The sequence below is a fragment of the Nyctereutes procyonoides genome, unplaced genomic scaffold (assembly GCF_905146905.1).
Source record: "Nyctereutes procyonoides isolate TBG_1078 unplaced genomic scaffold, NYPRO_anot_genome, whole genome shotgun sequence".
Lineage (NCBI taxonomy): Eukaryota > Metazoa > Chordata > Mammalia > Carnivora > Canidae > Nyctereutes > Nyctereutes procyonoides.
The window spans coordinates 23,187,866-23,332,044 of record NW_026575037.1 but is presented as its reverse complement, the minus strand read 5'-3'; the positions used below and the strand labels follow the sequence as shown (position 1 = coordinate 23,332,044).

The window sequence follows — 144,179 nt, the reverse complement described above, 5'->3', positions numbered from 1 at the left end:
TCTTGCTCTTTGGTTTCTATTTGCTCTTGGCAAAATACACTTTTTCACATACAAAGAAAAGGGTCCAAAAATAAATAACTGGATATCAAGCATCCAACTCTTACAAAATAGTATTCTGATGAGAGGAAGGTAAATTAATCAGATTCCTGGTGATTAAACCTCTTTGAAAATGCACTAAGCAAAAACAAAAACAAACAAACAAAAACTGGGAAAAGTGAACCAGGGCTTTGTAGAAACACATTTTCAGCCAAATCCTAAACATCACTCCACAAGCTCATGGAATGCTTTGGACTTGTTTAAATGGAAGCTTTGTTGAGCTACACAATTCATTATCACTTTAGGGATACTCAAATACATTTATATGTAATTTGCTTTTGCATGATTTTATTAAAAGAAGAAACCCTAAGTGAGTTTCTTTTCATATTTGCATACTAAAAATATTAATATTTACTTAAAGGTCAATTCTAGATATGCATTTTCCTATTTTAAATATTTGTATGCCAAGCATTTAATATGCCTAACATGTTTTCTGCTAGAAGAATTGAAGTAGTTTCTCTACTAAATTACTCCGAACAGTGCTCTTGTTTGGAAATAACCTGAAGTTCATTGTAGAGATTTTAGGATGTTACTATTTTAGGAAATAAATGAATGCATTGGTCTATAGCCTACATTCCATTTTGTCTAGAAAATTATATGCCACAAACCATGAGGTGTATTTTTTTCTTAATAAATAGTTGTGCAACGTCATGATTAACTACATGGAAATAAAGACAAGGGAGTGTTTTCCTTCCAGGAGAAGTAAAATTTCTGGAAAGGTACTTAATAATCTTTTCTATTCTTAATTTTTTTTATTTTTTAAAACTATTTTTATTCTTCATTTCTTTAAAGAACTGTTTAAACTAAAATCATTTAGATTAAATTACATCTGCTTACTTGCAGTTTTGATATTTCCTTCTCAGAAACCAAAACACTTTTCAGCTAAAGTTCAGGTCCTAGCTTAAACGACATACTTCTGGTGTTCCCACATTTTATTTCAGATGTTGAGCCAAGCTCAAATTAGATTCATATTTTCTGTTCTTTTTTTTTTAAATCCCACAAACTCTATATGGTTATAGATTATGTCTGTTTAGAGAATTTTGTTGAGACTTGAAAGATAAGCCGTACAATATGAACTTCATAATTTAGCCTACAAAATTCTCTTTAAATCAGTGCCATTTAAGAAAGTAAAAATGAAATGAATCAAGCGTAGTATGTGGATAAAGCAAACTTATTTAAATAAGAACGGACTTTAAGAAAACATGACTTCAAGCAAAATTACCATTTTGTATCACAGACCTCACTGTTGTTGGATATTCTGCATGTTTGACCAACATTCAGTAGCACAAAATACAAAGAAAGGCTTGTGCAACTGTTTTATGAGCATTTATTTAAGAAATAAGAGCATAGTTCCACTTATTAGTTATATTCTTCAAGTAAGTCATTTGGAAATATTCAAATTTTATCGTCTTATCCAGCAAGAAATGCCTTCTTTGATCTCACATCTTGAACTATGCCCATAGGAATTACACAACACTTTTGACACTACAGGCTCACTAGGCTTGTTCTCAAAGTATAATCTACATGGATCTTAAAGATATCAGATTCCTGTTTCTCATCTTGAACCAAAGATTGCCAGATACCAAAGGACTAAGCTGATGCAATACTGTTCACAGGAACTTGTTGCCAATAATGTAAGACAGTTGTAAACAGATCAAATGGGTCAGCTGAAAGAACAACTGGAAGAAGGAAGTCCACAAAGACACAAAGGTATGACCTACGTCTAACACTTATTGGGCCTTCACCCATGTTATGGAGTATTAGGAATTATTATCATTTTAAGACTGTACTAGAGTAAAACTCGTTAAGAGGGACTCTACATGTGGAGTAAATCTATGAGTATCTGCATGAGGGAAGACAGGGCCAAGAGAGGCTGGGCTTCATGATAAAACTCAGGTGCCATCTGGTCTGGATGCCATGTAGAAAATGGGAAGTGAATGCAGGGATCCTGACCAAACAACACAGTTGAGAGAATGGGGGTGATAGCAGGTGATGAGAAAATAGTGAGTTTGTCTTGAAACTGAATTTAATCAAGTTTTGACAAAATCTACAAAGAAGACAGATGGATAAAAGTATCTTTCTGGAGCAAGTGTCTAAAGGCAATAATTAGTTGCAACTTCTAAAGCAATATAAGAATTCTCCCCTAATTAAGATGTTGGCATGGACAAATCTTATAAGCTATTATTGATGCATAAGTAAAAATGCAGTAAATTTTATCATAGGATGAATTTGTTCCCTGTGTATGAGGGGCAAGGTATGCTCATCCCAGAGTGTTAAAATTTGCAAAAAAAGTGTATAACATGTGTACATGTGTGCTTATTTTTTTTTATTTTATTTTTCTAAAGTTATTTACAGGGATCCCTGAGTGGCTCAGCAGTTGAGCGCCTGCCTTCAGCCCAGGGCGTGATCCTGGGGTCCCGGGATCGAGTCCCCCATCGGGTTCCCTGCATGGAGCCTGCTTCTCCCTCTGCCTGTGTCTCTGCCTCTCTCTCTCTCTCTCTCCCATGAATAAATAAATAAAATATTAAAAAAATACACAGAGAAGATCTATGACGTGAACATAGAAGAAGGGAGAGTATTCTATGCATCTTAGGATCATAAAATATTACTACTTAAAAGGTTTTAGCGATTATTTAGTTCAAGTGCTAGAGTTTAAAGGTGGAGACTTGGAGCTGTTAAGTGACCGGCTGAAAGTCACCAAAAATAAAAGGCAAAGAGGAGTAAGAATCCAGGAATCTTGTTTCCACGTTACTGAACTTTCTATTTCATACAGGACTCTGTTTCCAAATTAGTGCCTCCTTCACGAATCCTGCCCCTCTGTCCCCTTCAAGCCACTTAATAGATGTTCTTACTGAATAAGAAATACTTAAACTAAAATCTCTACTTAAAGGAGGCAATGATTAAGCAAAAATCTGGAAGTAACATTTTTAATCATTGTTTCAAGATATTCCCATTTATTTACTTCACTTATTAGGAAATATGATATTGTTTAGACACTATTTAGTTTGGAACAAAAAGAAGTATAATACTATTTATCTTATTATTGAATGCCAGAAATCCTTAAATGACACATATTATTTATTACTTAAAACATCCCTTGAAACCCATAACCATCTGATGCCCACTTGCTAGGTCTGACAACTTTGAATTGGGCCTTTTGCCATTTTGACAGATGTTCAGAAATGGAAGTAGCCAAAATACCATATATGTGCACTGGTTGTGAAAGTTTTGGGTGTGATTCTAAGCTTAATCGCCCACATGGTTTTTCAATGCTGATTTACACAATCATGATTAAAGGGAGGAACATGGTAAAAATGTCTCTTCACCGGGTGGCTAGATATAGATGTTCAAAATCTGCTGCTGCTTTGTAGTTCTCTTTATGGATCATCCCATTCCTTTTTAAAACTACAGAAAATTGCATTGAGAAACATTGCATTGTGAATATTTGTAATCTTCCATATATTTTAAGCATATGCTTCTATTTGGATGTACCTTAATCCCAGAACAGCCAGACAACAAATTTGGCTCTCAAGTATGGAATGTAGCCATGTTATGCTCTCAGATAGAATGAGCAGAACATTTACATCATTTAGATTTAATATTTTTCCTACAAGAAATAGGTATTATTGCAAGCTTGAATTTGAAGTTTAAGATCCAGCTGATTGCATTATTGATCAAATTTATACATAATGTTTTAACAGATTAACAAAATGGAGAGGTGGCTCCTCACATTATTTTGGGCATTTGAAATAATGAAATAGGTTTGGCCATATGGTGACCAAATGGCAATTATTAACTTCTCATTAATTAGCTGTTATAATAGCATAAATATAACCATATATGGGTCAATTTGGTTAAGCTGTTGAGACTGCTTCTTCATAATATCACCTATACAGTCTTTTTAAAGAAGCCAGCAATTGAACCCAATTTCATTCTCATTTCCAATATAATTAATAATAATAATAATAGTCTATTAATTAAATGCTGATATAGTTATTGATATCAGTGGATACATTTTAATGTAAACTAATCATGTAAGGCATACTAATATAATTTTGATACATGTAAAAATGTATATTTGTATCATGAAAATTGTCAATTTTATAAATGCTTCTTTTGGGTTCCATTAAGTATGATTCTTAATCTTTTTCCCCTTTTCTTTTTTTTTTAAGATTTTATTTATTTATTCATGAGAGACAGAGAGAGAGGCAGAGACACAGGCAGAGGGAGAAGCAGGCTCCATGCAGGGAGCCTGACATGGGACTCGATCCCAGGACTCCAGGATCACACCCTGAGCCAAAGGCAGGCCCTAAACCACCGAGCCACCCAGGGATCCCCATCTCTTCCCCCTTTTCAACCATTCAACCAAAAAAAAAAGGTTTAACATTCTTTTGGGTTCCACTAAATATGATTTATTTTTTTTCCTTTTCAACTATTAAACCAAAAAAATGGTTTAACATTTGAACAATTATTCTGACAGCACAACAAATTATCTACTTTTTCCTACTTAATTCTAGTGCATTGATTATGAGTAAATGTTAAATTTTAATGTTAATGTTTGAAATGTGAGGGGATCTGATGGGAAATAAAACTTAGTGTCTTTTATACTTTCTTGCTAAATAAGAATCGTATAGTTTTATGATGAATAGTACTGTGGGATCTTGTGGGGTAGTATGTAGTACACATTTAGACAAATGGCATGAATCATTAGTACTTTCTGTAAAATTATCATACACCAAAGAAAATAACCATACTAACTAGTCTTTCTCTTCAGGGAAATGAAGTAGGAAAAATGATTGACAAGGCTATTTCCTTGTCTTCCAAATGCAAGGACAATAATAATCACTCAACTCCATTCTTTTCCTAGTTTGAAACATAGTATGTGGGGAAAGATATGGCACATCATATGGAATATAAATTATATTGACTAATCTTTCTTCCCACCCACCTGCCCTTCAAAATGAGACATTTCTTGATTGGCTATTTGAGTATAGTGACAATTCAAATGTAAATAGGGATCTTTTTTTGCACTTGAACTCACAGTGACCCACCTCAAAGTTCTTAATAAATAGATCATAATGTAAATTCTTTAGAACCAAACAACGAAAAGCATAGACAATCTAGATTTTCATACACAGCCCAAGTCTTTACAAGTATACAAAAGTTCAGCCTCCCACTAGTTCGGTGGGAAACAGGATTAGAGAAAGATTATTTCATTTTTCAATCTTTTTGCCTTTGGTTCAGTAGAGGTTACATTGAGAGGAAGACTGAAAGGAAACAATCCTTGCATTTGTTTTCCTACTAGTGTGTTTTTCCTAACCCACTCCCCACATCTACTGTGGATTAACACCACAACATATACTAAAAGAGTTTCAAAGATTGACTGGCTTCTCTTGAGAGGAAGGAAATCATTTCCCATTATATATATATATATATATATATATATATATATATATATATATATATTCTCTGTAGTTTGGTTGTTTTCCTGTTTGGGATTATAAAAACATAAAGGATAGGGGTGCCTGGGTGGCTCAGTCCTTAAGCGTCTGACTTTGCCTGAGGTCATGGTCTCATGGTCCTGGGATGGAGCTGGGAGTTGGGCTCCTTGCTGAACAGGGAGTCTGCTTCTCCCTCTGCCCTCTGCTCTCTGCTCCAGCCCCACTCATGCTCTCTCTGTCTCTTTCTCCCAGTCTCTCTCTCTCTCTCTCTCTCTCTCTCTGTCTGTCTCAAATAAATAAACAAAATCTTTTAAAAACCATGAGGGATATAGAAGTACTGTGAAAGTTTTAAATCTGATCTTTTTTTGAGAGAGAGAGAGAGAGAGAGAGAGAGAGAGAGAGAGAGTGTACATGAGGTGTGGGGAGAGGGAGAGAGAAAATCTTAAAAAAGATTAAGATAGTGCAGAGCCAGACATAGGGCTCCATCTCACCACCCTGAGATCATGCCTTAGACTGAAATCAAGAGTCTGGCACTTAACCAGGTGAAACTTAAGAGGATTATTCATAATAAATTTTGGAGTTGAACTGATGATATCTCCTTGTAGGAAAGTTTATACATAAAAGGAAACCCCAAGAGAAATATAAAAATAATTATCATGCTAGACTATAGTAATACAGTTTTCAAGTGAGGATCTTTATCTAGTTGCTTTCTAGAAATATAAGAAAGTAAAGACCTATCAGATACTGGATAAAACAGAAAAAAATAGTTAATATGAACATCTTCTATTGATTTTTTTGAATGGTCTCTTGTGCACTAAAGTTGACTCTTTTTCTTATAATGGAAAGGAGTAAAGGTAAGGATATCCAAGGGCCGTGGCTTATATCAGCACAACAGATAACCTAGCCCTAATACCTACACACAAAGTTTGCATCTGTGAGATGTTACCTCAGAATAAAAAGAGAAAATGGAGTATTAATAATTGATGGTCTTTTACAAAGCATTCCATTACAGCTTACATTCACTAGTATTACGAAAATACCAGTCGAGCATTTTACCAAGAAAAACAATGTTAAGCTTAGGATAAAAATATTTTTCCTAGCTGGCAACTGTTTTGTTTTGTTTTGTTTCCTCTATTTCCCCATGCTAGAGAAACCCTTAGATTGCTAGCATGAATGTATAGCATAAGACAATATTATTATGAACTTCCAAATAGCTGATCTTTGAGAGAAAAGGCCCATAGTATGTCCACTATATTATATATTCCCAAGGGCGAATATGTGTAACACACACTCACACAATTTAAACAAACATGCTAGCAGGCTCTCTAAGTTTTATCCCTACTTCTCATTGACTGGAAATAGAAAGACAAGTTGTGGGAGAGAGGGGAATACAAAAATCTTGAAAGCAAAGCCACCCCCTGTTCTCTGATGTCCGCTCATGCATTTTGACTTCTTGGCTACTCATGCTTCATAACTTGACCAGCAGATCTGCCCCTGCTGTCTCAATAAAAGAACAGGAAAGGCAACCAAAGCTTAAAATAAATGAATGAATAAATCTAAGATTCTCAACCAACTCAAACAAAACCAAAAATATTTAGCAACCTAAGCTTATCAGTTATCCTATCCTATTTTCCTGAAGTCAGGAGATGAATCACCGTTCACATCATTGGGTCTTACCTGATAGAGTAACGCAATGTAGGGACATCTCACTTTAGATGCGGCCTGTCTTTGTGTATAACGCCCTGTGTCTATCTAATCTTGTATTAGGTCATGCAGGTTTCTGATCATGGCACAATTTTTTCTGTTGATTGGGTAGAGCTCACTGTCACATGTGACCGGTTGTTAATCCTCTAATAATTAACATCTCATTGGAGTCCACTGAGGTCCTGATAGACCTTCAGCTCTAGATTTTGTGAATTGCTCCTTGGAAAATATTTATTACCATTTGTTTGTGATTCCATCATTTTTTTCTTGCTTAGCTTGTGTGTCTCTTGAGTACCAGTACCCCCACCCACTGCATTTGTTTCCTTAACATGTCACTTTAAGTAAAATATATTTGTATGAGTTAGATTTTGAACATCCTCAACGTGGTGAAATGTCTGCAGATTCTTGCTCCTTAAATTCTCCGTGAAAGTATAACTCCATTTGTACTTGAGTTTATTAATTATTCCCTGTACTGCCTAATGGGTCTCGCATCCCAAATTTTATCATGTATTTATGTAGTCATAAAGATCTTTATAGACAACTAAGGTGCAATAGTACAAAGTAATTATCAATTTAGCTGTTGATTTCTCTTTTTCCAAATTTCATATGTATCCAGAATATGTGTATTCATAGTTCCTCATTGCTTTCCAGTTTATTAGAAAAACATTCTAATGCATCATGGCTCCTGGATAAATTTTATTTCTCCTTTCTTTGGTTACTGTGTCCTATGCTGCATGTGATGATTCTATAAGCACAATTTCTTAAATTGACCTTTAAATAGGTACTGATATTTTAAACATTTAAATACAGGAAAAAGCCTGGTGTGAGAATTGGCAGACATAATTTACACATCTAATTAATTTTTACAAATGCATTTTGAAAATTAGTAGGAGTAAAGTAACTTTTCCCATGTACATGGGAAATAATATGCTTCCCATGTGCCAGATAGACATTCCTTCTACAATGAGATCTTTTGACTTGAATTCCAAACATTAAACTATGTTTTCTTCTTTTATCATTGTCATCCAATTCATCGGATGATATCATGGCAAATAGATACTTCCTCTCAGAATCTGGAATAATGGTTGTGTCAACTTGTAGATTTAATGAATTAAGAACTGTCTTAAATTTTACATAGCATTTCAGGGATGTATCTGTAGTTCTAAATTAGGGAGTCGGTTTCAAAATCATGCTGACAATTGGCCAAACTACTCTGTCTCTTCCTCATTGCCATCCTTGCCACATTTTGTAGCAAAGCTGCCACATTTGGTCCTTTCTAATTGAGGTCCTTTCTAATTGTCCTTAAGGAACACACATACACCCATGTCCTGTGTGATGATTTATCAGCTTCCATGGATTTATCAGCTTTAAATTTGACATGAATATTTACATGTGCACACAAAGATGCACATTCATAGTTTAACTCTCATGAACACAACTGTAAAACATGAAAAATCATTCTCCTCTAAGATTGAACTTGAAGCAGAAATGGCTTCATATTTTAATACTTGTTTTTCTATCAGAGGAACCCATGTGCAGAGAATTAAACTGCAGAGAGGATTCACATTAATACCGAATTTAATCTTCTTTTAAAAGTAGCAATGGGAGTGAAGGGTGTTCATAGAGGAAGAGGGAATAATATGATAGAGCAGGAGGCATGTAAAGAGCTTTACAGGACTTCCAGAAAACCCTTGGCTTTGTTCATTTTATTTTCTATTTTTTTAAAGAAGATTTTATTTATTTGTTTGAAAGAGAAAGAAAGAGCGGGGAGGGAGGGTGGAGTAGAGGGAGAGGAAGAAGCAGCCACATGGGTGGCTCAGTGGTTGTAATCCTGGAGTTCCGGGATCGAGTCCTGCATCAGGTTCCCTGCATGGAGCCTGCTTCTCCCTCTGCCTATGCCTCTGCCTCTCTCTCTGTGTCTCTCATGAATAAATAAATAAAATCTTAAAATAAAAAAAGTAATGGCAATAGTCAAGTTTTCTAATCCTCATGCAATACTCACTACAACTGTTTTTTGAGCACCTGTCACATAATCCTTATCACCACTGTGTAGGGGAAATGTTGGTATTCCTATTTCCCAGATGAAAAAAAAACTCAAGCTTGAAGGTTTGTCATGATTTGCAAATGTAGTACATTAAATAAGGGACATCTCCAGGAACCAAAGCCAGTTTAACTGGTTTCAAAGCACATGCTTGGCCCTCTTCATCATGACACATGCTTAGTAACTACTGTGTTTAAGTCTTTCAGGCTAGCCTCACCCAAGATGATTTTCTAAACCACATATTTTTTCCGGTTTAGAATCTTTTAAGACAGTACTCATTCAACAAATAATGATTTATCACCTGATATATGCTGGGCACTGTGCTGGACCTGTTCTTCTGGCCTGGAAAATACATTCTCTATTTAATTCTTACATAAGAAAATACTAAACTTAACTTTTTTAGGCCACAAATTCCTATTCTTTCAATATTTTCTGAAATACAGCAATACGAGATAATGAGCATAATCTGAGAACACTGAATATTTATGACAAAGTCTGAAGAGTACATTTTACATCCCTAGCTTGCCCAATTGAGATGCCATAAATCACAATTATATCAAATATTTTAGCCATAAAAAGGGATATATTTGTGTCTATAAGAAGGTAGCTTGTTTTTTCTAACAGAATGATCCTGACAATTTTATTATAAGCCTAGTTACATAAATGACTTTTTTCCCCCTTTTCTGCTAATAAAGTGCTTTTAGAAATAAATTACTTCAATTTGTGTGTAATGGATGAGGACATTAAGCACAATCTTGTGAACTGTTAATCATGCCTGCAAGTCCCTTATTTTTACCTAGAAATTATCTCATAGATTTTGAAATTGGGCACTGGCTACTAAGTTTAGCTGTATTTCTCATGGTAAACCCATAATAAATGGATGTATTACACTAAATTAAATGACAAAAAATTGATGCTTCTAAGGATCTCCTCTATCAACAGTTTTACAGTATTTAATTCCAATTGATACCCTGCTTACCCCAGAATTGAATTGGACCTTGGGTTTTGTTCCAATGAGGGAGTCAGGAATGGTTGTAGGTATTTATGTATAGACAGAAATCTAGAAAGAAGTCTCTTTCAAAACTGTGGCAAGTACTGGAGTAATGGGTTTTATGGTCACCTTCGTAGGATGATTGACAGAACACCGTGGCACTGATTTACCAGAATTCCAACACAGCCAGAAAGGTGGGGAATCAGGCAGCTATGGACGGCAGCTACTGGGTGTAAGGATTTGTGAACTTGACTATGATGTGAGGTTTAGAAATCCAGAATCGGGGCCCCAACACTCACACCTGTTTAGATGTTGGAAACAGAATCTGGCCATTGCTGCTAAACCACCATTTAATATCCAAGATCCTAGGCATTAGCTCGGTATGCCAAAAATCCTGACACAACCATGGTTTCCCAACTTCCACAAAACTGGCATTGGCATCTCCTCTCCATGATTTGGCAACAGGAAGCAGCCAAAACCATCAGTAAATTGACTTCAGCCTCTTGGTGCATCTGATGGGAGGAGTCTAATTTTCACTGCTAATCCTGTTTTCAAGGAGATGGAAAGTTCTTCAACTTTCCATACTTTACAGAAGAGGCAAATACACGGTGGGAGTGTTGAATACTAATTAACCCCATTTAGTAAAGATCCTGGTAACTAGTGAATTCTTATAAGTAGTGAATGGAATAATTTTTAAATAGCCAATTAAGATAGTGTCCTCATAGAGAAATGGTGTTATAAAGTAGCAGGCTACTTCAGACTCCGAAAAGTAGCCAAAAGTTTCCAAAATGTTATATATGATTTGAACAATGAGTGCTTTCATATACATAAGCCGGAGTATATTTAAAGCCCTTAGAGTTAGGAGCCCTGGGTGGCGCAGCGGTTTGGCGCCTGCCTTTGGCCCAGGGCGCGATCCTGGAGACCCCGGATCGAATCCCACATCGGGCTCCCGGTGCATGGAGCCTGCTTCTCCCTCTGCCTGTGTCTCTGCCTCTCTCTCTCTCTCTGTGACTATCATAAATAAATAAAAATTAAAAAAAAAAGTTTAAAGCCCTTAGAGTTTATTTGAAGATTTCTCAATGATACATAAATGCTAGAATAGAAATAAGGTGTTTTGGTTTGTTGCAACTACAAAATGTGCTACTATCTTTCTACCAGGCTCTCTTCTGTTCGCCCCATTCATTCCCCTTGCTTTAAATAATATTGATTTGTTTTGATTCCACAATTAATATCTCCAGCCCAAATCTCTCCTTTGCATATTAAATTTACAGGCCCAAATTCATACTCAGTATCTCCTCTTAAACTTCTTATAGGCATAGTCTGAAAATAAGGGTCTGATATTCTCACCAATTTAGGGTATGAACCAAACCTATTTCTTTCTTGTTCCCCATCTCAGTAAATGGTATGACCTTCCACCCAATTACAAAAGACAGAAACCTGATTTTCGCTCTTGTACACTACCTTAAACGCATCACCAGTGCACTCTCCTAATCTGGCTAAAGGATAGTCTTGATTTATTATCCTAAACATGCTTTTTCCCAAATGTTCCTCATCTCGATGAACGTAGATGCCATCTACATCTCTCTGATTGCTCAGATCGAAAGCTTAGGACTTATCCTTGACACCTCTCTTTTTCTTATATCATGCATCTGATTCATTCAGGAAAACCAGAATGTTCTATCCCTGGAATATATTTCAAATCCATCCTCTTCTTCATCCCCAATGTTATGTCTTAATCCAAGCATTCATCATCTCTCCCATGATCTAAAGAAATAGCCTCCAAACTTGTTTTCTATCTTCTACTTTTGACTCCTCCAAACCATTCTTCATGCAGCCGCTGTAAAGCCCTTACCTCTACATGAACATTACACTTAAAAATCCATTAAATGACCTTCAAAGTCTGGTATAATTCATCCTTGCCGACCTCTCTCGCTCCTTCTCAGTCTACTCTTCTCCTCTTTCTCTACACCACGGTCACACTGGATTTGGAAAATTCTTAAAATGCATCTTTCTCTTTTCCAACTCTCTCTGTTCCCTTGACTTATGGCAACTAATCTTGCAGAGCTCGGACTTAACACAAGCTTATCTTTGAGAACTTTCTTGACACTTATGTCTAAATTAGTTTCCATCTCATTATTATATTCTTTTGGGTTTTTTCTGCTTCACTATTCGCCATTTACTTTCCTCATATGACTTTATAAGTATATATGGAAAACTGCAGAGTACTAATCTTCCATCGTTTATCCTGAATGTCTAGCATATAGTAGCAGCTCAGTAATTATTTATCACAGTATTTTCTAATGTGAAATACCCGCATCTGAAAGTGTAAGCATGATTTTCTGCTATTTTGGTAAGAATATATGTATTTTTGTTATAAAATTCACACATATTTGCCAGAAATATAAAAACATTATCACAAGATGATTGAGATAATGTGTAGGAGAGCATCTAGAAATGAATACAAGAGCCACAAAATATAGGGTTTTTATGTCAAGGGAAGGAAAAGTAAAAGAAATAACATTCATCATGAGCCTGTGATACAAAAAATTGTCTTGAAAAACTTATGGAGGAGCACCTGGGTGGCTGCCTTTGGCTCAGGGTGTGACTCCCCGGTCCTGGGATTGAGTCCCACATCAGGCTCCCCACAGGAACGCTACTTCTCCCTCTGTGTCTCTCCTCTCTCTCTGTGTCTCTCAGGAATAAGTAAAATCCTTGAGAAATAAAATTAAATAAATAAAATAAAAATGTGTAAGCTTAGACTTACTCTACTTCAAGGAAAAATAAAACAAAAACACCCAATTTTGTACAGCACAGTCTCGCAGAGCTGTGAACGTCACAAGTGCTGTGATGTGCCACACATACATGTAGTCCGAAACCTTCCAAGAAGGAAACATTACTTCATGGTCAATATTTTAAAACCCCTGTTTATACTTAAACAAACACAAGCATTGTGGACTGGAATGTAAGATTAATACATATTTGAGAATATGAGACTTTAAAGAACTTCTGGGCTCCTGACTCTTGGTTTAACTTAGGACCTGGGGAGGGACGGGTCACACACTCACTTGCCTTTGTGGCCAAGGAACCGCAATAGTCAGACCCCTCCAGGTCGTGGAGCACTACAAACAAACTCAGAAACTCAGGGCTTGCCCACCCTAACTACTTATGGTTCACATCAGACTTTGAGCTGGGGGGCAGGGGGTGCGCCATGTGTTTGCTTTTAGCCATGAATGAGGTTCAAAGGTGCTTCTTCTCACTTTTTATTTTGGTAATTCAGCTGCAGGAATCGCCTTCCTTGGCACGTGGTAGAGGGCACATGAGCAAGAGCGCCGGCAGGCACCTGCTACGCTTTGACCAGCTGCTGTAGCCCAGGGCCTGCATATGAGGAGACTATCACATCCACTCCCATCCAGTGGCCAAAACAAGTCACCAACACTAGTTGGAAGGGTGTGCCTCATTTGCTTGGAAGGAGAGGAGTGAGTGAAAATTTGGGAAAAGCAATTCAATCTATTATAGGTATTTAGAAGGCAAATTCTTGGAAGTCCTATCATATATTTAATATTCATGGAAGCCAACAGGACTCCACATATTGATCCCCACATAACAGATCAAGGAACTGAGTCTCAAGTCCGTTAAATGACTTGCTAAATGCCAGGGATTCCAACTAACTACCCATTTCCGTAAGAATATTCTTTCAACGTGTGCCATAGAGTCAATGGAATGCTCGTTTTTGTATACCCTTTAGTACTTAGCACAGTCGCTTACACATGGTGCCAATTAGACTTTATGAAATAAAGCTCATTCTCTCATTTAGCCATCAAATATTTATTGACAATTCATCATGTGTAAGGTACTCTGCTAGGTGCCGAGGGTAAATTTGTGAATAAGACAAGAACACTCCTTGCCTTTGTTGAGCATTAGGTGAAGTGGAAAATATTCCATTTCTAAAATACAGGATTTGGGGGTACCTGGGTGGCTCAGTGGTTGAGCATCCACCTTGGGCTCAGGTGATGACCCCAGAGTTCCAGGATCAAGTCTTGCATCGGGCTCCCCGTAGGGAGCCTGCTTCTCCCTCTGCCTGTGTCTCTGCCTCTCTCTGTGTCTCTCATGAATAAATAAATAAATAAATAAATAATCTTTAAAAAATTTTTAAATTAAAAAATAAAATACAGGATTTTATCACCATTCTTTTACTCATAATTTGAAGTTTTCTGATGAATTTACGTTAGCGTAAGTTTACTTTTAGGAATGCTGCTTACCATGTTATCATAGGGAATGATAAACAAGGTAAGAGCAGGATATAGAATATGAGTCTTAGGTAAAGAGCATCATGTTCTAGGATCCTTGGGGTTTCAACCTGCAGAGTCATTTTCCTCACCTATGATATTCCTCATGTCTCTCTAGCCCCTCCTATGTGAACCTTAGAAGTTTTAGTCTTTCCGGGAAAGGCGATTAGTATTTACTTCCAGATCGGGACACTTAAAATGGAAAATTAATGATCAATAAAGTAGTCAAATGTTGGCTGTGGTTTGCCTAGAAATATCGTGTCTGTCCTCAGGGAGGCAGCTGGAATCAATGGCTCAGAGCAAAGTGGAAACTCAGGTACTAATCATCACCTTGTTACTAAGGTGCCTCAGGGTCGCTTGCTCCATTGTGGAATCCTTAAATTAGGAGGTAAGGAAAGGATGGAGCCCGTCTTAAAAAGATTGTAGGTGTTATTGCTAAGGATTATGGGTAAAACAAATCGTCTTTGTGTGTTTCTACCCTTTTGCACCGTCTTTGTATCACACATTTGCTCCTTTTACATATTTATTTTTACTGCATACTCGACTCCATACTTTGTGTGTATGTACACGCTCCAGAAAGACATTACTCACCTCCATACTTGGTTCTGGGTGGTTAAACCAGCATATTCAAAAATCTTACTAGGAATATTTTTAATAAATATTCAACTTAAGATAAAATGTCTAATAAATAGAGGCGCCTGGGTGGCTCAGTTGGTTAAGCATCTGACTCTTGATTTTGGCTCAAGTCATGATCTCAGGGTCCTGAGATGGAGCCCCGGGTCTGGCTCTGTGCTCAAAGCAGGGGGCTGCTTAAGATTCTCTATCTCCCTTCTGTCCCTCCTCCCTGTGATCTCTCTCTCTCTCTCTCAAGTAAGTAGATAAATCTTTTTAAAAAATGAGTAATAAAGAAAAATACCTCCTTTCAAACTCTGAGTAGTGAAATAAAAATTTCAGGCAACTTTGAACTCGGTTAGGAGGATTTGGAGAAAAGGAAAGGGCAGTAAGATAGTTTGAAATTTGTTGTCCAAGTATCCCCCACGCACCTGCAGAGAGCTGCAGCTACTCTCATCTTCCCCTCGCCCCAACCCCAAGGCTAAGGCCCCTCGAGTTCACGCCATGCCAGCCTCTCCACAGAGACTGGCACATTCCCATTCCCTCCTCTTTGCACAGGCCCTTCTCCTCCTTGGCAAGAAAATAAATGTGACCCAATCACTGTCATCCTTTTAAAAAATATCATGTAAAAGGAGGGAAATTTCGATCCTGCCCATGCCTCTAGTCTCAGTGTATTCCTTTCGCAGCCCATCCTCTCCAGTCCCCTGCAGCCCGGCCTCTCGCCTTGCCAGTCCCCCCTAACAGATCTCACTGCTGTCGACAATGACCCCGTGCTCCGGGGCCTTCACCCCTTTCCCACAGAAGTGTGTGGTGCCAGGGATGCGTGCCCAATTACTCCTGGTGTTAGGAGAGGGTACCTGAAGTTGTCTTCCTGTGGCAGAAAGTTTTGCCTTATATTTTTCCTGAGAAGTAAATGGAACTTTTGCATTATTATACTTACACAGATATCTATGTTCACTTAAATAAAAAGATGATTCACACTCATTATAGAATGGAAAAATGCCGTTAACATTTATTCATCAGACGTAAAAATGCATTTTGAGAACCTACTTTGAACACTCCACTGGAGATTAAATAAAGAGCAACCTCCACCATGGGCTTTGCCTTCATGAAGCTTATCGTCGGTCATAGGGACAAAAATTAACTGATCATACGAGCATAAAATTGCAATTTTAATAAGTACATGAAGTGCTCTGCACAGTGCTATAAAAGCTGTGTCCTTGATAGAAGGTTCTGTGCACCAAAGAGTATTAATGTGATGCTTTTTTAAGACTATAATTTGATATTAGTTATTAAGCTTTTTAAGCTCATCTTTCAAATTTTATTCTATTTCCAAATCTTGCTAATTTGAAGAGGAATTTTAAACAGGGTCTAAATGAATGGTTTAATTTATGAACTTAATTAATTAAACCCATCTAAACAATTTAAACTCCATTTATGTTTATTGTATCCTACTTCCCTTTAAAGTAGTTCAATTGTATCACCCACAAAACCACAAACAAAATGCTCAAGCACTGAACAATGTCTTTAAATATAATAAAAAGAGCCTACAAATGCAGTGAACTTTGTTTTCTTAAATGTTTCGATATTAAATAGGCACTTAAACAATTTAATTTTAAAATCCTGCGTCCAAATCAATATTCAATGATACATTTTAAATGGTTACCACAAATCTTACTTGTTATAAAAATAGGGCTGAAAATTCTAAAATATCATAAGTACTTAAAAACATGTTTAGATGTTTTTTCTTTTAATACTTTGCTGCCCAAAATTAATGTACTTGGTTGTGACTATATTCAGCTATTTATTTCTAGAGCAGTTGTGGGGGGGCGGGGATCATATCTACAGATAAGTGAATGCTCTCACCTAGCAGAACTCAGAGCTTGGAAGGCTCAGCAATCTTTTAGTTCTTTGGCTTTTTACCTGCCATGTAGCAAACAGACCAGACACCTAACAACCTATCCATACTTCCTTCTTTGTCTCCATTTATATATTTTAATTAATTTCTTGTTTCTTCTCCTTTACAATCTTTCCTTATCAATTCATTGTTTTCCTTGTAGTCTTTGTGATTTTTCTTACCCAAAATTTTATGATTGTACTGATGGTGATTGCCTTTATAATTCTGTATTTATTTTGTGGAATATTGATGTGATGTCTCATAGAATAAGAAAAAGCAAGCTTGTAAGATGGATTGAGGTTGCAGGGCAGGATACAAAATAGAAGAAAACTGTTCAAAGAAGAGATCTAGAGGTCTCCCTAGGAGTTTCTGATGCTCTGGTCCAGATGTTAACTGTGCATGAGCAGGAGGGAAAAATGTGAGGTCTGAAAAAGGATGTTGTGAACTGAACAGAGAGCTCAGAGACCTCACCATGTTGGGAGATGTCAGACTTCCAATGATCCAGCATGAGGGGAACACACGGAACCACCCACACATTTATCTGAGTTCCTAGAATATTTACATTTAACAAATAAGGCTACTCTATGTTTTTCCCAGATTTTATTTCTTTATTCACTAGAGACACACACACAGAGAGGCAGAGACACAAGCAGAGGGAGAAGCAGGCTCCATGCAGGGAGCCCAGTGTGGGACTCGATCCCAGGACCCTGGGGTCACGCCCGCCCTGAGCCGAAGGCAAACGTTCAACCACTGAGCCACGCAGGGGCCCCAAATAAGGCTACTTTAGTCCTAGAATGACATCTTCTTAAAAAAAAAAAAAAAAACCTGACAAGCCTCTAAAAGATCTCAAAAAGATGATCAAGCTCACCTGCCAGTGTAGTAACTGCCTTCCAGAACTAAATTCAACACTCTGCTTGTCTGGAAAAGAAGACAATAATAGACTATCAACAATGTAGCCACAGTACCAGAAAAAAGTTTTAAATTACTGGACATGAGAAGAAACAGTAAAATGTGAGTCTCTAGCAGGTAATGGCGTTAAAGCGTTTATTATAATAAGTTTAAAATATAAAGAAGAAGATATACATAACAAGCGAAAAGATGAGGAATCTAAGTAGCGCCGCGTAAACCATAAAAATGAACCAAATGCAAGTCCTAGAACTGAAAAACACAATCACTGAAATGAAAAATTCACTAGGTGTGCTGAACAGCAGATTGACACTACCGAAGAAAAGATCACAATAGTAATTATGCAGCGCAGTAGTAATTATTCAAATTGAAACTCAGTGAGAAAAAAAAAGGCTAAAAAAAGAAAATGAGCAGAGCCTTAATAACCTGTGGGACAATAACAAGCAGTTTAACATACATGAAATTGAATTCACAAAAGGAAAGAAAAGAGAGAATGGAGTGAAAATATTCAAAATATATAAAATATTCCATGTTTGGAATAGAAGTTGCAATAAAAGTCCCTTACCACTTCCTCTCTCTTGTTCTGTCCATTTTTCTTGGAATATCACCACCTCTTCCTTCCAGCGGAAAGCTTCTCCCTCTAGTTATTGTGGGTAAAGAATTGCCAGACAATGTACTAGGTTTTTTCCCCCTCTTTCCCTTTCTCTTTTGTTTCTCATCATGTGGGTCCTCCTCTCTGGCTCGCTTGATAATCCTTGCTGAACTCCTGTTTTAATACACGTAAGGCCAACGTCTGATACAGTAACTGAAATTGCAGTTGCCATCTGATTAAATTTAAAATAGTCTATAACCCATTGCCATTTTCCAAAACTCATCTGTCTTTTTGTGCTGGTTAAAGCAGAGAATTCAAAATCGATGTGACAGGAATCCCCAACCGTGCATTTTTCAAGTCTCTGAGAGTGTCACTAATCTGTTATTTCCCGAGCTACAGAGAATTGCTTTTGGTTTAATAGTTTGGTGAAGTGTGAGGGTTCCAGAAGCTTCCCCTCAGCCTTGCATGCATAACACAATATCCCTCAACCTATCTATGGGTTAGAGAGCCAACGTGAGGATTCTGAAAATATTTCAATTGCTGAAAATATCTAGTTTAACTAAACACTGAAGAAATGAGGATGGGGCTCTTTGATGACCCAAGGAGCTTGCTATAATGTGAGCTCAGATCAAAAGTCCATCATTAAAGGGGCTTCAGAAGTACTGCTGCCTGGGACACGTGGAGGGCTCAGTGGTTGAGCATCTGTCTTCCCCTCAGGTTGTTGATCCTGGGGGTTCTGGGATTGGGCCCCCTGCAGGGAGCCTGCTTCTCCCTCTGCCTGTGTCTCTGCCTCTCTCTGTGTGTCTCTCATGCATAAATAAATAAAATCTCTAGAAAATTATTTTAAAAAGGTACAGTTCTGATATGCTTTGGAACTTTAATTTTGGAAAATTAAAGACAATTACTGATGTAGACTTTTAAACATGAATATTAACTGAGCCTGCCACTGATCAACATCAACAGAGGTAATAGAGCATACGGAGTCTTCACTGACCATGTTTAACTGGAAAATATGTCATAACTGAACACTGAGAAAAAGTGATTTAGGAAGCGTGATTTAAGCTTTGAAAGATACATTCTAAAGTTATGATTCATTATTTTGAAAAGCTTCATCTACATTTTCTCCTATCCCAAGAAAGATGTCATGATTTTTTGGGAAAAGTTATAAATTATTTTCATATCTCCCTAGATCATAAATAAATTAATTGCATTAAGATTTGCTCCCATTTTAGGAGCAAAGAGATAAATTAATAATGCATTTTAGTGTTAAGGAAGTACAAGTAAAGGCTTATATTTAGCCTTTATTTTAGCCTAAGCTGAAACCACAAAGCAGTAAGCAGACTGGAAACACTCTGTATCAGTCAAGGTCTAGGCTAGAGATGGAGCACACCTAAAATTGTTCAAGAGACTCTACTAAGTTGTGTGAACAGAATTAAAACGACCAACAGTGTTTGTTGAAGCAGCCAGAGATTAGCAAAAGTGAGAAGACTTCATCACCCTTGGCCTACGGGATTGAGGAGAAGACATGTTAACACCCTGGTGAACTCTGACGTGGGGGGATAAAGTCTACTGGACAAGAGCTGTCATCTGGGAGGACGCAGCCACTGACTGTAAATATGACCTGAATCAGCAAGAGAGGGCCACAAACACCCTGGTGTCCCCTCCAGTTTTCAACCTCTGGTCAGTGGAGCCCATTGGCTAAATCCCACGGGGAGTAGCCAACAAGGGGCTAGATATATGTTCTATCCCACATAAAGCATCAGCAACCCCTAGGCCCTTACCTAGAGGTCAACTTCCTGAGGTCCTACACAGAAAGAAGAGTCTGGTTCTGGGGCTCAGGCAAACAGAATAAGCACCATCATAGTAAGACCTTACCAACATACCTGTGTCCCGCTGAACTGGGCTTCGGAAGCGAGACTAAAACACATCTCAGGATTTGAAAGTGAGCCGAAGTTTAGTAAACTCTACTCGAAATTTTTCTTCGATGGGTTTTATTGGAATAATGTTAAGACCTCAAGGGGCTGGAATCCTCATTCTCCTATTGAATTTTGCTTTAGCCTTATTTTCCCACTTTATCTAAGCCACTTCTTTACATGCCTATATGTTGAGAGCCTTATAGGCACTTACCTGGGAGAGATCAAAGCTGCAAACAAAATCATTGAAATATAGCATGGCATTACATAAAAGGAGTGTGTTCAATGCTGCCTGCCCATTAAGAGGTGGTCAGGGGATGTCGTTATGTAAGATTATTAAAGGGAACAGGCCGCCACTGTCCCCAGAGGGCTGAGGCAGCATGCTCAAAGGCGAGGAAGCAGGAAGCAGCCTGAGACTTTCCTAAATCAGCAAGCAGCTCTGTGTGCTGGAGCACAGGGTAAGAATGTGAGGTAATCCAGATTCGGAGAAGGGCAGCCTTCCCCAAATGATGCAAACGCATGTGTCTTAACACTGATGTTGGATTTTATCATTTCAACTAAGATGGAGAAAAGAGTGAAGGCTAAGGGAGAACAAGCTCTGAGTGCTTGCTCTTCTGGTCAGATAGATCCTTCTGAGCAAAACAGTGTTGGAGCAATTTAACTCCGGATTAAATTGGTGTGTGTGTGTGTGTGTGTGTGTGTGTGTGTGTGTTTTACTCTGAGGTAATAAAAACATGAAAAAACTAAAAACGGTGATTATACTGTTTATATAGTGATAAATAATGGCTCCTAAAATGCTTTACAGAGACCAGGTCAACTATTCAATTGATAACTATAAAGAGGGAGCTGTAAAATGTCGCATCAGACCGTGTATTTGGCAGGGCCTACAGCATCAGTCTTTAGGTCTCAAGACAGAGCACGTAAAACGGTCTGAATAGACATAGTTGACATTTGTAGCTACGTATGTGTGTCAATCTGGGGGTTTTGACACCCTATGACTTTAAGACGTAGAAGAGAAATTGGGTAGATGCTAAAGCTGATAGGCGGTGTCATGTCTTCAGCTCTTCTTGGGAAAAAAATGCAAGAACTTGCTGATTTATGTAGGCAAATCTCAGAGGAATACATGTGAGAATGAATTTTGAGTTGATAGAGTGAGGAAGGGAGAACTAATTTTAAAGAAGGCTGAATTTATGCGCTCTGGTGTGCTTACCAGGGAATCCAGTCGTGACAGCACAAGCCGTTGCGAGTAGTTGAATTGTTTCCTAGTTTGGGTTAATCCAAAAGTGGACCACATGCAATACAGCTGAGTTGCCAGAGACTTACTGAGTAAAGGTTTTAGAGGCTATCCCCTCCTGAAAGAACTCGATGTCTTTTCCTTCATCGAAGCCTTAAGAAAAAAAAAAGGGAGAGACAAGAAATGGGGAGGAGTGCATTGTCATATCGGAAAAAATAATTAAATGGACATTTCTGATACACCAAAGTTGTTGATGGTAGACACCATAGTTGGTTTCAGCGAGAAGACAGGAAGTTAGTCACGCCAGGTAGTGACAATGAGACATTAATTCCAGGTGAAAGTGGCAACCAGGATCGGCATCATGATGAGCCTGCTCACCAGACTGGTCTCATTGGCAGAGGATAACTGATTAGAGGGTCTCTGGGGTCAAATGAGGAAATCCACACACACACACACACACACACACACACACACACACAAAAAAAAAAAAAAAAAAAAAAAAAAAAACCTCTTTGTTTTATTTATTAGGGGAAAATTCATTTGGTAAAGGCCTGACATGAGACACCAAAATAGAGAATTGTGGACGCCTCATCCCATTCCCAGACCAATTCACAGGACACAGCTCCTTGAGTCAAATACGCTGAAGGAAGACCCACCAATAATATTCAAAGTGCATATTCTTGATTTTCCACCAAGTATCCCCCAAAAGAACTGGCATCTATTACTGGAAAATTGTGCACAGGGAAAACCAATATATTAAAATTTTCAGATATTATTGAAACTAGAGATAGTATTGATCACTGAGGATCCATAACGCCTCCACGGGCTCTCAGTCAGGTGGTGGTACTTCTTCTTCCCTTTTTTTTTTTCAATAATTTTTTTTTGAATTTTATTTATTTATTCATGAGAGACACACAGAGAGAGGCAGAGACACAGGCAGAGGGAGAAGCAGGCTCCCTGCAGGGGGCCCAATCCCAGGACTATTTCATATTTACTATAAATATAGAAATGAAAACAAATAGTAAGCTTAATATTTATTTAGAACACTGTAACATAAAACATTAGGAACATGGAGAATTTAAAGTATTTTGTTTCATTGTAAACATCTTATTAACAGTAGTTTGGACAGTGCTTGCCTCCTTCTCATAATGTCACGTATCATAATGGATACAGGGTGAGCATCTGTTCTTTTCCTTAGTGAGTTGTCCTATTCCTCTCTAAGTTTGGATCAACTTCCAACATTTTATATTTTGAATTTCCAAAATCACGAAATATCTCCAAGAATCCCTTTAATGTGAGGTTTCCTGCTGGTATCACATCTTCTCCCTCCCGCCTCCTGACCCCCACCTCTGGTACATCTTTATCTTTTTTGTCATCCTTCTCAGCCTTTCCAATTATGTTGATAAATTCATCCTATTAAGCTCCTCTGGATGCATGTGTAGAGTCTCTTCTCACAGTCAGGTATTTCTTGTATACTTCTGTGTATTCAAATTTCACCACAAGCATTATTATTTTTCTTTTTTTTTTTAACTGAAATTTCATCTTTGTTGTCTAACTCCCTCTTTTGGTTATTTGTTTTGCAAAATGTTAGGTAAGTTTATCACTAGGAGACAAGGAAGTGGCACAACTGCACACTTTCCTGTCCGTGCATGAACAGAGTAACAAATCAGTGACAGACTGGAAGAGGTAGCATGTTTGGTCACTGAACATAATTCGCATCCATTATTTATGTAGTGACTTGTGAACTAGAGAGCCAGCAGCAAAGCGTGTACTTCATGCAATCATTCACGGTTAATATGCGGCGGTAACTGAAATTCAAACTGCGTCATTTGGAGGTGGATGCTACAACACTAAACCGTGATAACTGAGACCAGTGCATATTGGAACCTTGAAGAATAAGGACTGTCTAGATTAGTTTGAATTTTGTTAGGAGAGGACTGTCGCCATTTAACATTGTGTAAGTCCCTAATACCTACCGGGCACAGCTTAGTACAAAAGTCACCATGATTTGTGATTTCAAAGAAAATCTCTTTTGAAATGAAAACTAATGAATATGTTTTCTTCCTCCAACCACAGATTTTAGCAGCCTATCCAATAGCTATTCCAAAGATAGGCTCAGTACCAGGGTAGAACATTGGCCTCATTTCCTCAATCCCTTGCTTTGGGCATTAATATACATTTTAGGTGAAAACTAGATTTAAAAATTGCAGGTAGTTTGGGATCTACCCTCCAAGCATACTTTATTCTGTTCCATAATAATAAACTCAGGCTAAAGTTAGAACGCTCCAGTCACTTGCTAGAACACAGAGAACAATGACTCTCTAAATCCTGAATGGAGGAAAGAAATTTAGTAAGTTGTGAAATTAGGATCACATTCAGTCTAGAGTAAGCAAATTAGCTATTCTGTATTGGTCGGACATAAATCGTTAAAAATAAAAGCAGATTTCTAAATCAATTAAAGTAAAAATGTATTAATTATACTCCCAAACATAATTTAAAACCTAGAACAATACAAAACATTAAAATCCAAGAACAGATGTTGTAATGACATTTTACTTATTGGAGTACGACTATTACATTTTGTAGTTTCACACACTGCAGAAAGAAGTTGATTGCCTGAACCCTACCATCATTGCTGGTGGCTTGTGTTCATGCACGAAAAAGCCAGATGTTAATGAGAAAGTTTCTTCCTTCTTTTGTTAATTCATTCACTTGCTCTCTCATTCATTCATTTATTCATGTATTTATTCATTCCTTTAGCAAATTTTGCTAATGCTAATATTCCACATGCCCAATACTGGGAATACAGTAATTTGTTAAAAATCCACAATTCTTGCCCTTCATGGAATGAATAGTCAAAAGAACAGGCAGTCATCTAGCAAGCAAGTACACAGCAGTAAATACATAATTTCTAATTCATGTGGGGGGGGAGGGAAGGAATGAAACGAGCTGAGGGACTAAAAGAGGGGAACTATTTTAAACAGGATAATCACTAAGACCCCTCTGAGAAAGAGACATGCTGAAACCTGAGGAAAGAATAGGACCTGCCTTAACAGTAGGGTGAAGTGCGGTCTGTGTAAGGAGAGCTACGTGAAATTACTAAGGAGAGATTTTAGTGCAGCTAAGAGTGTGAAAGGCCAGTTGGCCAGAGGGTCATATGTAGGAGGTAGACTGCTATAATACGAGGAGGGAAAATGGGTCAGGAATCTGAGCTTTAAGAACCCTTGAAGTCATGGATTTAATCATATGATCAAAAAGAAGCCCCGGGTGGGGTGGGGGGGCTCATAAGGAGAATTAAATGCGCTGATTTATGCTGCAGTTACTGGCTCGAGTGCTTTGTAGGGGTGATTGAGAAGTGTAACAAGCATGTCCCTAGTGAGGAAAGTGGGGACAATGGGGTGCAGGGGGCTGTGAAATTCATTCACTTTGGAAAATGTTGAGTTCCATGGGCCAGTGTGGTTTTAGTGGGGAGGGCAACGACGTTCATAATCATTGAATTCAAAACTGGTGACGGTGACCTTGTGCTGAGTTTCTGGGTACAGTGTACATTCTTGCTAGAAGGGAGGATCACTCAAGGGTTGGTCCCTCGTGTTCATCTCTAGATGTGCATGGACCATCAGGTGTAACATTCTCTTACTGTACTAATTGCGATCTGTTACCGACTGCCATCTGTGACACCCCTCCCTGACTTGTTGGCCTGTTCCTGTGGCTGTGCATGGATGTGCGTGCCTCCTGGACGAGAGCTCTTGCTTCCTGCGGCAGAGTCCTGCCTCCCAGGGCCGAGCCCATCCCGGGGACTCTATTGCATCCAGCCTAGTCTTCTTAACTCTTCAATCTGTCAGTCTTGCCGAGCTCTGTCCTCAATATTAGAATTCCCTTGCTTTCCTGGATCCCTTCAGAAGTATCTTGGTAGGAAGTTCAGCTCTTGCCATTGAACGCTTGGGCACGTTTGATTAAACCCCTTTTAGGAAAAATGTATATTAACCCTATCTACCTTTTTATAGGTTGGTCTCCATTTCTCTCTTTCTCTCTAAACTCTCTGTGGTGATCTTATACTTCTCTGTGGCTTTAAATAACACATAAATATAGATTTTTCAATTTGTTATCTCCAGCCGAGATAATTCTTCTAAGTGCCAGACTCATGTATCTCACTTGACATATCCTCATAAATGCCTCATAAGCATCTAAAAATTCACATGTTTATATTTGATCTTGCTCTCCCTCCAATCTCCCACTAAAAAAGCACCAACTTGTTCCCTCCTGAATTTTCTGTTTCAGAATATGACATCAACACAAGCTTAGATGTTCAGAAGTCAATTCCGACTCTTCCTTACCTTCAGATCCATCAAAGAAAAATTGGAAAAATCTTTTGATAGTAGCATCAGAAATGATCTAGAATTGACGTCTTTTTCACCTTCTCACGCTGGTGTCCTCATAATCTTCCATGGCTTCTTACTCTGTCACTGCAGTAACTTACTAGTTGATTTACCTGGTTACCCAGTGGCTTCCCTCCACCAAATGCCAAAGAAGAGAGTGTACCTATGGTGTCAGATCTCCAGAGGCTCCAGCAATCAAACAAAGCAGGATTTCTATTTACATGTAATGCTTTCCTGTAGCTGATTCAAAATGTATTCAATGCTACAATTAATTCAGAGAGGAAGGAGCCACAAGGAGCCAAACTTGAAATTTCAACCATGTGGCCAGACATCCTGTGAGCCTATGAACATATAAACATTTTTACTTTTTTTTTTTCCTTGAGTCTATCCAATACCGGCTGAAAGAGCTTCAAGCCCAAGCATAAAAATATTCTTAAAATTACTGCATTTCAATTCCCACATTTCTTACATTTTTGCGTGTTTTCAGAGAAGAAAGTGATAAAGTTGAGTATTTTCATTTCCTATATTCATAGTTTGAGTGAAGCCCCGTGTATCTCTATATTAATAGCCAATGACAAAAAAAAAAAGGAGATATCTTTAATCTGGAGGCATTATTTGTGAAGCTATAAAAATCCAATTACTTGTCATTTACCTGCTAAGTCATAAGCTAAATTTAACAAATCTAAAACCCTACCATCAAAGCCAGATTACTATAAATAAAATTTTAAGGAATAAATTATAATTGGTTAAAAAAGTGGGATAACAGGGGTATTTTAAGGAGATAGAAGAAACCGAGATGAGTCCAAATAAGAACTTGAGAAGTTATCCCCCTCATCTGACACAATACAGGAAGTTTTTTTTTTTTTCTGGAGGAGGAGGTGGTTTTATTAATATTTTAAAACATAAGCAGCAGTTCTCCAATTTCTGCTAAACCTCCAAGTGACTGGGTAATCATTACTCTTATAGCCCATTACATTTACAAATAACTCCAATTACTGGAACATTTCTCACCTTTTTTCCCACCAAAAGTTTGCCCAGGGATCTGCCCTCTGGAGCCACGTTGCAATCTGATTCCTCTTCCACATGATCCCTTTTGAGGGAAGCTCTCACTCTGTGTCCTATTGCACTACTTATCCACCTCAACCAAAGTTTTTCAGCTTCTTTTCCATCATTCCTTGCAGGATCCTTCCTCACTCTGTTTAACTCTTGCTAGGTATTTACACTTGGCTGCTATCAGGAGTTCGCATCAAATTTGCAAGTCTGTAGTTTCCAGACTCCTTTCATTATTTACCCTTCAAAAAATCTGCATCATTACATTTCTTCATTTGTATGGAAACATTTCCACTTTCTCTAAATTTTTCCAAAGTTTACGGAGTCATGTTTGAAAGTTATTTCAAAGCTTTTGTGTATAATTCTTTTTGTTATTTATAATTCTTTTGATCATAAAAATTTGAACTCATTTAAAGCAAGGAGAAACTCCTTATTTCTGTCGTAATGCAATGTGAGTTCCAATTCTTCTGTAATGATATGCATCAGCCCTTTCCAGATGAATTCAGATGGATGAAAATCTGAAAGCACACTGAAACAAAACACGCGCGCGCACACACACACACACACGCACACACCAAGCCTTTCAACAAGATCACTATCATTGTGCCCTTTGCCCAGCTGAAATTTGAGATATTGGGACAATCATTTTTTCCCCTATTATTTTATAAGCTATTTTGCTAATTTGCCCTGCATGAAAATTATACAAGAATGCTGGAGTATTCCAAGTAAAGCTGATCCCATTATCATACATTGTTTTCTCTCCAGAAACGAGTGTATCATTTCATAAAAGCATATCCAGATTTTCAAGTAGTTTGAATTGATCCATATTTGCATGGCCTCAACTGTATCCCATTAACAGTGGAAAAGGGGCAAGGCTATGAAATTCATATTAATCTGTAATTTATGACCCTTTCCCATCCTCCATAGAATGAAAACCTGAGATTTATTTTCTTACGTGGTTGCAAGAGGTAAGGTAAGTAGCACCCCACAAGTGCAGGCTCATAGTGAATGTTTCACATCACTGGTTAGTAATGCTACATATTAAATTTAACCACCTCATCTTCTTGGTACAGTCACTACGTGATAGTTTCAACGGTTTCTTTTTTCTTCCCTGTGCTCATTACGGAACAGATATTACAAGGGCTAAAAGGGGTCATACATTAACTGGATGAGATCCAATTATGGGAAAAACCAGAGCAGTACTCTTGGGCAAACTGAAGGCTGTACTAGAGTGATCACATGACTATACATTAAAAAGCATGAAAATGTTCCCTTTTTTTCAAGATAATTTAATATATGTATGTCAGTAAAATTATGATTAAAGAATCCACTCAGTCAGCTATAGATAGCAGGTGACTAGAATTCCTAGAAAAAGGGATTCTTGCAATTAAAAAAGAACCCTTTTCATATTCAATATTTGCTATAGAAATATACATTTGGGAAATGTGTAATTATTTGAAAATAATTGAAGGATGGTTTTTGGCTTTCCATCTATATTTAAAATATTTTAGAATTAAAGTTTCTATTGCTAGCTTCATAGGAAAACCATGCTCTCATACAAACTGTTAGCCCGAATTCATAGAATTTGAGTTTAAAAATTGCATAGTGTTTCAGATAATTACCAATAGCTGAATAGCAAAAGAGATGCCCCAAAATATCGATATAAAGATGTATCCGCTTTTGGTAGCAGACACCAGGCATTATTTATATTTTAGGTTGGAAGATAGCATATGTCGAATATGTTATTTCAAGTATAGCATTTTTGAAGTATATTATCTGAAAAAAGTCCCATCGGGAGGTAAGTTGTGCTTTACAAACACTATTGGAATCCTTTTATTATCTTTGACATTTCAGATTTTTTTTTCTAGAGTTTTATAGTCAAATAAACAAAACAAGTAGATATTTTCTGTCAGTTTTAAAAAAAAATAAAATCTTCATTTTCAGTACTGATTTTGTTATATATCAGGGCACTATAAATAATACCAAAATGTGTCCTAAGATGTACCTCTAAATTATTTTGTTATAAACATTTTTTACAAGGAAATCCGAAAGTATTAGGTTGTGACTCCAAAGCTGGTTGGAAATACCACCTGATGTGATAAGTGAATAACCACAGCCAGATGCACCAAAGCACTTGAATAAAGCATCTTCTTGGAGTAGATGGACCTGAAAAATACCCGAATATGAAGTCGAATTCTCCAGCAGCACTTGGGAAATAGGAAACCAAACATGGGTCTGGGAGACTTGGTAACCACACGTGCATCCCATACCAGTCAGAGAAGATAAAGATACTTGATTACAAATGAAAATCAGGTTGGATAAATGAGTGTGTTCAGCTCACTAGGCATTTGGGCAAACCTGCACCGACTCGATGATAGGATCTCCCTTCCCAGAGAATGCAAAATGTGGCCCTGACTCTGCTGGTCAACCTGAACAACGGCATAAAGAAGGGCTCTTCTGGGCATGAAGAGCTTGTCATGCTCTTCAGCGGGACGTGCCCGGGGTGGGGGAGGACACCTGCTTAGCCGTTCAGGGTCAGTGCAATCACTTGTGACAATTCACAGCCACCCTGCCCCCACATCTGTCGTGTTGGCTAAAATTAAACACGAATACCTGGAGAACATTACAATATGCTTCTAATTAGAGCAATATTGTGATTTCTACATAAAAGTGGTCCCAGTTGGGCAGTATCCTAATCTGCGCCATTGGCTTCCTCCCTAGGGGCAGTCATGTCATCACCTTTTGAAGTTTGGATTTAAGATCTGGGGTGGGGAGACGAGGGCAGCAGATTCTGACTTGCCCCCCTCCTCATTTTCTCCTGGTATTTCCCAACTGGGAAGTCTATGGGGTGTAGGTCAATTTCAGCTTTTTGATCTCATGTTTTAAAAGCCAGATAATTCTGAACCCTTCCTCCTTTGCTTTGTTATATTCTCTCCATTCTTTTTGGTTATGAAGGAGCTTAAGTACCTGGGGTCTCCCCTGTGTTCCTTCTTTAGCTATATGTATTTTGTTGCTGTGATAAATCTACCAAATCTTTGTAGATGTTATTCAGGGTTTCATTCTGGAACTCCAACAGTGTCTTATTTATACTAGTGTCTGTCACAACAAAGTAGAGCAAAGAGGCAGTGTGTTAGGCCATCTTATTTACCTCCTTTATAAGTTCCGGGCCCCTCAGCCCTTGGCCTCTGCTGTGTGTGGACTCCTGGTTTCCTGGTTCTTCATGTGAGGAGCTTAGGAGTCACCATTCTATCCAAGCAAGGAGTAAAAACCTGAAGGGACTGAAAAATCAACAACTCTCCTTGGACCCATAAGAGCAGGGAGGAAACAAGGTGAACTTCTGCCTCAAAGTTTGGAAAGACAGGTGAATGCAGGGAGTTGCAGCTCATAGAAGCAGGTGTTCACCCCCAGAAACCACCAGGGAACTAGAGCTGGGGTAGGAAACCCTGAACTGTAATTGATGAGCTGCTGGAGGCTCCATGCACCCCACACTCAAGAATCAAAAACTCCAGGGGGGGCTTAGTCATGGGTAGAGCCCTCAAAATATTGTGTGATTTAACTCCTGGACTTCCACCAGGTTCCCAGAGTAAACATGGAACAGAAATCACCTTGGGCTTCTAGCAGAGGGAACCACTTGAAATAATTCAGGATACCCTGTTCTCAACAAGGATGGCCTTCGGGGGAAACTACTTAACCAGAGCTTAACCTGCTAGGGGTTATAGGTGCCTAGCTGACCAGGGAGGTGAAGTAAACAACTCCGGTCCACTCTAGCCATCCCTAAGATGGGGGGTGGGAGAGAAAAAAAACAAAACAAAACAGGAGAAACTTGTGAAGCTTACAGTCCAGAGTACAGATTCACCAAAAGGCTGAGACCTAATCATAGGACTATAGAGAGCTTTCTCTCCTCTCATCCTTCACCACCACATCACTATGGGCCTATTTACAGCAGTTCCTTTCACTCTGTACATTATGTCTGGCTATCAAGAAAAAAAAAAAGACAAGTCATACCCAAGGCGAAAAGCACAATTTGAAGAGACAGAGCAAGCATCGGCAAAGGCATGGCAGGGATGTTAAAATACGACCAGGAACTGAAAATGGCTATGATTAACATGCCAAGGGTTCTGATGGGAGAGGGAGATATCTAATGGGATAAGGGAGATGGTATGCAAGAACAGATGGGCCAGGTAAGCAGAGAGATGGAAATCCTAAGAAAACCGAAAAGAAATGCTAGAGACAAAAACACTGCATCACAAATGAAGAATGATTCTGATGGGCTCATTAGTAGACTGGAGCCAGGTGAGGAAAGAACCACGGTGCTTGAAGATTCATCAATAAAAACCACCAAAATTAAAAAGCAAAGAGAACACTTGAGGAAAACAATTGAGGCAACCACAAGAGGCATGACGTACGCCTAAGGAGGACAACCAGGGGGAGGAGAAGAACAGAAGAAATATGTGAAACAATAATAACTGCGAATTTCCTTAAATTAATGTCAGACACCAAACCACAGATGTAGAAAGCTCGTGGAACATGAAGCAGGATAAATGCAAAACCAAAACAAAAAGAAATGCTACCTCAGCATATCATTTTTGAGTTCGAGAATATCAAAGATCCAGAAAGAAAAAAACAGAAAGAAGAAACACCTCTCTTCTAGAGGAACAAAGGTAAGAATTATATCCAACTTCTACTCAGAAGTCTTCAAGTACAGAGTGCAGTGACATATTCAAAGCTTCGAGGGAACAAATCCATCAAACTGGAATTCTGTATGCTGAAAAATCATCTTTCAAAAGTAAAGGAGAAATAAAGACTTACTTAGACAAACAAAAATTGAGGGAATTTGTCGCCAGTAGATCTGCCTTCGAGGAAACGGTCAAAGACATTCTTTGGAAAAAGGAAAATAAGAGAAGTCAGAAACTTAGATCTACAAAAAAGGAAGGAGAACATTGAAGGAGGAACAAGTGAAGGTAAAATAAACCCTCGTTTTTCTCATTTTTAAGTATTCTAACATATTACAGTTGATGCAGAGTAATTGCCAATGTGCTCAGTTATGTCTGCTTCCGTGTATATCTTATATACGTGCGTAGTATCTATGCATATACCCATGCTGACGGGGCTACTTACATGTATGTAAGGGAAAGGAAGGAGAGCGTTGACACAAGGGGAAAGGAAGAAGGAACCAGGATTGTTTTGTTGCCGTAAGGTACTCGCACTACCTGTGTAGTGGTACAGTGTTATTTGAAAGTGGACGGGGATTAGTTGTAAATACATGTTGAAAGCTCCAAGGTAACCACTAAAGAAAGTTTAAAAAAAAAAAAAAAGTATTACCAATACACCAAGAAAGGAGAAAAATTGGAAACACAAAATGCCCAAGAAAAGCCACGAAAGAGGAAGAGTGAGAGAAGCAATGTGGTTGGCAGGGTTTGGTTATTCCTTCGTCATCACAGATGCGCAGGTTTTGTTGGCTCGAGTGGCTCTCTCAACTGTATCTTGAAGCGAATGAGTTTAAGGGGGAACCCAACTTAGGCAACCCTGATGGGTGTACCTCCCCTGTCTTTACCGTCTGTATGCTCAGCACCCAGTGGTAAGGGGCACTTCTGCTTGTTGGAAGTAGTGTTCCTAAAACTGGCCCAACCTCTTCCTTTTAGTGAATCTGCAACTTCTGTCTCTACTGCCGGGTGACCGGAATGTCTGTGTGGGTGAACTTCTGCTTAACTGTGGGATGGGCCCCCAAATTCCCTTATCCGAGGAGGACTGGTCACCCTACATGGATGGAAGAGGGCCATGTGACTCCTTCCCATAGATACATGTGACCAGGACTTTACCTTAGAATGAGGGAGAACCTTCACAAGTGGCCTCATCCCTCTTCTTGTTAGCAGAGTTTCCTTTCCTCATTTTCCCTGGAATGGCTCACGCATCTGTGCTCAGGAGCTCGGGCATTCTTCCTGTCATCCATAGGGCACGCGAGAGCTTCTCCAGGGCCTGTTCCACTCTGGTAATAAGCCGTCAGCCTGTTCCTCAAGCAAAGAATTTCCCCTGCTGCCTTCTTCATTGAAGTGAACATAAGCCCGGCTCCACCATTCCCTCCCCGTCCTCTACCTTCCTAACCCACCTTTGGTTCACCTGATAAACCTGCTTTATGGCATGTGCTCCCACGGCTCCCACATCACCGTCTACCCTGGAGCAGATAATAGCCGTTCCTGCCCTGGCTTTTCCCCTACCCAGCTACTGTAGTCTGGACTCTTTGCCCTACCAACTCAGAGGGAGGAGAGGCTGTAAAGCCACACGCTCACCATGGTTCTGTTGACTTACCACAGAAAAGAGATGAATTCAATCAGTTGAGGCGATGTATTCGTCACACAAAAGCAAACGTTCCTGTGGGTTTATGCAGGCAGTAGAGGGCCATCGTAGAGGACCTCGGAGTTTCCTTGACCGAACATTTTTATTTTAAATGAGTTCCAGGGTTCATTTAGTCAACGTTTAATATATATGAAATGTCCACTATGTCACAATACTTAAGAACTCTCCAGCTTAAGGTATCAAACCAGAAATAGAGCTTTCCAAAGGGTACAGCCTAGTGTTTTTTCAAAGTAGGTCTGACAACGTCTACAATGCCCTCACAACTACTCAGCCTAATACAACACTTCTTCCTACGCCAGCTTAATCTCCACATTGCCACCAGAGCTATTTCCCTAAAAATATGTCAGAAAACTTTGTTTGAATGTCTCCAAGTGCCATGCCCTTCATGCTCTTTATAAACTGAGATAACCTTTTCTCTTTTCTTTTGGAGTTTTTTTTTTTAATTTATTTATGATAGTCAGAGAGAGAGAGAGAGAGAGAGAGAGAGAGAGAGAGAGAGAGAGGCAGAGACACAGGCAGAGGGAGAAGCAGGCTCCATGCACCGGGAGCCCGACGTGGGATTCGATCCCGGGTCTCCAGGATCACGCCCTGGGCCAAAGGCAAGCGCCAAACCCGCTGTGCCACCCAGGGATCTCCTCTTTTGGAGTTTTTTAATCCTATAGACCTCAGTGAAAGATGCCGCTTACATGAAGCCTTCGGTTAGTCTGCCTGGAAACTTGTCATTTCTTCCTCTGTGATGTCTTTTCAGAAAAAAAAAATAAACTAAGAATATAAAGTTTAGTTATTGAGTTGTTTTGACATTTAACTCTGCAGAGCTATATTTGGTCATATGCATTGCTGGAAATTTTTATAGCACATAGATAATTAGTCATAAAAACAGATAACTTGTATGAAAATAAACCCTGAATGTAAGCAACCACAGTAAGCACATTTGAAGAAATCTGTTTTGAAAGTCTAGTGTAAAAGTGAAAAATATCCAGTGGCTGGAATTGAAATTCAGCTGCATGGGCTTGCAAGAGCCAGTTGTGCACATCTTTCCCCAATGTGCTCAGTGATGTCACATCAGCCACATTCTCAGTGATGTCACATCAGCCACATTGGGTGTATTTACATCATGGAAATCAGCAAATGTTCCAAATCAGGACTCCTTCCTATCTCTTCTTCACCCCCTCCCAAAGTCAAAAATTCACCAGCACTCCACTGAAGTTTAAAAACCATCCTGCATCTGTGGTTTGTAATTAAACCTTCTTTATTATCCTGATTTTAAAATTTTTAGTCTTCTCAATCAAATTTTATTTTAAAAGCATATTTTTGCTTAGCGATACGTTTCATGGCAACATTGTCTTTTGGGGTTATTTCCACAAGCCCTTGATAAGTTAGGCTCTGTAATTGACTCAATCTGATTGATGATGTAATTTTGAAATCAATATTTTATATCTTATTATGCGAGAATATTTTGTAAAAAATTACAAATGATGTTGTCACCAAAGCTAAAGATTATTTCTAAGGATGAATGAATGATATAAATAAACTATGAGATATAATGTGATTCTTTGATAATTTTTAACTTGTTTTAAGTTTTCCTGATGCTTACATTTGCCTTTTCCAGCCCCTAGTGTCTGCTGGCATTCCTTGGCTTGTGGCCGCATCACTCCATCCTCCACCTCCACGTTCACCTTGCCTTCTTTTCTGTGTGTGTATGTGTGTGTGTGTGTGTATACACTCCCCTCTTCTGTCTGTGTCCAATCTCCTTGCACCTCTGTTTTACCAGTGCAATGATAACATTGTCCCCCCCCCCGCCGATAATCTCAAGATATTCCCCATCTCCAATTATTTAATTACATCTTTTACTAGTTAAAGTAATTTTACAGATTCCAAAGATTAAAACTCAGTATTAGCCCACCATATCACCAATCATATTTTTGAAAACACTATTCAATATTTGCAAAGTCTATTCCAAGGGAACCTAGGTGTTTCAGCTGTTTTTCGGATGCTTGAACAAAGTTGTCTAGTATTACTAAGCATTCACTGAACACTCGGGAGTGGCTAAGATAAAGATACAAACTATCTACCTTATTAATATGTATATATTATTCTTATTATTTTTGAACTTCATCTCATGCATCTGTCATTCTAAAGTTTGTTGTGTGTGAAATATTTTGTCTTTTCCTTTCATAGGTATAGTATAATCCCATGTTCATTTTTAAAGATGGGTTATGTATTCATGAACAAATATTTTTAATACTCACCTTGTATTACATATTTTTCAAATTTCTAGCCTGAGGATTTTATGACAAGTGTTACCAATTATGTATTTTTTCATACGTTCCAATACACATAAATCAAATTAATTTGCCAAAATTCCTTATATTCACGATTCGAATCAACATTCCCCCTGAAAATGTTTTCATTGAATGCCAAGTATGTCTTCAGTATTTGATCATCTTCTCAGAAAAACAAAGAACCACAAACTACTCTTAAGGAATTAAGACTCTTAAGGAGTTTTAAGGAAACAGAGAGAAGTGATCTACTTCAGAAAGATTCAGAATCTCGCCAGCATAGCGGGGTTAAAACAAGGTATGAACTTATTGATACATATTATTTTACTCCTCCAGTGTTTCATGTTTACAGCCTCACTTAATACCTGGAATTTAACCATGGAGAGACTCTTCATGTGATACAGGTGGCGTAGTTGGGTAAGGGGTAGTGTTTTTGGATTCCAACATAGGTTGGTTCCTTGATTCTGGCTCATATGTAAGAGTGGACAAAGCATTATCTTGATGTATTCATTTATTCTAAATTATGGACATAGTGAACCTCCCCCCAGTATATGATAATGGCTACTAGAATAAATAAAATATAAACGATCTATATTATATGGTTAGAGACTAAGTGTGCAGGAATTTTTTTTAAGTGACAATTATTTTTAAGGGAGTAAGAGAAGTCTTTAGGAAGGAGGGATTTCAGCCTTTAAAGACTGAAGAAAGGGATGAGGAAGAAAGTCATTACACACACACACACACACACACACACACACACACACACAGAGGATCGGAGGGAGAAGAGGATCAAGAAGAAGAAGATAATGTTATGGCGGATGAAACTAGCATGTATGTTTACATGACGGTGGGAAGCAGCCCTGAGTGCATTAGAGAGAATGTCGGGTAATACTAGAAAATAGTGTTGCATAGTTAGAAGGCACAGATACCATAGATCCTGAAAATCAGGGGAAAATGGTTACATGTGATGAGACAAGAGATAGAGAACCATTGAAGGTTTTTGAGCAGAAGAGTGACATAATGGAAATAGTTGATAATTTGCATATATAGTGAAAGAGTTTAAAGAATACTAATCAAATGAAATTGGGAACTGAGAAAAATATTTCTTCTGAAATAGACAATTTAATGGAAAATAGTGACAGTATCCAAGTAAATAACATAACAAGAAAAAGACTTTGCAGACTATTGATTTAATGCATCACTTAAGCAAGAGAATATCTCAAACCTGCATTATCTATGCTCTATTTCCTTGTACCTTGGACAGCTTATCTATTTACCTCTCTCCAAAGAGCAGGCACATTTTTCTACATGAATTGTTTGCTTATGATGTATAGTATTTAACAGTATGATAAACCGCAACTCAAAGAGAATTCAGCACTTTTAGAAGTTATGTATTTGTTAATATGCCATGGGTTAAACGAATATCATAATAAAAATGACTAAAATTAAATTCAGACCAGCAGAGGATAACTGCCATCATCATCATCTGTTGAAAACATATCACTGCCAAAGAAATCACTTTCAATATGCACAAAAGTTTGTAAATTGCAATTTGACCCCATTGTATAAATTTCAATAGTCATCTGAAACATCAAAAGAACCCATTTAAAATAATTATGTTGATTCTAAATTGTACATTCAAATGATATGTTCAGTTCACAGATTGGGGATATGACAAGAACATATGCCACAAAACCAAGATGAAAAGTTGAAGTTAGTTATCAAGCCTATTGTTAATTTTTAGATGCAGGTATGGAAAATCTACCTCTTTAAATTAAGAGGACTCATCTAGAAAAAAACCAACAAACAGAAATTGCGTGGTTATGTCTATGTAGTTACCATATTAGAGATAAAATTAGCCTTTATTACAAGGAAAGCTCTGTGGGATTCTTTTAGGATAGGAAAATAAATGTCATTCCCCATTAAAATGAAGCAAATGCCTTATTTGGTCAAGGCAGCATGCATAATTTAATTAGATGCCTTAATATTCTGGAAAATGGCATGAAAGGGCATCTCAAATATATTTAGCTGTTCTGAATTTTAGAGATACTATAGCTAAAAGATGTGTATCCTTACGAATACTTTATGACAGCATCGCTTCTGCTCATGACTACAAAGGGGTCTTAGCAAATCTCTACTTCCCTAAGACGGCAGAGCACGATAGGAATAGGAATGAATGGATGTGAAAGTTGAGAGGCAGAGAGCTTCATGAATTTCATGACAAGGATCTGAAAAGATCAAGGTTTGTAGCAATCTGGAACTGGTACTACCGCCAAGGATGTGGTTTTAGGGAGCAAAGGGTAGAGAGCAAAAAGCCCTTGTAATTGAAATTCTCTGGGGGGTGGGGATGAGAAGTTTGATCTCACTTTTGTTTTCATGAATAGAAGCAAATAAGAAAAGTGATATCTTATTATTTATAAAATCCTGACTATTTTGACAAACCTCTAATTTGGGGGTGGAAAGTCAAAATCAAATGAAATACATCAGTGTCATTTGCGATTTCCTCCCCTGGGAGTTGATTTGACTCTAGTTCAAGGGGAGAATTAGTAAATGTGAAGTGATGGAGATGAACTCAAACATTGATAAAAAGCCCCGCCCCCAAGAACTTAATGAAAATCATACCCTTTACAGGCACCAGGGAACATCAAACATCAGAAGGAAACAGTTGTAAGAGAGATTTGCAGAGCAACGTTCTTGACAGCTCGAGAACATTAGTGTTCGTGTTTCAACTGGACTTTAACATCCTCGGTGTCAAACTTATTGTCTTTTCTATGATTCTCATGTTTAGATTACATATATGGTACACTCTATATAATTCAATATATCAAAAGAAGCCTAAAAGTTTTAGATGCATTTCAATGACTCTATAGCTTATTATCTCTTCCTGCGAGTAAGAAAAAGCATTATCCTCACTTTCATTTTCTCAACGGATGATAGTGCTGGAAAACAGTACATTCTCAATAAATATCTGTTGGCTGACTGATTCAGTCTTCCTATACGTATTATAAATGAAGAAAATGTTTGGGCTTCATCTGGTGCCTGAGGCAAACTTATGGACCACTTTGCAGTTGCTCCATGAGGCTGGAAGTGGCTCTCATAAAAGGGATATATCTTTTTCTATTACAAATGCAATTTTTAAAGCAGAACAGAGGGAAAATGGGGTTTATTTGCATAGTATAGGATGGTGATGCTCAGGCATTGCACCAAACCTGCCTAGAATGGATATCTTTTTCTGTGACCAGCCCATGTCTGATCGGAATCAAAGGAACGTAAGTCGTTGGGGACTGAAGGAAAGATGTCAGGAAACCCAAGGGCTGGAGCATAACCCACTGTTAAGACTGAGACCAGACTATGGCATCGTAGAAAATTCAAGAAGGATGCCATCCGTATCTGTCTGCTCTTCTGCATCACTCCTCATTCTTGCTGAAGGCTTTCCCTACTTCCTAGTCTACAGTCTTGCTAAAAATGGACTGTCGATCCTTCTTAGTCTACGACTGAAGCTAAAATCTTTTAGTCACAAGTTCAAATTCCCGAGAAAAGAACTGAAATTAACTGAGCTCAGAGAAAGTCCCATATCTAGGCCAAGACATTGTGGGCTCGGTAATAGGACAGGACTGCTCCAGTAGAGTGTGTATCGCATGGAAAGCTGCGATGGGACTTGTTAGGATTCTGGGGAAACCATGCACCAGGCATCCATTCTATTCCTGTGTCCCCGTAGCTGCTGGCAGGGGTTCTGCTCTCGACAAGAGATACCTTAAATGCCTTTTCTCCTTGCCTTGGACTTTTATTTGATCTAATAGTTGTCAACCTAAGGACCAGTCTACAATCAATTTATTACACCCACCTATTCCTGCTTTCTTTCACTCCTACCCAGGTCTGCGACTCAGGTCCTAGCATGCTTCACAGTTGATTGTGCCCACTCTACAGTCCTTTCTGCCCCCACTAAGAAGCATATTTTCGTCATTTGCTTTTCATTCTCTGGGCCCATTTCTAGTGCTAAAGCTTAACCTGGAAATTTCCAATCTGACAATCATCTGTTAAAGCTGCCCACTGATGTCAGTTACCATTCCCCTCGCCCCCCAAACCCGTATCAGTGGAAAAAAATAATCGGTCCAGGGGCGAGGGCAGAATGATTTCATTTTATTTCTAACTTTTCTTTCAATAGTTTTATTGCTCCAATTATAGACAAGTCCCTAAGAAGGATTTTTCCCCTATTTCTAATGTTTTTTAAAGCAATATTTAAAAGAGTATATTCAACAACCCATTTTTCCAACTGATATTTTCACTGCTTATTCTGAAACTCTAAGATTTTAAGCTTCACTGGTAAAACTTTCAACATAAATTATTAATCCAATTTAATTTAAATTTTCATAAGTTATTAAAGAGGATTGCATGTGAGTAACCAATTTTCAGATTTGGTAGGTTCTAATTCAAGACAGCGCTAATGTGCAGCCTTTGGGTATTAGCTTTCCTTAAGTAAAGCATGAAATAATTTCTTTCATCCAAGACAAAATGTGGATGGCAGATGCTTTTCAAAGGGTTTAATTAATTATCTCAATTTTAGACCACCCAAGAGTTGGAAGTAGACTTGGAATCAAGTATATAGATTCAGCTCAAAAGCAATGTGATGTCTGGTAGGTCTAACAATTTTCATAATTGAAGATCTTGATAGATAATTTAGTGTGTCTGTGAAAGCCATGTACTTACCTCGGTTAAGAAACTGGAGTTGTAAGGTGAACTATTATTCTTTGTGCCTTCTTTATTTTATTTTCTAAGGTCAATAAGATAATTTCTTAAAGTTAATTGCCTATAAGATACTCCCTTTCATTACACAAAGTATCAACTCAATCATTATCATGGTGTGAGGATCATTTTTGAAGATAAGAAATAACAGAAAAGCAACTTCCATTAAAGAGTCTTAGAAAGACTGAAAGAACATTCTGCAGAAGTTTCCATAAATATTTACAACTCCCTAAATAGGGGTAAAAGGTACTTCAACCTTGACATTTCGTTGTGTTACAACCATATGGTTACCCAATTGATACCAAGGAAACTAGAACAGTTTAATTTAAATTAATCATATGTGTGATATTAGAAGAAACAAATGCCAAACCGAGAATGCAGTAGATAACGCATCAATTAATGGTGTTATGTGAGGATCATCAAATAATCTCATCTTTTACCAAAATGTTTCCTCTCCAAGTATTTTTTGCCTAAAGTTTTCGCTACCCAAATGGATAAATATCTTATCTAATTTGACTTATTCACACTGGTGCTGTCTAGTGGAATACCAGCATTGGGGACTGTTCTTTAATAAAATCAGTCTAGCAAAATGCTGAGCAAACATTTCAGAAAAGCAGTAGATTATTTTCAAATTTTGTTTTGTCATAAAAACATAACAAACACTAGGCAAAAATTAGTTATATTTTTAGGCCAAAAAAAAAAAAGATCCAAGAGCTAAGTGAAATCAAGCTGTGGATGGAAGATGAATGTAAAATCTTGAATGGATATATAAGGTAGCAGGATTTTGCGTAGGAGCTGGGGCATGGTTCAGCAGACTTTCTATAAATTCTGTTTTGCTGGTGTGTGGCTGAGGATCAAGTAAGGATTGCTGTGCCCCTTTGTAAAAGTATTCCCTGGAGTTTGGCAACTACAGGAGACATCATACGCCGACAAGTGATAGCAAGGTATGACGAGATGTGGAGACTGGGAGAGAACGGACAATAGAGGAGACGGGGGGGGGGGGGGGGGGGGAATGAGAGAAACTCTCCCACTGGAGCTGATCAGTAAGCTCTATTGAGTCGTTGGCCTCTAATGCTAGGCTTTAATCTAATGCTTCTAAGTGGTTTCCACAGCTTTGCTAATAAAAGTGTCCTCAGCCGACCAGCAGCATCAGCCTCACAAGGGAGATTGTTGGACAGGCTGTATCTAAACCCATGCCCCCCACCTACAGAACCAGCTTCTGCATTTTACCCAAGTCCCAGGTAATTCATGTGCACATTAGTGTTAGAAAAGCTTTGCTGTTTGGTTGGTAGATATAAACACTCAAAAGATATGCTGATAAGTGAAATTAAGACTCTAATGAAATCGTTGTTCTTCTACATAAATTGTGTTATTTTAGTCTGAGACAAGGTAATAATGATACCTTGTTTTGGTGAATTTCATTTTAGAAATTAGAGTCTCTGTTCACAAGGTGTAGGCTGTCTATGTAGCTTGTTTCCCTGTGATTGGAAGAAACAGAAAATACACTGTCTTTTATCATCGAAAGCATTAGGCATTGGGAGATTTTAGGCACCAGTAGGTCAGCCCACTTCTCCCACTTGTCCACACGATGCCAAAACAGCCACATGAAAAAATAACAAACCAATATAGTGGGGTTTTGTGACTTTGTTTCACATTAATCACATGCATATTTGGGGAAATCCTCCATGTCCGATTGTTAATTTTTACTTACTTGTAGGAGATGGGGACATCACACTCACGAGAGGATAATAAACTGAGACAAATCAAATGCCTTTCAGTCACTTAACGGTAAACATCTAAAGTTCATAAAAGGTTTGTCTTTTATGGAGTGCAAAAAAAGAAAAAGGAAAAAAAAATAAGAAGCAACCTTTTCAGCCTGTTTGGCCCAACTCCCTAAGATCTGACCACACATCCCAATGTGTGCTTATTATAAATTCAGAACAGTTGAGAAACTTCCTACTCAGATATCATTTTCATCTGATCCCAATTTCCCCACCCAAGTCTCAGACCACCCATGACAAACAAACAAAACTACGACCAAGAGCTAATTTTGTAACAAAAACAGTTTGTATGTAAATGTGTGAAAAGCAGAAATTTCTATGTATCCTTTCTTTTTTAGAATACAAGTTTGAGGCCAAGTTAGAAGTCTGAACATAACCCAAATAATTCAGTACGTGCTTGTCTGAGCTACAGAGAACTCTGAACGTTTTCCCTGTCATCATAGCTTTAAGTGATGGGAGTGCAAAGACATGCTGCTGTTTCTATGCTGTGTTGCTTTTACAAATCACGGAATTTCCCATATCTCAGTTCCTATGTAGTAGAGGGGATAACGATTCTACTTCACGACTTGCCTCATTGAGTTATTGTAAATATCAAAGACAACGGTGGACCTTAAAGAGCTTTGAGAGATGAGCTGTGCCAAGTACTGGATAAACACAAAAGACCATTACTGGTGTTTCTTGAAGACATTTTAGGAAATGGATTTATCATAGGGTATGTATTCTGGGCTTATTTAATCATATGCAATTTAAAAGGTCTAATTCAAAAAATAAATAAATAAAGGTCTAATTCTGCTATCGATGACATTTATTCTTCAATAGATTTTTTTTCCTTCAGAAAGTTGAAAGTGGAAATTGACCTTTTTAATGTAGGGAGAATGTATCTATGGGACAAAGGCATAGAGACACTTTTTCTTTTTACTTTATTGACTGGACTTGAGTAATTACAAAAGCATATATACACACATTTGAATGAGCAAAACATATAGCACAAAACTAATTTACTGGCATTATTTTTATTTTATTTTCATCACTACTGCATTTGGACATTTTATTCAATTTTATTTTCTCAACCAATTATTTTTTTAAAAGATGATTTTATTTATCTATTCATGAGAAACACAGAGAAGGAGAAGCAGAGACACAGGCAGAGGGAGAAGCAGGCTCCCTGAGGGGAGCCTAATGTGGGACTCGATCCTGGGACCCCAGGATCATGACCTGAGCCCAAGGCAGAGGCTCAATCAACCACTGAGCCACCCAGATATTTCATCTCAACCAATTCTTTATGGCTGAATATACTAAATGGCTGTTGTACACTATATTTAGATTGTTTTAGCTCAAATTTTGAGCAACAAGCACAACAGATTTCAGAAAATTAGGCTCATACTCAGGTGGGGAGAGACGTATAACAGACAAGTACATTTGAAAAATGAGATTTTCTGATAGTAATAAGTTCAATGGGCAAAACCCCAAATCAGACAATGAGTTAGATAGAATAATAGGTGGGTGTCATCCTACAAGAGAAGTTTCTCTGAGCAGCGTCATGTGAAGAGAAACAGAGATGATGAGAAGGATCCAGCAGGTGACAATCCAGGACAAGGCTGTTCTAGGCAATGGGCACAACTAATCAGACAGGAAAGTCTGAGACAAGGCAAGTGTGATCGCAGTGCAGGGAAAGAGGGGTGGATACAAGATGAGATCAGGGTGTTAGTAGGGACCGTAATAGGATGACGTTGGGTCTTCTAGGTCATAGTAATGGATAAGGAGGTTATTATAAATGTAGTGGGAAGCAATTGCAGAAGTCTAAACAAGAACGTGGCATGATATATTTTATATTTTAAAAGCTAGCTGCTCTGTGGAGAACATCCTGTGGTGTGAGTACACGTGTGGAGGCAGACGGACCAGATACAAGATGATTAGAATAATGCATGTGAGAGATAATAATAGTTTGGATGCGCATAGCAGCAGAAGACATGGTGAGAGGTAATTGCGTTTACAGTCTCTTTCGAAGATAAGCCCCACAATATTCACTTATCAGTGGGCACATAAAGGAGAAAGAGGGGAATCAAGAGTGGTAGCTAGGTTTCAGACTCAGCAGTTTTTTTGGGGTGGACGTGTTATTAGCTGAGTTAGAGTAAACTGGTCAATGAGCAGCATGTGGAAAAAAGAAGAGGATCAAGAAAAATTAAAAAGCATGTGGCTTGCCCAGCCTCTTAGTTTCGATTAGTTCTTCTATGTTTAAGAAGTTCTCAATTTTATAGGGCCTTAGAAGGGGAGGGAAGTGTTTGATAATACTTTGATAATAAGATTTCCTAAAACTCTACTGGGGTTTCTTTTCTTTTTAAGATTTTTATTTTATTTATTCATGAGAGAGACACACACACACACACACTGAGGCAGAGACCCAGGCAGAGGGAGAAGCAGGGTCCTCCCGGGGAGCCCCATGTGGGGGCTCCATCCCAGGACTCCAAGATCATGCCCTGAGCCAAAGGCAGATGCTCAACCACCGAGCGGCCCAGGCGTCCCTCTACTGGAGTTTCAAGACAGATTTTTAAGCCAGGGGAAAGGAAACTAAGTCCCTCTGAATATGTGAGTGGGTTTTGAATCTTCTCTCAGAGGGAAGGTATTGAATCGACTCTGTCTTTATAATGTAGGGCTGGGATGTTAGTTTCCCCTGGGAATTCTCCAAATCACTAAACAAATGTGGTACTTTGCTGATTGCATCCATTTTACTTGAGGATTTCAACATCTTGGGAGGCCAAGTTTAAGACTCGTAATTCTATGTAACATGTAATACCACTTATAAACTATGGAATAGAATTAAACATCTCCATGCATTTTTGTCGACTAAACATGAGGTTACAAAGCCAGGCACCTAAGGGCTCTTTAGGTTTTGCCTTATGGACAATGGAGGCCACTTAAAGGTTTTAAGAGGAGTAGAAGAATCAGCTTCCCTTTAGGAGGCTCATTTGGCTGCAGGTTTGAGAGAGGACGAGTAGTGAAGGTGGTGGAGTGGAGGCAAACAAGACTGCACACAAAGGAGACCCCTACCCTGAACTGTCACGCATACCGAAGCACGTACACCAACAATGAGATGGAGTGAAACAGGCAGATTCAAGAGATCTCCGGGCATGACGATTAGTTGGATGTGAAAGCCCAACATAGGAACGGAAGATTTAAATATCAGGTCCAAGTTTTCTGTCTTTGGTCCCTGGTGTACTCCTCAGTGAGACAGGCAACAACGAAAGATGCACAGGACAGAGGAAAAGATGATGACTTTAGCATCGGATGTATTGGCTTTGAGACATCCAAGGGAAAAGGTGCAATGGGATCTACAGTCCTGGTGCTCTGGAAAAAGACCAAAGTCTCAGAGGGAAGGTGGAAATCATCCGTGTTGAGTTGTCATTGAAGCCATAGAAGTAAACGAGGTGACTTCGAATCTGCTGAGTGAGAAGAGAATAGGGACTGAGAAGGAATCTGAAAAATACCAATATATTGGAAGCTAGAAGAGAAAAACCAATGGTTATAAAAGAGAATGAGAGGCACAAGAAAGAGAAAGAAAACCGGGAATAAATGCGGCCACAAGGAAAGAGCACTCCCAGAGAGAGAAAGTGATCAAATGCCTAAATATCTTAGAGAACACAAGTATTAAAAGGCCTGAGACTGTTCATGAGATTAAGCAGCACAAAGGTATTGGGTGATCTTGCCATAAAAAAAATTATTTAAAAAAAATGAAAAAAAAAAAAAAAGACAAAAGACAGAAGCCAGATTGTAGCAGGTAGAGAAATGAGAGAAGAGAAAGTAGAAATAGTGAATGTCACTAAATTCCTGAAGAGGGTTTGCCCAGGAAGGACAGAACACAGGAGAGGGGGCCTGATATCAAAGGCAGGAATGTTTAAATATCGAAGACACAGGAGCTTCTTAAAATGCTAATAAAAAGACTTTGTAGACCAGGAGCTGCTGACAATTTGAGAAAGGTAGAAACATCTAAGACAAACATTTCTGAAAAGGCAGCGGTTACCTAATTGATTTGCCTTGAGCAGGTCGAGAAACTCTTCTACTGTCATGAGAAGGATGAGTCTCCATTATGCCAAGCTTTTTGGTTCTCACCACCCCCCACCCCCACCCCTACCCCCCACCCCGGAGGATGGGAAGGCAATGCGATCTAGGGAGAACAAGAGAGTAGAGAGAGAATAAAGGATTGGGTAAAATTGTGACAAATGAGAAAAGGCTAAGTGGGCAAACAGTTTTAGACAGCGTTGAGTTGTCAAATTTGGAGACCATGCGCTTATAGTAACACCTTTTACGGACAGGTTAAATTTTTACCCAGGAGCTCCTGGAAGCCCAGAATAGCCTAGAGGAGATCATCAGTTGGATGAATCCAAAACTGGGTTTTGCCTGGTGGGACTGACGGGACATCAGAAGGAAAACAAGGGCAAGAAAGTCGGATATCTTAACCAGATGCCATAGGACATCCCGAAATATGGGCTAGAATAGGGCGGGAAGTGTGAAAGGAAAGGGGATGGAATGTGGAAGAGGATGATAGATAGGAGACAATGAGGAACCCAGAAACTGGAGGCATCAAAAAGGTTGAAAAAGAGGTGTGGTAACAGAGGTGGAAGGATTGAAAGTGGTAGATAGACAGTCGGTGACTTGAGTTTAAAATATCAAGAGTAAACGTCTCCAATGTACAGTGTGGGTGGCCACGTCCTCAGAATTGATATTGATGAAGTGAGAGATCAGAGTGTTGAGTGGATCGCCCTCGTGAGCGTTGGAGAAACCGGGGTGAGGGCATAACTAGAGATGAGCAGAAATCTGAGACCCAGGAGCCTGGGTCCAGTGAATGAGAAGGACCGAGGTAAAAGCTGGTTCGTGACAACAAGGAGGAGTTATGTAATCGTGTGCCCATGCTACGACCATTAGTTTGGGGGGGGGTGTATGTGTCCTATATGGGTAATGTAGGCCAATATTGGGGAGAGTCTGTGTCTCACAGTAGTGTCGCTGTTTGTCCTCCAGTGTCGGCTTCACGTATTTGGACTGTATTTTAAAATATACTTTTTAACATGCTTGCGTCATCGACCAGATTTTTTTGTGATCTGTCGGCTACTAGTGACAGTCGGTCACTGCAAGGCAGGAAAAAAAATCTCGGCAAAAATTACTGTCATCTCTGTTATGACAGACATTATGAGCGATCAAAGAATAGTGAAATGCGATTCAGCCCCTTGAAATATTTACATCCCAGTAGGGAAATCTAATGAAGGTAGGATGACATGACACTATCACACGGATGTGGTACGAGGAGGCAGGACTAGAAAAAATCTGGAAAGCTTGGGGCGATGACCATTTAGGGGTAACTAAGCACCACTCAATGAAGGAGAAATGTCTTTAAAAGGAGAGGGCTAGAAATTATCCCTTAATTCCGCTCAGGGCCTGCGTCAGCTGTCCTAGCTAGGGCCTACTCTAAGAGACAGCAATGTGTCCTCTCGGTGGGGCAGGTGATGGGGACGCAATCAGGTTTCCTTCAGGAATTACCTCTAGTCTACAAATATCCCACACAGGGGTCGGGGGGTGTGGGGTGAGTGGGAGTTCCCTTTAATTTGTATGATCTGGGCTGCAGGAGGGACACACTCACGGAACTCCATGAGGGCTCTGGATAGTTCCCTGCCAGAAATGGCATTTTTGGTGCCACGTTGGAAAGGATCCATGACTTGTCTGCTCCTACTGTTCCGTGGGTTCCAAGCTCTGAACCAGTTGTAGGGCTCCTTAAGCCCCAGACTAATGTTATGGGGACAGTGCATTCGTTCCACAAACATGGGGACGTCTATCCCCGGCCGTCTCTGGGGGATCCCCTGGGTGCCTGTCCGTGGGGATGCCCCCCCGGCCGTCTCTGGGGGGATGGATCCCCTGCACCCGGCCGTCTCTGGGGGATCCCCTGGGCACCCAGCCCTCGGGCACCCCCCCAGGTGCCCGTCCGCGGGGATGCCCCCCACCCGGCCGTCTCTGGGGGGCCCCCCGGGTGCCCGGCCCTTGGGCTGCTCCCCCGACCATCTCTGGGGGATCCCCTGGGTGCCCGTCCGCGGGGATGCCCCCCACCCGGCCGTCTCTGGGGGGCCCTCTGGGTGCCCGTCCGCGGGGATGCCCCCCACCCGGCCGTCTCTGGGGGGCCCGCTGGGTGCCCGGCCCTTGGGCTGCCCCCCCCCCGACCATCTGTGGGGGGATCCCCTGGGTGCCCGTTCGCGGGGATGCCCTGCACCGGCCGTCTCTGGGGGGCCCGCTGGGTGCCCGGCCCTTGGGCTGCCCCCCCCGGCCGTCTCTGGGGGATCCCCTGGGTGCCCGTCCGCGGGGATGCCCCCCCCCGGCCGTCTCTGGGGGGCCCTCCGGGTGCCCGGCCCTTGGGCTGCCCCCCCCGACCATCTCTGGGGGGATCCCCCGGGTGCCCGTCCGCGCGGATGCCCGGGGTGGCCGTGGCCCAAGCGCAAGCTCTGCCGCCCGCGCGCGTGGCGGTCACGGGAGCCTCCGCGCGGCCCGGGGGCGACACCGCCGGCTCCCGCGTCCCCCGTGCGGGCCGCCGAAGCCCCTTCCTTTGTACTTTCCCGGGCGGACCCGGTGGCCCCTGCACGTCGTTGTCTCCAGAAGCCGTCGAGTGGCTCCTGCAGAAAGTGGGTCCCGGGCCTGGGTCCCGGCGGATAACGGAGCCCGCGGCCCAGGACCGCCGGGAGCCCGTCTGCGGGACCCAGCCCGGGCAATTCGTCGTCGGGGCCCCCACTTAAAAAAAAATAAAGAAAGAAAATAAAAACAGCCTTCGTGCTTCCGAACGTGGCTGAGCGCCACCAAGGCAGGAAGGTGGGGGGGGGGGGCTCGCTCTGTGTCACCTGCGGCGTCAGGTGGGCCGGCGGACAGGTGAGCGGCCGCGCCTCCCCGACGGGCACGCGAGGCGCATCCCGCAGGCGGCAAGGGGCGGGCGGGGACAGCGACGCCGCGGGCTGCGGGGAGCTCAGCGTCCGCCGCCCGCCCCCCGCCACCGCCCCCCGGCCCCCGGGAGGGAGGACCTCAGGCCCGAGCCCACGCCCGAGCGGCCGCGGCGGCCCGCAGCCCCCAGCCCCGCAGCCCCCAGCCCCGCAGCCCCCAGCCCCGCGGCGCAGAGGGGACGAGCGCGCGGGCGGAGCTCGGCGATGCTTTCAGTTTCAAGTCTTCGCCCCCGGAGCCGGGGGCGGGGCCCGGGCCGCGCGGCGGCCAATGGGGACGCTCGCTGCGCCCACGTGACGCGCGCCCCGCCGCTCACACGGGCTGCGGCCGAGTTCAATTCAGAACTGCGGCGAGTCCGGCTTCCCCGGGAGCCGGGGCCGCCCGGGCGCCGGGGGCCGAGTTCCGAGGGACTTTGCAAAAGAGGCGCTCGCCTCCCTCCCCGCGCGCCTCCTCCGGGAGCACGGGGATGCTTGCACCTGCGCCGCCGGGGACCGCCTGGCCAGAGCCGCTGCTCCGCCCCCGGGGACGGGGGGACCTGCGCCCCGGAGCGCTTGGAAATTGTGAGTATGCCTGGGTCTCGGTGGGGCGAGCTGCCCGAGAGGGGGTGCGCGTCCGAGGGGCGTCAGGCCTCGCCAGGTCTTTGCAGGGCCCCCGCCGGAGGTGCGTCCGGCCAGGTAACGCGGCGGGCAGGCCAGCGCCGCGGGGACAATTGTTGCACGCTCTCTGTGCGGGTGCGGGTGCGGGTGCGGGTGCGGAGCCCGAAGAGCGAGGCGTTCCGGAGAGGAGCTGAGCTGCAGGGGGCTGCACCCCGGAACGTCGCCCCTGTTCGCCGCTTTGTTCATAGGAGAAAGAGGAAGGCGCACGCAGATGCACTTTTAGTTCACTTCTTTTCCTTCTCTATGTCGGGATCAGATCTGATGGGTTCCCCGAGAAAAGAAAGAAAGAAAGAAAATAAATAAATAAATAATAAATAAATAAATAAATGAATAAATAAATAAATAAATAATAAAAGGCAAACTTTGCAGACTCCACTGACAAGGGTGCCCTAGACTTCCCAGACATCTGACAGTTATTATAATTAGCTATGAAAGGCTGCCGAGACACTGGGGGGGGGGTGTGGGGGGCAAACAGCTCTCAAATTCTGAACAATGGCTTCAAGCCAGAGCTTTCTTTTTCTTTATGTTCTTTTTTCTTTCTTTAAAAAAAAAACCAAAAACAAACAAACAAACAAAAAAAACCACCACTTTTCATTTCATGATGATGATAGAGGCTGAGCTGCTCCCTCGGCGTTGTAGCCCACAAAATGCGAAATAGAGTCCCGGCCCAAGTGAAAGGTGACTGTGGAAAGTGGTCAGGGGAAAAGGCAGAAGGAAAAGACAAGCTGTCTGTATCAGGATCCAGCCTTCCAGGGATAAAGATTTTTTTTTTTTTTTTTTTGAAATTCCTAATAGGGTGGAGTGAGGATGTGGGGGTGGGGAGGAAGCATGCGGAAGCTTCTTTATAGAATGCTAGAAGAATAAAAGAATTTGGGATTTCTCCTTAGCAGAGGGCAAAAGATACACTTAGCATCTAACTTACATGCTTGGTAAGGTTTTTTTTTTGATGGAGTTCCCAACAGAAGCGACCTGCAAAGCAGGGTTTGGTTGTTGTGTTGTGTTGTGTATGTCTTTTTTTTCTTTTCCTTTCTGATTTATAAAATAATTGGAAACAAATGGGGGAAGAATGATCCCTGCCTTCTCTTTACATCCAGCTAGAGCAATCTCGCAATGCATGACGCCTGTACTTCTAGAATCATCCAGATTCTTCAAAAGTTATAAGCCGAGTCTCCTAAGAAAATGAAAAAGGCAAATCCAGTCGGTGCGATTGTGGCTTGATGAGGCTTTGGAACGACAAAGCCTCCCGCAAAAAAAGGAGAGTTTGCGCGAGAAAGCATCGCCCTCCTTATTTTTAGGAGAGAGTATCAACTCCCATCAATTATTGAAGGGAATTATTCCAAGGCTCCAGACATAACTAATTATGGCTTAAAGAGATCTGCCGGAGCCCGGCTCGTGTTCTAATTATAAAAGTCCAAGACGGTAGGATTCATTTTTTTTTTTTTTTTATTAAAGAGGACTTGGACACACATTTTCGCATGATCTTTTTAAAATACACTGTTGTTGGTTTTTTTTTTTTCCCCCTTCTTTTTTTCCCTCCCCCCTCTTTGTCTGGCCTCACGTTATCTACACCTCCCCCACCGCCGCCCACTGGGTGCCGAGACACCTGAAGGCTAGACATAATGATCAACAGAGCTCCAGCCTGTCTGGACTCCAGCCAGGTTTTTTTTTTTCCCCCCCTCGACAATCAAGGAGCTTGCACGCAATGCACGCCGAGCCTCTGCCCCTGCTCCGTGCAGATCCGGGATGGAAGTCTTACACATACTGCGGAAAGATTAAAGACAACAATATCCCCTTTCTTTTATCCCAGACAGCCTCGATTTTTAACCCTTTCATTACCCCCCCCCACCCTCCCCCTGAAACCAAGACGTCTCAGCCTTTCAAAGGCAGGCAGGTCCCCGGGGACCCTGCAACTCCTGCATCGCATTATTACCGACCCGCATGCCTCATTTGGTGGAGAAATCTCATCCCGGCACCTCCATCGGGGGGTGGTGGTGGGGATGCTCGGGGAGTCACCGTGGGCTGAGGACACAAAACCCCATGTCCTCGTGCGGGAAGGGCGTTTTTGAATGAGCTGAAGCTGTAGGAAATCTGGAGAAAGTCAAAGGTCTGCGGAAAGATTCTTGCAAGCCTTGCAGGAGGTTAGAGCATTTCTGATGATGCTGTTCTTTAAGCATCTCCCTCCCTCTCTCCCTCCCTCCCTCCCTCCTCTCCCTCCCTCCTCTCCCTCTCTCTCTCTCTCTCTCTTTCTCTATCTCACACACACACACACACACACACACACACACGCACATGCACATGCACGCACTCAAGAGACACATTCAGCCAGGCAATTATATCATTATATCACAGAGAAGCCCTGGTTTGCCGGTGATGTCATCACATATAAAATTTCGCCTTTGTGGGCGACGTTTTCAATCACCTAATCGCCAGCGTCTGTTGGGTGTGTGCCCATAGGAAGTTCACATGTTGGTGGGGTTAACCAACACCCGCAGGGAAGGACTGTTTCATTTGCAGCTATGTGTCTCTTGAAGATGTGTTTATGGGGCAGCCTGGCATGTTTATGCAGGTATCTGTAGCCGGGCACAGTTTTCTGGGTCTGGGGAGCCTTACTCACAGGCTGGCCGAACATTTTCAGAGGTGGCCGCGTTTCAGTGGTGTGGATAGGGTGTGGAAATGGTGAACGGTTTTGCAGTCACTGGGATAAAAATGCTACGGGGCTGAAAGGTGCTCTGACTCGGTGGAGCCTTACTTGCCATTTGCATTTTTGCAGACGTTAAATCGTCGCACTCTAACTTGGTGGGCGAAGCAAGACTGTCTACAGATGATTTAAAAGTGATGCTCCTTTCGTGTGCTCTGGGTTAGAGGATTATCGGGTTAAAATTTTGTGGGCTGGCGCAGTGTTTTCGTTTATCCTCAAGTTTATTTTATGGGGCTTCCACTGAACAGTTATCCGCCAAACAAGTGTATAGGTTTTTAATAATGTCTGTGTATTTGAATGTGCTGTTTTATTTTACTTAACTCGAATGGAGCAAAGTTTACTGATTTTATGGAAACGTATGGCTATCTCTGAGACATAAATATGGAACAACTGTGTATACGTAATGTCCTGAATTACTAAGTTTTGATGTGTGATTTAAGTTAATCCTCACTTCATATAGGACGGCCGGGTATACTTACCAGTTCCTGTAATACCTGAGTATTTGGAACATTATATTATTTTTTTGAATTTTGGAATTTGCTCCTAGTACTTCTTCCTTGCATACTTAGAAAAGGATTAGTTTTGAAAGGATTTGCAAGACATATGTATACGAACAGCACTATTTATACACCAACATACAAATGAATGAGATTAATTTTGCTGATGCATTGTACGATTGTTTTAAAACAAGAGGAAAAGTGTTCTGTTCTTTTTTGCTCTCATGTTACTTTTGTTGAGGAAAGTATATTGCTCAAAGAACAGACACATTTTGTACTTAGGAAAAACAAGCTGCACAAGTTAGGTGACATTCTGTGGGGTAAGACTCCAGTGTGTGAACTAATAAATAACTTTTTTGAGAAATTTTTGGGCCTGACTCCATATAATTTTTACATAAGTAGTCCTTCCAGCATATAGTGGAGTTCTTGCCTGAGGATGAATTATATAATTGTTCTGTCAAATATAAAAAAATGAACAAGCAGTTGGATTTAAATTTCACCTACTTTTCTAAAAACAAAACATGACATTGCCCACTGGGGATACAGGTTTACTAAAAAGGCATCTTTCAAAGAAAAGAAGATAATGGACTTGATTGAAATAGTTGAACTACGTAACGCCAATTCAAGAACAAATGGGTTTTCAGAGCATAAAGGAGAAAGAACAATTTACTATAGTACAGTTTATTCTTCTTACACAATAGTAATGATTTATTTGAAATGGGCAGAACAAACATAGTAAATATACAAAAACAACCAATGACATCTTATGTCAGAGATATGTCAAGATTCTTGTGTTTCATATAGTAGAATATTCTGAATTGAGTTATTTATTTGAAGACTTTAGTGAAAACCCACCCTCTTGTGTAGCCTGTCTGTTGATACTATAATCATGTGTTCTCGCACATGTGTGTGGATGGGATATATGCATATAAAATATATTTGAATATCGTTTTATGACCCAAAATAATTGTTGGTGTGTTATTATAACCAGAGGTTGGTTGGATTGTTTTTTGCTGCTCTTGGGTTAGAATATTAACATATTTTAATACAATGACGTTTGGATGGGGAGGTCAGCTAGCCATGTCTGTGCTAGCAGAGGGACATACTCAGATAATGGCCCAATGAACGTATTGATGATATAATTATTGCAAATGCCTCCTCTCAAAACATAATTCAGTCACATCAAAAGATAGGACTCTAACGTGGCTAACAGTGTAAAATGGTACTAAAAAAAACTGTTTCTTAACATCATGAAGATGATTTCTAAAAGTAGACTCACACTCATAATTTCTCTTTATGAAAGGACAGATTGGGTTTAAAAACAAAACAAAACAAAAAAGCCAAAAAACAAAAACCCAAACCTTAGTTTTTAGGCTTGAGACCTGAAATTATTTTGAGCAGATGCCGGAGCACTGCCCAGGGAATGCACAGGAATCTCAAGTCACAATGAGGAAAGAAGGAAAATTGGTGTGGTTGTGTCGTGCCTCCGACTTTATTCTTTTCAAGCCTACGTGCAGACAGCACTCAAAATTAATTTGAGTGAAAACTATCCAAGTTATTTCCACAATTTTCAAAAGGCCCACGGTCCTGTTGATCTCCCATTAAGGAGTAGTGTTCTAAGAGTGATTGAATGTTCCACGGCCTGAAACTCAAGTCAAGCTCAGTGAGGCGCTGGGGTCAAATGGGCTCATGAATCACAGATAGGAAATGAACTGTGTATTGCATATTTGGAGGTTGAAAAAGAAACATTTGGGATATTTTACCGTAAACAGATTTTGGGTTGATTTTTGGCACATCTTTTTAAACATCAAGCCTGCAGTTCAGCTGAAATAACTTTTTATATGTATAGCTAGGACCAGATGGCCACGTGCTCCTTTCTTATTTAGATGAGACTTTTCCTTTCAATAACATCTTTCTTCCTGACCTGCTTAAAAATTCCAGCGAATGAAATCAGCACAGGATTTTCAATTCTAATTGACCATGTGCAGAGGAAGGGGCAGTGGAGAAATCAGTGGAGGCATTGTAAGGCTCGCTGCCTCAGTTTTGTCTTTGTGTTTTTCCCTTACCAGCCAATCTAAACTGATTGAAAACATTTAATTTTTATTAAAATTAATATAGCTGCAAGAGCAATCCTCGATGCAAATTATGTGAGTTGGCTCTTTGTGCCGTTTCATCGCAAGTAATCCAAAAAAAGTTATCATGCACCTCCATCGTCTCTCAGCTAGCTGGTAATAAGCAAATGATTGGCTTAAAAAAACATTAAAATCTTGACATAATGTTTGAGTTAAGAAGAAGGAACGATGACACTAAATATATTTTGAACAAATCATTATTGGAACCTATATATATATATATATATATATATATATATACACTTTAAAACTTAACCTTGAAAATATCCACTATATAAAATCCTTGGTCTATTAATGTGTGTAGTCATTACATATATATATAACATTTCTGGAGATTTCATTTGGACTTGGATTGCTAGAAGATAGCAAGCGTTGAAGACAACCTGTATAGTTAGTGCCTCACTTAGCAAATCACATATGCTGTGACAGTGGGCATGTGAGTTTTCAGGTTTGTTTCTTTTGGACAAGTTCTTGACTCAAATAATTTTCTTCATAGTTTATGTACTACTACTTCAAAGAGTCAAAAATGTTTTCTTTTTAAAAAAGTTTAGTTTTAGAATGATAAAAGTGTGAGATGAAAACAAGTTATCCTTCCGCTCCTGACATTATTTTGACTAGTAAAGACAGAAACGTGTACCAAAGGTGCGTATTTTTGAAATCTGTGACAGAGATAAGAAAAACATCTGAATCAAACATCAGTGCCATTGAGAAATACTGGCCTCACAGCAACGTTGTCTCTGATTTGGAATTCTTTGCTCGTTCTTCTCCAGGTAACCTTTTATCTCAGGCAAATCCACTAGGTGTCAAAAAGTGGCATGCCTCATCAAAAGCCACGCTAGTGCAGTTGTTTGAAAAACGCATCTTATGATTGATAAGATCAATTAGGGTTTCGTTGCATCACAAAAATTGAAATGTGATTGCCCATGGGCTTCACACCTATGAAGGCATGCTCTAAGCCACCAACGTAGAAAGTCAGTTCTTTATGAACCTTATAAAACTTAAATTTCTGAGATTGGCATATGTATGTGTATATAGAATATTACCAAAATGCCAAAAAAGATCTCATTATGTCATTAAGTATATGGGTTGATTACTATGTCTCCTATTTGATGATTCTCCTCCTGATGCACGAATTATACAAATCTATTAGAAAAAAAATATATGTGGCAGGGGTTTGGCCCGTGTTTTGTTCTATTACCCTGAATGCATAAAATATATTTAGAACCTCGAGACAGCAAAATATAAACAGAAAACCTAGGCACGATACGAAGTCTAAAAATCATACATACTTTCAGCTCGGTTTTACTTTGCAAATAACATCCTAAGTGACAGTGAATCTAGCCGTTTAATGAAGGAGCTAATGGATCACGGGATCTTGAGGAAAATCATCAAAATGATATTGGTGCTGTAATTTCGGATGGTCGAGGCTGAAATGTTCAAAACGGATAGGTATAAACAAGGAACCCAACTCTTGAGTCACTGCCACTTCTCCTCCTTCCATGTTGTTCTGAAAAATAGGTCTTGATTCTGCAGGATCACAAATAATCACGAATACTGAATGAGTTTTAATATTTTTATTTCTATGGGGCCCTGGCTGGGGTTTGCTCGTCTGCTCTCCCGCATACCCTAAGTCTTTAGATGAACAGCACAGGAGCAATTGTGACCAGTTTGGGGAGCTCTGCAGCTGTGGGAAATGTCTGCCCCTCACTATCCCCCCTTTCCTGTTGTGCAAGACTGTGATCATCAGTCGGAGGCCGAGATCCCTGAGAAACCCGGGCCCCCCTTTCACTCTCCGGGGACACCATTTGTATCTCTTTGCACGTTGCTTCCAAAGAATCTTTCCCCAGACTCCAGCACACAGCTGAGCATTTGAGGCTTTCTCACCCAGTTGGCTATGCTCTCAGCCATCCCAGCTTAGGTAAGACTTTGCCTCCCCCTTAATTATGCAGCTACGGTTCACACTCAGAGCTGAAAAAGTTCTTTTTTTTTTTACTTTTATATTTTTAAACTGTGAAGCGAGTGGAGCAAACAGGATATATGTGACATCAGAAGAATATATGTAGGGGGGACAGATGCAGACGTCTCTGGCATCCTGAAAATCTGCAGTGTTGTAAACAGAATAACGAGATTACCCTGAATTTGATTGGCCAGCTCTCGCCACCAGCGCCTGGGCCACGGGCCCACCGTGGGGTGCAAGGTTTCTCCCGAGTGATGCACTGGACGTGGACTCTTCATTCCCGCACTTCATACTTGATTGGGTATATCAACTGCAGGGAAATTTGCTGTTTTTAACTCCAAGGGCCTTACCTCTCCTGCAGCAGATGTTGAATAGAACAAAAAGTGTTGAAAAGGGATTATGTCCATAAGAAGACAAGAGTGTGAACTGTACCAGAGAATCCTAAACGTGGCCACTATATCAAAAAGTTGACTCTAGTCGATTATAGTTCATCATGCATAGGGATTATCTAGAAATCTGTACGTAAATGTGGCCTCTGTGTGATGGGAATCAGGACCATACCAAAATTCCACTGCTTAGGAACATTTATAAAATAGACATAGTTCACTGATTTGTAGAGTCACCTGATTGCCCGTTGCTCTTAGCCATCGCTGGGCTGTGTCAACGTTAAATGGGAGAAAATGAAACATTTGGCCACTGCTCTTCACAGAGTGATTCTCTCCCACCCACCCCCCACCCCCCCCCCAGCCCTAGAAGGACATAAAGATTTAAGCTGACAACAGTGACCAGGAAGAAATTCATTCTTTGGTTAGTCCGAGGCCAGAAAAGGGTTAATTTTTTTTCCAATCTCTGTGAAGAGGGGGGTGAAAAAAAGAAAAAAAGAAAAAAACCCTGGAAGATAAAAACCAAACCAAAGCCTAAGCTGCTAGTGATTTGGTTGTATTTATGGATTATACTACATCTTGAAAAGAAGAAAATCAGAGCTGTAAGATGACGCTGCAGGGGTCGTCTGGACTTTTCACTGAGTCTAAAGTCTGTTTAGTCAATGCTTATTAAGGCCTGGATTTGACCTTTGCTCTCGTCCCTCCTCCTGTTCCAGGTGCAACATTTTTGCAAGTGCTTTACCATTATTGGACACTATGTGCAAGCCTCAAATTGTGAATGAACACAGTGTGCTTAGCATAAAAAGCAAGCCAGCAGTTATGATGCCCACATTAAAAAAAAAAAAAGAGGTTAAGAAGATTTGCAAACTTACATCCACTTTCTTTTATAATTAATAAACAGCGACAATAGGTGTTCTTCAAGATATAACTAAGGCGATTCTAGTGCAATTTGCATTTTAACCAGCTTGGTACATTTGCTGTTATGATGAATTTTTCTAAGAATATTTAAGGTAGTGATTTCTGTCTAAACAAATTATCCTTGAAGTTAACATAGAAAATCACAGATAATGAATTTGTTTAATTTTTTACATGTACCCTCTTAGTAATACCTGAAGCTCTTATGTTCTAGGTTTTGGTTTTGGTTTTGTTTTTTTTTCCTAGGGGATTAATTTTACTTCTAAAAAAGTACACTCACTAAGGGAAGAAAATACAAAATGCCCTACCATTTGATCCTGGAATACAGTAAAACTCGTTTACTTCAACAATTCTATGAAATGTATTTCCATATTTACATAGTGTTTGATAACTATGAGAGATAATCCACTGATACATATGCATTAATCGATATTTTGAATTAAATAGCCATGTTTAGGCCTTTGAAATGTTAGCTAACATGCTCTCCATATCAAGTGACCCAAAATTAATTACATAAACCAAAAAAGGGGAAAAGAAAGCTATTAGTATAGAATACATTAAAAGATTTAAAATTTTATCTTTCTGCTGAAAGTTTTGACAATTCTCTAAATTACATAAATTTATTCATTTTAAATCTATAGTTTTGAACTATGAAGAAAAGGAACTCTCTCACATACGAAGAAGGGTTTTAAAGTTTCACAAAAGAAGTCATGTATAAACTCATCTTTGTAAACTAGAATACAAAAAGTAGGAAAAATTCATTTTAAATTCAGAAATATTTCAGACTACACAGAAAGTATAATCAGTGTAAATACATTTTCATGTTTCTGCCACCAAGATCGACACTCTTTAGTATTTTTGTCTTCATTTACTCCAAGCTCTTAAGAAATAAGCTAGATCTAGTTGAAGACCCCAAACCCCTTTCTATTTCCTGATGTCCCTTTGGCTTTAGGAGTAATCACTATCTTTTACTTGCCAGATTGTCTTTCATATCTTCATTTTTAATCACCTAGTGATGTATCACAAACAATACAAAATGAATGAAATATCAAATACGAAGTTCCTGTATTCATTGCTTCTTACTTTAACTTTAACATTATTGAGAGATTTTTCAAGGGAACATATTCGTTGGAAACCGTATTTATTCATTTCTAGTTAAAAAACCATAATGACGAATTAATATAAAGATTTAGGTTGAAAGATTTCTTTGCCCTACCACCACTAACTCCTTTGGTTGCAGAAATTGAGAAAATGTCTCCTGTCTCCCTTTTATTCACATTCTTTAGATTTTACTGTTTTCACATTACATAAGGGATTGGTAATATGACTAAAACTTTATATTTCAACCCAACAGTCATTGCTCTCATTGTATTGTTTTTTATAAAGGAGCAGGTATTATAGGAGCTTCATGGATATTAGTTATCATATTTTTACACTCATAATACCTCATACGGATGCTTATTTTAAAATATTCTAAAGAGCCACCGAGTTATGTTTGGTTTGATTTGATAAGAAAATGTCAGCAATATCATAGTTAAAGAAATGAGCATTGACTTTAGGATTGTTTTTTGCCTCTTCATGTGGAGTCAGATTTCTTTTTAAAGAGGAGCAAATGCATTTCTGAAAAAAAGGTATTGAAACCGAGATCCTTATTTGAGCTCAGTATTGCTACGGATTTGCATAAGCCATGTGGTAATGCATTGCCACATAGACGTCTCCTTGCTAGTACGCCTCTGTGAGGGCATCCACAGGGGCATCGGAGTCCAAATCTGCATCAGAACCTTTACTGTTATGGGTTACCTTAAACATAATCTTCAGAGAGAAAACCTCAGAATTACATGACGGTGGCTTTAAATTTATTCTTCCCTAGAGGTCCCTCACTAATTATTTGGGTAGCGCTGTATCATGAGATACCTAAAGTCAATTTGAAACCTCAGTCAAGATCTTAATGCCTCCAGGGAAAAGATGCAACTAAAATACCTAGGTTAGAGACTTGAGCTCGCTCTCCAACAAAACTGTATTTTCAGCATTCATTTATGAGCTACCTTTATGTCAAGATTGGACAGTGGTAACCACTAGTAAATACGTACTCCACGTCATACGTAGGGCGACAATTTAAAGATGACAATAAATGAGTATGCAAGACTCCACCTTTTTTTTTCAGGTTCACATCAGAGTATGCTGTAGCCCTCAATAAAAGGCCCCTGATCTTTTAGGATAGGTATTAATAATAATAATAATAATAATAATAATAATAATAAAATAATAATAATAACACAATAATTTTGACTGCATCGTTTTTTACAAGAACAAATTGCTATACAACATATTTAAAATTTATCTTTTCTTTAACATTTTACTTATTTATTCATGAGAGACACGGAGAGAGAGGCAGAGACACAGGCAGAGGGAGAAGTAGACTCCCTGCGGGGAACCCGATGCAGGACTCGATCCCAGGACCTCGGGATCATGACCCGAGCCAAAGGCAGATGCTCAACCACTGAGCCATCCAGGGGTCCCTAAAATTGATCTCTTCTATAGTGTTTGTATACCAAACAATTTATTCAAAGGTGTCACCTTTCTACTATAAAATGAATTCAAGAGTATGGAATACTGGTTTTTTCTTCTCTTACAACATGGCCAAAAAGAACTAGAAACATATTTACGAAATATTTCTGGAACTTTCTTTTCTTTTTCTCAGCTGCCCATCATCTTCTTTAGCCTTTAAGCTACCCATATCCTTTCCCTCCAGATCATTTCATAGTCAGTGTTGCTCATTGGGGTCTTTTTTGTTCTTGTTTCTCCAAAACTTTGCTCAATTCATGAACATCTCTCAGTAATTTTATGTCTGTTTCTCATTATAGTCACACAGCAAATAAGAAGAGCACTGGATAAGGAATAAGAAGATATGTTACTAAGTGACTGGGTGACTCTTTTGGGACCTCAACTTCCCTGTCAGTAGTTTAGGGAATTAAGGCTCCTGGATCTTGAAGGTCCCATGACATACCTCTGCATGATTAGCTAAAATTGAGACTATTAACAGATTAATGAATTCTGTGCTTTCAAAATAATCTCAGTATGTTACACAGGTGCCACGTGGTCCAGCCTATTGGAAATAGAGTCATAGTTCTACTTTTTTCAAAACTATTCCTTTCAAATGTCTAATTTTCACTTGTTAAATCCCTTCGTATATAAACTTTGATTCCTATATGTACCTTCTGAAGCATATTCTTCACCTGAGTCTGCTGATTTTCTGCATGAAATAGCATTTGTAAAACCAGATAGTTTGGGGAGACCTTAGGTAATTCAGACGATGCATTTTACTGATGAAGCAAGTCAGGTCAGGAAACGATATGGTCACTTCTTCACAAAGACTTTGTGTGTGTGTGTGTGTGTGGGTGGGTGGGCGGATATTCTTTGCAAACCTTGTAATAATCTGGAACCACTGGGTTGGGTAACACAAGAAGGACTTCATTAGATCTTAACTGCTATTATTGCAATCCTATGATATGATGTGGGGGTTTCCCAGATGCTGATCTGGGCATTCATACTAAGAGTCACAAAATAGACATCTTCAAGGCATCACCAAAGTTATACTTCAAGTTCGCACTACCTCTATTTTTATTATAGAGAAGTTAATCATTGTAAGACTGTTGAGGAACTCTGACAACATTTTTACCCTGAATTTTAGCAATGCAAATTTACTCAGATTTCTTGTTTATGAACAACTTAGGAAAGTTATAAATTCTCTTGCTAATTCAGACAGACCATGCTTTAGGTGTAAATTAGTTTATAATTGTGGTATATGGTATATAGAACTTCCACAGGGAATAAGTGTGAGGAGTTGAATTTTCAGTTTCAAATGTCAGCAGCAGGGCTCATACTAAAAGTCCAAAACTCGGGAGTGCAGCACTAGTGGTGGGAGTCCATGGAGGAAAACATCATGCCAAGTGAGTTAAATAATAAATGTGAAATGAATTATATAAAAAAAACTGGAAATATAAAGAGTTATGACTACTGAGATCTTTGTCTACTAGAGTCTATACAAGAGATTTAATTTATCTTTTCAGGGAAGTGTGATCAACAATTTAACAAGTATTCAGATTATGTCATAAATCAGACAATTGGAAACTGATTTCTTAAGCCTGTGGTCCACCAAAATTATCTCTGCCTCCAGAGATATGGTGGAAACACAGAATAGATCCAAATTAAACTGCCTTTGTAGTTATCCACAGCATAAAAAATCAAGTGTCATAAAATTATGTATAATATGAAATTGTGGGGAAAGGTCTGTGATTTTCTTGATCCCTCTTTTTTTTTTAAAAAAAAGTCACTTTATTCAAATAATCATATAACCTAATCTTTAGAAAGGAAGAATGAAGGAGAAAAATAAAAGTATCATATTACATCTAGAAAGTATTTTCTTAGCTGAAAATGTGAATTTAGTGAAAATCACGTAGACTTGCAGAAATATTTGCTTAGATCAGATTTGAATTTTGTCTGTCGTTCTGTAAAGCTGTGCTACATTGCACCATGTGCACCCATTAACAGACAATACATTATTAACGGTCACATTTGAACTTGGTAGGGAAAACTTTAATTCCGTGATTGCTGACAATGCTAAGTTGAATTTATGCATCTGAATTTCCATTATAACCTTTTTTTTTTTTTTTGAAGTGAGATGCTAAACCAAAGGAAGTTGTGATCTAGGAAATATCAGTGCCTAAATGATATGCATAAAATGGAACATAACATTTTTCATGGCCACGGTGTGGATTTCTTTTCTTTGAATTTAGGGTGTTTATTTATTAGAGTCCAACTTCAGAGTTCATGACTTTGATTATCCAGTTTATGAAATGATATTAACTTTCAGTCAGAAAAGGTCCTTAGAGGTTACGAGTAGACAAAGAAACTGAGCCCTGAAGAGAGGAGTGAGTGAGTAATAATCTAAATTCATGGAGTGACTTACCCAGCATAAGATAGAATTCTTTCCATTTCTCAGGTGTCTCTCTAAAAATGACTGGGTAAAAGAAAACACAGAGATGAAAGCACAACATTTCCATTTGCTTAATAACGTTAGTTCTGATAAAAGCCCCGCTACAGATAAAGCTGAGTCAATTTGTTTTAATAAGAAGCCTCAGACCTCCTCCAGAAGCACTTAACCCCTTTGTTTTCAGCTTCTCATTTGTGAACAGTCTAACACACCCCCTTGGACATCCCATGACGCTAGGGATGCGTAGTAAGTGCTTACTGCCACTAAACCATGGCTCTACGTACAGTACATCTAATTCTCGTTAAAATGTCTATGATGCAAGTCCTATTATTATTCTTTTTGTGGAAATGAAGAAATTTAGCACTAGGATGGCTCCGCAGTAAGTCCCAGTTGCCCCAATGCCTGTATAGTGGACTAGCATTTGAACCCAAAGACCAGGCACTTCCCCTGTGCATCTAACTGCTTTTCTTCATGACTTTTCTTATATTATTGTTCTAAAGTCTGGCATAATAGGTGGGAGGGGAACATCAGCGTAATAAAGCATTTTATAAATGCAAGATGGTATTAATTCTAGGAAGAATGCCTGTCTGATCTCACATTATCATGGGTAATCAGTTCTTAGATGTGCAGGTCAAATCTCTAATGAGTTCCATTACAAGGAAGATTGAGACAGAACATATATAAGCACCATGGAAAAGCCCATTTATTTTACTTATTTACTTAAAATTCCTATATACCCAGTTCTCTTGAAAGTCACCATGATAAAGTTTGACCTGTGTGGATAACACATCTTTTATTGTCACACCGATTATATTTGTTTTATGAAATCAATTTGTTCTCGTATTTCCCTATGGGCCATCAGTTTCCTGTTTTTGTCTCCTTTACCTAATCAACAGATTACATTCTGCTGTTCCATCTAAAGAGCAGTAACGCTGCAAAAGAAGGATGTATCGGTATTGATTGCAAATTTTTAAAAATTAATCTCCGAGCATTTTAGTAAATGCACTGAACTCGGCTTTAAGACAATTTACAGTAGCACAGAAGTCAGCCTGCAGTGGCCTCCGTCCAAATGAATGCAGCCACCAGTGATCCTTACGAAACGACGAAATGACACCCACGGACAGTGCTATCAAATTGTTACAATGTGGCCATTTCGTAATCAATCTAAAATGTTTACTGAATGTTAGCTCTAGGGAAGATATTGGACATCAGCACAGTTAATGTTCTCATGGTTTAGAAAAGGAAATCTGTAAACAATCTTAATCTTGGATCAGGGTTAATGGAGTCTGTCAAGAAATAAAAATATGTACTTAGAAATTCTAAAATCTCACACCTCTCAATTTTTTTCTGGCATTTTCTAGAATTTTTATAAACAACTAAAATTCGGTTTAGTTGGAGGCTTGGTTGGACTCACAAGACTTTCTTTCTCGTGATTTTTTACGTGTTATTCAACTGGATGTTTCTAGATGTGAAACTCTGAGTCAAATCAACTTCTCTCTTGGAGAAGAAATGTCAGTCACTGCCTGAAAATTTTCTTGGTGCTTCTCAGCTTTCTACAAAAAAAAAAAGGCAGGTAGTGAAACTCATTACAGAAACTCATTCATTCCACAAACAACAGTAGAGCATTTTAAAAATATACTACATCTGAAAGAGTTTTTACTATATGTATTTTTCGTTGACTTGAAAATATCTTTGAAGGTATTCACTATTTTAAAACATGTATCTAGTGTATTTATGTGCAATCTCAGCCTACTGTTGTAAAACTTGTTTAAGGTCAAGTGCAACATAATAGCAAGGGACTGGAAGCTGGTTTGGCAGTTTCCTGTCTGCAATATTGCTCTAAATTCTGAGAAATTCTACAATAAATTAAAAATTGTCTTCCATGTTCACCGTCCTGAAAAAGTTCCATTATTTATCTCTGAAAAGTAACTACTCCCAGTCTTCCAAGTGTTACTGAATAGTCATTGCAAAAAGCATTTCAAAAAAAAAAAAAAAAAAAAAGCATTTCAAAAACTCTTAATAGAAAGTTTTATATTTAAGGACTTGCTCATTATTTGCATCCAGTTTTCTCTTAAACCTTCATATTCATAAGTGATTTTCAAATCATTCAATAAAACATTTGTGTATTATCATGAATTTATTACCATATACATAAAGAGTAAAGTTAAACTAACATGGTGTCCCTGAAGAGTGGAGAGCAAAAGAGATGTTGACCAAATTGCCTAGATTCTGGTTACAGGGAAACAGGCTGGATCCCTGTGCTACTTTAACTCAAAGCTTATTTATGGAGCTCTTGTTTATTCTAAATACTGGGCTACATAGGAAGACATCAAAAGCATGCGAAAAACAACTTATTCTCTGTCCTCAAAGAGTTCATAATCAAGTTGATTCAAAATAAAATAAAAATACCCAAAGTAATTAACTATAAGCTGAAGTTAAAAGACAACTCTTTCTACATGGTTGTAGAAACATTTATGATAAAAATCTTAAATTTGAAATGTCTGGGTGGCTCAAGGGTTGAGCCTCTGCCTTTGGCTCAAGTTGGGATCCTGGAGTCCTGGGATTGAGTCCCACATTGGGCTTCCCACAGGGAGCCTGCTTCTCCCTCTGCCTGTGTCTCTGTCTCTCTCTGTGGCACTCATGAATAAATAAATAAAATCTTCGAAAAAAAATCTTAAATTTGAGGATAGGAACCTCCTAAGTATGCACAATCCAAAATGAGCAGAAATTTCAAGGAATTACATTTTCAAAATCATCCTAATTTCAATAATTTTCACATAATTGAGCCTCATAATAAAGATCAGAAGAAATATCATAAGCTCAGAATTATAAAAACAAACATTGGATTATGTAAGGTATAATTTTGGGATAAAGTCTGTTCTTTGAGTCCTACAATATCCGAAAATGGGAATTTAAGGATTAATCAAACGTATCGGTTCATTTTTCAGAAAAAAATAGATCTGTATTAATGTTTCTTGTTTCATGTAATTTGTGGGAGTATTTTTAATCAGATAATTGCTGCTTGTTTCGATCCTGAATAAAAAAGTGCTGTCAAGTCATTATTGACTATAATCACACTCTCCCCTATTCTGAGAGCAGGTACATGAAAGGATGATACCTTGCAGTGCGACCAAACAAGTAGCTTCTGCTGTAGGACATTTGTATTTTATTTTTCCAATAAATCTACAGGCGTTTGAAAGAATACATTTCAAATAAACCTTGGGATTATTCAAGTTCATTCGTGTCATTCTCTATGTTCCAGGGTTCATATTCATCAAACCAGTGGTGGTATTGAGAATGTATATGGCACGGCATTAGCACAGTTAGCAATAAACATTGACCACACGTGCCAAGTCCATTCAGTCTTACCTGTCACTGCTTCAAGAATCTTCAAAATTAAAACTGCCCTACTCCTGGGGCTTAAAAGTATGATACTTATCTTTTCAGCAGACCTGGAACCCCCCCCCAAAAAAAAAAATGTAGTGGTCTCAAAATAACTTCAGAGCAGTGGGATTGATAGAATAACATGGTGCTTGAGGAGTTAGATGAAAACGAAATACTCCCATCAAACTACTTTCTGGATTAATTTGGAGCCTCCTAGCAAGAGTGGCTCATGGGATCATTGATTGTAGAGCCATTGGTCCATGCAATTGACAGGTGAGTTCTTGCCACTCATCACCTCAAAACTTGGGCTTAGATTTCTCAGATCCTTTATCTCATCAGTGAATCCTCATACTAATTCTATCCCATTCATCAGTATCGCCACAACCATCTTTCTACTCCTTTCTCTTTAGGGGACAAATGAGAAGGAGCTTATTTTGACTTTGACTCTCCCGTAATTCACCTTAAGGATATTTGAGCTAGAAGACAGAATCATACTTTCTAGAAATTGCCATATCAACATCAGGGATTTTGATTCACTCTGGAGATGGACTTGGAGGGATATATGTCCAGTGGAACTGCTAAAGAGATTCTAAGTTGATTTGCGAGACAACATAGAATAGTTTCATGAAGAAAACACAATTCAAGGAGTTAGCAAGGGAGCACATGGTGAAGCCTGAGTGGAGATGATGGGGAGTTGCGACCAAGGAATCAGGTTGAAGCTCGTGAGGCATTCGGACACAGCAGCCACACTTCTGGTTTAGGGCATAGCGACCCTGGTGTGCAGGGCTACTTCCAAAGAGAGTTCAAGTGTCCTGAACAGTAGCCCCTGGCATTCTGTTCTCATCTCTTCTTCTTGTGGCAGCGACACTCCAGTGTCGAGTGTCCAGCCGCTGTGATGACAGCACCATGATGCTCCCCCAGGAGTGTCCTCTCTTCCTGCTAACTCAGTTCATTGTCTCAGTGAATCTGTCAGGATGGATTTTCTTCTTTTTTTTAAAAAAAGAAGATTTTATGTATTTATTCCTGAGAGACACAGAGAGAGAGAGAGAGGCAGAGATACAGGCAGAGGGAGAAGCAGGCTCCACGCAGGGAGCCCGACGTGGGACTTGATCCCAGGAGCCCCCTGAATATTGTCCTTTATCAGCCACCTCTGATGTGTTGACTGCAACATACATAGAGTCTCAAATTATGTCCTTTAGGATACGACTGTATCTGTTTGCCCCCCCCCCGCCCCCGTACAGCCAGTTTCAAGAGCTTTGACTACTTTGTCATAGCTTTTATATGGGTAAACATTATGATGCTGGAGTAGCATCCTACCTCTCTTGAAACTTCTATGGTTCCAATTGCTGAGAAGGGAGATTTTTACTTAGGCTCTTAGTTTTAATAGGTTTTCTTATTGGAGAGCAATGCCACTTGTAAATGAATGGGAGCACCCAAGGAAAGAATAAAGAAATCATGATGTAGTAACAGGGCAGTCATCAACCTCTCTCTCAGCTCCTTGTGTGTCTAAACGTCATAAAGAATTAAAAAGTTTGTTATGGCAGTGCATGTCAGTTCCACAAAATAGCACAGTCTGTGGTAAAACATTAAAAAAAAAATCATGAAAGCTATTTGCTTTGTTTTGGGTCAAATTTACTCTCATAGAGCAAAGGAAGCTGTAATACAGGTGTTTGCCATCAAAAGTCTTCATCTGTATTCATTTGATTTATCCTAATTTAAGGACAGATTATCATTTCAGAGAAAATGAAGTGTCAGGACAACTAATTGAAGAAACTGAGTTAGGTTTGTTTTTTTTTTTTTTTTTCCAGAAAAACACAAAATCTCTCAAATTGGGCCCTATTACGCACACGGTTCTGAGTCATAATTACAGAAAATAAAGAGGTTATCGTAATGACAGTATGAAGTGTAGGTAAATATATGTTGGTGATGCTTCATTTTCATGCAGTAGACAAGGGTTTGTTTCGAACAATGCTCACATCGTCTGGATTCTCGAGGCACTCGAGGTATAGCACCCTTCTTCCTTGCTCAAGCCCTGAAATAAAAAGAAGACAGATGGAGACAGGCTATCACCTTTATTACTGTTGGAGCTAATCATTTTGAAAAAAATGCGGCCTTACACCTTTGAACATGGGGGCTGAAGATGAGGGTATGGAGAAGGTCGTCCAAGAGCATACACATTCTGCGGGCAGACCAGCCCTTCAGGGAGAGAAACCGAGAAAATAAAAGAGAGAAACACACACACACACAGGGAGAGATGGGTATAGGCTGGCTCACATTCACAGTTTCTCCTGCCACACTTTCCAATTAATGCCTGTCTGGAGGTGAGCGAAGAAGAATGAAGAGTATTCTTTCTGCTAGTGTGCTAGTGGAGTCAGGAACAAGAGGAGGAACCTTTCCCCATGAAGATATGCCCACAAGAAATAAAAGGCAGTGGACTATACAGTAGAGAAAAGAGTAAAATACAGCTTTGGAATTAAAAAAAATCCCATATTTGATTCTTGACCTAAATTAATCATCTTAAAGACAGCGAACAGATAACCAAACACCTATGATAAGAAGGAGACAGTTCTAGACAGAGAAGCATCAGGACCAAAGGTTGAAGTGTTTGCCAGAAGTTTCCATTTAGAGCCCCGTGGGTAAAGATCCCCTGGAGATTTGCACCACAGGCAAATTCCTTTTACTCCCCCCCAGGGCTGAGATGTAGGGTTCCAAACTGTAAGGAGTAAAGCAGATTGATCCCTCACCCAAGCCGGCCCCCAGAAAATTGCTTCTCAACTTCTCCCCACCCTTCCACCAACCATCCAGCTCTGGTTTCACCGTCAAATTGAACATGTCCTTTTCAATAAATGATTCCATTCAGGGTTCCTAAAACCACCTCGCTGTCTTGATGCTTAAAATAACAGGGCCTGGCAAATATCTACAAAAAATATATATTTTGTCATGTGAGAAACTTTGTTATCTGAGATCCATATTTGATAAAAATTCTTCCACAAATACTTAACAATCGTAATCATAGGAAGAAAACCTCTCTAGCCAAGTCTTTTCACTATGTAGTATTAATTACTCATTGCAGGCATCGGAAACAGTTTGGCTCAAGATGTTGGTGGAGGTGCGGGATTCTCTCTTATCTCCCCCCCCCCCCCCCCCCCCCCGTTGCCTTCTATTCTCAGCCCTTCCACTGATCCCAGCCCTTTGCCTCCTGGGGCAGCGAACAGCAGGACGTGGCTTAGCAGAAATAACCTTCAAAGTTGCTGCTTTTCAGCACAGACATTCTAGAGATGTAATAGTGACTACTGGGATAGCCAGTCCTGCGTGTTGGAATAATTCTAGTACAAAGGTGAAGCCAATGCATCCAACAGATCTCTACTGACCTAGTTCTAAAATAATTCTAAGAGGGAAGTGTGTGACAGGATTTGACGAGGAATTATACAGTGAAACCTACCTGGAGAGGCTGAGTGGTATTCAGATAGCCACCTTTAAGACATCCCTCCTTCCTATACCAGCCAGGGCTCTCCATAAAAACAGAACCAATATGGTATGCATGTATGTGAATGGTGTGTGTGTGTGTGTGTGTGTGTGTGTGTGTGTGTGTGTAGATAGAAAAAGAGAGAAAGATTGATTTTAAGGAATTGCTCATGCAACTGAGGAGGCTGACAAGTCCAAACTCTGGAATGTAGGCCAGCAGGCCGGAGACCCCGGGAAGAGTTGCAGTTTGCATCTGAAGGCAGTTGGCTACAGAATTCCCACTAAACACCTTGGGTTCACAGAGGCATTGACTCACTCTACGCATTGGGGGTACTTTCTTCTGGAAATCCCATGTAGCCCATTCATAATAAACACGTGGTTCCTTCCCATAGCGATGAAGCGCTTGCTACGCATCAGGTAATCAGGGGTCATTGGGTCGTTCGAGGATTACCAACAGAGTATGGCAGGCTCAGATTTGCATTTTATTTTATTTTTTTTTAATTTTTATTTATTTATGATAGCTACAGAGAGAGAGAGAGAGGCAGAGACATAGGCAGAGGGAGAAGCAGGCTCCATGCACCGGGAGCCTGACGTGGGATTCGATCCCGGGTCTCCAGGATCACGCCCTGGGCCAAAGGCAGGCGCTAAACCGCTGCGCCACCCAGGGATCCCTCAGATTTGCATTTTAGAAGGCTAACTCGGGCCTCAGTTCAGATGAGGTGATGCTGTATTTGCCAAAAGTTAAATAATGAGCCAAGCATGAACTATCACGTGTGTTTTTCCCAAATGGGTTCACTCTCTAAACACAATACTAAAGCATGCAACCATTTATTTTCCTCTTTATTTTTGTGCCCATTTACACATTTGGAGCTCACGCTTAAGTCAGTGTAGGTAGTTTCAGGCTAAATATAATTTTATTCTTGAAAGTGTAAAAAGCAAGTGCAGCCCCCATACGGAAGGACTCTAGGTTGTCAATCCTAAGAGCGTGTGCCTGGTCACCAACGGGCTGATGGTGGCGAGGGCCTCCCAATGTCCATGCAACTTCTCTCCCTTGCTCAATATCCACTTTGCACAGGAATATTGACATTTTTCATTTGACAATGTTTCTATATAAAGTGTAAGATGCTTTCAGATGTGGAAAATGCACAATGCTGACATTCTAACTGAAAGCAATATTCCCTTCCCTGCCACATATTTGCTCGTAATGCAATGGATCAGGAAAGCTATAGTGAAATTATGAATTGCACATGGAAGATAAAATGTTGACTCTCACGAGAAATACAAAAATGGAAGAACAGTATTACCCTAAGGTTTCTCAGCAAGTTTGCCATGTTTATATTCAGTACTTACAGAAAACATGAAAACCGTCTCAACGTGCATATGTAGGCATGCATCATGCCACACAAGCAAAGATCTGATCATATTAACACACTTACGATGTAACCTAATGTATGTGACACATTTCCTAATTACACTGCCTATAAAGAATGGTTTAAAAGTTTATGTAATTTTTTTCCTTATTTTTCTTTAAGTGCTCAAAGCTAGATATGAGTCCTTGACCTATGATAATATGTGATTATTACTTATGAATTTTCTAATTCACTGTGATCATTGAAAATTTCTTTTTGTTTCAAATCGTAAAACTAGGGAGGACAAGGGAAATTTTTAGTTTTTTTTAAATGCATATTTTCAAGTGTGTATGCAAGTACATTTAAATGTAGGCCTTACTGGGCAGCCCGAGTGGCTCAGTGGTTTAGCGCCGCTGCCTTCAGCCCAGGGTGTGATCCTGGGGTCCCGGGATTGAGTCCCACGTCGGGCTCCCTGCATGGAGACTGCTTCTCCCTCTGCCTGTGTCTCTACCTCTCTCTCTCTCTCTCTCTCTCTCTCTGTGTCTCTCGTGAATAAATAAATAAAATCTTTTAAAAAAAATGTAGGCCTTACTGTATGTTAGAGTTACTGTATTCTCATGCAGAGAATTTAAGTGTATAAACAGTCATAGCTCAAGGTTTCCCATTATTATGTGAACCTATTGTTTTGTTTTCCATATATCTCCCTAGTTCGCTTATGCTATTTCCTCCTATTGAAAGGATTTTTCCCTACTCTTCTCCAAATGTCCAAATGTGGTCCAACTCACCACCTTGTCCAATACACCTCCCTATCTGTCCCTCCTGGGCATAATCTCTTGTTTAAACCCTAATAACCTTTCAGCTCTATCCCTTTCAGGGCACATAACACTTTGTTCCTTGTGTTATTGTCTTTTCATCCTTAGAAGACCAGTCCTTGAAGGCAGGACCGCAATCACTCAGCAGAGTGCTCTTAATCTAGTAGGTGCAAAGTGAATATTTGTTGAAATACTGAGTAGATGGGTAAGGACTTAGAAAAACCCTTGCAGAAAGCCAAGAACTGGTTCTAAGAATGAAATAGCGCTAGCAATTTTAAGAGTCTTAGATTTTCTCTGTCCAAATTGTAATAATCACATGGTCCCAGTTTTCTTTATAAGCTGAGTACAAAAACCTTAGGAATTCAGGGAATCAGGCAGAAGTTATAGGATTTTATCAAATAAATTGCATTTCCTTTAATTCCCATGGTTTTACAAATCTGTGATCAATAAATGGCCTGAACTGAAGACAGTGGTTACTTTTACAGATTTTAATGAGACTATCCCCTAAGTATTAATCATTAAAAAGTACTGATAAAGAGCTCATCAAAGAATAAACAGTGAGAAATAAATGAATCACATAAATAGATACACCATTATAAGATTAGAAGAGGTGACTACGGAATAAATACAAGAAATAGATAGCATCTTAAGAGATTTTATGGCTTACATACCTCTAAGATTGAATGCTATCCATTTATTCTATTATTCAACGTATGATTATTGAGTACTTATTTTTTAAATTTTTTTAAATTTTTATTTATTTATGATAGTCACACGGAGCGAGAAAGAGAGAGAGAGAGAGAGAGAGGCAGAGACACAGGAGGAGGGAAAATCAGGCTCCATGCACCGGGAGCCCGACGTGGGATTCAATCCCGGTTCTCCAGGATCGCACCCTGGGCCAAAGGCAGGCGCTAAACCGCTGCGCCACCCAGGGATCCCGAGGACTTATTTTTTTAAGTCTCATAGTCTTCTAGTTACTGAGAAGACAGTGGTAAATAAACACATTCTCTGCTTACAGTAAATACGTATCTGAAATCAGCAAGGTGGCAGCCAATAAGTGGGGCATGAAATTTTCTGTAAGGCTATCAGGGAAGACCTCTATGATGAGGTAGTATTTGAACCAACTGTTGAGTGAAAGAATGATGGGAGCAATATGAATATTCAAAGAAAGCTTTTCAGACCTGGACACAGTAAGAGCAAACCCCCCTGGGGAAAGAGTGTGATTAAAGTGCTTGAGGAAGAGTCAGAAAACCCATTAGAATTAAAACAGAGTGACCAAGAGAATAGTGGCAGGAGATACTGTGAAGGTGTGGAGTGGGGAGACCTTGTAGGGCCCTTGCAGGACATGGTTAAGAGTTGGGAGTTTATTCAGAGTGAAATGGGAGAGTTTGAGCAGTGGACCTAATATGATTTGACTAAAAGAGCCACTTTGTCTTCTGTGTGAAGAGCATGTTAGGGTTAGGGTGGTGGTAATGTGTAAGGATGAAGCATGGCAACCAGTTAGGACACTATGGCAATAATCTGGGCAAGAGAGGCAGGTGCCTTGTATTAGGATGGTAGCAGTGGGAATGGTGAGCAATAGCTGGATTTTGGATATATTTTAAGATAGAAGAACCTGGATCAAATTATTTGTTCAGATTTTTACTAACAGATCTCCATCAAAGAAGTCTCTCTTCTGAGAGACCCCATGTTCTCATGTTTATTGTGTCAATCGTTTTCCCACTTACTCTTTGGGGAGTTAGGCTCAATCCCAGTTCTCAAAGAAGCCTGGTTGACAAGCTTGGTGTCAGATGTGACGCCAGATCCCAGAGCTCCAAAGCTACTGTTCTTTTCACTATATTTCACATTTTTCTGGTTTTCTTCTGCATACCCAAGACGAGTTTTGCTCTTAGAGGCCATATGTAAAGTATTTTTAGCATTAGGAAAAATTCTGAATATTGACTACATGGTTCACTTCATGAAAAACCATTAGCATTTTCTTTTCAAAAGATTATTTTAGTGATTTTTTTTTTATCAATGCTTTGGATTTTGTAGACCTAAGACAATGATTGCAATAATTCATATTTGAGTGATTTTTAACAGGCACTCACTGTGGGATAATGCTTGCATTTGATTAATGATTTCTTTCTTTGTTGCCTTGTTTTTAAGTTATGTGTGTTTAAAATTTAAATGTTATTAAAAGCAGTTCTGAAGATACCATTTAGCAAACTATTTTTAAAAGTAAAAACGTAGGTTTTTCTTTCTGGTCTCGACTATGGACATAGTCTTATTGTGAAACGTTAGCCAAGGACCTATTTATTTTAATTCTGAAAGATTGCTCAATCATCTGTGCATTGACTTGAAAATATTAACTAATGAGCTAACAGGTTTTATTGTAATGATACTATTGTACTAGGCAATACTTTTTACTGGACTGTTAGGGTTTTACCTCATTCTTTTTTTTTTTTTTCCTGTTCTTGAATAAGAGTTGAAGTATTCTTAGAGAGTCTTAGCTGCTATTATATTTAGACTGCTTGAGCATGATGCAAATGTCCATATTTTAATCAGGAAATATGGACATTGACATTAAAAAGTCTTCCCCCTCACATTCCTGTGAGTCATTTTTCCTCCACAAGATTCTTTTCTGCATATTTCTACTAGACCCACACCTGACTCAAATAAACTCTCAGCCTGGAGTCAAGCATTCATTTCTCTCTCTTCTCCATCCCCTTCCTCTGAAAACTCAGAGTGTAATGCATTGTGTATCTATGGATGGTCCATAAAACGCTTGCTATTCAGGCTAAGAGAGATGGGAAGTATAACAGAGAACTGGACACCGCCTTTGCTTTCTGAAGACTTGACTCCTAAATAATCCTTTTAAATGATCTAAGGAAAAGCTTGCCTTTCACCTTGAGTGGCTAAATGATTGATATCTGGTGACTACTCCTCGTTGCTTATTCTTAAAGGGGAGAAAAAAAAGAAGATCATTTGGTCTGGTACCCAAAGAGAATTTTTAACCTTTCTGTGTCCCATCAAAGATAAGTTTCATCATCTCTTTTAAGATAGTTTCCCTTTGGATCCCTCTTTTTATTTTATTCCTCAATGTTGTGCTAACCCTTGATTATAGGAGAATTTGCAGATGTAAGTGCGACAGCTGAAGAGCATAAGAAACAGGAAATATCAACCATCTTCTCCCAGGGTCACTCATTCCATGCATATTTACTGGACTAAGGATATATTAAAATACAGAAAGGAACAGTGTTTGTTTATGCATCTACAGTCACCAGGGGCATTCAAGATGGCACTATAGATTGGTTAGGGAGAGTGTCTAGGTCAGGTGGTGTCTAAGTCCCCTTCCAATGAAAATCTTTCATGTTCCCACATAGATATTAAGGGGAACAAGTGATTTTTCCGGTCTTGGGAGATGCTATAGTAGATGCATGTAGATACACAGTAAGTAGGATAGAATAATTTATCCTCTCAGAGTCACTGATGCTCAACCCTATCTTTCTAAAAATTGGATTGATTGAAAGCCAGGCATGCTTAAACCCTGATTGCATATTTTAGATGTTTTCAAAAGATTATGTAAGAGTAGAAATTGGAGTGTATTATCCTCTGGGCCTTCTATTTAACGTTCTGTTCTGTTTTCAATGAGCATACAGAATATGATGAAAGAGCATAATGAAATAGCTATTTGGTAGTTTTTTTAGGTTCCAGGGCCCAAAATTTTCTAATCCCATTAACAAAAAAATACATAGCCCCCTCAGAGCCACAAATATCTCAAATATTTAAGTTTATGAAACTAATAATTAGCATTAGAAATATTTTATCATACACTTACAACATAACCAAATATTTTTTTCTTGAAATTCTACATGGAAACTTAGTAACATAATCTAAAAAATAAAGAAGTTCTCATTTTATACTATATTAGCAATATATTTCCTAATCTGCAGTATTAACTTTGTAAGAGCTCATTATAAAAAAAATATTACTGCATTATATATAATTAACATTGTGTGTTCTGAAAGAAAAAGAAGTGTTGAATGGCTTTGCTTAAAAACATTGTTAAAGGAGGAATTTTTATTATCTGAAATTCTCATTTAAGCTTGTGTAGCAAGTTTGGCTTGATCGCTGTATGCTGCCATAGAATTTATAAGAGAAAGTGGAAGACTTACCAAAAAGAAAAGAAAATCTATGGTTTTCCTATTCAATACACTTTTTCCCGAGACATATAAATGGCCGTTGATTCTCTTCCTACCCTGTGAAATGTGGAAGCCAATGAAGAAATAGGGGCCGCCAAATAAAAGGGCACACACCCTGTTTATATGAGCAATAAATACTTATTTAAGGAATGAAAAACAACAGAAACAAGGAGAGCTGATTTGTGTCCTATTCTCTATGTACAATTGGACATGCCTATTTATCACACTTCCATAAAAGTGAGCTGAAAACTTTAGGGATATTGTATCCTACGCCGAATAGAAACGTAGACTTGAACAACATTGGTCCCTAAAAGTTGCACCCACATTGTTCTAGTTCCTTTTCATGGAGAATTTATGTACCATGTTTTTAAAGTTTCAATAAACCTTTTATCTGGAAGCAAATAAAATGGAACAACATTCATGATGCATACTTTGGTTTTCTAAGTAATCTGTAAGAAAATTCATAGGTTCTTAAAACATCAGGAATTCTCTTGAAGCAACATCATTCAAATTTTTCATTTAAATGTTTAAAATGCAAATTATACTTTAAAGTTATTTTTATTCTTAAATATCCACAGATTTTGTAAAGCAGAACTAAATCAGCTTCTGAATATATTATGGATGAAATCTATTCTACCTGTTAAACTACCAAGACAAACTTTATGCTTTTACTTTCTAAAATTAAAATTTGTACACGCAATTTCCCCTCTCGCAAAACAAATTTGGACTGCCTTGAAGGAGTACTACATGTAACCGGTAGGAAAAGAAAATGAAAGAAGAATAATAGGAATTAAATGGCCTAAGAGTTCATCATTTGCTCTTATCATTAGGCAAAAAAATTGTTTAAAAGTTGATTTTTTTTTTAATGTCTCAAGCATATTCTATTGTTTATTACAGAAGAACCAGCATTCCTGGTAACTATAGCCCATGTACACGTCTGGTCCTGACCTCTATTTATACTACAAATACAATTCTAGTTGTTGTTTCAATGTAAGTGCCATCACAACCATCATTTATTGATACTTGGGTTTTTAAAAACAGCTCTTCATTCTTAAGAGTTTCTGCTGGTAGCACATCATTACCAAAATCACATGTTTCCCATTCATGGGTTGGGCGTGTATGGCAGGGTGAATGTTTAGAAAGACGACAATGATGGGAAGTATATTGAGGTGTGCAAACTCAAGCACACAAAAATGCAAGACGAAAAGAGCTCCAGAAACCTGGTTGGAGTTTGGAGGAGTTTCCTTGCTTTGAGAAGTATGGAATAGTTTTAGAGTTTTGTTTGATGATAACAATGAGGCTGAAGGGGGGAGCAGGGTGTTGAAGCTGCTAAATCCTCTGTTAGAGAATTGCACCCATACCCCAACTGTTTCTGAGCTCTTCAGCCAACGGTGTAAATGGAAATCACCCAGCTCACACCTGACAGTCACAGCAGAAATTTCCCAGCTCGTATTGGAAATTTGCTGGGTACCAGGTAGACCACAGGAGCTACTAGAGATGCTAGAAGACGAGAGTCACCAAGCAGTCAAGAAATAAATTTGCCACCTTTCATTCATATCGATGTTTAATCTCTTTGAAATACCTTTTAGAGAACATTGACAAAGGACTACATACATAAATAAGTACATACGTAAGTAAAAATAAGAGAGGAAAAGGCACGAGTCAGGAGATAGGTTTTCGGTGTTTCCTGAGGCAGGATCCTAAAAAGCAAATAAAAGCTAGAAAACAGTGCGACAGAGAAGCCATCAAACATACATTTAGATGATGAACAAACAGGAGAGTGAGATTCACGTGCCATGCACACGCCACTTGAACCAAAAGATGTTACTGCTAGAAAATTTACACACGTCTAACTTTGCTTTATCTATTTTAGCTCTTTGATCAAAATATTGCTCCAAGCCCAGTATAATACTGAGGTTCATATCCATAATATTTTTTTCCTTCCAGATCGCATTTTCAGGAAATGAAATTTTAGTTAGTCCTCTGCTACATCAGCAAGATGATTTACTGACTCTGTGGCAATCATGTGTTGAGCTCATTGTTGTTCTCATAATAAACACGCCAGATTTTCCCCATCAGGTGCATCTAAAAACTAGTACATTGTGCTCTGATGGAGTCAAAGAAAGGAAAGGAAAGTTATTCTTGCCAGGCATTGGTAATTCTATTCAACCTCACCTACCTGAGAAGTAGGTGTAGCCAGGTCTTGGGTGGCTCTGGGATCATTTCTTTGAACAATGTGACTCATATCATCTCTGTGATCTTCAGGAAAAATAATTTCCAAGAACAGCTTTAAATGTTATGACATGAATGTGTGCAATAATGGATTTGCATGTGAACATGATTTTTTAAAAGTTTTTCTCCATTGTTTCCATGTTGGCTTATGGTGAATAATTAAAAATTTGTAGTTTATACTTAAAAGTCTTCCAAGAAGATCCTTACCTAAAAATTTTGGAAGCATATTTTATATTTTTCAAAGCATCAATTTGCAAATGGCATAATCTAGTCCAAAACATGCTGGGCTTTACTTTTCTTTCTTTAAGGACCTAACAAAAGAGAACAAAGATGACATTTCATGTAAATTTTTTTACAAAAAATATTCTGAATAACAGGCATCCTCCTAATAATGTATGTATTCTGTCCTATACTTCATAAAAGTCCAAATATGCTTTAAATTTAATCATTTTATAATTTTACATACTTTTCTTGCTCCTTTACAAATGTGTTATTTTACATTTTAGAAAGTAGCTTACTTGCACTTGTAATTAACAAAGCTTTACCCTGATAATTGTTTCATTTTTTTCTTTAAACTCAAGATACTCGTTTTCTGGGTTTCAAATTCCGCAATGAATATGAGATTCTGGAGATAAAGTGTGGCATATTTACTTTTCCTCATCCATGTATATATAAAATATGAAAATTCACATTTATTTTTAATTAGACCAAATCAGCTCTGAGTCTTACCCCCCTGCTTTAAATTTATATTTACTGTAGATTTTCCTAAGAAAAAAAATTAATTCGGCTTTTAGCTCCTAGTTCAGTTGCATGGGTGTATATTATACGTGGGCAGACACCTCTGACCCTGGTGCCCAGGGCACTTTCCATTCTCATTTTTCTAGTGTTAAGATGTCACTTATTAGGAGCTTACCAGGAAAGCACAAAACTCTGGCTGTATAACACAGTTTAGGTTTCTTTCACAAAAATAATCAAAACACATCCTTTAATTTGCAATCTAGTACATCATGGAAACGTTTCCTCACTTTTGCCATCAAGCTTTATTTTCCTGTTCATCTTGCAAAAGCAGAAATAAACATTCGAGAATGCTTAATTTTGCATTTAACAGTTCTTGGATGGATAATTACCTTTAAAATGTAATAAAATATTGTCCCCTAAAGGATTGCCATTTATACCTAAAAATTAACTGCAAATTAAGTGGCTAATGCTGTTAAAAAAAGAAAACACAAATCCAAACCGAGTTCAATGTTTCTAAGAAGCAGGGAAACCACATATCACATTCAGTTTGCTGCTTTCAAGGTCAGTACTAAGATCAGAGAGCCCCACTGTATGATACAATTGGAAGATAAAGACACATTACTTCCCTGGGAAGCTTTGTCTGAGGCTCCAAGCACAAGTGGGTCAAGTTCCCAGTGATCCTTTGCGCCCGTCTAATTAATGACTGTTGCATTTAGTTTGCCTGAGACTTTAGGATTATATCCCCTCGCCCGCCCCAAATAAAACAACCCTGCACATACCCAAATCATCCTATTAGGTGTTCTCATTTCCAGAAATTTGCAGTAAGAAGAGCCTTTAAAAATCTCATAACAATTTTCTTTTAAAAGTATCTTTCTTCAGGTATACTTGATTGTCTAGAAAAATCTGGATTCCAAGAAATGGCCTAAATGTTAAATACACAAATAACCTCAGATCACTTCAAATACTTAGTAGGCGAAATGATTGCACTCTACAAGCCTGTGTTTAAATGGTCAGAATTTGCCTTGAAATGTAAAATTAATGATCATTTACTCTGCAGTTTTATGGGAGTATTGCATCGTACTTATGTGGAAATGGAGCCCCTCTGGTATAACTGTACAATGCTGCATTGTTTCATTTCCCATGTTTCTGTGTATATGTTACTGTTTCAGTTTCATTTGTCAGCAAATGTCTGTTTACCCCGCTTCCTGTTATTAATTATGGGAAACAGGTTTTCTTGAAAAATATTAGAGACTCTTTTAACTCTTGTCCAGACACTTCAAGGCAAGATATTGATGATTCCTTTAATGTCTGTACAAAGCCGGAAACGGAGTTAAAATACATTGTTGTCTCACACAGCTTACAACTTCTTATCTCTCACAGAAAAAAGAGAGAGAGAGAGAGAGAGAGAGAGACAGAAATCATAAAAAAAAAATCACAGCAGCTTCTAGCCCTATTACTAGACACTGAGGTAACAGAGTTGGATACTATTTTCATCAGCCACAAGCGATTAACTACCGTCACAGTGTGAATTCTGAACTCAAAAATGTTTCAAAGATCAACTTAAATAGGAAAGTGCTAGAAGACAATAAGATATAGTCTAAGGGAAGCGTATCCACAAAGAGACAAAATACCCACCGTAGTATTGGTGTATTACAAAGCTTTTTATATAGAAACATATGGTCAGTCCATCTAGCTCTCTGTCTTTGAAATAGGAGCAAATATACTTGCATGCATTAAAAATCATAAAGGAGCCAAAACATCTGGAAGTTTTAGAAGAAAAGCAAAATAGTTATGGGAGGAAAGTTCAGATTAAAAAATGCAGATGTTTAATTGGGCTGTCAGTTATGTTACGAGGAAATAAGGGCAGAAATAACCAGAAGCCACTGGTGGAAAATTAAAATAGTTTCATGAACCATTGCCAAGCTAAAAGCAATGAAATCGGTAACATAATATGGACAGGGGCTTTCTAAACTGAGATCTGAAAATGTTACCATGTGCAATTTTATAAATTAGCCATTTCCAAAAAAATCTTTTTCATTAAAGCACAATAAAAGTTTCTCAGACTCTCCTCTCTCTCTTCGGTCATTAACATCGGGCAGTTATTCGGAGTTTGGCTTTCATCAATGACAAGCTCTCCCCCCCCCCCCCACCCTCCTCAACCCGTTTCTAAGACCCTCTAATACTGCTGAGTGGCCAGAAATTACAGATGCAAGAAAAGCTGACAAATGCCTGCCAGGCCCCTCCCCCAGTGCCTCGATAGTCAAAGCCCCTGCCAGAACATGCCTGAAAGCAGCACACCGAGAGACAAAGACACAAAGATTCCATTTTCTCAGTGAAAATAGATTTCATGTGTAAAACACTAGTGAGAAAAAATTGAAAGCTGACACATATGTGCAATTTGAGAGAGAGGCAGGGCTGAATATTTCAAGAAGATTGAAATTGCATTTGATTGCATCAAAGCCTAACAAATGTTGTTTAACCTAAAAGTCTTTTCAGTCTGTAAAAAGACATTCAGTGGCAAGATATTTTATTTTTTTTTTAAGCACATGGTTAAAAAGAAAAAGGAATCTTGAGCTCAGTAGAGAGATGTTGATTACATACTACTGTTGCATAAAGAATTAACACTGGCTCACATCACAGGGTCTACAAAATAAAGGGGGAAAGTTGAAGAAGAAGAAGAAGAAGAAGAAGAAGAAGAAGAAGAAGAAGAAGAAGAAGAACCACCACCACCACCCTATTGAATCAAAGGGTTCAGAAAGATAATATTAAATCCTTATGAGTATGTTTCCTATAAAAAGAATCCCCTCCCAGCAGCCCCAGGGTATCATTACTGGAGAGGCAGCGAGTGGTTTATTAGAGATTCAAGCCTTGGCATCTGAGCCTTGCCAAGCATGCAAGTTTTAGCTTGTGAGCCCAGGGCCCTTGGCGTGCACAGTCCCTTCTGGCATCTAACAGCGAGGGCCGTCTGGTTGGTCTCCACACGCCAGGCAGTGTGTGGGTGCAAAGGCTCAGACTGGGAGACAAAGGAAGATCATCGTTTGCTATGGAAGGTCATGCTTCGTGCTTTCCTTCCTACCGAAATTCATATATGCCAGCATGACATGTAGGGATGAAAGGAGAAATGTGTGAAAAAAGAAGGCCCAACAAAATCCATCAGGGAATTAATCTACAACATATTAAAAATAAATAGAAAGAGGGAGAGAGAGAGAGAAGGGAGAGAGAAAGTTTGGAGTTTTGATTTAAAAATGATCTTTTCCCAGAGTTGGATGTGTCTCATGTTTTGTCACCCTCACTGGGAATGAACAAGGGGTAGTGGAAGGGGAGGTGGGTGGGTGGGGGGGGGCGGTTGGGGTGACTGGGTGATGGGCACTGAGGGGGACACTTGGCAGTATGAACACTGGGTGTCATGCTATATGTTGGTAAATTGAACTCCAATAAAAAAATTTTTTTAAAAATGATCTTTTCATGCAAGGGAAGAGAGCTTCTCCCACTGACCTACTGAGATTTTTTTTTTTTTTTTAACTGTGGGGCGTGTTTGTGTTTAACTTCGTGCACCATCGTGAACTGCAAGGCCAGTTCAGTTGTATATGAAAGTAACTGGGGTCACTTTTATTTATTTATTTTTTAAAAAGTGTTCTTGAAGTATAGTTGACATACAATATCCTCTTAGTTTCAAGCGTCCCCCATAGGGGGTTGATATTTTCATACATTACGAAATGACTCCCACAATAAGTACACACACCTTCTGTCACCAGAGAAAAGTATTATGGTATCATCCACTCTCTTCCCTATGCTGTACGTCCCCGTGACTTCCTTATTTTGCGACTGTAATTTGTATCTCTCCATCCCCTTCACCTACTCTGCTAACCTCCTCCACCCTCCTCACTCTGGTAACCAACAATCTATTTCCTGTATTTCCGATGAGTCTGTTTCTGCTTTATTTTGTTTGTTGTTTAGCTTCTACATGTAAGTGAAATCAAATACAGCATTTGGCTTTCTCTGACTTATTTCACTTAGCGTAATACCCTGAAGGTCCATCCACGTTGTCACAAACGGCAACGTCTCATTCTTTTTTATGGCTGCGTAGTATTCCATCGTGGAAATCCACCACACCTGTGTCTTTCATCTGTGGATGGGCATGGGTTGCTTCCATACCTTACCTGTTGTAAATAATGTCGCGATGAACAAAGCGCTGCATATGTCTCTTCGAATTGGTGCTTTTATTTTCTTTAGATACTCACCCAGGAATGGAATTGCTGGATCGTGTGTATTTCTATTTTCCACTTTTTGAGGACTCCCCACACTGTGGCTGCACCAATTGACATGTTCACCAACAGCATATGAGGATTTCCTTTTCTCCTCAACCTCGTCCACACTTGCTCTCTTTTGTCTTTTTCATGATAGCCATCCTGACTGGTGTGAGGTGATGTCTCAGTGTGGTTTTGATTTGCATTTCCATCGTAATTAGTGATGTTGAGCATCTTTGTATGTGTTTGTTTGGCGTCTGTATGTCTTCTCTGGAAAAAAAAAAGGTGTCTATCCAGGTTCTCTGCCCTTATTAAAATCAAGTTGCAGAGTCTTTTTAAAATATTAAGTTGTGCATATTCTCTATAATTTTGGATACTAACCTCTTATCAGATGTAGGATTTGCAAATACCTTGTCCCATTCACTACGTTGCCCTTTGGTTTTGTTGATGGTTTCCTTAGCATTGCAAAAACGTTTTGGTTTAATGTGATCCCATTTATTTATTTTAGCTTTCCTGCCCTTGCCTGAGGAGAGGGCCCCTCCAAAATATTTCCCTGACCGGTCAAAGAGCTCACTGCCTCTGCTTTCTTCTCTCTCCAGTTGAGCCTACTGCCGTTCTGATCCCCATCCATCCAAGAGCATGCTGTCCTTGATAGATAGGCTCAATGCTTGCAGAATAGTCGAATGGGCTTAATATGTGTTGAAAAGTGTTAGACCATTAACAGGTTAAAACGTAATGAATAGTAGCTGTCAGGGGTTATAGACCAAGAAAGCACGCCGGGAATACTTTAATTCAAAAAAAAAAAAAATTACGGTAAAGTTTCTAGAAATTGAGAACACATTTTTGTACTTCGCCACTCCCTTTCAAGCCCCTGCAGTTCTTAAATTCCTTTAGTCACTAGGAATATCAGAGAGAGAGAGCGAAGAAACTGAGTGCTTCATAATCTTGTAAGAGATGACTGAGGGGAAAGTGAGAATATTGGGTAAACCCTATGACCCCTGAAATGTTCTCCACAAACTCTCCATTCCCACAGCAATACTCATGGCAGGAGAGACCTTCTAGCTATCCTTCCCAGTCTAATCAAAATACCAGCCAGCATTCTGAACAAGATATTTATAACATTAATTAATAAAGCTGCTATCTCAATTGGGTCATTAAAAATAACCTCAGTGCGCACAGCATCCCTCTATTTGCCATCAGAAGGGAGCGTCCCACATCTTGGAGAGTTGGGAGCACAACTGTTGATGTGTATTCAGTCACCGTTGGGTTGGCTGAGCCTCAGTTTCCTTTTGCAGGATATGGGGAATTTTGGGAACCGTGGGAAACTTGGGGAGGATTCACCCACACATTGGAGTCAAGTTAACTCCAAAATGCTAACATGCCTATGTGCACAGTGGGAAGAGAGCGCGACACTTGCGTCACCTTTTAAGACTTAAGAGTCTTTTTCTCCTTTCCCCTTTATTCCCTTTCACTATTTTTTATATTCCCCAAATGAGAAAAAATAAGTGGGAAATATCAGAAAGGGAGACAGAGCATGAAAGACTCCTAACTCTGGGAAACGAACTAGGGGTGGTGGAAGGGGAGGTGGGCGGGGGGTGGGGGTGACTGGGTGGCAGGCACTGAGGTGGGCACGTGAAGGGATGAGCACTTATTCTGTATGTTGACAAACTGAACACCAATAAAAAATAAATTCATTAAAAAAATAAGACTTAAGAGTCTTAATATGAGGAGCAATCCCAAGGCATTCCTGGAGCTAGGAAGACTGGTGAATTCGATAAAATAAATCAGACCAAAGCTACATAATCACCACGCCACTGACCGGTTCCTTGATGTGTCTGCACATACTTCAGAACGTTTCTGGAACTCTGAGTCTGATGCCCTGCGATCTCTGATTTCTTAAAGTATACGTGACACGTTTATGCTAACTTCCTCCCTGTTGGTGGTGGCCACGTCTCTGCTAAGCGGCTGTGCACAGAGTGGCTGAGTGAGCCAAAGTGAAGGGGCATTCGTGTCCTAAGCCCCAGATTAAAAGAGGGGCTCCTGTAGGCCCCAGCCGACACTGCCGAGCCCACTGCCTTCGCCTGGGAAGACTTGAGAACAGCAGCGGAGGGTGCATGAGGTTGTGCAGTGCACAACTTGGCCGTGCAGCCAACAGGGTCACTCATGCCTCCTTAGACGTCCCTCCTTGGCAGTCCCTAGAGCCTCAGGAGCCGATGCACATAGGAGAAAATTACGAGAAGAAATGATATTGTTGTGTGGAAGATATTAGGGAAAATACTGATCATCTTTTAACGGAAATGGATTCTCTAAGAGAGAATACCTCTGTCTACCCTAAGAAGGTCAACAGACTTAGACATGCTAAACAGTGTTTCTTACGGTCATTTTTTTTTTTTTTAAGCTGGATACCAGGATTCCCTAATTTCAGAGTAAAAAGGAAAATAACAATGTGCTTGTGTTCATTTAACCTAATTGAAAGGGAGAAAACCACACTGCTTAGTCACATTCCATATTTTCTTTTTTTTGAAAATTCAGCTGCTATCATAGGCTAGAATAATAGCATTGTGTTATTTAGAGGAATTAGTCTCTGTAGAGAAATTAGATGATAAAAAACAAGGCAAATATATTTAATATGTCTGGGAATAAAATCTAGATTTATCTATCAATTGTACTAATGGTAGGTAATATTTTAAATCCTTTTTAAACATGGGAAATACATCCAAAGGAAAACGAATCCTTATAACCACTTAGCATAGCAGAGGGAGCCAACACTGTTTTAGCTTCTCAGAGGTTTCTGATTGTTACTTGACAAGACATTTTATGGTGGGGGAAACCCAGACAATGTTTTCTGGGGCCAAATTAGTAGCCCTAGAAAAGTAAAAATTTAGGACATGAGAAGTTGGCAGATCTCTATGGATTGTTGTATTGGGAAACATCCCCATAAGAGGATAAAAATCAATTTTAGCTCATTTACTTAACATGACTTGAGTTTCATGTACTATCACTTTTTGTTTTGTACAGGGATCTTGGCAAAATTAGCAACGAATCCATAAAGGAGACTAAAAGCCATTTGATCTCCCTCTTCAATGACAGTCCCACAAAAGTCGAAGAAATACATTATGTCTCCAATGAAGAGAGCAGTTGTACCCTAAAATTAGGACATGATTAAGGTATGACATTTCTTTTAGTTCAGTTGCAATGCTTTGTTCTATTACAGATCATTTCTTCTCCCTTTTTTTTTCCAGTATCTCTCTCTCTCTCTCTCTCTCTCTCTCTTCCTTTTCTTCCTCTCATTAGCAGATTGTCTTTTATAATTGATGTTGTTCACCGCCCTTTCATCAGATATATGCCACATCTCTTAGGCGAGCCATCCAACAGGGCACCTAAATACACATTAGAAGGTACTAGGAGCCATGAGTCGCTTTGACCTCCTCCTCAGGGCAGTTATAATAAGCATCTTGATGCCACTGAATGCAATGCTGTATTCAAATAATAGCCTTCATCTTTACCCTCTTTAAATATAAAAGTAAACCTTGAAGCCTTTGAAGGACCTAACCAAACAACACACATGTGAAAATAGACCAGTGAGTCTTTGGAAAAAAAAAAAAAAAAAAAAAAGACCTTATGTAAAATCTGTAAAGAATCTTGGCAGTTTTTCAAGAAAGACCTCCAGGTAAACGATGGCTGTGAACGAGACACGTGGCCGTCTAGTTATGGGGATCATTATTGTGGGCCCACTGTGCCATTTTTGTTCCCAGCAGGATCTTTCTTTTCTCATCGAGTTTTCAGGGATATCTATCTACTGTTCTCTGTGTCTAAAGCATATTGAAGTGGTCCCACAAAGATGCACTAATTAAAAGAAACAAAACGTAGGAAAAAAAAAACCTAAAAAAAAAAAAAAACTTTGTCAAGTGGTCAGACAGAGTGGAACTAGAGGATTATAGGTAAGAGGGATAAAATGAAGGGTTGGAAGCTATAATTTCTATTTCTGTGGTGGCAACCGCATCAGCTATTGGAGTCAGGCAGTTAAAAGATATGGCTACTTAAGCACAGAGTCTGAGAAGAAGACACTTCAAAATATAACAGTGAATCAGGCCTCTGGTGGTAAAGATGCACTAAATGATGGGGATCCCTTGCCGGGGTCCTTTTCCTAATTGTCTCGACTTCCCTCTTTCCCATACTCGTGTCTTCCACTTTCCATTTGTTTCCATCCTTGTGTTGCACAAGTCCATCTAATACTTTCCTTCCTCCTAGAAAACAGAGAACATGTTTTAAAAGGAGACACTGCATCTCAAGGGACTTCTTCATTTTGCCAGAAAATAGTTCATTCTTGAACATGATCTGACTGTGGATTCTCAGGAAAAGCCCCTCTCCCTATAAATAGTTTTAAAGAGCATGTATGCACATATGGATGTCAGGCAATCAAATCTGTAGAGTAATTTGAAGAATGAATTATTAGAGTGACAGGATCACTTAGAAAACATTGAGAAATACAGATAGCTGTCTAGCTTACATAATATTTACCATCATCTTGGGAGTTTCATCCCACCATTTGGCCTTATCCTTATATTTTTATTGGAATTAACAGAATCAGAGAGTTAGTAGAAAGCATAGAAATCTGTAATACAGTTTCTCGTGTTGAAGTGAAGAAAATGAAGCCCAGAAAATAATCTAAGTCATCTTGCTTGTCTAAAATGCCATTGGTTTAATTTTAGTTTTGCATATACATAGACCAAGAAAATACTTTCCCAGAAACTGGTTACAAATGTCTGAGAAGAGACATAATCATTAAAATATACATGTAGTAAATATAATATCATTCAGTAGTTGCTAATATATATTGAAATTGCCTGGAGATTTTATGCATTTAGGAAAACTTACTTTCATTGTTAATATAGCCTCTGACCTCTGTATATGTATAACATGTAAACAAGTTCAAATTTTCTATAAGTCAACTCTATTTTTATTTACAAGTACAACCCCCTTTTGATTTTTTTTTTTTTTTTGTCTTCTGATTATATATTACTCACAGTTCTGTAGTTTTAACCAGAACAAAAAGGATTGCCCGGAAGAAAAGAAGGTAAGTTATTTCCTAAGTTGGGCTGGAAATTCAGAAGTTCTTTTTCCATCACCAGCATTGTATTCTTGAAAAAAAAAATAAGACAAACTCTAATTTTTTTTCACTTATGAGCTATTTCCATAAAAACTGGCAGAGTGGGGGTGGGGAGGAAATCCACTGTAGAGACACAGCTAGACCCTATTATTAGAGGCATTGGTGGCATCCTATAGGAAATATAGTTTGTTCTTGAAGACACAATAGGCTTAATGTTAAAAAAAAAAAAAACCTAAAATATCACACATACCCCAAAAACATGTTTATAAAACAAAGCTTTTAAATTTTTAATTATACCCCTAAGCTGGCTTTCTAGTTTTTCTAGGATATCAAGGCATTAAGAAAGAAAGAAAGAAAGAAAGAAAGAAAGAAAGAAAGAAAGAAAGAAAGAAAAAGAAAGATTTACTCAGATTAGTGTTGGAAACATCACATAGAAATATGTGTGGTGATGTTACTGGAAATGACCATTTTTGTAAAGTAAACAAGTAGAATGTCTGAGTTTTAAAAAGCCTGCCACACTGCCTTAAGGTTAAAGATACAAGTCTAGATATATCTAAGAAATTGTAGTTTGTTTAACTTTTGGTTCTAAGTATTTTCTGATGCAAATATTTAAAAGATTGCTATGTCTTCAGTTAAAAATGAACATTTTGATGAAGTAGTAATACTTAGGTTGTTTTCAGTTTCTGTAATTAAATGCTACTTGCTACTTATTCGGGGCATAGGTTTCAGTTCCAAATCATTGAGGACACGGCTAAGTGACATAACCTAATTTTTTAAAAAGTCAAACAACAATTTTGTGGCAGTTTTCAACTATAACTTTAATTTGTGTTTTAGGGACTTCATATGTAGTTAAATAGCATCAGGATCTTAATTATCATAATTTAAATGATAATCTATAAAATATGGAACATGATAATATAATGAATGCAGACTTAAGGAAAAATTGCATCTCCTTAGCCAGAAAAGTATGGGAAATCAGAACCAATGAGGATGAACATAATTATTTTTCCTGATACTTCGATAGACTAATCTATAAAAGTTGGGTTTGATAGATCTTGTCTTATTGGTATATGAAGAAACCCAGGGCTGACATCAGAGTTTGTGGGTGTGTGGCATGTATATTTTTAATAAAGATATCTATGATCAATATTGCAGAGATAATTAGGCTTCACATAAAACTACCTCTTCTAGAGTCTTCAAGACCAAGAAACTGCAGCTGTGAATCACCTGCCTCTTCCACAGAGAGTGCCAAAGGGTCTAACTCAATGAAAATTCAACCAGAATGCACAAAAATACAATATTCCCAATCTGCTATTTATATTGGCAGATAAATTATATATATGCACAACAATAATTGCCCGTTGTTGATTTTTATGTTGCACAATTATACTAAATTTTGAATGGCATTTTTAACAAAAGAAGCCTAGAAGAGACATCCTTTGGCTCACAAAGGACAAAGTCATCACGTATACCTGAGAAAACATTTTTAGAGCTATTGTGGTGGTTGCTGAAAGATACACTGAAAGATGCTTATGGCTCAAGAACATATTTCATTTAGAAGCTGAGCTGTGCGTTCGTATTTTATCAACTTCATAAATACTGGATCGATAGGTTTTCAATCATAAAGGAAATTTAGAAAGAGAAGAAATGTAAGTGAAAAATCTTGTTAGGAGCGGTAGTTATATAGAGAAGTGATTGCTTATTTTTTCAAGATGAAGTCTCATTTTAAGTAAATAACATTTTCAGGAAAAGAAGTTGGTTAACAGAACAACGTTCACACAAGGCAATATGCCACATAACTCAACACGCCGGTGCAAAATTGTTAGCTTGTAAAAGGGGATTCAGTGCTGGTCAATAATCACAAGCTATATTTTCTCCACTGAAAAGAAGAACTCTCTTCACATTTTGAGTATGAGTAAAGGGAATTTGGTTCATGTTCCACAGCTCTATGGCCATGATGGCAGGCTTTGATTTTTCAATGGGTATCATGGAAATTATAGTAACTATGACCAACTTGTAATGACTAAATAGGACTTAATTTTTCTCTAGCTTGGGGTTCCTCAACAGAGGTACTATTGATATTTTGGACCAGATAACAACTAGGCATGGGAGATTGTACATTGTAGCATTGTGCATTGTAACATTTTTAGTCAACATCTTGGCATCTACTCACCAGATGCCGGTAGCATTCCTCTCTCACCACATTGGTATTAGCAGACGTTGCCTTTGGTTGAGAACCACCTGTCTAGACATTTTTCATTTCTTGTCTTATTTCAGTGGAAAATGAGTTATGTTGGTTTTCTGCAGGATCTTTAAAAGACATATTCTATAGAACACTCTAAGTGAAGAAGTGGTCTACAATGCAAATGTTTCTGTAGGATACAAAAAAGTAGGATACAAAAAATAGAATCTCAATAGTACATTCATTACTTGAAACATTAAATATTGTATTAAAATGACACAGATTTTAAGGGATATTGACTGTGAGCTCATATTTTGTGCCATACCTGAAAATTTGCCACATAAGCCAGGTAAATTAATGCAAAATATGTTTGCCTCTGATTGGACATGAAAAATTTTTTCATGTGTATTATAGTTAAATATAACAATACCTTTTCAGATGTAGCTTTCTGCAGCAGAAAACAAACTAAGGATTCTTACCAGATAATTCTTCATGGAGCTGATTATAGCAGAAGAGTCTCCCTCGTGTGTGTTTTCCGTACACGTTGACTTTATCCATGTACTAGAGCACAGTTTCCCTGCAATCGCACACAAACTACTGAAAACAAAAGAAAGCAATCTGCAGAGAACCTGGGAAATCATCATCAAAATGGGCTGATAACCATGTATTTAAAATATGGATTATCAGCTATTTTTTAACTAACAGTAATGAGATGGTAGAGAAGTTATTACCTTGATATGTCTTTGGGATTTGAGGGGGTTTAGTGGAAATATATTGTAAGCAAGGGGAAAAATAAGCTAATATGGAAGATGAAGAAGCAAGCGGTCAAAAGAGAAATATGCAGGAAGCAAGGAATCCTGTTTTAGATGACAGGAAAAAAATGTGTTGATAGTATCGATCCCTGGGCCTTCTAAAAACTTAAGCCAGTAAGTCTTAGCTTGATTTAGCTTTAACACAAAAAGCTCCATGAATGATTTCAATATATTAAATAATGTTTTGCTTAGCTTTTGTATACAATTATAAATGTATTATGAGTGTGTGTGGCTTCCCCTGTGAGCATCCGGGAAAACTGAGTTGATTTGCCCTTCCTTCTTGAAGGCATTCATGAACTTTTTCAAAAGTTCTTTAAGATAAAAAAAAAAGAAAGTTCTTTAAGATGACCTACCTACAGACCCACTACTAGATGATATGGAGGCATCAACATTTATATATAACCAATATTTATTTTTTTATTATATTTTTCAGACTTGAGATTTAAAAAAAAAATCTCTGGATCCATGAAAGATCAAATAACAGGTTTGCCTTTTACAGAGCTTGATCTGTACACTAAGAATAGATATGGGCTGAGTTCCTTTCTAGCATGAATTGGATTATTAATGAACATATAGTCATGAATCTATAATGCCAAGAGTTAGGCGCAAAACTTGGAAAGGCTTATAGCTCCAACTTGTAGTAATGAAATTATAAAATAGAGTTATGCTTATAGTTTTTTTCTTTATGAAGAACTCCGAATAGCCATGCTTTATTTCTGCATGTGCTTTTTTTTTTTTTTTAATGACAGTGAAGTCTTTCCTTGTTAACATGTAAGAGGAAAATGGATATAAGGACTTATCATTGCTACTGAGTTTTGAAAGTAATAAAGCATTTTTATAGAAAATATTTAGAAATTGAAAATATAATTTCTTTTCCTGATGTACTATGCCACTATTTCTTGAAACTTAATTACTAAAGGGTGATTTTGATTATCACACTTTTCTAGGTCAAAATTTTCCCAAACTTTTGCTATATCAGAATTACTTGGAAGGCATGTTAAAATATAGATTGCTAGGTTTCATGACTAGTGTTTCTGATTCAATAGGTGAGGCCCGAGAACTGCATTTCTTGCAAGTGCTCAGGCCATCCAGGTCCTGAAAAAAGCCTCACTGCTCTAGACACATGTTCGATCCCATCTAGCCTTTTAGTGTGGTTGGTAACTTCCTCTTTGTTGAAAATGGGAAAGGCTGCATAAATATAAATATGTTAAAGAAGTTGTATAAATTTTAGTTCACTCATCTGCAATAGACCAAATCAGCTTTGTTCCTGGGAAGAATGACTTACAACAGTGGATGTTTTTAATAAGAGTCTTCACATAGCATTGAAAGACAGGAAACCTTAAAAGGAAAAGAAAACTGATAAAACTACTCCCAAACAGGGATTTAAATGAGCTAAAAACCTTTTTTTTTTAAAAAAAAATGCCGCTTACAAAGTAAAAGTTCATTTTCCCACACTAGCAAACACTTAGTTATCAATATTTTGTTCATATTTTTTCCTTAGTCATCCTTTTTCCACTTGCCAGAAAAAAATTAATCATTCTCCCCATTCACTGCCCCTCTCCCAAGGTATGCAATTGTTCTTGCCCTTACATATTTTACAGCTTACAGGTACAGCAAGACCCTACTAATGCAATATTTTTTATTTAAACTTTGGCAAGGTCCTATTAAATCTAAGATGTCATTAAACCTCAGGACATCTAATATATTGAATAGATCGTTCAGGATTCAAAACAGTCTTTTCAAAGGTATGCAGGGCTGTCACCTATGGCTATAGAGGCTGTGCACTGCACAACTCCAAGAGGTACCATTGATCTGGATGATGATGTAAATTCTCTCTGTAATTGTGCAATCAGGTGTTCCTTGGTCAAAAATAATAGGCCGAGTATAATAAGATGGACATAAAGTGCTTGTCTTCACTCTAAAATTCTTGGAGAAGGGGGGACACATAGCAGAAGAATCGCACATGTGATTTACTTCTGATTTAGTTGACTGCTATTAGCTCACTATGAGTCAATAATAATATACAACTGCTCACACAAACCATGAAAGGCTTAGTGTTTCAGTGGGTTGGTTTTCTGGGGTGAGGGAAATGAGGAATCTCTTAGCTTCGTAGCTGGTTAGAATGAATCCAGAGTTGACCACTTCTCAGACACTATTTTCAATCCTGCCTTGCTTGTAGGTAAACCAAGGCACCAATTGTTAATGTTCAGTTACAGAGAACACTCAACAAATGTTCTACACTCAGCATAATCACTGAGAACCTTTGACAGACAAGCAAGAAATTGTTGAATTTTTTTTTCAATTAATCTTAATGACCTGTGAACAAATATGTACTGGTTTTGCCAGTGAGGTATGCCAAAATTGCATAGTCTTTCAAATTCCCTTATGGAAATACGGCACCTTGATTCTGGCTTTGGAATAAAAGTTTATGGGTTTTTTTGATAACTTCTAACCTTTGACAACACAGCAGGAGAAGCTGAGAAAGGAGCTATTTTTAGCTGAATTCTGGAAAATCATCATCCAGTTTCCTCTGCTCAGTCACTAATAATTGCAGGCATCCTTAAATAGAATTGTTGATTAATTCATCTGGGTCCAAACATTTTATTTCATTTTTTTTTTATTAATGCAGTGGGTAAACTGTGGTTCTGGAACACTTACTATGGTTCTGGTAAATCTTGTTGTTTGGTTCTCCTGATAAGACCAACTTTAGCTGACAATGCCCATTAACGCTTTACGGATGCTTTGTACAACCAGCAATATGATGCTTGGAGAGTACCCACTCTTTGTTTCCCACATATTTTAATAATTCTGGCATATCCTTTGCCACAGAAGCAAGTGTACAAATGCGGAGACACTTCTACATGAAGACCTGGTTCATGATGTGCATATCCAAAGCATTGACATTGATGCCGTATCCATGCTTTTCAAAGGGGAGGGAGATCTGTGATAACAAAATTGTATCCCTTCCTTCCTGCAATTACCTCACTATCCTTCCAGCCTTGACATCTGGAAACCCACGGCTACAGTAGCAGCTGTGATTCCTGTTCTTACAGCAGGAAGTTGACTACGCATTCCAAAGTGCCCTGATTGTTTTGATATTTTCTGGCTGCTTAAGGAGCTTGGATGTTGGAGAACACACTATTTCGTACCAACCGCATTTTGGAACCATACACCAAAGTATTCCTTGACACTTAGAGGTACTGCAGGTGCTCTTTGTCTTCAGGATGTATACCTGTTCATTGTGGTCAGATTCTAAAGTTGGCCATGTTAAACACCGCACGCTTTATTAGAGAATTAAACCAGGTTTTGCTCAATATCACGCTGTTTCTCATAGTTTATCTGGTGGTTTCACCTCTGCTGTTATTTTCTCAAGTAATTAGTACGGAAGAAGGCTTATCCAGAGGCATACTCTTATCTAAATACTTGGAAGAGAATTGACTACTTTAAGTTAGAAATTGATTCTCATAGTATTGAGAGAATCATTATGCTTTGAGTTTGCTTACAGAGTGCCTCTTAACAGAGATTTTCAGATCCTTCTCGGCTTCTAGATCTCCAAAAGAAGTGCAGAATGATTAGTATTGGGCAGACACGATTGTATTTTGTCCTCACTAAATTGTCTGAAACTATTTTGGGATTTGAGCCAATAAAACCTATAATATTGTTTATTCGGAATGCTTTTATTCCTTAAAATGAATCAAAAGGAATAACTACTGTGTTTTACTGTTAATTTATCTTTAAAATGGCTACAAATAATAGTTATCTTCATTATAAGAGCATTAGTGCTTTTTTTCCTCATCAAATTAAGAATGAAATGGGTTTCAGTAACACCCTACAATTACCTTATTAATCAAAATTATTACCAGTGATCTCCTCGAAGCTAAACTGGTTTGCTGCAGAACAGGTTGAGGATTGCTGTGATTGAGAGCATAACTCTGCAAAAATACATTGACATGATTTTTATTTAATTTACAGATTTTATTAAGATTTTCATCTTTCTAATATTTTCCCCAAATATAACCATATCCCCCATTGTATATTTTTATTTGCCTTAATCTCCAATTTAATTTAATTTTTCTTTTTGCTTAATTACGTCTGGAATTTTATATTCATAAGTGGTTAAATCTCAATCTCTTGCTCTCTCATAATTAAATAGTTGATAAAATAAAACAATTATTTATGTCTTCTATCCTAGTGACTATAATCTCTGATATTCCCTTCTGGTTAGAAATATTTTTACACTAGATTTATGATGTGTTTCCTGTGATACTGATTCTGTGTATGCTTAAGCATTTTTTATCAGTATTATCCAACTGTTCCTATGATAACCAGAAGTTATTGCGCTTTCTCCTAGTATCTTAATACTCCAGTGTATACTGAGTGTTTAAACAACCGTAAAAGCAATATTTGTTTGCATAGTTATTGGTTTGTTTACCTTCACCGCTCCAGAAAATCTTGCTAGGCAATCTGCCTGGGGCTGATACTTACTTATAACCATTAGCAGTTATGGATTCTAGAAAGCTATTGACATGAACTTTAAAAAAAAAAAAAATACCTTGGGGATCCCTGGGTGGCGCAGCGGTTTGGAGCCTGCCTTTGGCCCAGGGCGCGATCCTGGAGACCCGGGATCGAATCCCACATCGGGCTCCCGGTGCATGGAGCCTGCTTCTCCCTCTGCCTGTGTCTCTGCCTCTCTCTCTCTCTCTCTCTGTGTGTGACTATCATAAATAAATAAAAATTTAAAAAAAAATACCTCAAAATCAGATACAAAATATGCAGTGTGTTCCTAGGGTAGATTTTGTTGCCATTCATGCCCTTGCCCTTCTTGTTATCTTAACTCTAATTCACTTTTTCATTAGGAAGCCCTGACTAATAGGAAATCTGTTTCAATCTTGGGTTCTTCCTAGACATTCATAGACAGATGCATAATTTTCAAAACTAATAAAGCAGAGTTATTTTATATGATGATGTCTTTACACATCATTTATGTTTTGCAGGGGTTTGGGTAGTATGCCCGTGATGTACTTTTCATTGTCAAGGAATCCCATCTACACAAAAGAGGTGTGGGTGCACCATCCGGCAGGTGGGGACTGCTGTCATCTGACATATGTACTGAGCTCTGGGGTGGGGGGGATACGAGGAAGAATGCATGGGGACACTGCTTTCAGGGAGGTTACACTCTAGAGTCTGTACTAATAATATGCCACCAACGGGCACCAACAAAAGCCAGGCAAAGATTTTGACAGAAACCTCTCCAATTAGTCCCTACGTTGGGACAGGCAACAAAAGAAGCCTCCGTTTCTACTGAATCCAAACCATTTTCTGAAATATTTAGAAGAACAGCCTTAACGAAGAGGTCAGTTACAGGCTTTGGTTTTGATTTTGTTTCCTTATTGTTGAGTGTCTTGCAGAAAAGCCTGATGCATTTGAATTGTTGTACTTTGAGCTTGATCTGGGCCAAAAATTGTGCTGGATAAGTTTTTTTTTTTTCCTTTTTCTTTCATTTTTAAAAACAATCTTCTAAAAAACTGTCAAACAGAAAGTTGACTCTTAGAATTTCATCATGTCACGATAGAAAAAATGTATCAAGGAAGAAAAAAAAAATCCTACTTATGCATATGACCTTTCACCTTTAAACCGTTTCAAACCTGACTTTGGTAGTTTATTATCAAGATTTTAGTAGCTTATTGTCAAGATACTTTAAATTTGGCAGGATAAAAAATATGATTTTTGGCCTTTAAATATACTGCTTCAATCATCCCCCAAATTTCACCTAGAAAAGAAACTGGAAATACTTCCTAAGTGTGAGAATAGAGAACAGAAACAAATATTTACTTATATCGGACTCAACCTCAGCAAAAATATCCTTAACTTGGTATCTATTTCTTTTAAATTTATCTCTCAGTTTTTAAAATTAAAAGACAACCCCAATATGAATGCTTAAGACCTAAAGTTTACTGGATTCTGGAAACTATCATGGCATACTGTGGTGTAAAAACAATATTTGTTTTTGACGTGAATTTGCAATGAGCTATCAAGACTGTGCAAATCATAATGAGTGATTCCTTTTGTCAGATTTTCCAAAGAACAAGACATAATGAATCTATTATGAACGTCTCCCACATCGTTATTTCCCCTTAAATGTAACATATGCATTTACAATTTAAAGCTAAAAAAATTGTTAACATATCACAACTTTTCAATTATTAAGAGGCTTAGGCGAGAATTCGCCGTGATTTTGCAAATAGTCGTAGCATACATTTTATTACAGATTATTAATAATCTGAGGTCAAATGTATGTTTATGTTCTGCTGAGTCTTATAAGCCAAACCCGTCCTTACTCTTTAAGAAAAGAGACGAAAACAACAATGTTCTTAATTCCTAAGATACAAAAGCCAGTAAACTGTACACATCAAGACATTCGGAATTAGAGTCTAGTCACTTTAAGCCCAGATGTGTGTATTTTGAGCACATTTTTTTGAGCACTACACAGTCATAAAGTAACCTAAAATAACAATGAAAGAAAACTAACTAAGCTCTGCTGATAAAATACACTTCACTTTTTATGTGGTGTTAACAAAATGACTTAGATGGAAAATGAAATCTGTCTTAGCTTAAGACAGAAGCACAAAGACATTTCCCTTCTGGACAACAGACTTTGGCATTGAAAGATCAAAGGAACAATTTTATCTGCATTGTGACTACAGACCAAAAAATTTTACAGTATTCCTGTCTCCATGCTAGAGCTTATGTGTCTTTAATGGCATTTAAATTATAGCCCTTCTGCAGTCAAGCAGTCAAAACACCACGTCATCTGATGAGACACCACATTATAATCTGTCAGTATGTCTCATTTAAAAATTCTCCTATACTGTACTTGCCCTCATTTTTCTCTTTTGCTAGAAAAATTGAGCAAATTGTTTTTTAAACTGGATTTATGAGTTGACCTAATCAAGCCAGACAAAAGACATGCTTTGGTTTATATTATTTTAACTTAATTAACTTAAACCAATTTGTAGATTTTTTTTCCTTTTTATTGTGATAACCCCTGTCCACATTTTTGCTTGTTTGGTTTTAGGGTTTTAATCATTTTCATATACAAAAGGGTACATGGTTTATTATAGACAAATGCTGAATGAAAATCGAGAATGTGTGTCCATTAGAGAATAATAGCTAAAATATTTTGTTCTTAAAGCAAAGTATTTTATGTTAAGCTAATATAAAATAGAGTGATTATTATATATAAGTAGAAGGAGCTGTTGTTCTCTGAGTTTTTGTGTATCACACAATATACATGGTGTTTCAAATGTCACTGGAGAGACAGGTTTGGAATGTGCTCTTTTAAGGTAGTGTTTATTATACTGATTAAGCAATCAAAACTTTCTGAAAATGAGTATCCGCTTAAATGTTCCTGCAGATAGGAAAATAAGATGCTACATTTTCTACAGAAACAGTGACTTTTTTCTCAAAAATATAAAAAATTTAGGAACTTTCTTAAAAAGATAGCAAGACTATGAAATCAATGATTATATACCTTAATACTATCCAATATTATATATATTTATAAATGGTTATAACATAATTTAAAAAGCAAAATTTATTTTATCTAGAAATGTGTTAGATTAGTAACTGATGTGATAACTTTGTTTTCAGGTTTCAAAAATATAACATGAGAATTCATGGATTTTCAGCTACTTACCTAGGTTCTTTTAAAAAATGAGTTTTTAAATCACGTTAAGATTGAGATCCAAGATACTTGTTGACAGTAAGTGGCTTTAACATGCCATGGGAGGCATTTATTTGTCTTTTCTAATTAAAGTGACTCTACCTTAGATAAGCTTCAACTGGAAATATTTCTTTTAGTTTATGTCCACCTGTTTTGGAAAGAGCCAACTTTAACAAGTAAATTGGTAAATTTTCACAAAATTTTGAACTTTTATATCTAATAACGTGTAGAAAATCACAGCAGAGTATGCTGTGTGCTACATATTGAGTAGGGTTGATGGACATCACCAGACATACAGTAGGTTTGAAGAGTTGGGTTTTTTTCCCAAAGCAGAAATGTCCGGGATCCTTCAATATATTTTACCTACCTGAGGAGCTGCAGAAGATACTTACTGAGCATGGGGCAAATTTAGTATATCACTTTTTCATGGGATCAGGATTGGGTATCTCCACACTTAGTTGACAGTTGACAAGAAATCATGACAAGTATTTTATGGTCAGAATTTGACGTAGCTAAATAGGGCCTTATAGTGCAATATTTTGATTTAAGATATGTATTTGGGGGGAGTGCAAAAAAGCAGTGAGTTTTAGGGATGAGAGAATAGAGTAGAATAAAAAATTCTCCATGTATGGAAAATAGTTGATTTTATATCTCTGCTCTCTTCTATCCTAAAACCCAAGATATATCCTAGAACTATTTCTGGGAGTCTATTATTTGATAAATACAAAAAATTCATATGCAATGTAATGAATACTTAGAAATCTATTACACAATTTAAGAACTAGAACCATACCGAGAGGATTGCTTCTCCCCTCTCAACCTTCTTCCTTAGAAGTTATAGTTACCAAGGCCAAAGTAGTGCAAAGTGTGTACTTTACAAATGTGCAAGATGTGTACTTTCATGTCCAGCTGTGCCTCATAAGAATGATGCCCCTTTGAAGTGTGCAGTGTAACCCACACAGATTTTCACAGTGACTCTGCCACTTATGTGACTTGTTTTGCTATTATCTTTTTATATATGTATGATAGTTTTGCTTGTTTAAGACCCTGGAAAAATGACAACATTTTCTTTTTTTTTTTTTTAAATTTTTATTTATTTATGATAGTCACACAGAGAGAGAGAGAGAGAGGCAGAGACACAGGCAGAGGGAGAAGCAGGCTCCATGCACCGGGAACCTGATGTGGGATTCGATCCGGGGCCTCCAGGGCCAAAGGCAGGCGCTAAACCGCTGCGCCACCCAGGGATCCCAAATGACAACATTTTCTAATAGCCTTACTAGAACTAGCTTTTTTCACTAAATATTATATTGCTAGGGGTCATAGACATCGTTGCATATAATGATATGTTCGTTTACCTCCCTGCTATATAGTATTCAGTTGTGCAAATACCCTCAATTTATTTTTCTGTGCTTTTCTTTGACACTTGAGTTATTGTCTGCTTTGCAATTGCACTTGCTGCTGCTATAAATATCCTTGCATATGTCCTCTGGTGCACACGGGCAAGAAATGTTCTAATGGACTAGCCTAGGAATTTCTGAGCCTTGAAGCTTATGGATGGAGTAAGGGAGTATGTGAAGAGTAAAACTTTAAAGCTCTGATGAGGGTATATAAAGAATATGATGATAGTTGGCTACAGAAGACTTTCTTTAGAAGACCCAATTGTAAATACTTGCAGCATTTGTATAAATACTATTTGTGTGTCGACCTCAGTTCCATTTATAGATAGTTATTTGGGTGGTTCTATAAAATGCCTGCCTTGCTAAATCAATCAATCATTCTAGCCCAAAGCCATTAGCTAGAAAAGAAAGCAAATCCAGGAGCCATTTTGGTTATCTTAACATGGATTAAATGAATTTATTTTAAACTCAGAAAATGGGGATTAGAATGAGATGATTCAGCCAAAGCAAAAATGATCAATTTTACTCCCCTTTCCACATCCCATTCAAATTATTTTTGGAAATACTGAATACACACCAAAAACTGAAGATTGTGATTATGATTCTAAGGAGACAGGAAAATGTACAGACAGTTATTAGATAGGGAGTTTTTTTAGGGTGTAAAATACACACACTACATAAAATTAAGACCACTTTTAAGTGTCCAGTCCGGTGGCATCAAATACATTCACATCCCTGCATAGCCATCACCACCATCCATCTCTGGAACTTTTTTCATCTACTTAAACTGAAACTCCATACCCATTAAACAACAACGTGGCATCCCATCTGTTTCCCCACCCCGAGGCCCCACCAGCCCTGGCAATCACCAGTCTACCTTCTGTGTCTACTAATTCGACTATTCTAGGTACATCAAGTGGAATCATATGCTGTTTGTCCTCTTGTGATTGGCTTATTTTACTTAGCATCTTCAAGGTTCATCAGTGTTGTAACAGAACTTCCTCATCTTTTAAGGCTAAATGATATTCCATTGTATGTATATAGCACATTTTGTTAATTCATTCATCTGCTGATAGAAAGTGGGTGGCTTCCATCTTTTGGGTTCTGTCAATAGCGCCACTACGAACATGGGTGTCCAAGTATCAGTTCGAGTCCCTGTTTTCTCTCCTCTTTAGGTATGAAGATTTTTTAGAACTCCTATAAGTCAGCATCCTGAGCAGCTACTCCCCTAGGTGTCAAAAGAAAACCCAAAAATACTTTCTTAAGATCGACAGAAGGAAGGATAGAGACCATATATTTTTTATACTTTTTTTTTACAGTGTTTTCCTCTTACTTGAATGGATTCACTTCTTTCAGGAATTATAATTAGATATTGATATAATATCCTACGTGCTATTCTCTGACTTAAATAATATGTGATTTTTTTTTATTTTTTTTTATTTATGATAGTCACAGAGAGAGACAGAGAGAGAGAGAGGCAGAGACACAGGCACAGGAAGAAGCAGGCTCCATGCACCGGGAGCCCAATGTGGGATTCGATCCCGGGTCTCCAGGATCGCGCCCCGGGCCAAAGGCAGGCGCCAAACCGCTGCGCCACCCAGGGATCCCAAATAATATGTGATTGCTTGAGAATCTTAACTTTAGACCTGAAGATTTTCCTTTAAAAAACACATTTGAGAAATACCATTTTTCTCATGCTATTTCCATTAATAATGGAGTTATATTTGCATGGAATACTACTCTCCAAAATGCTTTCTTCTACTTTACTCATATTTGCCAGCACTAACAATGTGATGATTACTTAATAAGTATATAGGGAGATAAGTAGAAAGATAGATGATAGATAAGTAAATAGATGAATGATAGATAACTAGTCAGTCTGGCTCAACTTTTTTTATACCCATAGGAGGGGAAACTGAGATTTTGAAAGATTAAGTGTAAAAGGCCTTTTAATTAGAAAGTGGCAAAAGTCAAAGTTCAAACTTGGTCTCCCTCGTACCAAAACCCATTTTAACCATTATAGATTTTGTTCTCCCTTAGCTAAGCTAATCCTCACCACAGCATCATGAAGTTGATGGGGAAGTTGAGAGCTATTCATTTTCTCTTGACGAATGGAGTTCTGAAAGATTACATCATTTATTTAAGATTTCATAGCTGCTGGTGCTACAGCACAAACTCAGGTCTTCTGTCCCATTCTTTTATACTTTCCCCATAACCCATGCAGCCATGACTGCCATTGGTTTTTGTTGACGTTAAATATTGTATCCCAAAAGCAAAAGTCTGAACTATCTAAGCATTCCATGCTCACGGACTGGAAGTACTTTAAATATGTATTTTTAAAAATAGGCAAAGTATGTAACGTTCCCCATGCCATACTTCTTTTATCAATAGAATAAGCATAGCATTTCAGATTTGTTGAGTTTAAAAATAATTCTCCATCATCTGGACCTTAATCTCATTACACTTAGGAAGAATTACTGTGAGCAACTTTCCTAAATATAAACTTGGAGTGCATTTATGCTTTTGTAGTATTAAAAATACTTTAGAGCTTCGACGCAAATCCTACTAGTCCTGACCTGATATGACAGGAATTGCGCAGGTACTTCAAAACGGGATCCTTCAAAGGGTTCCCACCTAAGCTTGTCTTTATAGCTAACTGTGGATCATTAGCACTATTCAGAATCTTCCAGCGTGCTAGTTTTTAACCTATAGAAAAATTCAGTAATTATTGCTAGAACTATTTGCAACCAGCTGTCTTTGAATCTTAGTAAATAGAAATGTTATTTGTGCATTAACACACAGGGAAGAGGGTATCCTCTAAAGGTACTTACTCATTACTTTTGGATTAATCCAGTTTTGTGTCCAAGAACTGGACTATAGTTTCCACACGCTCCTATGCAAGTAAGTACAAATGTAACGAATTTGTTTTTCTTTTCATATAGCCTAAAAAATTCACCCTCTAGTCACCTCATCAAAATATCTTTGCACCTTTTATTGTAATGTCTTTTCAGAAAGAAGGGGGGAGAAATGCATTGTAAGTGTTAAGATGCAGAACTATGTGAATGAAGTGCTTTTTAAAAATCCAGACCCAAACCCCTTTTAGGTTTCTATTAAGAAAACAGATATTACATCCTCTTATTACAAGTGTGACTGTTATCACCTCTCCCACTGCTGGGCTTCATTTCCACCTGGAGACATCTGCATGCCAGTCCCAGGAGAGATGCCTGTGCTATACCCCGTCAAAGCTCACATGGCCCCTCTGCCTCCCTTTATCCAATTGATTTCACTTCTAACACATTTCAATGCCATTAGCATAAAACCGAACAGAGCTTAATGATCACTTAAAACTAAAATCAAGGAGAGGAAAAAAGTATTTTGTTGTAAAAGATGGTAATAATATTAGAATATTTTCGGATGCGAGCAAAGTGTAGAGTTCTCTACAGAAAACTAGAAACATACCTACGTTTATACTTTGAATAGAGACACTTTATTATTATTATTTTATTTTTTTTAATATGGATTTTTTTAAATTTTTATTTATTTATGATAGTCACACAGAGAGAGAGAGGCAGAGACACAGGCAGAGGGAGAAGCAGGCCCCACGCACCGGGAGCCCGACGTGGGATTCGATCCCGGGTCTCCAGGATCGCGCCCTGGGCCAAAGGCAGGCGCCAAACCGCTGCGCCACCCAGGGATCCCCGAGACACGACTTTAAAAATGCAAACACTCTGAGATATTTGTATGACACAGTTTCATTTCCAAAGGAGAATGGTTATTTGTCCTCGTTTTTCCCCATTTACATGAATAAACTTTGTCTTTCTTATGACAGATTAGCTAACTGAAGAGATTCCCCCCCCCCCCCCCCGCACAAAGCATAAATAGCTGTCTCCCAGACATCAACTTTTCAAAAAGCCTGCCATTGACAGCTGATGTAGTCATGTATGTTTGGAGGGGCTGTGTTCTGAGTCTCAGAAGATACTTTACCAGAGTCCATTTGTTTTCAAGTTTGTGAAGTGGCCCTTCTCTAATGATACTCTTCCTGTCGCATCCAAATGTTCACTCTACAAAGGTCCACAAAAAGTGAGACCCAGAATGTTTTTTTAAACTCTGAATAATTTGAAGGTAAGACATAGTCTTAAAAAAAAAAAATACATGGGGAGAGATGAGTAAAAGAAGGCACTAACTAAAACAAAATAAAATTTAAAAAATGAAATAAAATATGGATGGCAGTCAAGAAGGCAGAGAAAGGGAAGTGATTTGGAGACCTAATGAGGGGGTTCTAAGGTTGTCACTGCTTCCAAAGTATTGAGGGGGAAATAAAGATTTAGATGGCCTATTAATTTACTTCTAAAAAAACTCACTACTTAAAGCAAAGATATTATTTTAAAAATATAAATATACCTGTATGTTGCTAAAATATAGATATATGTGGTACACACACAACAAAATTATCTTTGGTTTCTTAGAAACAGACACTATGATACACATGAATTCCATATTTTGAATTCAGTGTACTGGTAAGCACTGTAGTCCTTTCTAGAATCCAGTCACTCTTCTTTATGGGGATACTTGGGTTTGGCTTCGGTTTTATCAGTTCAGTATGTGTTAGTATTTAGATTTGAAAGTGGCTAGAATTTTCTAATTCCAAAATCCCGAGTACCTATCTTTTTTTTTTTTTTTGCATCTGTGTTATATATAACAACCGAACAACTGAACTGTTCAGAAATGGATTTCTACTAAATTTTCTTAAGTGCCTTTGACACGTTATTGCTGAAAAATATATATATTATTTTTTATTGGCCTCTACTGTAGATGTACTAATGTGCTACCAGCCATGCGAATTATATATGACTCTAGGAGACAAACACCATCTCCAGTTACACATGAAGGGCACACATGGGTTATCCAACATGTGAGTCATCAAGAAATGCAATACTGTGCAAAGACTGGTGAATCACACAGTCTGTAAAGGCAGCTTTTTGAGCTTTTCACGCAGATGGCTGTTGCAAAGCATAACAAGGAATAGGAGGAGGAGGTAGGGGAAAGGACGGGAGGGGAAAAGAAGTGGTGTGGAGGGGCTCTCTGTAATCAGTTTTTCTTGTTTCTTAGTCTCTTGACCTCTGAACCAACCACAGAAAGGAAACTTGCAACTCTTTTTTTACAATTACCATTCTCAGGTACACAGTGACATTTGAAAATTCTAGAAGTGACCATATTCAATTTAGAATTATTCTTGAAGTGTCACACCCTATATACTCTAAGGTGGCCCGAGGAGTACCTCCCCGTGTTGTTTATTTAATGTTGTCTTCCACCCTGTGATAAGCTACGTGAGGACACGGACCATATGCCTCCACAGTTTACAGCGGTTGAGGATAGGAAAGGAAGAATGGAGAAAGGAAGGTCTTCTAATGTTATTTTGGCATCTGTGAAATGTATTCCTTTTTTAAAGCTCCGTCTCTTCCCTGTCCTCCTTGTCTTGAAACAATTCATGTCAAAGAAAGCATCTTAGCACACACACACACACACACACACACACACACACCATTAATTGTTGCTCTGGCCCATAATGTCGATGTACCACTAACCATATGAAAAAATAAACAACATCCCTGGTAATTCTATGTAAGGAAACTGTCCACCCGTTCAATTACCCTTCGACTAGGATCCAAACACCTTACCACAGTGCTGAAAACTCTTCATATTCTAAGCTTAGAAACTGAGCATCCTCAGACGTCCCCCTTGCCTCTCTCCTCACCCTGTTTCAGCCATGTCTGTCTACTATCTGTATACTATTTCCCTCACACATGAATTCTCTTAGGCCCTGTTGCCTCCTCTTTAAAACTCTTTCCCCTTGGAGTGCCTCTGTATGTACATTTTCCTTCACAGATAATTTCTACTTGTCTCTTCGTGGACTTGCACAGAACATTCCAGAATATTTTCATGGACTTTGTATTTAGAGAAAAGAGAACATTAAAGCAGAAGGGGATTTAGGGATCGCCTAGCCCAACCTTTCTATTTTGCCGCTGAGGAAACTGAGGCACAGAGAGAGGCCACTGCACAGAGTCACACACAAATGAACAATAAGCCGAGGCGAACTACCCATCCCTTGGCCGATCTCTTCAGTGGTGATCATATCTGCTTTCAATTCAGACAGTTCTGGAATTAACCTTGGGGAATGTGTTAACTTTTCTGAGTCTAAACTTAAAATCGGACATAAAAATCGGTAATCTAGGATAGTTTCTTACTCTCCTTCTTTTTCTTTGGTGATTCCCAGTTGAGCCATTTAATCTGCAGACCACGTGGACGTTCTTATTTTCAGAGAGACCTGGGATAGAGCAGCAGAAGATAGTAGTTAGCACATAGACGATGGGGTTAGATTTTTTTTTTTTTTTTTTTTTGGTTCAAATCTTAATCCACCTGGTACTTTGGGCAAGGTACTTAATGACCGTGCCTCGATTTTCTTATTTGTAAACTGAGAATGATTAACTTACTGAATTCATTCAAACATGCTTAGCCGGAGCTTTCTGTTCTAGGCTTTGAGGATTTGGCAGTGAACAACCACACACATAGAAGCTCTAACGGAGGTTCCATTCCAAGGGAGAGATAATCAACTGATAAAATATACACGCCCTCCCCTTCCTCCAACCCCACAGTAAGTGCTCTTTCTTCTGCCCGGAGCTTCCTTCCTGCAGCTGTCTACAGGGCTAGCTTCCTCCCAGCATTCAGGTGCTTATGATCCCCTTCCCTGGGCACCTACTTTAAGTTTCAGTCCCACCCGTGTCACAGCTAAATTCCCCTTCCTACTCTATTTCGAAAAATAATGATTCCTTGTTACTGTCTAACATGCCGTATGTTTTTATTAATTTGTCTAGTTTACGTTGCATCTTGCTTACTCAAATATAAACCCCACGAGGTTAGGGACGTTTGTCTATTTTATTCTCTGCTCTCTCCGAAGAACCTAGGCTCACTTCAGTATGCGCCTGCTGGGCGCCTGGGATTATCAAGTACTCACTATCTCTTTGTTAAATGGCTGCATTAATATCTGGTATAATGTCCTATGGTGATATTTGCAATTAAGCAAAGTAAAACAGAGTTAAATTTGTAGAGAGAAAGATCCAGGGACTAGTTTAGGTAAGGTGGTGAAGGTAGGCCTTACAAAGAGGGTAACCTTTGACTAGAGACATGAATTAAGGGAGGAAAATAAGCCATGAGGATAACTGATGGTTGAACATTCCAGATAACAGGAACAGCTGTGCAAAGGTCTTGAGCCTAATTCATATTTGACATGCTCTGTTAATGGTAAGAAGACCCAAGTGACTAGAGCAGAGTGAGTGAGGAGAAGAAAGGTAGGAGACAAAGTGAGAGAAACCATTCAGACCATTCATGTAAACCCCAGTGAGGACTGTGGATTTGATGATGAGAGGCAACCAGGGGCACCTGGATGGCTCAGTCAGTTAAGTGTCTGCCTTCAGCTCAGGTCACTATCCCGGGGTCCTGGGAAGGAGCCCTGTCGGGGTAGGCTCCCTACTCAGTGGGGAGCTTGCTACTGCCTCTCCCCTGCACGTGCTCTTTTTCTCTTTCAAATAAATAAATAAAATCTTAAAAAAAAAAAAGAGAGCCAACCAAGTTGAGGTGTAGAGAGATGTTAAGAGAGTTGAAGCCAGATATCTGAGGTGTACACATATTCAATATAAGTTAGTTGCTGTGGGGATCCCTGGGTGGTGCAGCGGTTTAGTGCCTGCCTTTGGCCCAGGGCGTGATCCTGGAGTCCTGGGATCGAGTCCCACGTCGGGCTCCCTGCAGGGAGCCTGCTTCTCCCTCTGCCTGGGTCTCTGCCTCTCTCTGTGTGTGTCTCTCATGAATAAATAAATAAAATCTTAAAAAAAAAAAGTTAGTTGCTGTCTACCAGGGATTGAGTCACAGTTATAAATTAGAAAGGTCGGCAATGAAAAGAACAAAGAAATGAACGCTGAATTTCCTTCCCTGTCTCTACCCTTTATGACAACAACAACAAAATGCACAGAAGGCAACTTAGGATAGAAAGGGACATCTGGAAAATTCTACTGAAAAAAAATATATATATAAAGTTTGGGTCTCTCTCTATATAAAATGGGTTATAGTCTGATTTTTAAAAAGACATATCACATGTAGCAGTCACACTCATAGAACCTGAAACAGTTTGGTCCTAGTCTGTGTTAATGGATTTTTCTGCACTCACATTCTTAAACTATACAGCTGTATTTTATCAAATAATCAGTTAATGAAATGATGATGGTTTCCTGTCACATAATTTGTTTATTCCAAACTACTGTTTGATCTCACAAACACACCAACACATGACCAGCCAGATCATTTAACCTCTTTAAAATATAACCCCCCCCCGGAGGAAATGAGTTTTTACTATTGACAATGTCAACCCAAATTCTGTACGTGTTTACATTCATCCTAAAGCAAGTACATGGTGACATTAAAGATCGTGCTTTATGATATGCCTTATTGATCAAGATTTTGTATTAATTATTTTCTGCCTCCAGCACGGTTTCTGGAATCTTCGATAAATGCGACCGTATTTCTGAAGAGAAAAATTTCGAAACACCTAATAATTAATTCATTGTCAAGGTGGCAATAGATTCAGTGTAACAGCAAAGCATGTTCTTTCAACCTCACCAGAGAAAGAGGGAACTGCTTTTCTTAAAAGACTCAGAATAGGAGTCTTTGAGGGTTTTTAAAATGAAGGGCCATGCTTATACTTCATTATTTAGTCCAGTTCTTGTGTAATAGTGAGCATCTAATCCATTTAGCAGATTTTATTTGTCAAGCTAAAAAGGCATATGCTATATTTAGTTCCAGCAAGAGTTGTAGAAATCTTGAAAAAATTCACATACAGTTGGTAGAACATGTAGGCTTTTAATTATTTTACTTGTCCAAAGGGCACAGCAATTGGGCAGACTGCCTACTATACGTTATAAATTAATTCCATTTGTCCTGAAAACTTGTTCATTATTTCAGTACTTTGAATTTTGGCTACCCTAATTAATCTCTGTTTTGTAATCCAGGCACTTGAACCTCTGCAAAGGCTGCGTTTTTCCAGCCAGTAATCACACTCTCAACAGACAGCCAAGTGCTGGAGACAATGGTTCCTCCACCCTCTCAGCTCTACCTCGGCTTCCGTGGAGACAGACTTTCTGTCTCTGATTTATGTGCTGAGTCCTCCTTGAGAGAAATGCCGGGGTGGGGAAATGCACAACCCTAAAGCAGATGACTTGCCTCCCATCATTGCTCCTACCCCCTGAACACTGTCACTAGAGCACGGGTCAGGAGCCAAGAGGCACCTTGGAATATTCCCTAGAAGACACGAACCCACCTCACAAGTGCCTTGTCGGGTTACATCTGCTTTCTTTTAAATCATGCACTGTGAGGTGTGTTGGACTCGGGGGTCTTGGTGCTGTGCTTCCTCACCATGGAGAGGAGCCCGGAGCAACGGGACGCTGGCCTTGGTAGCATAAAGGGTCAGCAGGTACCATCTTGCATTCACTCCCAGCGTTCTCTTGCCAAACACAACTGCTCTTTTTAAATGAATGGGAAACTATTTTTAACGTCAGTCATTGTTCATTTAGAATGAAAAAAAAAAGTGTTTCATCTGACCTTTTCTGATTATTTTCCTTTTTGCTTCATATAATGATGCAGAAAAATTCCTTACAATGAACTCTGTGTTCAAACCAACCAACTAACCAACCAACAAAAACCCCCAATTTACTGGTCACCTGGTTCTTCATTTATTCCTGGAAAAATCTACTCCCTAAACCTTATCAAGGAGTCATAGAGGAAAGCTAGCACATTGCTTTGCTTATTGAGTCTTCTGGTATTTGTAGAGGTAAGAATAGGGCCATGACTCTGTTGCAGGTAAGGACGGGAGTCAAGGATGGCTCTTGATGCCTGACCATGTAGAAGATTGCTTTGTTCCTGGTCAGACAAGGCTTCAGAAAATTTGGGGTTTCCCATTTGTTTGGACTTCCCACTTCCCACTTTCTATATTTTTCTGTATTATTAGAATAGTTTTATATTCTAAGCATCTAATTATATTTTGGTGAGTTTAGATTGGGTTAGGGGGAAAAGGCAAGAGACAAAGCCATAAATAGCCAAATTCAAACTAGTGTAATAATTAATCCATAACCTAAATAACTCTATTAATAATACAGGTTGGTAAATGTCTCTCACAACGTATTTTAAAATTATTTCTCACAGAGAGCAAGTATAACTTGAACTGTATAGTATTTGTTTTTTAGAAAATCAATTCAATAATGGGAAAACATACCGAGAAAACTCTATTTCAAGATCCAGTGTCTAATTCTGCAGGTAATGTATTCTTTTGTTTATGAGTTATACTTCACCCATCTTTATTTCAAATATTGAAACATGAGGTGGCTATTTTTGAAGAAGAAGAAGGAGAAGAAGATGGAGGAAAAGGAAGAGAGGAAGAAGAAGAAGAAAAAGGAGGAGGAGGAGGGGGAGGAGGAGGAAAGAGAAGGAGGAGGAGGAAGAAAGAAGACCAAGTACCCAGGGCTTTAAGAATTAGATTTTTAAAAAAATATTTATTACAAAACATAAAGCATTCAAGTTCTTGTTCCAAGGGAAAATAACAAAGGAAAAAAATCCATTAAACATTCTTGCTCTTCAAAAACAAAATGAATGGAAGTGTGTTTCATGACATTTTGAGGCCATACATGTTTCCTCGTGGCTTCTTAGGAGATGGGAGGGAAGGTCTGAATAGAGAGATCGCCTGTCCATGTGGCATGTGGCACCAGTGTGATGACACTAATGTGGAGGAACTAGAAGTTCTAGATTCTTAAATGCATTTTTTTAAAAAAAGAAAAAAATAAAGAGCTTAAAAAACAATTTGAATAGGAGGCAAATGATATTAGAATTAAAGATCTAAAAAAAAGAATTAAAGATCTAAAATTCTAAGTGTCATCTTCAAAAATGTCTCAAAGAGATATTTTTGAGAGTGTATGTTTTTAAGTGAATGTGATGTAATCCAAATTTATATTCACTTTCAGCTAGTAATCTATACTCAAAGGAGTAGTGCCTATCTGTTTATCTAAGGTAGAAACTATGCTGTATTTGGTGTCAAGTCCTCCTACTAATATTCTCTGACATTAAAACATAGACTCTGAGAATTTTAAATTTTACAAAGGAAAACCAAGATAAAGCAACTTTTAGAAAGATTCTTTGTTTCTCTTTTTCTTAAGATAAAGCTATTGTTCAAGCATGCCAGTTTAAAAATCTTTCCTTTTCCTCCCTCCCTCCTTCCTTCCCTTCCTTCTTTTTCTTTTTTTCTTTTTTGTGGTGCATTTGACTAAGAAAAAAAAATTATGGTAGCTTTAGACGGAAAAATATTTTATTTGTTTATGTGTGGAGCTTCGATGCACAGTCACTAAATTAACAATAGAAGCAGAGCATTTGATTTTCATGTTTATTTCTATACATTAGCAAAAATGGATTATTCCTGTTTGGAATTTTGAACTTGGGGCTCCTGCAGACTTGCCTTACGTTTGCAAGGTTTTGTAACAAGTACCTGAACACGCTCTACTGAGAATTCCAAAACAAACTTTATAAAGTCAGAAAGTAAGAAAATGGATGCAGCTTCCAAATTCAGCCTATTCCTGTAGAAAGATATTTGAAAACAGCTCTGGCATACATTTTTATGCACCAATCTCTGAAATCGTTAAAAATATAAAAAGAAAAGGAATGAGTGCTGAGCAAATGTTTCATAGGACATATACGAAAGCATGAAAAGTAAGTCAGCTTAAAGCAAATTACCAATCTTTATTCTTTCAAATATTCCTCCAGATGGAAATGTCTTACTGCACTTGGATTAATTGTAAAGACTCAACCTTATGAAGTGTCATTAAGTACAGAACTTCGAATAAAATATATTTTTCCTTTCCTACCCCCATCATCCTGAAGACACACAAATTGTCCTAAAGAAAAAATGTCATGTTTGGGGGAAATATACTGTTTATAAGTATGTAAATATACTGAATTTCAGGAGACATGTGTTATGAATTTCTTGGTGGGCTATATATATATATATATTTTTTTTTAATTCCATTATTTCTCCTAAAGTATTCCAAATTTGCAATAATGGACATACATCTAATTTTAAATTTTACTACCCATTCCAGTAAGATATCTTTAGAAACTATAGAAACTCATGAAAATTGTACTTTTAATGTAATATTGATTTTAAGTGAGGTAAAATGTTATATTTTAACGGCTGTAGGAAAATTGAAGCCCTTGCCATTATTCCTGCCATGTGCCTCAGGCTTTTTCCCATAATAGAAAGGAAAGCGTGTTTGTTGATATCTTTTGTCTCCAATAGATATTTTTAGTTTTTTGATACTAATTTTATATCCCAAAGAAAAGATAATATTTCTCTGGAGTGCCTTTGAATGTTTCCCGTAGAGGATGGGAAAACTGTGGTAACTTAAAAGTGCTCATTGAAAAACATTTCATGAAGCCAATCTTGTTTATTAGAGTTACAGTCTTGTCGTTTGTGTCCATAGGACTGTGTGCTTTTATGGTTGTTTTTAAATCGGTATAAGAGCATAATTTTGTATCATTCAGGTGATCTTAACAAAACTGGGCAGAGTGTAGAATTGAGAATGTGAAAGGACCTATTTTTAAGTGAACACTTAGGTCAAAACTCCGTCTCGTAAAAATATTTTTGTTACCCTAAAACAACAAAAAGATTTGAGGGGACTCTTTGACAAGTTATTGCCAAAATTATTTTTCCTTTTTTTTGCCAGAAAATAAAAGCTGAAAATAGACTGAAGCATAATATATTTTTATAGCTCTCTCTCCAGAATGACAGAATTTTCTGTAAATCTCATTATGTAAAATATGCCTTCCCTGTGGTAAGTATGAGGTATGGGGAGAAACTAATTGGATTGCTCAAATTAGTCAATATGTCTGAAACTATTTTGGGGATGCTTATCCTTTTCGGTAACTACATAATTCAATTTGTTGCTTTCTTGTGAGAATTCTTTTGAGCAACAAGCAGAAATCCAGGATAACATTAAGAAATGAGATTTTAGGCACAGGACGATGACCACAGATGACCACAATGTACACAGGCATCTCAAAGAGCATGATGTCCTGAAAAATAAGACAAGATTGGTAGCATGACAATGAATGACCGTCAACTTTTTGGACATTGATGTAAGCTGAATTTAATAAAAACAAAAGAAATGTTAGAGAAAGAAGACCATAGAATAACGTATGATTTTGTTAAGGTCTTTCTAATGGTATCTTCTGGGGAAAATATCTTCTAGCTAAAATGATTTTTTAATTAAAAAAAAATTCTAAAAGGCTAGAACGTTTTCCCTTGAGGATATTATAATTGACAGGATCTTAACTATTAGTAAATAAGTCCTTGTGTTGCTGTAAATCAGCCGTGGAATAAATATTTCACTTGCTGAGACTTTTTTATAAATATCAATATTTATGTTAATGTGACTGATTTCTGGGTAAACATAGTCCTATATACACATCTGAACTCCATTGGCCCCTTGGAGTTAATTGCCTTGGAAGGTGGCACCACGGGCCAGGGACTCCGCCATTGGTCACAACTTTTGGGGGATTGCCTTTAAATCCAACTCCGTTTATTTTTAAACTCCATTTTTTAAAAAAAGATTTTATTTATTTATTCATAAGAGACACGCAGAGAGAGGCAGAGACACAGACAGAGGGAGAAGCAGGCTCCCTGCGGGGAACCCAATGAGGGTCTCGAGATCGAGACCCCGGGGTCACTCCCTGAGCCAAAGGCAGATGCTCAACCACTGAGCCACCCCGGTGTCTCTAAACCCCATTTTTAAAAGATACTGAAAGAAGACAAGTCTCCATCCTTTGAGGGTGATTCAGTTTCCAAGAACATAGCTGGAAAACCCCTAATGTGACATTTGGTGCATAAAGTAGTTTGATCATTGATACACAAGGACTGAAATAAAACAATCTAATCTGTGCTGAATGAAATCCCTCTAAAGTTCATTGTGGTGGACAGAACCAGATTAGGTGGATATTTGTTCTGAACACCCACCTGGAGGAAACACTAAAAAGGGATCAGAAAATAATCTTTACTGGACCTCAAGGAGGGAACAGTATGTGGTTAATACAGTTAGAGGGCATGCAACTCATTCCTCAAGGTATGTTTTGGTACGAACAGAATTAGATAAAGAGGAACTTTTATCTAAGCAGAGCACACCGCTCCCCCTCCCCCACTGCCCTTTATATATGACTATTTACTAAACAAAACATGGGGACAGTTAAAGCATACAGTGTTGAATCGGTCCCCAAATTGTTATCCTTTCCGTGGTACCCACATGTCTTGTCCAATCGAGATAATACAGACGTGTTTTCAAAAATGAAAATATTATCAGAAGAAGTATATAGTCTCCCAAGAGGTATTTGGGGCTTGGACGCCTGTTTATGATTGCAAGGTTTAAACACACGGTTACCTTTGTTCACGTCACCTGAAGACAACATATGGCCTATTGCTCAGAAGAGTAAAATTCATCATTTCATCAGATGCTGTATTAAAGAGAAAGAATTATTTGTTGGAAAATTAACCCTGTGCGTTGCTCTCTATCAACTGTTCGGATAACAGTTGGCCAAGATCCCTGATGAGCTTTATTTAACCTGTTCACGCTTTTCCACAGCAGAACCTTTGAGGATGATTAGCTTCTGGGATTTAGACTTTAGATTCCAGATCGTCCAGATGTGTGGGGCCCCTGCATGGAAGTTAGCTGCTTCTCTGTGGTTTTACAGAGTCAGGAAAAGGAGGAGTAGATGGGACATGGACTCTGTTTGAGCAGTTAGATATTCTAGATAGATGTGTGCCAGAGAATTAAGGAGGAGGCGACAAGCACACGCTGATCACCAACTATGTTCAAGGAAATATGTTAGGTCCTCGGGTCCACAGATGAGTGAGAAACAGTTCCCGACCTCAAGGATCTCCCTGTCTAGTGGGGAAGATAGACAAAGTAAGAGAAGTATACAAAACAAGGGGGGGGGGCTTTCATAAAATTATCTGCATATCCATTTTTCATTTTTAGAGTCCATTTCACAGAGAAAATATATATAATGTTGAAACTAGAGGTCTGTGTCTCCTCGGTGTACATGTCTTTAGTCCACTGTATTTCGTTATTCTCTCATTTTAAAGTTCAGTAGGCAACATTAATTGGCCTTTAAAAGTCTTGGGGTATGGAACATTATGTTATCTTCTTGCACAATTAAAAAATAATTCTTAGCTAATAATCATGCAGCAAAACGGTATTTAAAATAGATGCTAAGTAATTATATAGAGAGAATTTGCTAAGGAGGTGAGATGGATGGTAACCATAGAATTCCGTCATTCATTGACAGCTTGTCTCAAATTATCTAGCGTTTTTGAATCTCTGTGTCAATTGAGTATATAATTTAATACTTTTTAGAGAATAAATATTTGTCTTTATCCTATGGCTCTATGATGTTTTTTTATTTGTACATTAATCATCATCTTTTGCATAAAACATTTACGGTGCTGTGGGCATATCTCTAGTCTTATGTCTAAAATTCTTTGAACATCTAAGTATTTTCTCCCCAAATGTCTGCCTTTTAGACCCTTTTGCAGAAGAAATTTAACTGTATTTGCATTTGTGTAATTTACTCATCGCTAGCTTCATGGTTGGAATGTTGCAGCTGTTTAACAGCTTCGAGGCAACACTAAAAACTAGTTTTAAGACAGGAAACTGGGAAGAGTAGTCTATTTAATTGGAGTTTCAGAGGGGATATAAAAAAGGCACCTAAATTGACTTTGATCCAAGATTATCTAATTAATACCTTCACTGATTAAAAATTATGAGCTATACCCAGCCACTGCATTATTAATAGCAAATAACTATTGTTAAAAACAGTTGTATGGATATGTCATTGTGTCAGTTTCCCTTGGTATTAATCTCCAATAAACATTTAGGAATAATACAGGAGAGAGGTTGTTCGTTCATAAGTCCAAAAGGAACAATTTCAGAAAATATAGTACAATTATATCATATCTTTGCCATAAACTAAGAGTTTGCTAGCTGGATTAGTGTTAGTGGGAGGGTGTCTTTTCTGGATTGCAAATAATTCATGAAGATTGCTTAAATCAAATCACAATTTTCCACTTGAACCTTATAACATCAAAGATGGCTTACCTCCATGTCTGATAGACTTTCATATAGAAAGTCTATATAGTTTCATATAGACATTTTTGCAAACTTAAGCCATCCAATTTTCTGCAAATATGTAAATATGAAAGGAAAGCAACCCAAAAGTGAAGATTTGGATGGGAAGGAAACCTTCTTGCTATGAAGTCACTTTCTTATTTCTCTTTCTCTCCCAATCTCAAAATGTATTTTAACGCAATAATTTCCATGTAACTTTTTTTTGGGGGGGGAGGGGAGAAGGAACAGTTATAAAGAATATAACTAGCAGTATAAAATTGTCCATGTATTTGGCTTATTGCTACACATTTAATAAGGAACATTCTTACATTGGTACAAACGTGAAGTAACCTCTGAATGAGGTCTTTTGTCTTTCCTCTCTTCAGTTATGATTTCAGTGATTGTGTTGCCACATGGTCTTATTGTTCAAGAAACAAACTGATCTATTAATATTTCTAAGAAGAGAAAAAAAACACTGTGAATGGTTAACTAAGTATCGGGTTCTTGCCTGTTTATTCTTTTAAAGCACAGAGTGTAAGAAATATTAATTAAGCCCAATAGGAATTATTCTCTTTGACTAAGAAAAATCTAAAAATAGAATAAAAACTGTAAGAATCACAGAATCTTAGGTCTAGACAAGGTCATTTTTCAGGGTTCAAATCAATGCACAAGTCCTTTTGACAATTAATCCAAATATGTCATATGGCATATATTTGATGAATAGCTTGTGCTAAGGCATTTCATTTTCATAAGATTTATTGAGCAATATGATATTTAACTGTAATGGACTCTTGACTTGTGGCTGGAATCCTTTCTCAGCCTAGAAGTCACCTGTGGAGAGAACATAGCAACCTGCTGATTGTATTAGGTGAAGTTCCTGCTTGTTCAAGTTTACTTTAAATTACTCATTCGTAAAGGATGAATTCTTATAAAGGTGATTTTGATGGAGTAAAACAAAATCCATGTAATGCATATCAGAGCTTAATATCAAAAGTTTTTATGAACTTTCATAGTTTCCAAGTAGGGTATTTTGCAGAACATTAGAACCGTAAGCAGTAACCTTTTAATAGAGATGCAGCTTTGTAGTTAAAATTGTCAAGTTCTGCTAATCTCACTAATTTTAAATTTCTGTGTAGAAGAGAAACCTCGAAAGCTACTTTTATACCATAAATTCTTTTTTAAAATGTTCTATTTTTAGTCTGTTTATCCTATTCTACTTATTAGATTTTTTAAAAATCTTCACAGATTGTACTGTGTAATACATTTTTTACTATTTTTCATCCCCTTTCCACCATCCTAATCTCCAAATCATTCAAACATTTTTTTACTACCAAGTCAGTGCTTACTAAAAGCTCATGGGAAATAAAATTGTATTATATACATTGTTTCACACAGATTTATGTAAAAAACATTTGGTATCCTGTTGATTGAAAGAACAGATGCCTGTATAATTTATGAAGCCAGAAATACCTCCACAATATCTTCCAAAAATAGTAAGGTATTTTAATAACATAGTTAATGGTGAATGAAGTCAAAAGCTTGGAAGAATTTAAATTGTAGACTGAATTTTGAATGGAACAGAGACAATTTGGAAGATGTTATCGATACTCAAAAAATATTATTGTAATCATGTGTAACATAATAAATCACAACTTAATATTTGATCATTTCACATGAAAAAAAAAATTTTATAAAGAGTTTTACTTATTTATTCATGAGAGACAAAGAGAGAGAGACAGAGACACAGGCAGAGGGAGAAGCAGGCTCCATGCAGGGAGCCTGACGTGGGACTTGATCCCGGGTCTCCAGGATCATGCCCTGGGCCAAAGGTAGCACTAAACCGCTGAGCCACCCAGGCTGCCCTGAAAATTTTTTTTTAAAACCTAGCTTTTTTTATTATTATTATTATGTATCTCTGGTCTCCTCCTATGACAAATTTTAAGCAATCTGTATAAGCAAAGTATAGTTCTTCTCAAAAACTGATGTTTTTTCCTAGAAAAAAATTGCTTGTTTTCTGTAATCCATGTGTTATTCTTAATTTTCCACAATGAATCTACATGCTTAGGAATATCAGCATAATAAGACAAATTGTGTAACTAACATGGTATGTTTACTGGGGGTGAATTCTCAAATTATTTTAAGTATCAGTCAACATGCCTGTTCTTTCCAAACTGAGGGATTAATCAACCATTCCTGCAAAGTCATAGATCAAAGGCACTATATTTCCTTGCTAAAAATAAACACTGTTGACCATGGCATTGACACAGTTTGTGGAAGTCACAATGGCTATACTATTGGCATAATGAATCTTCATTATGAAAAAAATATTTTTTAGCTTCAGTTACAATTTAAAATTTTCATTTTATTCAGTTCACTCCAAACTTCACACTCTTCTAAAAAAAGTGTTTTATTCTAGTAAAAAGAAAAACCACTTTTTTTTGTAATTTGATTATTTACATGATTGATTATTCATAAAGGGATAGTTTAAAAGTCCATATAATTTAATTACAAAATATGCTCATGGGTTTGGAGAAATGTAGAGAGTAATATGTATTTTTTTCTTTTTCTTTCTTTCTTTCTTTCTTTCTTTCTTTCTTTCTTTCTTTGCTTCAGGAAGAAGCTTAAGTTTCAGAGCAAAGAAACACTGAAGTATTTTTCCAGTAGACAAACTTTCAAACATTAAAAAATACGAAGGTTTGATGAATGTTTAAAAATCCAGTGATACTTAAACACTAATTTAATTCAATGGATAGCCAATTACATACTTAATGTGTTTTAAAATAATTTATGACATAACCTAAAACAAGAAATCATGTTGAAAGATGAAAAGTCATGCTAAATACACCAGAATCCCCACACTGTGCTAATAATGTTGGGCATTAAGACAGGATGCATTAGGTCAATCAAGGGCTCCTGACGTCAGGAGAGGTTAAGATTAATTGTAACTTTTAAGGCATCAATCCTCTTTAAAACTCTCTGTCTTGGAAGAATTTTCCCTGCCGGTTGGTCAGTACCTCCTACCAGGTAAGGAAGGAACACAGCCGAGTGCTGATCTTACTGGGAATGTTATTGTGCTGTTTTGTTTTAAGTGATGTATCTCGAAGCTATTTAGAAATCTAACATTTCTTTTTCTTCATCTTGCAAGTGGGAAAGCAGCTGTTTTTAAAGGGAAGAAGCATTAGAATCTTGGCAGACCTAGATACAAATCTCCATCCTTTAAAAAAAAAAAAGGAATATGCTATCCTTTGCAGAGTATCTATTCTAAAGGGTTATTTGAAAATAAATTGAACTAGTAGAGTGTGGACGATTTTGTTCTCCAGATTTTATCTAGAAAACTAAAAGAGAAGTTATGTAACCGAGCCAGTGAGGGGCAGATCCCAGTCCACTGACCCAGTTTTGTTGTCGTTCACTTATCCTCCTGTACCGTCCAATGCCTTTCAAATTGCTACAACATCCATACACGGAAGGCCTTTATACATATAAACATAGTTTGTCTACATTCTCTGCGGAAAAAAAAAAGTTGTAATCCAGTTTGTGATAACCAATGATTAATATAAGGAAAATAAGTAAAGCAAAAAAATATCACTAATGCTAGGCTGTTCTTAAAAGTGGCATTCATGTTGGAGTTACGGGGGTTCTTTTTTCTAACCTTCTCTGTTAGATTAAACTTTGATTTGAGATAGTATATGTGTTTTTAACAAACACACCAATATTTATGTCTACGAACGCTTCCAAGAACAAACACCAAGGAGATGGCTAGTTTGTAGATTTCCAAATCTTTCCAGAAAATAAAATTTCCTTTTAAAATTATAAGGACTCAATAAGGGCCAATTGGACTGATTTGTCTGTGAAAAATATCTTAAAATCATTCAGCTTATTGTGGAACATATACACTATGTAGGATATATATATATATATATATATATATATATATATAATCATTTTTTTAAATTCAATTGCTAGTAGTGTTGCCAGATAGCACAGAGGTTATGCTGGAAATGCTTCTCTTCTCCAAAGCAAATTCATAAGACATTTTACAAAGTGAGTAGTGTGGAATTATTTCCACAGTTTTGGGAGGGAAGGAAAACCAGAAACGTTCAGGCCGTTTGCTGTCACCAGGGGTTAACAGCTATCAGGCATTACAAAGCTGTTGGAAAGCAAAATTATAGGCCCCTCTGGGTTGTCAGTATTTCAGTAGTAAAAGAACTCTAATCTAAGCCAAGCTCTGGCATGACTTGCCCTGATTTTTCTGCTTTCTCAGTGAAGAGCCAGGTCTAAGTATTCAACTTGGCTCTCTCTGAATTGAGTCAGTTTGTGACCTCTTTGATGCTTTCACTCTTTCTACTGAAGTAGCCAGAGGTCCCAATAATTGCAATTATAATTACCAAGAATGAGCATTTCTGCAATAGGCACTTTAACTGCATAATTGGGAAGGTGAAAATGTTAGTGCTGAAACATTTTATGAGAGTTCATATCCTGAATAGAGGAAGAAATCTTCCAAGAAAATGGATATGAACCCAAGAAAGGAATCTAGGGGGCCCCCCCAAAACACCACCTAAGCTGACACCTCATTTATTCTGGGTTTCAGACATGGTGTCCCTTTCTTCCAGGGGAACGGGGAGGAAAGTGCAATGGTAATTTTTCTAACGCGACATCTTCACTCTTTATGTTTCGAAACAGAGATTCATTTCCATCGACAGAAAATAAAACTGATTAAAATCTAAGTCTATTCGTGGATATGTGCTGTCCCTAAAGTGTTCAGACCAACTAGAATTAATAAAACTCATGTGGTAGCAAAATCTCATTCGCTTTCATTTGTCCAGATCAATGCCCACATGCTCAATTTAGGTCAAGGCATCAGGCAGAGGAAAGGACTGGAGACTGACATTGAGATGCTCTATTTCACACACTTGCCCTCTGGAAGGACTGGCAAAGGCAGTCACTTAAATTAAATACAGGTCATCAGACAAGATATATAATCTATTCTTAAAACAGACAACTCCAGCCTCCCAAATCCCTGTGGCCTTTTGCTGAGGCACATCACACTACTTCTTCATGTTCCTCTGTCAATTCATGTTAGGGTCTGCTGTGTTTAAAAGTGGTATTTCATGTATTCTGTGACCCTCTTGCTCAAAGCAAAGAAATTGCTTTGGTTTATTTATGACCTCCTAACCTTAAGCAAAACTGAAATATTTAATGTTCTCGCAAGCCTAGAGATGAGAAATAAAGGCTAAAATAAATCTGGCCTTTTGCAAGTTGGTCTTATTCTGTCCACACAACTCTCCAAAATTATGAGGAGGTGGACAGAAAGATATCGATCCATAAGTGACCTACTGCTGTGACTCCTCTTGTTCAAGGAAAGCTATGCGGGTATGCAGATTCAACCTCAGAATTCTGGAATTATGAACACCGCAGAGAAGTGCCACTGCACATTTTCTTAACAGAAATTGTAAAGTTTTGGTACTGTTGAAGCTCAGTGTTTCACAGATCAGTGATTTATAGCCAAGGATTAAGTCATGAAAATAAAGATGTGGAAGAGAGAGATTTAAAATGGAAAGCACACATGAATTAGCAGAAAATTAAGTTAACCAGCAAGTAGAACATTTTTTTTCCATATGGAACGAAAATAATCTAAAATGTATTCTCTTGTGCGACACAAGGGAACCTGCAAGTCAGAATGCAGACATCTTATTTCCAGTTTGGGAACATGTATATGGCTCGGAAATGAGATTTTCACCTTCAACAAGCTAGAACTTTATGAAGCATGTATCTAGTTTATCCCAAGGAAAGAAGAAATTAATCACTATATTTATCATTGCTATTTTATGGGTATATAACAAGACATCTAATGTAATTTTTTTCTTTTCTTTTTTTTTTTTTTTTTTTTTTTAAGATTTTAGGGCAACCCCGGGTGGCTTAGCGGTTTAGCGCTGCCTGCAACCCAGGGTGTGATCCTGGAGACCCGGGATGGAGTCCCACGTCGGGCTCCCCGCATGGAGCCTGCTTCTCCCTCTGCCTGTGTCTCTGCCTCTCTCTCTCTCGGTGTGTGTGTGTGTGTCTCATGAATGAATGAATAAAATCTAAATAAAATATTTTATTTGCTCATGAGAGACACAGAGAGAGGCAGAGATACAGGCAAAAGGAGAAGTAGGCTCCATGCAGGAAGCCTGATGTAGGATTCGATCCCAAGACCCCAGGACCACGCCCTGAGCTGAAGGCAGACGCTCAGCCCCTGAGCCACCCGGGCGTCCCAAATGTAATTTCTTATTGTTAGAAGTGAATCAATTTTATAGTTAGGAATTTTAAGTTAATTATATTCTATTAAAGGCTTGTAGAAAAATATCTTGGAAAATAATGTAGTTAAGCCTTGCAATTAATTTTAACTGCCTTAGAGTCTTGCTTATTAGTAAGCTAAATGCATATTTCGTGTTAATGCAAAATACACAAGTTACAATCTTTTATTATAGCATCCCTATTATGCAAATATTAGCACACGTAGCTGGAGAGGAATAAGCATGGAATAAGATGGTTGTATGTTGACTTGACACGAATATCGTAACAGACAGGCAACATCCAGTTGTAATTGATAATACAAACAAACAAATCCCCAGGCCTTTGATAATATCCAGCAGCAACACAGAAACACCTACTGATAAAGCATTTTCCTAAAAAGTTTTAGTTTGTAGGAAAAGTTTGGTTGTTTCAAAAGAATGAACACTGCAAAATTCACATTAACCACCATCTTATATTCTAAGACTGTCACTCAGGAAATTACTAATCATTCTTCCCCTTAAAAAGTCAGTTTCCACATAAACATTTTTATCCAGAAGGCACTAAACAATCAGTGGCTTTAACATAGCCTACGTGAGTGAAATATTAGAATATATAACCATTTAGAGTACATATTTCACAAACAATTGCCTTGGTTGAACAGACGATGGTCACCTTCAAAGCACTATTCTAAATTATTGTGGGTTGTCTCACCCACAGATAATTATAATCACGCTAGGTGCCAGTTAAGCATATGAAATAGTGACTTCCTATCCTGGTTTTGACACAAACAAAGTGACTTTTTAAAAGCTGATGATAAAAAAATACACATTGAAAATGGTTCTAAAAATATATTGAGTAGAGTTTGTAATGATTTAAAAATAAGCGTAAGTCACAAAGCACTCCTGGATAAAAGGAATATGAAAAGACCCCCAAAAAAGTGTTAGGGTTTTTGTATCCAAAATGGTTAGAAACGAATGATGTTGTAGCATACCTTGATTATTTTTACCTTTCATGGTTTTAATGAAATCTTTATGCCATAAGCTAAGAAAAACGTGTTAAGCTGGTTTCTTCACTTATTTGTCAAGTAGTTCTGAATAAGAATTTTTTAGAGAATGTACTAATTTTATAGCCTTTTTAAATTTTATTTTTCTATAATCCTTAGGAAAACAATACTAAATATAAAAAGATAACACTAACAATTTGATTTTAGGAAATTTATGAAAATTCCGTTTAATTTGTATAATCTAAATACCGCATGTTTACCTACTCTAAGCGTACCAATATTTAAATTATAAGATATTGTTTTGATTTGCTACTTCAAGCTCCTTTGAATAACAAATCCTCCCTGTCATTAGGAGTGAGATAATTTCATCTCTGGAACTGAGCCAAAATAGGCATTTTTTTTTTTTTAACTCAATGAAACAGATCCTTTCCTCTCACACAATGTGATGTGGAGGTTTGCCAAGCTCTTGGTTGGAAGAATCACATTCTTCTTTCATATTCTTTTGAAATGGCTTAAAAATGCATAGATGTCTGACTAACGTTACCGTGTTGTTTCTGTCTCCCGCCCCCTTCCGATGCTTACAGATCCTATACAGTCAGCAGAGTTCTGAGTTTAGAGGTTGCTTCAGTGAACATTCAACGCTGTCGGTGAGTTTGGAATTAAAATCAAAACCATCGACCGTTGATTGTACCCTATAGCTAACCATCATCTACCACTCCATGGCTTTCAGAACTTGCAGAAGACGGAAAACTGAAGCAGAACCCACCAGGATGTTCTCTTCTCCGCGCAGAGATTATTTTTTCAAAGGTCACAATCAACATTCATTGCTGTCGGTGGGTTGAACTGTGTGGACAAGCTCACTGAACAATGAATGCAACTGTGGCCCGCTTTTTGCAGACACAATCCAGAGATCTCTCACCTTTGAAAGACGTATTGAATGTCGTAATATTGATCCTAACTTTTTTCCTTCCATCAGCAGCATCTTCAGGTTTATTTATTCAGTTTTTATCGTAATGATCAGATTTAGAGGAAGCAGCACCGAGTTTAAGCAAGAATGATACTTCCCTACATTTCTGAATGGTACAGAGCACTTTAAAAAAAAAAAAAAAGGTAACCTGTTTTATTCATGGAATCTGTAAGATAATGGTCTAAGTTAGCACACCTTCCTACTGTCGCAGTGTGGGTGGAAGAGAAGACATGAAGAAACACACCAGCACCCGTGCCATCTGGCACCAGTGTCCTTAATAACGGCACTTAAAAATACCATTCTATCTTTTATTAGATTTCTTGGTCAAATTAAGACAGAAACACCTGGTAATTTTACATTTCTGTTGCTCTGGGTGGGGACTGGCTCAAGTAATCCTTCCTCTTGCTATGGTATTTGCTAAGGAGGAAAAAATAATGTATAAATAACTACGGAACTATCAGGACACTTGTGAGAGTCATATGGTAGATTGATTTCTCTAATTAAACCCAACTTTAAGATAAAACGTTACCCCTGCTCTTTGTGCTTTGCCTTCCAAGATGCTGATCTATGTTATTAAACTTACAACCATGGCCCATTAATGGCCTATTACTCATCTGACTTCTTCACAAAAACGGCTACGGATGTCATGGTTTTTCTGAAATAGTTCGGCTGTTTTTACACTGAATATTGTCACTGAATTATCCCACAGCAGTTTTAAGCTTGTCATTTGAGATAATGATTGCTACATTGTTATTTGTAGTAATAGTAATGATAATAATGTAAATCCTTTGAGATTGCCTACGTTTGGAATATTTGGAAGGCTTGGATATTCATATTTTAAAATCTGTTAAATATATTATTCTTCCCCCGCCCTTGTCAACTCTATTTCCCTTCAAGTCCCCTTGCAGAAACCCATTTCTGGGACCCCTGGGACCCGGCTCCAGATCTCATCATGACTATCAAATATTTCAGCACATCCAAGCTCTAAACTGTGGTGTCTTACTCTCTGCCTAGCATTTCCTACCATTCTGGTTTCTCACTCTCTTATCCACAAGGCGACTGTCCTTTCAATTTTGGTGTCACTGGGGGAAAAAAAATGCCACCCAACTATACGGACATGTGTTAGTACAAATCCATGGGCTTCCAAATTCCTTGATCCCTCAACTCTGACCTAGCATTTTACCCCCCCCCCCCCCGCCGTGGTCAACCCAGATGTTTTCCTCTTCCTCAACTACTTCTCTCCACCATTCCATTTCCAATGGATGAACCGACCTCTAGTTTTCACTGAGTCACTCTAGTCCATCTAGTTGCTCCCTCCATTTCCTCAGCTGTAGGCTCCAGGCCCATAGTTAACTTACTCCCTCTGCTTTGCTCAGGACATATCTTCTTCTATGATCTCTCTCTCCTCATTCACTGTATTGGCTTTTTCCATTTAACCCGCGTATTTGCTCTTTCCATTTAACCTGTGACAAGATTGGAACACCTGGGTGGCTCAGTCGGTTAAGCATCCGACTCTTGATTTTGGCTCAGGTCATGATCTTGGGGTGGTGAGACAGAGCCCCCTGTCTGGCTCTGTGCTCAGTGGGGTATCTGCTTCTCTCTCCGTTGCTCTCCCTCTGCTCCTTCCCCTGCTCATGCACTCTGTGTCTCTCAAACAGATAAATCTTAAAAAAAACAAAAAACAAAAAACCAAACCTATAAGGTTTAGCTCTCAAGCAAAAAACAAAGGACATTTAATAAGAATCTTCTCTGTACTTGCTTCATCCATTTGTTTCATCCTCTTTATTTATTTATTTTTAAAAAAGATTTTTATTTTTTCATGAGAGACACACAGAGAGGCAGAGACACAGGCAGAGGGAGAAGCAGGCTCCCTGTGGGTAGCCCGATGCGGGACTTGATCCCAGGACCCTGGGATCACACCCTGAGCCAAAGGCAGACACTCAACCACTGAGCCCCCCAGGTGTCCCTGTTTCATTTTCTTTAAAGCTGAGACTTTGAAAATAGTGTGCAGCACTGTCTAAATTCGTTGGCTTCCTATTTTCACCTCAACTATCTATAATTTGCCTTCTTCTATTCCTCTCTCCACTCAAATATGTTATTCTCCACTGAAACTACTTTTGACCAAATCATGCTTTCCTGCTTGGCATTCCCTTGATGTCTGTCAGAATGGACACTCTTTCTTTAAAGTCCAGTCTTCAGGGGTGCCTGAGTGGCTCAGTTGGTTAAGCACCTTCCTTTGGCTCGGGTTGTGATCCCAGGGTCCTGGGATCAAGCCCCACGTTAGAATCCCTCCTCTGCAGTGACTCTACTCCCTATACCCTGCTCCCCTGCTTGAGCGCTCTCTCTCTCAAGTAAATAAATCAAATCTTAAAAAAATAAATAAATTGCAGTCTCCATTGACTTATGTGACCCTAATCTCATTTGAATTTTTCTGTCTTTCTAACAGTGATGTCTTTTTTTTCTTTTTTTGCTACCTATCTTCATCTGTTCAGTCTACCCTTATGTTTTCTTGTGAGCTTATTATTGACTGACATTTCAGTTTCTTCTTGTCTCATGCTTCACAATCTTTGAAGGAATCTCAGCATATGTATGATGTTTACATATACTTAGAAGCTGTTGATACTGAAATCTTGATCTCCAGTCCAGATATCCCAGATCTGCACCTCGATTTGTCTTCTGCTCTTTCCCCAGGCTGAAATCCATCCCTGTCCACAGCAAATTCATCATCTTTTCCTCAAGGGATAACACCTTTCATCTACTTAACAGTCAAAGCCAGAATTTATATCATTACATCCTCCATCTCTGACTTTCTATTCTCTTCTGCACATATAGTCACAATTTCCTATAGATGCACACTTCTTGGGGCACCTGGCTGGCCCAACTGGAAGAGCACATGACTCTTGATCTCAGAGTCGTGAGTTTAAGCTCCACATTGGGCATAGAGATTACTTAAATAAAATAAATAAAACTTAAAGAAATGCTCATTTGTTATGAACTAAGATTCTAATTGTTCTGTGTATTTCTATTACCTAGTTTAGAAACACACGTCTTACTTGGACCATTCCAACAGTCTCCTAATTAATTCCTGTCTATAATCAACCATCTGTTCAATATTTTCTCTACAGTATTTTTTTAAATTAAAAACTTGATTAGGTTGTAGAACTCTTTAATGCACTCCGAGTAAAGTTTTCTAATATGTTTAATAGATGGACTGTTACAGTGGGAAAAAAAGGTGAATATTAGCTAAATAGGGGAAAAAATGAAATTTTACATAGAATTTCACCTAATTCCTCAAGATTTAGTTCAGAACATTAAGGAATTAATTGAAAGAGTAAAGATTTTTCTAAACTTAACGTAGTTGAAGATTTACTAATTTTGAAATAGTGAAGAACTTTTTTGGTGCTAACATATTCAAAGCAAAAAAAAAAATCATGGTAAGATCTTAATCTTCAATCTGTAGCCTGTCCCTTGAACAACAACAACAAAAAAAAAAAATACAGTAAAAAAACAAGTGTCCAAATGGAAAGAATATGATCAGTAAACAACACAATTGAATAATGTGTTTAATTCATAAAAATTTAAAGGTGTTCTTAATATAGACAAAGCAATGAGGCAAAAATTAACACCTCGAGATACATGAACAACGGGACCCAACAGAGAAGTCACAGAAGAAATTCAAATGAGTGTGTAAATTTTACATATTTTATGTAAACGTCACTAATGAAGATTCAAACTTAAAACATTGAGAAGTAATTTATCTTCAGTAAAGCTAATTGATGAAGAAAATGACAGGAGCTGTTAATGCTGAAATGAATGTTCTCATATCCTAGCTATGATTATCTTTGGTTTCTCCTGATACTTACTTACAAGCTTGATCTTACCGCCTTTTTTAAGCATGTGATCTCCCCAGCAGTGCCTCATTGGGCCAGGGGTATGCAACTGTCCCCTGGGGAACCAATTCATAGGCTTGGCAGAAACATAATTCTTTCTTAGGAAGTTGAGCTAAAATACACTAAATCAGTCAGGAAGTAGTAGGTGTGTACAAGATCTATAATGTCACAGAGATAAGGGGTGGATTGACATTTTACCCTGCTCCTGTGTCAGTAAATCAGAAGTAGAAGGTGGTCAATGAAGAGCAACAATAAGAAGCAGGTGTGAGACATTGTACAGTTCCTGAATGATGAATGGGGCAACTTTAGTTCACGCAAATTTCCAAGTCTAGACCTCATTTTCCCAGCTGTCGTTGCTGGGTTTTGGTGGCTTTTAGATGTCTATAAAGTGATCTAAGCCTTGAAATAAACCCTAGTTTATTTGTTAGCCAAGGCTGGTATCTATTTGCCTTCAGAAACCGTACAATACTCATGAGAGTTTGAACTGATACCAACTTTATGGAAACAATTTGGCATTATTTATCAAGAACTGTAAAATGTTCATAAACTGAATAACTCTATTTCCAGGATTCACTTTAATATGTGTACATATGAAGATATTCAAAGCAAAATTATTTTTAGAAATTTAATAATGGAAGCAAGCAACATGTCCAACAGTAGAGAACGGGGCAATGAATTATGACAGGAATAGGATAGGAAATAATAATAACTAAAAAATTTTTAATAAATGGGGAGCCTGCTCATAATTAAGTAAAACTCAGACTGAAGATTAAATCCCAGTTCTAAAGGAGAAGCCATGAAGAAATTAGTTAGCCTTCCTAAGCCTCAATTTTATAGTTGGTATAAAATATTTTATTTTAGCTTTATAGTTGGTATAAAATATTTCCTACCTGGTAGTATTGTTTTGAGGATAAATAAAATAATTCAGGTAATGACTTTAGAATAATTTCTGACAATAAATATTTAATAGTAGCAGTAGTTAATAGTAAACTCTATCTTATGTATGACACTTATTATTATTTTTATTTAACTTTTAGTGCTGAAAGTTTGATGATTTTTCTTTTCAAATGCATTTTATCTTCTCCTTTTTTTTGCTTTGTTACTGTTTGCTTTGTTATTTTTTGTTTTATTTTATTTTGTTTTGTTTCAAGCTGGTAATGCATACTTCTTCGCTGTCCTAAAAGACAGTAAGTCTTGGGGCATCTGGGTGGCTTAGTTGGTTAAGCACCCAACTCTTGAATTTGGCTCAGGTCATGATCTCAAGATCATGAGATCAAGACCCAGGCAGGCTTCTGCTGAGCATGGAGCATGCTTAAGATTCTCTGTCTCCCTCTTATCTCTCTCCTTCTCCCTCTGCTGCCCTCCTCTCATGCTCAAATGCATGCTTTCTCTTAAAAAAAAAAAAAAAGAAAAAGAAAAATTTTATTTATTTTTTTAGGAAAAAAATTTAAAAGGCAGTAGTCTTGGTCAATTGCAAAAAGAAATAAAATTGAACTATCATTACTTTATTGAATTTACACAATGATCTGTGTCCTTCAATCTTCACAAGAACTATCTGAGGAAAAAAACCCTATTTTTGAAGGTGAGGGCAAGACAAGTAATATGACTACTGCCACAGAACTAATTGAGAGATGGCTCTAAATTATACCACTTAGTTTAAATACAAATTTTGAGAATCTAGCCTTCAATTAATAACTATTTCTGAGAAAGAATAGTATATTCCTTTCAAAACAATAGGTGACCAAAATTAACTTTTGTTGGGATTTACGTAAAATATAAAGGCATGACCTGAGAATAAGTTATGTGCTCCCAGACTCCTAATTTGGAAAGATGGTACTATAGTTCAAGTGATTTAAGATCTGTTTCCTTCTTGTTCATCAGAGAAAATAATCTCTAAAATTCAGAGCCTTTACCTGTTTTGTTTGTTGCTCCAACTTGGCATCAAGAGCATGATAAGAGCTCTATAAATATTAGCTGAATGAATGAGTCATGAACATGACTACTCAGCAAGCAGCACCTCAGATGACTGACTCGTATGATATAATAATACTTTAGATTGGATGCTATGAGTCAAAGTTGAGTCTCTTTGAAAAGTAGTTTTTTCAGAAGACTATATACAGAAGTGGCTTTATTTGTAGCCTCTAGAGTGGAGTCCCAACATTTACTTATGAATTTTCCACATATCAATTTAACTACCGTATTTCTTTCAATCTAACAGACAATGACAAGACAATCACTGTTTAAAGTAATAAGAAAGGGCAAAAAGACAGACAAGAGAAGAAAAAAACAGAAAAAAAAAAAACAACAGAAAAGAAAGGAAACAAAAGAAAAGAGACCTTATAGAATGCCCTAAACTCTTTTATCATATGAGGACACAATAAGAAGGCCCTGGCTTGAACCAGGAAGAGGGGTCCCATCAGAATGCCACCCTGCTGGCACCTTGATCTTGACTTCCCAAACTCCAAAACTGTGAGAAATACATTTCTGTTGTTTATAAGCCACCTAGTATTGGGTATTTGCAACCTAAATGAAGGCAGACAGATGATTCAACCTAGATTAGCAATGTAATGGAAGAGCACCCAGGTATCACGCCATAGAATGGAGTAGAACTTAAAATCCACCTGAGTAAGACATCATTAGTTTATCAAAGCTATTCCCTGATTCACATGAAAATTCAGAACACTGAAGATAAAAGAGAACATTCTAAAGTCTGCTACAGTGACATCAGCTGACTTCTAGGGATCTGGAATTTAAATGACATCAGACTTCTCAGCAACAATTCTGAAAGTCATAAGACAATGGAAAATTGTTTTCAAAATCTTGAAGGAAAATGATCCATCTAGAATTCTATATTCCTAAAACTATCATTAAGAGGAAGGGCCAAATAATAATATTTAGTGGAAGCCAGCCTCTTTGTAAGTAGTCCAACTGCCCTGAGGGTGCCATTTTGTGAAGAAGACCAAACTAGAGCACATAGAGAGACCAAATGGACAGGCCCTGAAACTACATAAAGAGAAATGCCTGACCAGCCCTCCCAACTACTATAAACCTCCTGTGGCTCTAATCGAAATGCAACCTCAGTAAAAGACTGGTCACAAGTAACCAGCTGAGCTTTTCTTAAATTCCTATCTTACAGAAAACAAGAGGTAACAGATATTGTAGCCTACTGTTTCTAAGCTTTGAGGTGGTTTGTAACAAAGCAATAGCAATTGGAAGTTGTAACTCAAAATTTTTTACACCCTGAATTTTGGTCTCCCAAAATGAGGAACTAAACCAAGAAAAAGAAGAACTTTAGAGGCTCCAAACGCAAGTTTGGAAAGCTGGGCTTGCAGACCTAGAGGGCTGCTGGTCCAAATTGAAGCAAAATGTCAGAAGATTCTAGGAGAGAGAAGGCCGAGAAGGAAACAAAGCTAAGAGAATATAAGCTATCTTCACTCATCCGATAAGGATTTAAGTGACTTCTCTATGCCAGAAATGATTCTAGACACTAGAGATACAAAAGAAAACAAGTGTCTGTTCTCAGAAACTTGCATTTCAGTGGAGGATGAGACATAATAAAGGAATAAACTAATAAATTTATGAATCTATCCAAAAAAAAAGAAGCAAGGAACAAGCCCTGATCATTATAATCTTAAAGTACCGTCAAATATGAAACACATCTCAATTTCAGATATGTTAAAATGAAAAAAAAAAAGATGCACCTTAGAGTCAATGATACACAGTAATTATCCTCAGCCCTCCACCATTGATGGGTTGCATTCCTTACATTAAACAACAGATACAAATAAATCTGAAAAGATAATGCAAATAAAAAAAATGGTGGAGAAGTTTTGGGAATGATGTCAATTTATTGCCACTAGTGACCGCAAATGCAACACACGTGATTTGGACTATATATGTGTTTTAAGAATTTTCAAGAATTGTTTCACATATGCATGATTTTTATTATAGATGCTAACTTTAAAATCTAACGTTCCCCTTGACTTTAAAGTAAAACTAAATCCTGGCTTATGAACAGCTTTTTCTTAATTTCTAATACTATAAACTATAGCCTTATGTGGCAGCCAGATTTGTATCGTACAAATCCTCTCTTTTGCTTTACACAATACTATTACAATTCAGTATAATTTTAACAGGTCTTAATCAACATTTCCAAGTCACTCGCCATCCTCTTGAGATAAATCCACTATTGTTTCTGCTCCCTCTAAGAAAGCAATTGTGAATACCTTCAGACTCCTTAAGCCACCCCTTCTTATGCCAATTTTTCCTAAAAAATCAACACCAAGTAATAAGAATAAAAGATTCCACTATATTCACTGCCTGAATCTCTCTCAACCCTGGACAGATAGATTGGACCCATGCACGCGAAGCCTTAGCTAGTGGCGCCAAATCACACAAAGCCATTTTTAAGATGCCTGGTCTATGCTATCAATCCTCTTACCTTAGGCAACCCCCTCCTGCTGGTTAAGTGCTAACACATGCTTTACAACTGCAGGAAGGGATATGGTTTACAGATTAAAATTAGATGCAGAATTAAATTGCTTGAACACAGCAAAAAAGAAGGGGGTAGTAGAAAGGGTGGAGAAGACAATTTGGGCATGCCAATACTCACACACACTTAATTCCAAGACTTGTATTTCCGTGAATTTCCATTAGAATTCTTGGGTTCAGGTTCTACTTTCGTTACTGAGAGTCATTTTCAGAGCAATAATACAGAGGATCTGTCAAAGAATATGCAGCCCCATGAAAATGCATGTTCAAAATGTGGAATTTACGGTCATAAGAGATCTCTGAGTCAAATACCAGAGCTCCTTTTAGAAAGCCAAGTCGAGTAATTTAATGACTACTAATGACATTTGTAACTTTTCAGGCTACTATAATAAGAGTAATCAGATCTCAGGCTTCAGGGTGAAACATGATCACCTGTGCTTTTCAGAAAGGAATTTCTGTGCACATGGACAGCGCTGCACAGCTGGCCAAGCACATTATTGGTAATGTCAGAAGGAAGAGGAAGAGAGATCACCTTCTCCAAATCATTACATGCCTTTTGCAACTGGTAAACACAAGCTAACAAGCAGTTAAGATAGATGTGTCTTTATTAAATTCTTAAAAAATGCCAGTTGTTGCCTAAAAATCTAAGACCTAAGCAACTAAAAAAGAGAGAGAGAGAGAGAGAGAGAGAGAGAGAAAACGAAGTTCACAATATGTACTTTCTTGGTTTACAATAAACGGCCATAAAATGAAAGTTATTTACTCATCCGCTAGACAAATATGTGTTGGGAGCCTATTTATTTACTGGCATTTTGCTAGGTGCTGGGGGATACCATGGTAAACACAGTTACTACTTCCTAGGAAACTGAGGTCTAGTGGCAGAGAAAGATATTCATTACATACTTGCATAATTAGAGAGCTCTAATTAAGTGAAGGGCTAGACAATAAAAGGGAGACCACCAAAACTTAAAAAAAAAAAAAAAAAAAACAAGAGCAAAGTTGCGTCTTATTTAACTTACAAAGCAAGAGAAGGGATATCAGTGAAGAAATTCACTAGGTCATTCACCCCCATGGAAAAGTTACACGATTTCAAGTGCTAGAATGGGATATAGTGATGTACTAGGTAAAGCTTGAAGACTAGCTCTCTGGATAAGAAGATGAATGAATCCAAGGTCTATACATGGTCGGGAAGACAAAAAACAAAAAAACAAACCAAAAAACCCTCATAGTTTGTTGGTCAGTATTGGATCTTCAGTTAGGTTAAATAAGGGTTTGGAGCAGCGAGGTCATTCAAAGTTTATGATTTTTATAAGCTTCAGCTGGTTTGAGCTAGTTATGATGAAATTTAACGTTGGTGTCTCTTGGGCAAGTGCTGCTCTGGTGGAAAAATTTCCATTTACAGATGTAACAGATAATTGGTAAAGGAGTTGGAGTAGGGGGCCAGGGAAGGAAGACGGAGCATCCCAGGCAGAGAGAATGACATGTGCAGACACGAATCGTGGGATAAGACAGTTCAAGGAAAGGTTAGAGGCCAGTGCTGCGTGGCTGGACCAGAGCCTACGGGGAGACTGCTGTCACTTGAGGTTGAGGAGGAGGGCTGTGGAAAGGCTGTATAAAATACATAAGCCATGTTAAAAATTTCTGTCAACTGTCCTAAAAATAATTGGAGTCTACTGAAGGATCTTTAAAATAAGGGGGGATGATCCGACTTGTACCTTAAAAAAAAATCACTAGTTGCGGTATGAAAGATGAATGGAAGCATTTGCTAGTTGAGCTGTTTCTATAGCACTTAGGAAGTAATCAATACTGTCCAGAACAGAGATGATGGAATTTAAAACAGAGAGGGTTCTGGTAAACATGGATGACTCCAACAATGAAAGAGAAAGATAGCGTGAGGGGAAATGATGATTAGGGCACCCATATCCCACTGCCCTATTATTCAACCACATAATGCCTAACCCCTGATCCAACCATCTCTCTATCTTAGAGACTGTGACTTGCAGCTTCTCAAAATGGGCCACAAAGATCCTCATCAACAGATATATATCTCTGATATATGTAAGTTTGGGTTGGACCTAGTGACTTAACTCTAACCAATTGAATGTGGTGGAGGTGGTGGAGTTGCTTCCAAGATTAGGGTTACAAAAAAAAAAAAAAAAACATGTGGTTTCTGCCTCAGTTGCTCTCTTTTGTTTTCTCCTGGATCACTGTGTGGGAAAAACCACCTGCCCCATCACAAAATAGTCTCATGGAAAGATTCCTGTGTGTGTGTTGGGGGGGGGGTTGTGGATTGAGGACTAGCAGTAGCCACTTGAGTGAGCTTGCCAGGAGATCCTCTTGTAGTCAGATCTTGAGATTACTGAAGCTGGTGGGCATCTTGATCATGGCCTTACAAATGACCCTGCACTACGAGGAACCCAGCCAAGTCATGTCAGATCCCTAACTCGGGAAACTGTTAGATAATGTCTTTTAAGCTGTGAAGGTTTGGGGTGCTTTGTTACACAGCGATAGATGACTAACATTAAGCAAGCAATTTGCCCGTCTTATGTCACTTTCATTAAAAAAACAACAACAAAAAAAAACTTCCAGGCGCACTTCTTTACACTCCAGTATTTCATTCCTTATCACTTTTCTTCCTGAATCTTCTTAAAATATTGTTTTTTACTGAACTCAGTGTACGGACATGATAGAGAATTTGAAATAGTTTAAGTTTTAATAAATTAAAGAATGATAAAAGAGAAAAGACTAGGAATGTGCTATATTTATAAACTCAACTCTATTATAAGGCTAGGAGGTGTCCTGCCTCAGTATATTTGGCACCCTCAAAGAATAAACTGAAAGAACACAAAGTGCATTTATCTCCTCTGGTTTGTTAAATTTTAGTTATTTTTAGTAAAATTCTGGTTGTACGAATTAAGTAAAAATAACCGCCTTCCATTTTTTTGCTGTAATTATATAATGATAGGAGAAAGCCCTCTCCCGTGTTTTGTTCATAACATTGGCTACGACGAAATAAGAATGAACTTTGGGCATTTATAGAATATGAAATTAAGTTATTTGCATGAAAGTCTCGCCCTCTGGACACTGCAGGACTTGTCTTCAGTAATTCCTTCCCCATCTCCAGCCCTACCTCCAAAGATTTCATGGACGTTCTAGATTTCACGAACCCAATCAAACCTCCTGTGGTACGACCCCATCACCCTTCACTCCTCCTTTCTGTGGAATTTTAACCATTCCTATTTAGCATCGCTGTTCTTTTGGCTGCGTGTAGTCACACCCGGCAGACACTGCTCTCTCCTGCTGACAGAGCAATCTCATTGGGTAACAACAACGTGGCTGCCAAGTTCTTCCCTTCCTGGGTACCACCTCTCCCCTGCAGTGCTGACTCAAGCTGCCAAAGCTTCACGACATGGAGAGCTAGAGACTCTCTTTCATTTCTCAGTGTAACACTGTGGTGAAATGTTACCAAAGATCTGCATTTTTTCCAGAACCACATGAAGCTGTGACGGAGTAGTTCTTTCTGTTTATTCAGAGTCTCAAGTATAAATGCATAAGGTGAAGCCAACAGACCCATCTACATCCATGTCAAGCATCTTGCTAAATTCAGAACTGTCTTCCGTGTAAGTCTAAAGCTGAGGTCGACGTGTGATGATTGGGTCAACCCTAAAAATTATTATTATTTTTTTTTGTTCCCCTTCTTAGAATGAAGCTGTCTGTAAGGAAGTTCCTCAGCTCTTCATAGAATAGATTCCTGGGAAAGCATAGCGAGAATCATCTGAATCACAGCAAAGGCAATACTGGGCCTCACACTGGGCTCCAAAGGTGACTACCTGACCTCAGAGTGGTTCCATAAAACACAAGTTGAGTAGTTCTTTACTCTTTAGCTTTTCCTGTTAACAACAATAGCTACAATGACAACAGGAATAATAAACATCTCAAGATTTCTCTTGAACGCTGGATTAAGAAATTGGGAGATTTGCTTCAGCCCAACTCTACCATGAACCACTTCTTTGATGCAAATCAGACTATTCTTCCAGAATCTTCTGTGCCAAATGATTTCCTCATTTTTAAAGAAAATTTCTGGAATGGAAGATATCAAAAGTCCCTTGCAACTCTAAATCTCTACAACTGAATTGAGAAAAAAAAATAATTTAGAAAAATTATTTAGCCAGACAATTACGTATCTTAGAAACTTTGTTTTGGATTTGTCTTTATTGATATCAGGATTTTTAAAAATTTTCATCAATTTTAAACCACTTCATTTGTTTTGAGAAAGAGAGAGAAAGAATCCCACTTAGGGCATTTGTTTGTGTGTTTATTTTGAGAGAGAGAGAGAGAGAGAGAGAGAGAGAGAGAGAAAGAATCCCAGAATCCCAAGCAGGCTTTTGGGGCTCAATCCAATGACTCTGAGATCATGCCCTGAGCCAAAATCAAGAGTTGGGCACTTAGTCGACTGAGCCACCCAGGCACCCTTTATGCCCTTTATTCAACCGAGATGTATAGAGAGGAGATAGTATTTGCTGGTTTGCATCAATAATCAGACTGATCACTTTAAAATATGTAGATGAGATTTTTTTTTTTTGCCTCAAAACTTCAAAGAAAATCAAATAGAGAAATATTTATTAAAGCAGGGCAAGGGGATCCCTGGGTGGCGCAGCAGTTTAGCACCTGCCTTTGGCCCAAGGCGCGATCCTGGAGACCCGGGATCAAATCCCACATCGGGCTCCCGGTGCATGGAGCCTGCTTCTCCCTCTGCCTGTGTCTCTGCCTCTCTCTCTCTCTCTCTCTCTCTCTCTCTCTCTCTCTCTCTCTGTGACTATCATAAATAAATAAATTAATTAATTAAAAAAATAAAAAATAAAAAAATAAAGCAGGGCAAGTATAAGGAGGTATGAAAACAATGATAATTAAGAACAAAGGGAGCAGAGATAACCCCAAAGTTTCCATTTTGGCTTTGATTTCATTTCCACACTTTGAGGAGCTTAGCAGCAGGTTATAGTTTTTGCTGTTTTCTCACACTTGAGATTCCCAGTGTGGTTGAAATCTCACTCCAGGCTAATTGGAAAAGGAGGAATGATTCAGACTCCGGGTTTCAAGCCTGGGTATCCAACTTCATTCACAAAGCTTTTGTTATTAACTAACTTATATTCTACCAAGAGCACCCCTCAATGTAAACAAAACTTGTCAAATAATTATACATGTAAATTCAAGAAGTACAATTTCATTGTTAAATATTTACTTGATCTTGTTAGTATTTGCATGGCTACACAGCTCTCCCTGGGTAATAGAAACACTATGTGTCTCCTATTCTATTAGACTCAGTGCCATCAAGAAAATGTCAGGTACTGGGGGAAAATTTGGCACATTGATTCCACAAGAGTAACTTGCTCCTCCTTGAAAATCTTTACTGAAATGTCCAAAAGTAAATAAGAGCAGAGCACAATTGAAAAAATAGGAAAAGTTGCTATTCATACTCCAAAATTTGTGAAGAATTCTTTCATTAAATTAAGAATACAGGCCAGTGAACTTAGACTGAGGGAAAGACTGGCACCCTCAAATATTGCAGATGGGAATGCAAAATAGTACAACCCCAAAGAAAGAGAATTTGGCAACATCTGATAGAGTGATATATGCATTACATATAATTAAAATACTTAAGAAACAGTTCACAAATTAAAAATGAACTGAAATGAATCAAGCTAATTGCATATACAGTTGGTAGAAAAAATAATTATTTCCTAATGACTTGATATAGTACATGATACTATGACAGTACCACCTTTGTGGAATATATTTCATACAGAGATACAGAACTGTAAGCAAGTGTTAAATTTCACTCAATGGTTTAATTCTTCGGCAATTTGGAATCAGAGAACATTCTATGTAAATTATACAATAATATAAACCATTACAATAATACATAACATGTTAATCCTATTAGAACCAAGATTTTCAGCATAAAAGGAAAGAGGTAAAAACATAAAATCAAAGAATTTGATTAAAAATAATGTATGCTATATTTTAATTGGAACTATTAATATAAACACGTTAAAAGCCAAACAAACGTGTTCTCCCAAATTTTGTCCACCACAAAGGCTAGAAGTAGCAATAATCTTGGTAAATCTCATTATTTGTTCAAACCTTCATCTGTCTGTTTCTGCTAGAGCCATCCCTGCAGGAGCCGTCTCAGGCACCCCATCCTATCAGGAAGCAAACTTTCCAGGAAGAGCACAATCACAGCTTGGAGAAATGCCTACATGATGTGCAAGGTATTCAGCCCAAAAGGAGGAGGCAAGGTCAGTAGATGGCCCCAACAACTCAGGGACCCAATGTAAATGTGAAGGGATAATATATAAAGGGGAAAAGAAGAAGAGCTGGGAAAGACATTTAAATTTTTCCAGAAAAAACTAGGCTTTCCCCACTTATGATTTTATTTATTTATTCAGAGAGACATAGACAGAGAGAGGCAGAGACACAGGCAGAGGGAGAAGCAGGCTCCATGCAGGGAGCCCAACGTGGGACTCGATCCCGGGTCTCCAGGATCATGCCCTGGGCCAAAGACAGGGGCTAAACCAATGAACCCCCCAGGGGTCACCCCCCCCCCCAGTTACAGTTTCTGAGGAGAGAGCGTGTGTGTAGGATGGATCTACTCTCAAGGTGTGGGAGAGATGGGAGTCCTCATTCACCCCTTGATGAGAGGGTTTTCCTAGCTGAGCTTTATGAACATAGCTGGTAAACTCTGATCAAAAGACATTGATTTTTCTCTTTTCTGATTTTTCTCTTCTTTCCCATTTCTTTGCATTTAACATGAATTCTCTCCTGGGATTATGACTAAATTCAAGTTGTACTAAATGATGTACTGGTATTATATATAGCACAGCAAAGCATGTTCGCTTGAGCTCTGGGTATAGCATATTTACTCAGTAAATATTACTTAGGGAATTGGTAGTTAAATTTTGAATAGCTGCCATGTCATCTTTGTTACGAGGATTTAACTGTATTTTCAGACTGTTGGGCAAAAGGTTCTGTGGATCTTTTCAGGCTCTGGAGCACAGGGGTACCTGAGAACTGAAAAAATACTGAAAGAACAACCCCCATCCCAGTGGAAGGTGACTGCGACTGCATCTGCTGACAAAGAAAACCAGAACTCACTTGGGCATCTCAGATAAGATTCTTTAAATAAGGACAAAGAGAGGAAGAATAAGTTAATGAGAGGAGATGATTTTGCACATATTGTTGTATTTTTACATTCTAGTTATAAAAATAAGGGCATCTGAGTGGCTCAGTCAGTTAGGCATCTGCTTTTGGCTCAGGTCATGCTCCCGGGGTCCCAGGATGGAGCCCCACATCAGGCTCCCTGCTCAATGGGGATTGTTTCTCCCTCTCTCTCTGTCCCTCCCTCTCAAATAATAAATAAAATCTTTTTCAAAATAGAGATTAGTTTTATCAGATATTTAGACTTTGTTAAAATGAGAAATATATCCCAAATACAAGTTGATCCAGATCCCCCTTTTTTGGCAGCAAAACAGTCCTCAAGATGTGTTTGAACTACTTTAAATATATAAAAAAATTAAGTGACTAAAAAGGCTCTATTGAAAATATGTAATTTATTTTTTAAAATCATATATTCTGCATTTTTATGAAACACTAACATTCTAAGATACAGATTTTCTGTAGACAACTTTGGGAAATGTCTCACTAGAGGAATGTCTTCTGCCCAGGGGAGACGAAGGGTGAACTATTAAGGGCCCATATGACACACCAGCCTTACACCTCTCTATGGCATATTATTAAACTTCCCAATCTGCAAAATCAAAAAGGATCATGGTGAAGCCTTAAAGGAGGACAAGCTCTCTTGGTAATTATATCTCACTATCTTAAAACATTTACTATTTTAAATTAGGGTTAGATTTCAATATACTAGACAGAGCACAGACTACAAATGTGTTGGAACAACTAGATCCACGGGCAAGACAATGAACCCAGACACAGACCTTACATCCTTCACAACAAATAACTTAAAATGCAACACTGGCCTAAATATAAAATAAAAAATTATTAAAGTCCTAGAAGATAACATAGGAGATAATCTAGAGGAACGTGGTCATGGTAGTGGCATTTTAGAAACAACACTAGAGGCATGATCTATGAAGAAAGAACTGATAAGCTGGGCTTTATGAAAATGAAAAATCTCATGAAAATTTTGCTTTGCAAAACACTGTCAAGTGAATGAATATATAAGCCACAGACTGGGAGAAAATACTTGCAAAAAAAATACATCTGATAAGAACTGTTACCCAAAATAAACAAAGAACTTAAAAATCAACTATAAAAAGGGGAAAAAACATTAAAAAATAGGCCTCACAGAAGAGATTTATGGTTTACAAATAAGCACATGAAAATATGCTCCACAATATATGTCATTAGGGAAATGCAAATTAAAACAACAATGGCATATCACATTATATCTGTCAGAATGGCCAAAATCCAGAACGCTGACAGTACCAAGTGCTGACAAGGATATGGAGCAACAGGAACTCTTATTCATTGTTGGTGGGAATGAAACATGGTACAGCTGCTTTGGAAGATACTTTGGCAGTTTCTTACAAAACCAATCATACTTTTCCCATACAACCCAGCCATCAGGCTCCTTGGTATCACCCAAAGAAGTTAAAAACTTAATACCATGCAAGAACCTGCACATGGATTATAGCAGCTTTATTCATAATTGCCAAAACTTGGAAGCAACCGAGAGATATCCTCAAGTAGGCAAGTGAATTAATAAACTGTGGCACATCCAGATGACAGAATATTATTCAGCCCTAAAAATGAACAAGCTGTCAAGCCATGAAAAGACACAGAGTAGCTCAAAATCCGTATAAGTGAAAAGAAGCCAATCTGAGTGAATAGGTAGTGAATGGAGAATTTATAGGGCAGTGAAAATGCTCTGCTTTATAATTATGGGTACAAACCATCACACATTAACCCAAACCCATAGAATGTGTAACACGAAGAATGAACTATAATCTAACCTATGGACTTTGCATGATAATGATGTATCAATGTAGGTTCATCAGTTTAACAAATGCACTACTCTGGTGGGGGCGGTAATGAGGCAGGCTATGCATGTTTAGGGGCAGGGAGTGTAAGGGATAGCTCTGTATCTTCCTCTCATTTTTGCTTTAAACCTAAAACTGATCTAAAAAAAAAAAGTCTTAAAATCCATGAAAATTAATCTAGCACTCAAGTTCTTATCAACACAAGATACCAGAAAGGAGTGGAAACAATACCTTCATGATACGGGAGGAAAAATACATTTTTCAATCTTAATTTCCAAACTCAGACAAACTTATCGACAATAAATTAAATATAAGACTACATACAAGACATTTTCAGGAGCTGAGGACCAGACATTCACTTCCCACATACTTTCTAAAATGATCTATAGGAATCATTGGATCCAAAACAGAACAACTATTCTAGGCAGGGAAGGCAGATAGAGACTGTAGAGAGAAGGAGGGTCTGAATAACAACAAAAGTGACGTTGTAGGAGAGAATTCGGAGTATTCTAATCTTTGAAATTGAATTCTGGGGGGAAAAATCTGAGTTTGTAAAGACACAGAATATAGGAAAGAAAAACATTATAAAGGAGAAACTCAAGTGAGTTTTTGTTTAATGTTCTAAATATGACATAACCAGCTCAGAATGGAACAATCACTCAAAAGTCTTCAGAACAAGACTTTTACAAGAACATTCTATTAAGTAGGTGAAATTAACAAGATACTGGAAAATAATATGGGTGTGGTCCAATGTATATGCTAACACACACACACACACACAATATTCCAGCCTAGAAACAAATAAGAATAAAGACAAAGAAGGATGGTGATTGGATTTTGTAGTAACAACAGAATCGGTAAAAGAAAGATCTGTTGAAAAATTAAACATTTGTCATGATTATGAGCAATTGGTAGACCGCAGGAATGGAGGATCCATATGGTTGTTTTCCTTAGAGAATACCTGAGAACAATGGAAAGGGGTCATCATAGTCTATTCTACCACTGGATTCCAAAGCAAATAATACCAATAGATTCACAGTGATGCAAACGTTATTTTTGGCTTTGGGGCCGACGCATGTAAGGTTCATCTGGGTTTCCAGAACTTTTAAGAGATGTATGTCACCATCCTT

General features: G+C 38.3%; 1 long non-coding RNA gene across 2 annotated transcripts; it reads left to right on the top strand.

The window, feature by feature from the left end:
- Positions 1–49,620: 49,620 nt before the first annotated feature.
- LOC129505763 (uncharacterized) lies at positions 49,621–137,812 on the top strand. Of its 2 annotated transcripts, none has more exons than XR_008663599.1 (3): positions 49,621–49,819; positions 86,920–87,068; positions 137,693–137,812. It is a non-coding gene; the product is annotated as an uncharacterized LOC129505763 (long non-coding RNA). The 2 variants fall into 2 exon arrangements; XR_008663598.1 differs by lacking the exon at positions 137,693–137,812 and adding an exon at positions 107,659–107,770.
- The last annotated feature ends 6,367 nt before the right edge of the window (positions 137,813–144,179 follow it).